Raw genomic sequence first — 144,179 nt, forward strand, 5'->3', positions numbered from 1 at the left:
ATCACACAACACCCAGTCATCACGAGGCAGAGAAAATCCCTGACCCCGCCGGGAATCGAACCCGGGAACCCGGGCGTGGGAAGCGAAAACGCTACCGCACGACCACGAGCTGCTTGGAGTAGGTTTGCGAATTGTTCAACAGATATGAAGAATGAGCCACGTACATTGTCAGTTGCTGCTAATGAGTTGTGTTAAGCCCCGTAATACTTCTGCTGAAAGCCTATCAGGTTATCGGATGATATTATTACGACACTTTTTAAATTGTTCAAATAATCTCAAAGAATTAAGGGACGAGGAGTGAGATTTAACGCCACATGGGTACGGTCAGTTTATTAGAGACAGAGCAGAAACTTCGGTTGGAGAACAATGGGGTAGGTAATCGGGCGTATTCTTTTGTAACAAACCCATTTGATTGCTCAATATGACCGACTAACAGAAACCAACTATGTACTGCATGGATTATATATACGATCAGAGGCAGAGAAACTCATGCTTGAATCTCAATGGTCGTTCGGTATTTATGTATTGGGCTATGAGTGTGGTACAAAGATGATTAGATGTAGGGGACTCGTCGGAATGCTTCTTTATATTCTTTATAAGCTATCTTAAATGATATTTTAGTCACACAATTATATCTTCAGATGATGCCCGGATCGAAAGAATGTATATAAACTGCAAGTGCAGCATGGAACGCACCAAAATCGGCCTGGACGCTTACTTCTCTCTGAAACACCGAATGCCGGATCTGTCGATGAAGAGGGATCCCTTGGGCCCTGACGTAGAGCAAACTAAGAACAATATGTGAGTAAACCTCTTTTCACATTACAAGCATCTACAAAAGTACCCTATGTGGCGTCAGCCACAGCGTACAGAATAAATTTTGGTTGTTGGTTGGCTGAACCACGCACGTAAGCCAATTAAGATGTTTGCCTATCCCACTTGTGAGTATGACTAATAATAAAAAAAATGTTCAACGAAACTGGCTCGCATATACCACCTGTGTAGTTACTGACGGAGGTCCAGTGTAGGCTCAAAATCTTACCGTAGCGAAACTTAGTTGATATTCTAATGCGTTAATGCCGAATAGATTGACGCCTGAAAAAATTAGTAGCAGTTTTGCCCGCCAGATGAAAATCTGTCATTCTGGCTGGAAGAAGGACGTGTAGAAATGTTTCCGTATGTAATGAGTTAGGAACGTCAGGTGGGCAGAAAAAGTGAAACAAATGAGAAGGGAATATCGCTGATTTTGTTACAACCGCTGCGTACACAATTTCGTTCAATATGAGCACAGGAGACATCGAAGAGAGGCTGCACAGTGACAGGTTTGCACTTGGTGGCCAAAATTTGAAACAATCTTTTTTTACAGTACACATTAGCATAGGCACATCTACCATGCTTCGCTGTCATACGATGATTACTGCTCACACTGGACTTCCATGAGTATCTGTACATAAATCATAATCACCCGGTGCCGTCATTAGCATCAAAGATCAATATCGTTAACACTGTTCCATCTTCCACGATTTCAAAATAGATTTTGCATCTTTTCTGTGGTCTCCCTCTACTGCGTTACTATATGATTTAGTAATTATACTTTAGCACTGGATATCTACTAACGACTTATCTTTAAACATAGCTCAGTTTATCTGACATGGTTCTGTTCCTCCCAGTATATTCTTGTGTATTCTGAGGCTGACAGTGTAGAAACTTTATTTCTGCTGCCTTGATTCTTTACTTTTCTTCAGGATTCAACATTCTGCTCCATAAAGGACTTTAGGGACTGTCGTTGTTCTATAAATCTTTATCATTGCCTCAACACTGCATTTGCCATCTTTTCTCTTAACTGTGCCCCATGAATGTCAATGGAGTGCTCAAAAGTTACAGTGTAACAAAGGTGTTTAAGAAGCTGACTTGTTCCACAACTTTATATCCTATTGAGACTTTCTTTCCTCTGAATTGCTTCGTGCTGAATGGTTGCAACTTAGTTCCATTTACTGACTTTTTAAAATAACGTAGTTTTGTTACTAAACGTAGCAAGTGGACTGACTTTCGTAAATCACCTCATTCCGTTATAACTACTTTGTCACCTGTATAGGGTAATACTGGATATCCTTGTCTAACAGTTGAGTTACAGGCATTTGCCTACCTTTTTTGTCCATTTATCTTCAGTTATTTTACGCTCTAGGTTTTTAACAGCATTTAGATGGCCTCCATTCTCTTGCATAATTTCCCATAGTTTACGTCGAGAATAATCTATATCTGCTATTTATGTGGGTTTCTGGATTTTGCAATGCTTTTCAGTTAATTTTGTCATACTAAATAATTTATTCGAAATGTTCTTAAAAGTAAAAGCATTAGCAACAACTGTTAAACATTCACTGCCAACATGGCCTTTTAGGCTAAGAACAATACCTACAATTAAGTCGTCCACCGTTTTCCTGATTTTTTTTTTTTTTTTGTAAAGGAACATCTTGTTTTTAACATCAGTCCCCTAGAACTTAGAACTACTTAAACCTAACTAACCTAAGGATATCACACACAACCATGCCCGAGGCAGGATTTGAACCTGCGACCGTAGCAGTCGCGCGCGGTTCCGGACTGGGCGCCTAGAACCGCGAGACCGCCGCGGCCGGCAGAAAGGAAGGAAAAATGTAGATTAATTCACTTCAGAAACCGAGAAGTTTTCTTACTTACTTATTTATTCATATATTTTTCTGTCGCTTGAGTCACCGGAAGAGCATGGGGTTCAATAAATTGACTGTACAAGTCATTTTTATAATTCATTATGAATTTTTAAGAAGTTTCTACGAATAGAGGAAAGACGGCAACGACTTCTACAGGTACTAGCTCTGAACACTGTAGAATGATATATATTTTTAAAAGTTCATAAAGTATTTAAAATATACACGAAGTGAAGCCATAGGAGCTGTTGGTCCATAACAATATTAGTAATTTAAAAAAAATAAAGTTATAAGCAAGTCAATTAAGAGCTTAAGCTTTGAGTCTGCCTCTGAAAGGCTATCCACACTCACGTTTAAGTCGACCAACGAAGTACATACCGCTGTAAATGTTCACTCCCCTATAAACACTGACAACAGAAAGAATAAGAAGAAGGCAGAACTACTCTGGGACAAACTAGATGACACGATCCAAAATATACCCGAAAAACATAACGTCATCCCTCTAAGGGATATTAACGCCCATGTGGAGAGAGAGGAAAGGTGCAGGCATATAGTGGGGAGATACCCGGCACATAACAGGACGAATGAAAATGGTATCATGCTCATCGGATTATGCCAGGCGCACAGTTTGGTACTGAAGTCAACTAGCTTTAAGAAATGACCAAGAAAGCAGGAGACGTAGGGTTCACCTAACCTTCTCCTGGGAGAATTCCAGTTAGATCATGTTGCGATAAAGCGGATATTTCATAAGGAAATCCAAAATGTTAGTGTTCTCAGAGGAGCCAACCTCGACTCTGACCACTGCCTACCTAAAGCGAAACTGAAGATCATCTCCAAGAGTAACTTCCATAGGAAAAACCTTGCAGGCAGGAGATATGATCCAGATAAAGCAAAGGAGAAGATGGAGGAATGCGGCAAGCTAACCAGTGACCTAGAAGACTGGGACTCGAAGCAGATGGAGAAGAGTCTTATAACCAAAGCAGAGCAGCTTGGTCCTGTTACCAGGATGAAGAAGCACAGGTATTGGAACGATCAGTGTGATAGACTACTTGATCTGAGGAAGAAGGTGTGGCACATCCGGCAAACCAGAAAGGACGAGAGTGCCTGGCAGAAACTTGTGGAAACTAGGAAGATGGTGTACAAGAAGATGAAGAATGTTAAGAAGGCGCAAGAAGACCAACTGCTCAGGAAGATAAATGACGACTCTGCTAAGAACGACATGAGGAACTATTATCGGATCTTCAGGGAGAAGCTAAACAAATATGAGCCCCCAACTCTCCAACTTCAGCACAAAAAAAGGAACATGGCGTATAGTAGTAGGGGCAACTGTAAGATGCCAGCAGAATACTTCAAGGAACTTCTAAACTGCGAGGAACCACACCAAAAGATGACGTTCGATTGTGGACCGAAATCATCCCCCAACCCAAACTCTAAGCATCCGTCTCTAACTGAGATCCAGGCAATACTAAATCACATGGAAAATTTCAAGGCATCAGGGGAAAACCTGACAACAGCCGAATTATGGAAGTAGGCTAACACAAATGGAATTGTCTTACTCCAGAAACTTTTTGAGTAGATATGGAAGAAAGGGATCATTCCAGAGGAATGGAATATGGCCCTGATACACCATCTTCACAGAAAAGGTCCTAAATCTGATTCCACTAACTATAGAGGGATATCTTTGGTGGATATGACCTACAAGATATTGTCCAGAGCTTTACTAAAAAGAGCAGAATCCCAGTTGGATTGCCATATTGGGGAGTATCAAGCTGGGTTTAGGAAAGGAAGATCCTGCCCTGAACATATCTTAAGCCTCAGAAACATTTTAGCTTATCAGAAGCAGAGGGCGAAACCGTATATAGTGGCTATTGTAGACTTCCAAAACGCTTACGATTCCATAGACAGAGAGTCGTTGTTCAATGATCAATAGGAGTTTACGTGGGATGGGACGATCACGAATACGTTCTCTAAAGTCAGGTTAATGAGTGAACTATCGGAACCTTTTGAGATCAGAACAGGGGTCGGCAAGGGAATGGTCTCTCACCCCTTCTGTATAACGGTGGACTCAAAAAGATTGTGATGGAATGGAATGCAAGAACGAGAGGGGGAATAAGACTTGGAACAAAAAACAAAGGAATCACGATTAAGTGTTTGGCATTTGCTGACGACATTACGCTACTCGCGGAAATCTGGGAGGAAGCTAAAGAACAAATCGCCGAGTTACAAGAGCAGGCAGGGAAGATAGGATTTAAGATTTTTTACGAAAAACGAAGATTATGACGAATATATCAGATACTCCTAAGAGAATTAAAGTAGGAGCTCAAAAAAAGAGGTGGTTAGCAGTTTCAAGTACATAGGGAAATGGACTGAATGGAACAACCTTGAAGGATAAACAATCGAAGGAAGAAGGATTAAAATGGAACTAGCTTTCCAGAAAACCAAAAACACATACAGTAAGAAAGCCCTGTCTTGGAACACCAAAATAAGGCATTATAACACAGTAATTAAGCCGGAAGCACTCTTTGCAGCAGAGACACTAGTCATGAGGAGGAAAGGGCCAATGGAGAAATTAGAAATCAAGGAGAGGAAAATTTTGAGAACGATAATGGGTCCCAAATTACAAAATAACAAACAAGTTTTCTATAGAAACGAAGCTCTCTATGCAAAGTCGGAGAGACTCTCAGAAACCACGGGGAAAAGAGGATTTATTTCTAAGGACACATACGACGAATGAATCCCGACAGACTAACTAAACAAATCTTTGACTTCTTTTACAAAAAAGAGACTAAGCCTAATTGGTTGAAGGAAGTGGAAAAGGTTTGAGAGAACTCCAGATTAACGAAGTCATGTTAAAGAATGTTACAGCCAAGGCCGTGACCGAAGACAAAACTAAGAGGTTCCAATTTAAGATCAACACCAGGAAACCAATTCAGATATCAGAGGAGGAAAGAAAGAAGAGATCAGATAGAATGAGGAACTAGTAGGAGAAAAAGAGAGCACAAGCATCTAAGATCAGACGTACCCCAAAGATGGGTAATTAGAAGTAAGAAAAAGAGCTTAAGCAGCAGAAAAACCGAGAAAATCCCTTCAAAAAATTTGTCTACGTTTAGAGTCAAGAAAATATGGTGTCTGCTATCCTCAATCCTTGTGGGATGGTCTCTCACGAGTAATATTTATTGTTGTACAGTAGTACCGACAGTTTTAATAATGTCTTAGTTGCAACTTTTGACACATGGTGTGTATATATATCCTATCTTATTTTACTTGGAAACGCTTCCCCTTTTTCTGATTTCTGATTATAACGTAATTCTGAATGTCTGAAGTATAGTTCTTTTTGCCCATTTTAAACGAAGTCACTAGAAGAACAAAAAAGTCAAGTTAGAAATGACTTTATAATAGCAGTCTTAGCTGGTATTTTTAAATACATAATGTAGCTAAGAATTCTGTGTTAATAATTCGCAAAGATAAATATCTGACGTATAATATGTTGGTCTATCATTGGCCAGAGTTGGTGTATAGCATGTTAAGCTGAAACCACTGTAGCTGGATGAAGCCTTGTACCCGACTTACTATTACATAAAAAAGCACAACATTTATTTCTAAGAAATGACTCACGATAAGCACAAGCAAATATACCGGAAGGCTTCTTCGAGGAAAAATAAACTTCATCGAAGAGAAAGCTATTAAATTTCGGGTTGTAAATTTTAGGTCGCTCGGATTATTTTATTCAAAAAGTGTAAAGTGTGCCGTAAACCCATGTTACAAGGTCTGCAAAGTTTTGGACAACATACTGAAAAATGATTTTTCTTTATTATGTTAATCACACTTTGAAATAAATCCATGTTCCGAACAGTGTGCATGAGTAGATGTACTGCAATATCATAATGTTTTTAAGCAAAGACATAAAGGAAGATTGGGGATTAAGTGCACAAATGGGTCTGTTTTGTTTAACGAGTAGTCTTTGCAAATGAACTAATGAGTCTCAATATATGGCGTTAATGAATTAAAATACATCACATAATCCGAATAATATGTTTCCCAATTTATTTCTTGCTATTATGTGAAACACTTATTATGAAATTTCTTGTGTGATAGTGACCATAAGGCTTAGGGATATCAGCCGCAATTTCTCATTACATTTTTAAAATATAAAACTGGTTCCCAGTTTGATGAAGAGGAGTTAACGGATCGTGAGTAACGAACGTACAGCAATACACGAATTTGACTGAATTTTTTCATTTTTAGAAGACCGAAGCAGCGATCCGCTTTACTTGCAAAAACCATTCAACATCAAGATGGCATGAATATTTTTTTATGTAAGACGAACGGTTTCGACAGACCTTTCTGTCATCTGCAGCTCTTAAGAAATCTTTCTGCTATGAAACGTATTTATTTTACGATGTACTTCACACCAAGCAGTCATTGAATAAAAATCAGAAAATTATAAAATGTATGTCATAGTCAACTTAAAAAAATAAAGCAACTTGTGCCACATTAAACAGCGTATAAGGCAACTTATTTTAAACATTGAAAATCCACGTTAAACGGCATATAAGGTATCTTATACGCCGTTTAAAGTTGATTTTCACTGTTGACAATATTTCAAGCTTACGTAAACAGATGTGCTATTGTGTACTGTGTCTTTGTGATGTAACAAGCGTCTGTGAGTGATATATATACATGGACATGGTCATTTGCATATGGTGCTTTACGCTTTTTAAAAATTTTATTTATGACACATCTTTTGTAAAGTTCTCATTTTTATCCATATGACAACGCAGTGTGAGGTCCCTCGTAAAATGAACAAGATTCATAGCAAAAAGATTTTTTATGAACTGAAGATAGCTGCAAAGTCTGTCGAAATCGATAATCTTAAATAAAGAAATATTTTTGCGATATGGGTAGTTGAGTGTTTTTAGCAACGTTTTGTCAGCTCCACACATAGAAATGATTTAGTATAGTGCATACACAGTGTCTTGCAGACCTATCAGGGCAATTCGTTTGTGGCGGCCATTACTGTCCAGACATCGCGTCTGTGTCACAAATGTTAAAGCTATTTCTATCCTCTGGACCTTGATGTCAGTGGAAATTTCAGTTACCTTTCCTCTGGTGTATGAAATTATTTCCCATGTTATACACATACACTACTGGCCATTAAAATTGCTACACCATGAAGATGACGTGCTACAGACGCGAAATTTAACTGACAGGAAAAAGATGCTGTGATATGCAAATGATTAGCTTTTCAGATCATTCATACAAGGTGGGCGCCGATAGCGACACCTACAACGAGCTGACATGAGGGAAGTTTCCAACCAATTTCTCATACACAAACAGCAGTTGACCGGCGTTGCCTGGTGAAACGTTGTCGTGATACCTCGTGTAAGGAGGAGAAATGCGTACCATCACGTTTCCGACTTTGATAAAGGTCGGATTGTAACCTATCGCGATTGCGGTTTATCGTATCGTGACATTGCTGCTCGCGTTGGTCGAGATCCAATGACTCTTAGCAGAATATGGAATCGGTGCGTTGCGTAGGGTAAAATGGAACGCCGTGCTAGATCCCAAAGGCCTCGTATCACCAGCTGTCGAGATGACAGAAATCTTATCCGCATGCCTGTAACGGGTCGTGCAGCCACGTCTCAATCCCTGAGTCAACAGATGTGGACGTTTCCAAGACAACAACCACGTGCACGAACAGTTCGACGAGGTTTGCAGCAGCATGGACTAACAGCTCGGAGACGATGGCTGCGGCTACCCTTGACGCTGCATCGCAGACAGGAGAGTCTGCGATGGTGTACTCAACGACGAACCTGGGTGCACGAATGGCAAAACGTCATTGTTTCGGATGAATCCAGGTTCCGTCTACAACATCATGATGGTCGCATCCGCGTTTGGCGACATCGTGGTGAAAGCACATTGAAAGCGTGTATTCGTCATCGCCATACTGGCTTCTCACCTGCCGTGATGATACGGGGTGCCATTGGTTACACGTTTCGGTCACCTCTTGTTCTCATTGACGGCACTTTGAACAGTGGACGCTATATTTCAGATGTGTTACGACCCGTGGTTCTACCCTTCATTCAATCCCTGCGAAACACCACATTTCAGCAGGATAATGCACGACCGCATGTTGCAGGTCCTGTACGGGCCTTTGTGGATACAGAAAATGTTCGACTGCTGCCATTGCCAGCACATTCTCCAGGTCTCTCACCAACTGAAAACGTCTGGTCAATGGTGGCCGAGCAACTGACTCGTCACAATGCGCCAGTCACTACTCTTGAACTGTGGTATCGTGTTGAAGCTGCGTGGGCAGCTGTACCTGTACACGCCATCCAAGCTCTGTTTGACTCAATGCCCAGGTGTATTAACGCCGTTATTACGGTCAGAGGTGGTTGTTGTGCGTACTGATTTCTCGGAATCTATGCACCCAAACTGCGTGAAAATGTAATCATATGTCAGTTCTGGTATAATATATTTCTCCAATGAATACCCGTTTATCATGTGCATTTCTTCTTGGTGTAGGAATTTTAATGACCAGTAGTGTAAGCAGTCCACTTCATTACCAGCTGTTACATTTTTTTACACTTTTAACGATTTTCTATACTGAGCAGGGCTCTAACACTAACATGTGGTGACAGAAAGATGATGGTGATGCCTCGGCTGACCAAGGAAGGGTACCGGATCATAATCAACACGCAGCTCGACCCAGACCCCTCCAGCTATGTCTTTGCTACCCACGCGAAGATGGTTCTAATGGAGCTCGAGATAATGATGGGAGAAGACTACAGCCTTGGAGACGTCTACGTTATCGATCTGGCCAATGCGACAATGGGACACCTGCTCCGAACTGACATAAACTGCCTCAGAAACAGTGAACTGTTGTCCAGGGTAAGTAGACCCGTATTCCAATAAACATATAGCCTACTACGACCTCGCTACAAACCAGCTGAAAAATTTGCAATTTAGTTTTTGTGTACTGAAGGTTACTTCTTTACATTACCTTGTTCTATCACGCAAAGAAAAAGTGTCTTCATTGTTTACACCTCCATGTCATATCAATCACATAGAATAATATTGTGCAACACATCAGTTAATGAATTTCGGCGCATATAGTAAATTGTGACGTCTGTACAAACATTATGATTAATTTTTCGTCTGAAAGTAAGAATATTGCCTGTTTATTCGGCATTTTCATTTCTCTGCATTACACTTTCTTTCAGTAGATAAGGACACATATATTTTCAGTGATTTACGCGAGTCTGCTACAATTATTTTCAATTAAGTGGCATAAACACTGCAGGAATCTCTTCGCATGGTCACTAAATCAGTTTAATATCTCTGTGAAGTCATGTTGTTTTCGACCAATGCGAATTGTTTGCGGTTTGCATGTCATGAGGTATTCCTTGTTTGACAACGTATTCTCTATTTTTGTTTATGTTCTGTTAAGGCTTGCGTTGGTGGTAAGTGGAGGAGTTGTTTGCAGAGAAGCCTGTTTGTGTCCGGTGCAAGTCCTTTACTTTGCGGCCATTCTACAATGAATAACGAGTTGAGGGGAACCACTTGAATGTACCTGCTATAGTGAAGCTTAGTTAAAGTGGTGAGGTTATACTGGCATCGCTTCGTCATGATTACTCCGAAGAAAGATCGCAACACAAGGATCTGTGCAACATGAACGAAAATTGGTAGTCGTGTTACTACATTTGAAACATGATTCTATCTATCGCTGACGCCTTTGTCCCGAATTTTGGGCGGAGGTGGCGTGGTTAAATCGGATTTGGCATATTAATTTGAAGGGGTGGCCGGATGCCACAGGGGAGTGTTATGGGACCATTGCTTTTCACAATATATGTAAATGACCTAGTAGATAGTGTCGGAAGTTCCATGAGGCTTTTCGCAGATGATGCTGTACTATACAGAGAAGTAGCAGCTTTAGAAAATTGCAGCGAAATGCAGGACGATCTTCAGCGGATAGGCACTTGGTGCAAAGAGTGGCAACTGACATTTAAAATAGACAAATGTAATGTATTGCGAATACATAGAAAGAAGGATCCTTTATTGTATGTTATATGATAGCAGAACAAACACTGGTAGCAGTTACTTCTGTAAAATATCTGGGAGTATGCGTACGGAACGATTTGAGGTGGAATGATCATATAAAATTAATTGTTGGTAAATCGGGTGCCAGGGTGAGATTCAGTGGGAGAGTCATTAGAAAATGTAGTCCATCAACAAAGTAGGTGGCTTACAAAACACTCGTTCGACCTATACTTGAGTATTGCTCATCGGTGTGGGATTCATACCAGGTTGGGTTGACGAAAGAGATGGAGAAGATCCAAAGAAGAGCGGCGCGTTTCGTCACAGGGTTATTTGGTAAGCGTGATAGCGTTACGAAGATGTTTAGGAAACTTAAGTGGCAGACTCTGCAAGAGAGGTGCTCTGCATCGTGGTTTAGCCTGCTGTCCAGGTTTCGAGAGGGTGCGGTTCTGGATGAGGTATCGAATATATTGCTCCCCCGTACTTATACCTCCCGAGGAGATCACGAATGTAAAATTAGAGAGATTCGAGGGCGCATGGAGGCTTTCTGGCAGTCGTTCTTCCATACGTGACTGGAACAGGAAAGGGAGATAATGACAGTGCCACGTAAAGTGCACTCCGCCACACACCGTTGGGTGGCTTGCGAAGTATAAATGTAGATGTAGATGCCCTTCCTGTCGCCACTCTGTACCCCCCGGGATGGAATCAGAGTACCCCATCTGTCTGCGTCTAGTGTAAATCATGGAAAAGTGCGGACATGTTTCAAAAGTCTGTGAGTCGTGTAACTGAGACGCGACGTGGGTACCAGCCAGGTATTCACCTAGAGGGATGTGGAAAACCACCTAAAAACCTCATCCAGGCTGGCCGGCACACCGGCCCTCGTCACTAATCCGGCGGACGGATTCATTCCGGGGCCGGCGCGCCTATCCGAGTCCAGGAAGTAGCGCATTAGCGCTCTCAGCTAACCTGGTGAGTCTACATTTGAAACATGATGTCCATTCAAATTTAGCGCCTGTCTCGTAAGAGTATCACTAGGAACACCACTACGATGCAAATCAGGTTTGTTTGAATACACGCTGTTGCGCGTTGGCCACATTTCAGATTGGACGTGATGAGTTGATGTTAGTGAATAATGCCTTTAAAGCGGAAAAACGCCATTATCTACATCTCAATGAGGTCGTGTAATCTGGCTACGAGAAACTGGATATTCCTTCTGCGATACTGCAGAAAGACTTGTCAAGAATATGGCAACTGTACATGATTGCTTGCAGCGGTGGTCACAGGAATGTACGGTCGCAAGATACCGGGCTCCTGACGGCCACGTGGCACTGCCGAGAGAGGAAACCATCGCGTTCGGCGTATGGAAAATCGTACTGCATCTGCAGTAGAAATTTGAGCAGCAGTTGGCACCATAGTGACGCAACGAACTGATACAAATCGTTCGCTTCAAGGACACCTCCGAGCCAGATCCCTTATGTTGTTCATATCACTGATCCCAAACCACAGCCATTAGTGACATCGGAGATGTCATGTAACAGCTCACTGGACGACAGGTTTGAGGTCTTGTTTTTTTCTGAAGAAGGCTTGATATGTCTCGGTGCCAGTGACGGCCCTATGCTGTTTAGAAAGACGCTAGTTGAGCGCCAGCAGCCAACCTGTGTAAGTGCTACACGCACTGGACCTACACATGGAGTTATGGTCTGGGTTACGATTTAGTATGACAGCAAGAGCACTCGCGTGGTTATCCCACGTATCCTGACTGCAAATTTGTACATCAATCTGATGATTCGATCTGTTGTGTCGCCATCCATGAACAGCATTCCAGGGGATGGTTTACAACTGGATAACGCTCTCTGTTGCGAGCTAACATCCCAAAGTTCGGGCCCACATGCGGTTCCTTTTTGTCGAAATGTCTTGGCACAAACTCGTCTAGGGGTAGAACCGCACGTGTCGAATTACACGCGATAAATTAGACACTTGTGACCCTTTGGTTAAATTGTCTGGCTGATGGCAAGTTTGCGAAACTGTATCAACCATTCAAAGTTACTATGACATATAACAACAATAATAATAACAATTTCCGGAGCTGAATTAACGACCTAAATGATGTAGGCCACACAGTTGCGATTTGGTTAGTATAATGTTTATTCAGAAAGCAAACTAATAGCAAAAGAGGTCATACTTATACTGTTACACTCAAGCTCATATCCATTTCACCCAGTTCGATCACTTACAATCTCATCGCGAAACACAAGTTCAATACTCCACCACGATATTTACACGAAAAGTAAGAGTTCACACCAGGCGCACGGCTGCTCACCGCTGAGAGACTAAGTTCCGCGATACCACACGCTGCGAATTTTTCTAAGTCGTTTCGCTTTCTAGCTGCCTGAAGACAGACTGTCCGCTTTTGCGTCTCAGTCCGAACTGTCCTCTTTGGTGTCTAGACCAGAACTGTCCGCTTTCGCGTCTGCTCCAGCACTGTCCCTCTGCCCGTCCCCGGCCGCGTTTCCCGCTCGCCAAGTATCGTCACTCAACTGACTAGGGCAGTTACCTTTCCTGAAGACGTTCATCTAGTTGGCTACAGCTTATTCTACATTATTTTACATTTTAACATATTTAAATGATCAAAGCTTAACCACTATCACGTTCTAAACAAAGTAACAACAATATCCATGACATAATGAACGTTAAATTTTTTTACGTAAAACCAATACAATTCCCTTCTTATCTTTGAATGTCACGGTCAATAGCCTTGCATCAGTATGCTTCTGATGAATAAATAAAGAACAAAAGTAACTATTACGCACTAAGCTTTACAACAAATATTATATTACCTAATGATTCAGTAAAGTGTCATGCTGTCATCGTTCAGTGTGTTTTGTGTGGAGGAAATGATGATCTGATGCTTAACTGAACATACTGATAATTTAAATTTACTATATCTTTTCAAAAAATAAAGTTACAGAGTTGATATTAACACCATTTGTCATTTTAATGATGCCTTTCTATGTGAAATGTCGATCGGTAAGATCGACCAAAGCGTTCATATTTTAGCATTCAGGTTTTTGTTACAAAATTTGTCAATTTCACTTTAACAGTAAATCCTAAACTATTATAGATTTGACCATATTCAAGTTTTATTGGGATCACCATGAAAATTTATGAACGATGGTAGATTAAAATTACTGTGGCTACATTCCTTGAATCACTGCAGAACTAAATAGTTTTCTTAAATGTTTCCCTTTGTAGCCGATCTTAGGTCTGCCATATTAATATTGCTACGTTTCCCTGGTCACAAACAGCTTCTACGGGGCTTCCCTATGACGTAGGTTCTAGTCTGTCTCACTCGCCCACTACAGTGCCTAGGCCCCATTAAGCGCAACAGACTCCTGTGAATTTCCCCAACTCGTGGCGAATCTGCGCTCTTTGTGGTACACGGTCCTAGACGACGTGGTTTATTTCGTAATTCCTGAAGGCTGACTATTTCAGCCATATATTTAAATGAGAGCGAAATGATCGTTGACTCACACTGTCGACATGTTGCCTTTATCTGTTTTATCATCAGATCTATCTCCTATAGAGCACGTACGAGACATCATCTGACCACAACTTTGACTCCATCGACCAACAGCATTAACAGTATCTGTATTGACTGACCAAGTGCGATGGACACTTAACTCCATCCCACAAACCGAAGTTCAGCACCTGTACAGCACAATGCATACATGTTTGCATGCTTGCTTTCAACACTCTGGAGCTTATATCGGTTATTAATGTACCAGCATTTCACATTTGCAGTGGCTTATTCACGCTTACGTTCACTTGTGCTCTTGCAATGTCAGTCATTTAAATATGTTACGTGGGCATATATTCCCAAAATTTTATTACCCTATCTTAATTATTTTTTGATGATGTGATCCTTTTTCGTAAGTGTCAGTTGAATGGAAACTGATTAAAGCGTCGCACATTATCTGCTTCCCTCGTCGTGTGGAAAATTCAATGTTGTTACGACGATAATGGAATGTAATCGAATTAAATCAGGTGATGCTGCGGGAATTAGATCAAGAAATGAGATGCTTAAAGTAGTAGATGAGTTTTGCTATTTGGGGAGCAAAATAACTGACGATGGTCGAAGTAGAGAGGATATAAAATGTAGACTGGCTATTTGGGGAGCAAAATAACAGACGATGGTCGAAGTAGAGAGGATATAAAATGTAGACTGGCGATGGCAAGGAAAGTGTTTCTGAAGAAGAGCAATTTGTTAACATCGAGTATAGATTTAAGTGTCAGGAAGTCGTTTCTGAAAGTATTCGTATGGACTGTAGCCACGTATGGAAGTGAAACGTGGACGATAAATAGTTTAAACAAGAAGAGAATAGAAGCTTTCGAAATGTGGTGCTACAGAAGAATGCTGAAGATTAGATGGGTAGATCACATAACTAATGAGGAGGTATTGAACAGAATTGGGGAGAAGAGAAATTTGTGGCCCAACTTGACTAGAAGAAGGTATCAGTTGGTAGGACATGTTCTGAGGCATCAAGGGATCACCAATTTAGTATTGGAGGGGAGCGTGGAGGGTAAAAATGTAAGAGGGAGACCAAGAGATGAGTACACTAAACAGATTTAAATGGATGTAGGTTACAGTAGATACTGGGAGATGAAGAAGCTTGCACAGGATAGAGTAGCATGGAGAGCTGCATGAAACCAGTCTCTGGACTGAAGACCACAACAGCAACACCCTCTCCTGAAGCATAAAATGGTTTCCGCTCTGCTCAAAACCGGGAGATGAGGTCATGATGGTCCAACTGCTTGTGTTGATTGCGAGCGCCTATGCGAGGTTGTAACATCATTTCTTCGTCTTTAGATATAAGATAATTCCATCTCAACCTACTGCTTTCGGATTTATTTCGATGCATATCTCATCATTATCTGTAAAAAAAAATAAAAAAAACAAACAAAAAAACCACTAGACTGCAGCACTCTACATGCAGTCATCTCGTGTTGTTTTGAGGGTTCGCCTCATAACCCACCTAATTTTAAGTACTTCGATACATATCACGCTCCAGACACGAGCCATCAGTAGTAAGCCACTTTTCTCTGCATGAGTTTTAGGTCCAGCAGAGATAGGTCGACGAGTGGTGTTCCGCCGATTGCTGTTTGTTACACATCATTCGGATTGATTTCGCACATTTGTAAAATGGTATGTATATGAGGTATTCGGGATTTATAACTTCTTTAAGATGGTTTACAGATTCTTTACAGTCAAATTCAATGACTAAAAAATTCAGGAAACAAACTTACACCACACCTGGATGCTACAAGAAGAAAGCTATTACATGTTCAATTTGGTTCAGCACCTTTACGAATCAGTACTCTGCTTAGCGTTGAGGTACTATAATTATCTGCAGCTTCGCTCACATATCAGTAGTTTTGTTACGAAGAATGATGGTGTGGAAGTAACCTAGTAATGTATAAATACAGTATGTGGGTACAAAGAGGTCTAGATATGTATGTGTGCATGAAAGAAAGTTTGTAGGTTGCTATCTAGGTACACAATGAATGTGTTTTTATTTTTTGCCATAAGTCCAATCTTAGTTACAAGTCTGACTAACTATAAAAACGTTATTTGTTTTTGTTTCCTTATTGCAAAATACTAAATTGACACAGTTCAGTCACAACGTTTTTAGTCTTGCTTTCATTTGCAAGGACGTACATATTTTGTGGGTTGTCTGTACGTTAGCACGCCGTTTAGTTCTCCACGAGAAAAACACAATTTTTCTAAATACACACAGGCACTTTTGAATGTTTGCCGTTGAGCTTTATATGTGCTCATTCAAACGTAATTTTTGGCGGTAGATGCAATATTGTGACTGAAAAGGCGTACCCGTAGGTACAGTTGGAATTATCACTATAGTCGGCATAATCGTTCTGTGAGATTCAGCAACTATTTAAATAATTAAGATAATTATAATTTATTGTTTCGCCGCACTTTTTAATTATATTACGTATATCAGTCACTCTGAATCATCTTCAGATCTAAGTAGCTGGATCAACAGCCCGTCTCATCTACTAGATATGTGGTTCTGAGGAGACAACACAAATTGCTGGCGCAACTATTTAGATCTAAAGATGATCCAGAATGATCCAAACATGTAATCTAATGAAAAATATGCAATTAAGATGCAACAATAAATGAGAATCATCTTAATAATTGAGATTCGTTGAATTAAAACAGTTTCTTCTTTGGTTCAGACACTATTTATTATCGCCCTAACAATATTTTGGCCCAGACGTGTAATTTATAATCGTGTTCCCTTGAAAATCAAGATTTCGCATTAAGAGCACCGGAAAATCAGCTTTTAACTCCATTTTATGAAACAGCCTCTCCTGACAATTCCAAAGAGTTGAAAAGCTCTACAGGGTATGCCGTGACTTGTTGAGTGTCTGTAATACACTGAGGTGGCAAAAGTAGTGGGATAGATATATGCACATGTTCAGAGGGCAGCAGTATCGCTTACACAAGGTACAGGAGGGCAGTGCGTTGGTGGAGCTGTCATTTGTACTCGGGTGGTTCATTTCAAAAGCTTCCGATGTGATTATGGCCGCATTTTGGGAATTAAGGTTTAGAATGCGGAATGGTAGTTGAAGCTACGCGCATGGGCTATTCCATTCTGGAAATCGTTTGGGTACTCAGTGTCCAGAATGTGCCGAAGACAAATCTCAGGTATTACCTCTTACCACAGACAATGCCATGGCCGACGGCCTTCACTTAACGACCGAGAGCAACGGCGCTTGCGTAAAGTCGTCATTGCTAACAGACAAGCAATACTGCATGAAACAACCGCAGCAAACAATGTGGGACGTATGACGAACGTCTCCGTTAGGACAGCGAGGTGAAAACTGGCATTAATGGGCTATGGCAACAGACAACCGACACTGGTGCCTTTGCTAACACCGCGACATCGCCTGCAGCACCTCTCTTGGGCTCGTGACCAAATTGGTTGGACCCTAGACGACAGGAAAACGCTGCCCTAGTTAGATGAGTCCTTATTTCAGTTGGTAGGATCTAATGGTAGGGTTCGAGTGTGGAGCAGATCCTAGGAAGTTACGCGATAATTTTGCCACCTAGCGAACATTTATGGGACAAAATCGAGAGGTCAGTTAGTACATAAGTCCTTCATCGGTAACACTTTCGCAATATTATGGATGGCTGTAGAAGCAGTGCGGCTCAGTATTTCCGCAGGGGACTTCCAACGACTTGTTTAATCCATGCCACGAAATGCTGCAGTACGTCGGGCAAGAGGAGGTTTGACACGGCAATTAAGAGGTATCCTACAACTTTCGTCACCTCAGTGTGTTATCAACGGAGAAATATTTTTATAATATCTGCTTCTAATTCGCACATAATTTTTTCATGTCTGTCCAAAAAATTCATTAGTTGGCTCGAAATGTGCCCTTTCACATAGTCGTTCTTGGTTTCCCGTATTTTGTGGAAATGCAGGGCAAAATTTTCTCGCCAACCATGCCGCTAGCACTTAAATCAATACCATCTTCGTTGATTTTAAGGAGAAAATCTGCATATTGCACTGATTCTGTGTCTTTATGAACTTGTACGGAGATGTTTGTTGTTAAACTATTTTTTCTTAGTATGTTGCCATATGTCTGAAACTTTGAACATACATTTACTTCATCTGCCGGTGTGTTGTTAGTTATCACGTCTAAAATCGCCAGCCAATACCACAACCATCCCTCCTACGACAGTTGGTTTGCTTTTAATATGTTGTATGGTGCGATTTAGTGCTTCAGTTTGCTCTTTTGTGGAACATTGTACATTCTTCCTTAACCAACAATGTACACTGCTCTAATATGCATCCACGATCGATATTTTCTACTACTGCTTCGCGAGCCTGGTTCAACGGCAGTAATGAATAAGCCATACGGCGACCATCGAGTAACATGGCAGCGAAGAGGCAGCTGCAACAGCAACTCTTATATTTTTCCGAATTTGGGCTAAGAACGAATTTATAAGAAAGGTTGAAAAGGGGTTCAAATGGCTCTGAGCACTATGGGACTTAATTTCTGAGGTCATCAGTCCCCTAGAACTTAGAACTACTTAAACCTAACTAACCTAAGGACATCACAAACATCCATGCCCGAGGCAGGATTCAAACCTCCGACTGTAGCGGTCGCACGGGTCCAGACTGTAGCGCCTAGAACCGCTCGGCCACTCCGGCCGGCATAAGAAAGGTCTTACCCGTTTCTGACCAGGGTATCTAAAAGATAAAAACCACCTTCATCACTCTCAGTTTGTTGGATGACATTGTTGTCTGTTCTGGATTCAATTCCGGGAAGCATTCATTGCGTTGCTATTACAGTGAAATTGTGGCATACTCTTTTCTCCTTGTAAACCCCCAACTAACTTCGTCAATTACGATTGGTGGGCTCAGTTCGAAGTCAGATAAATCTTTTTTCCATTTAACGTCATTACGTCGTCTTCCACCTTCATGAGAGCTTCGTTGCAAATAAAATCATAGTCTGTAACAGTAAAGGCTTTAAATATTATACGACATATCTTGCGTCATATCGATTTTGTGTTTCTTCCACATTTTTTGGGGATTGGAAGACCCGGAGGTGGCAATTAGCGAGGCAAAAATCTCTCTCATTTTAGTCACTGGTAAACATTGTACAGCCTCCTCTTTGGTTATATAGCCTTGATTGTCATTTTCTAATAACCTATTTGTCTCACATGCCTCTCTGAATGTTTTTAGGATCTTTGAAATAAGTGGGCTCTGAGACATAGCACCGTCTGAACTCTACCTAAAGTGCATCTGGATTTAAAACTATGTCAGTTGTGAGCAGGAAGTCCTTTAACGTTTCCATTCTTTCATTGATATTATCCAATTATATTCTCTAGGAACCTCAACGTACAGAATAGTTTAAATGAAATCTTCGTTTGAACAAAGATAAATATATATTGTTAGTGTTATTTTTAGGAAGGGTTATTATACGCTCACGAAAACAGTTTTCACTAAACTACACCATTTCGCAACTGAGGTGCCTCATGTGGAGATTTCTTTAGTGTAGCAGAAAAAAAAAGCCGCCATGCAGATTCCTTGTTGCAGACAACTGATGGACTGATAAGTGTGTATTTCATCCTTGGGATTCATGAGGCCGTTATTTCTTAACTTGAAAATACAGTAGCTTGATCACTATATATGTTGATGTATTAACAGATATACACTCCTGGAAATGGAAAAAAGAACACATTGACACCGGTGTGTCAGACCCACCATACTTGCTCCGGACACTGCGAGAGGGCTGTACAAGCAATGATCACACGCACGGCACAGCGGACACACCAGGAACCGCGGTGTTGGCCGTCGAATGGCGCTAGCTGCGCAGCATTTGTGCACCGCCGCCGTCAGTGTCAGCCAGTTTGCCGTGGCATACGGAGCTCCATCGCAGTCTTTAACACTGGTAGCATGCCGCGACAGCGTGGACGTGAACCGTATGTGCAGTTGACGGACTTTGAGCGAGGGCGTATAGTGGGCATGCGGGAGGCCGGGTGGACGTACCGCCGAATTTCTCAACACATGGGGCGTCAGGTCTCCACAGTACATCGATGTTGTCGCCAGTGGTCGGCGGAAGGTGCACGTGCCCGTCGACCTGGGACCGGACCGCAGCGACGCACGGATGCACGCCAAGACCGTAGGATCCTACGCAGTGCCGTAGGGGACCGCACCGCCACTTCCCAGCAAATTAGGGACACTGTAGCTCCTGGGGTATCGGCGAGGACCATTCGCAACCGTCTCCATGAAGCTGGACTACGCGCCCGCACACCGTTAGGCCGTCTTCCGCTCAAGCCCCAACATCGTGCAGCCCGCCTCCAGTGATGTCGCGACAGGCGTGAATGGAGGGACGAATGGAGACGTGTCGTCTTCAGCGATGTGATTCGCTTCTGCCTTGGTGCCAATGATGGTCGTATGCGTGTTTGGCGCCGTGCAGGTGAGCGCCACAATCAGGACTGCATACGACCGAGGCACACAAGGCCAACACCCGGCATCATGGTGTGGGGAGCGATCTCCTACACTGGCCGTACACCACTGGTGATCGTCGAGGGGACACTGAATAGTGCACGGTACATCCAAACCGTCATCGAACCCATCGTTCTACCATTCCTAGACCGGCAAGGGAACTTGCTGTTCCAACAGGACAATGCACGTCCGCATGTATCCCGTGCCACCCAACGTGCTCTAGAAGGTGTAAGTCAACTACCCTGGCCAGCAAGATCTCCGGATCTGTCCCCCATTTGAGTATGTTTGGGACTGGATGAAGCGTCGTCTCACGCGGTCTGCACGTCCAGCACGAACGCTGGTCCAACTGAGGCGCCAGGTGGAAATGGCATGGCAAGCCGTTCCACAGGACTACATCCAGCATCTCTACGATCGTCTCCATGGGAGAATAGCAGCCTGCATTGCTGCAAAAGGTGGATATACACTGTACTAGTGCCGACATTGTGCATGCTCTGTTGCCTGTGTCTATGTGCCTGTGGTTCTGTCAGTGTGATCATGTGATGTATCTGACCCCAGGAATGTGTCAATAAAGTTTCCCCTTCCTGGGACAATGAATTCACGGTGTTCTTATTTCAATTTCCAGGAGTGTATTTCATAGCGCTCATTGAACTGCAAGTCTCCAGACTGATATGCGCATTACACAATATCGGCAAATTATGGGAAATCAAACTATCTGCCGTTTCGAAGCTTATTTCTGTTAGGCCTATGTTTTCTGGTGCTGTTGGTCGGTTATAGGCGATTCTGTATATGGTCCCATCGTGACAGCTTCGTGGGGACTTTTGAGTATATTGTCCACCTCTCATGCAAGGAGACTGAGGATTATTAGAGCCACAAGGAGCGCGGATAATTTATTTTTTTTAAATTAAGGTTATGTAGTGTCTTGTCAGTGGATGATTCAGCTATTTCTTCGCTGATGATGTTGTGAAGTTGATTATGTCTCAATTTATCTGTTACGTAAAGTGAAATATACACACGTGGTAAACCGCATTTTGGTCTTTCAGTGGAGTACATAAAGTGTAGCATTTCTCCGCGAATTTTTCCCTTAACTGAATTTAGTTTCTTTATCTTCAACTCAAAAATTCTTGTAACTATATCATGTCTGTCAATAGCACCCAGTTCTGGTAATGACAGAGGTATCAGGGGCTATTCACAAGTGGAGAGAGTTATGGCAGTTATTGGCATTCCATCTTAGCATACATATTGAATAAAACTGAGGTGCCTGCATCGTAATTTCACATTAAAATCGTTTTCTCGTATCATCATAAGATAAAAGTCCATAACTGATATTTTTCTTTGGTAAGGATAAGCCCATTATAGGGTTGAATGGCGGCATTTGCAAATGATAACTATAGAGGAAATTACTGTATTAGCATATTGTAAATAAATGCTGCATAAAAAGGATCTAGAGGTACCCCAACAATGAAAAACAGGCACTTACTGTTGCGAGAGCGGGGCGCACGTCCACCTAATGCAAAAGTCAGCGGCACACTGAGAATACGTACAATGACGAGTCTGTAGTGCGCCATCAATGGAAATTATAAACCAAAAATGTAGCGTGGGGTCTGCGGATACCCCATCCGTGTAGTTACAGGTTAATGATTACAGCCACTAGCGAATCATATTTCTGGCACTCTCATATCTCGAAACAAGTCACCTTTCTCGAACCTACCTCCTACAGTAAAATTCCCGCCTCGTTTTAGGTAGCCCCTACGCATCCCGCAACTGCCCCTCCGAGTCTACGCTAACACCTCTGCAGGTTTGCGCACGTGATCGTTCGAGTGTAAGTCGGAACTGATTAGGGGTCAGAGAAAATTATATCTACCATTTCCTGTAATCTGTGTAGAAACAGACGAAGCTGAGTTACTGCAACAGAACTGTGTTTTGACCATTCGATGGAAATGAAGACTGCTACTGCAACATGAGGTAGTATAAAAGACAGTACATGAACCTGGGGGAGAATGTGGATTTTGGTACTGCATTGTGGTACTTCTCCAAACTACATACAAGTACTACAGATCCACGTCGAATCACATCTATATCCCGAACAAGCTATCTTCGTTATTCTGTACCATCCATCAAAGAAAAATTACGAACTATAAAAACTCATCTAACTTCATCCGATAAATAACTAGGTAAGATTTTTACCGCACCTACCTCCTCCCATACATCGGAAACAAATACCACATGTGTGCAGGCATCGAGCACACGTGACAATCCTACTAAATATACCTGTATTGAATAACTGCACAGACCAGTTTAAAGTTCCAAAGCTTGTACTCTAGGTGGATGATTGTATCCCGCACACTGTATTCTAAGTTGCAAGAGACGTCCACTGTGGTCCTGTCTCGTTTTTTAAATATTTTTTTTTTCTGGTCTGACACACTTTGTACGCTGCCAAACATTTTGTTTTCCTGCCACGACTTCAAGGTCTTTGTCAGGCTTTAAACTGCTATTAATACGTTCTGATCCACTGCTTCTCACAGACAGCAAGGACATCACCCCACAATACCGTTATCCAAGACGTCCCACTGTGACACGATTGATGTCATTCAAGATTGCTGCTGTGACATCAGCTGATGATGTGACTGACGTCATTGGTTAAGAGGTTGTGAACCGTGGACTCTCCTAGACAACAGGGACATCACCCCAATGTACAGTTATTCAAGACATCGCACTGTGACGCGATTGACTTCATTCAAGATGGCTGCCATGACGTCGGCTGAAGTACCGTTACCCAAGGTGGCTGGAAAGTTCCAAATCACCCTGCCAATCCACTCTGGCAAGAGGTTTGAATTTTTGAGGGAAGATTGCTCGATTGGGCTACCTCCAGGCATCGCACTGTGTAAATCATAGTGTTACGGCTGTTACCATAACACACTGCACACACTGGATGATCTTAAATAAAAGTCATTTACAACATAAAGAAACTGGAAGAGATTTACCGCGTTGGCGTGGGTATACAAGCAATTTTAGAACACAGAACGAGAGGTTATGTTGTAATCGCATGGCTGGAACTGACAAAATATCTTTAGGATTGCGACAAATGACGGGGGAATCGGTATAAATTGACCGAATACACATCGAAATGTAGGGAAATTGAGAAAGTACTTGCATATCTTCTGGTTCACACAGAACAATTTGTACATAGGAACAAGTATGCGGCAGCATGAGGAATCCGAGAAAACGTCGACATGGAAACGAAGGGAATATGGGAAGCTGTCAATTTGTATCCGTCTAATCAGCATTATACTGTATGTCTATTGAGGTACCAGTGATACACGCGCTTGATTACGGTATTTGACGCTTTCCAGGAAGACAGAGAACCATCCACCTCAAAACTTACATGCATTTGCATTAAGGGATAACAGAGTCTGGACGGGGTGATCGATTGAGATGGAGCTGTAACGAGGTACATTTTAATGGTAGACTGTTGATGCATTCAAGAGAGACAGAAGTTGCTGCAGGTCAATTTTTCCATTGTTCTGTTGGGATGGATTAGTAGCGTCAAATACCCTGTGTTCTGCTCGTATACAGCCACGTGATCTGTATGTGGTCTACTTGCGGTCGTTAATGGTAAACCTGTTGGTCATTAAAGGACTTCCATCTCATCTGTGAGAAACGTGACACATTCCTCTAAAGGAACTATGATTTATGCGATATCCCCCATCCCCCTGTTCCATTTTTGGTGTAAAATCAAGACGTCAGCTTCATAACTAAGTTAGTGATAGGTGATTGTGAGGCACTGCAATCCCCGTGTATGCATTTAACTGACAGATGCGCTATTTACAGAGTTAGTGACAGAATGGCTTGTAATTTTCACATGTCGAACGCTGCTGCTATGCGATTATCTCTTTCCTTGTAAGAGGTACTCCCCGCTACTAACGATCATTTTATATAGGGCAGAGGCAGGCATAATATAATTTCAGAAGTGTGATCGGATATGAAGAGTGGACGATACATGTGTCCGGAAAGCTATATTGTGCTCGTATCACACAGAGCCAATGTTTTAAGGCAGTAGTTTTTTCGTTTTACGGTTCGGTAACATAGTTTATTGTAGAGAAACCGGGAGGAACGATGTATAGCCTGCGGTTGAAATATATTTCTTACATTGGGATATTAACAGCGCTACATTCCATACGACTGATAGGTCGGAAACGCAAGCGGTCTAACTTTATAGCCCGTTTTAAGTGCAGAACGTTGTAGCCTTAGCAGTGCGTTTGTTTATGTTCACTCTTACCGATACCTTCGAGCTACTGATGCTTGACTCTGGAATAATTAAAATTGATAGCTTGGTTGATTTACGTAATAATACGTCAAACTCTTCCGCCTGGAGCTCCACCGCTCATAAAAATCATCCATTCCTTGTTCTTTTTAACCGTCAGCTATTACATAACGACACTTTGATATCTGTTACTATACATTGGTAAGGAGTGCTAACCTCCTCGACATGGGCACATCTCGAGAAATATTGTGCACTCCGATGGGCGAGGAGTCGGTAAGCTCCATTCATTCGAGAGACGTGGAATGTAGAGGTCTACTTCTGGTCGGATGCAGGCTAAAGAGTAACGGTGCTGCAGCGCAGGTTGGTCAATATCGCTGTGAGGGGTTCTTTCAATCTCTAATTTTACCACTAAGACTGCGAGAATGCTCTGTGACTTCCATCAGCATCGTAAATTAAGCACTGTGGTCGAGGTGTTAGAAATACGTGGAGCGCTATCTGAAATACTTTGATGATGTATGTGTTCGAGAATTAACAATGAATGGAAGTACTGCATAGTCATCTATCCACATTAGCAATGATACTCGCAAAGTGTAGAAGAGGTGGTTCAGCTATGATAATGAAATTGGGAAACACGCTGTGACATCATTGGTCGGAGCTGAAATTAGTGTAAAATTGCTAAAACTCTTCACAGTATCAACTGGGATGCTTTTTTTTTTTGAGTACATCGGCGGTATTTTTCCCATCCCGTCTGTCCACTGGCACGCAATTGGTTATGAGATAATGATTGACTGATAGGGCTTGTTTGAGTTGGAGAAGGAGTTTTGTGGCGGGTGGACACCTTCTGGGGATGGCTAGCATCGAAACAGTGATCGCGTAAATTACTGCAATATGAAGAATCACATAAAACAGAATGCAGAGACATCAGCTACTCAGTCAATGTGACAGATGAGCTTAAATGTACTTTATAAACCCATGCCAACGACATACAACTCTTTGTGTTTCCTTAAGTTGTATACGACTTTTATTTAAAGTAATCCAGTGTGTTAGGTGTGTTATGGTAACAACAGTAACAATATGATTTACAAAGTGTGACATCTAGAGGTAGCCTCAAAAATTCAAACTTCCCGCCAAGTGGGCTTGGCATGGGGGAGTGGCACTCTCCAGCCACCTTGGGTAACGCTACTCGCATCATCAGCTGACGTAATGGCAGGTATCTGAATGACATTAATCGCATCACAATGTGACGTCTTAGACAACTGTACTTTGGGGTGATGTCCCTGTTGTTTGGGAGACGCCATGGATCAGAACGTCTTAATGAATGACGTCAATCGCATCATCAGCTGATGTCACAGCAGCTATCTTGAATGACATCCACCACGTCATAGTGCCACATCTTGGATAACAGTACTTTTGGGTGATGTCCTTGTTGTTTGCGAGAGGCAGTGTATCAGAGCGTATTAATGTCAATTTAAAACGTGGCACAGACTTCGAAGTCATGTAAGAAAAACAAAATGTTTGGCAGTGTACAAAGCGTGTTGGAGCTGAAAATATATAATCTTTCAAACAACGAGACAGGGCCACAGGGGGCATCTCCTGCGACTTACAATATAGCCCGCAGGATGCTATCATTCTCCTAGAGTACAGGCAATGGAACTTTAAAATGGTCTGTACAGCTGATCAATACCTGTATATTTAAAACGATAGTCACATGTGCTCGATGCATATACACAGTGGTATTTTTTCGATGTATGGGAGGAGGGAGGTGCGGTAAAAATCTTATCTAGTTATTTATCGGATGAAGTTTGTAATTTTTCTCTGATGGATGGTACAGAATAACGAAGATAGCTTGTTTGGGATATGGATGTGAATCGACGTGGATCTGTAGTACTTGTATGTAGTTTGAGAAGCACCACAATGCAGCAGCAAAATCCACTTTCTTCTCCCAGTTCCTGTACTGTCTTTTATACTACGTCATGTTGCAGGAACAGTCTTCGTTTCCATCGAATGGTCAAAACACAGTTCTATTGCAGTAACTCAGCTTCGCCTGTTTCTATACAGATTGCAGGAGGTGGTAGGTATAGTTTTCTCTGACGCCTAATCAGTTCCTACTTACACTCGAACAATCACGTGCGCAAAGCTGCAGGGATGTTAGCGTAGAGTTTGAGGGGCAGTTGCAGGATGCATACGGGCTACCTAAAACGAGGGGGGAATTTTACTGTAGCAGATGGGTTCGAGAAAGGTGACTCGTCTCGATATATGAGAGTGCCAGAAATATGATTCACTACTGGCTGTAATCATTAATGGACTTCTCCATAGGATGCAATACAGGTATGGGGTTGAATGGAAAGACTTGATTCCCAAATCATAGACATCATTTCTAGCATATAGCATAACACTTGGGATCAGGAAAGCTAGTGGATACTTCTTACGAGCTGTCATCACACCATCTACTACTGTTTGTAATCATTCTCAATCAACCATTGCCTGTAGCCCAGTGGATATATCACCAAACCACTGACATTGCAAAGAGACAGAACGTGTTACAAATACTGGAGAAATACATAGCGGCGGTGGCTTCAGGGAGTTGCTAATACCTGTTTCATACCATGCTCCTTAGCTGAATCGCTTTCAAAATGCGGTAATTTTATTACAAGGTTGCACAGTTGGCGATGTGTTGGTCTGATGCTATATACTCCTGCGATCTCTGTCTACATTCAGTGTCACAGTATTTGTCTGGAAAAACCATTTCATTCAGAGGTATTGACATACCTCGATTAATAAAGCCATTTTTAACATACAGTAATTTTTGGGATTATTTTTTTTTTTTAAGTAAGATGATTAAACCTCTCTTTCCAAGACACGGTGGTAGCACTCGCTAGAAAAACGTATGAGACATGTCCACCCATCACTGATTTTCGGTCAGTATTATTTCGTATCGCCAGCGATCAGTTATTGACAATGTATTATACTTAGTAGTAGGGGGTGTGCGGTAGTTTCACCTTGAGCATCAGGCTTATAAAGTATGCATTTGTGTCCCGACATGTGCAAAAGGGAATGACTATGTATATTTGTAACGAAGGTATGGATTTGAGGTCAAGTACTGTGATAGCAAAGTGAAGCAGTCAACAGGGTGTATTGCTGATACTTTGATCACTGTCAAATGTCATTCAGCGGAGACCGCGATTGTAACATTTAGTTGTAAGTATAGGGATGAAATACATATTTTACCGATTTCTTACGATAATGATTATACCTGTGCGACCTTGGCCCGTAGCGCTGGTGAACTGTGCGGGGATGATTCACATTTCCCATTAACGGTAGGATCGGCAGAATGGAGAGGCCTGTTGGAGTGTAGGAAAGTAGATGAATTAACCATGTTGGCCTCTAGACAGACGAATAGCGAACTATTACTTAGTATGTGTGGGATAGCTTTCGTGATCGCATGGAATTTGAGAGGATTGAATATGAAGGAACATTTGCACTGAGCCGTTATTCCCTCCCATGTAAATGGTTCAGTTGACTGCTTCTGGACATTTCGCGCCTTTATTTAGTTGAGAGAAGATCGATTGTGGTGTGTGCATCTAGCATGTGGAAGACAAGTTTGCTGGTTTTCTAGACATGAGAAACACGTTATTTCTCTTTGCAGATTAGAGGGATGATTTGGAATTCGTTAATCAGCGGCATCAGTATTTTAGAGAGAAAATGTCAGTTTAATCTATTTTTCATTTGTCGAGAATTTTTCACGTAAAAGTCTTTGCAGGTGGGATAATTTTCTAGTTACTTTATGGTTTACAGCAAGCTCTACCTAGCTAATTTTTGGTTTTGTAGAGAAATAATTTCCAGTCCATATCTTCGGAATTATGTTGCACAAGCGATCGGTAGGATACTGCTGTGTGCTTGATATCGAAAAGTGGGTGATATTCTAGCAAACCATGCGAAATTACATGTGTTCTTGTAATCCCAGAGTCTGCAGATGGGTGTAGAAAAGCGAGCAAGCAGGGAAGCAGGTTCAGACCAGAAACAGTAACGCGTTTGTGCCGAGGGAAACCGAGCCCGAAGTATAGAACAGTTCTGAGAGTGACTTCGGTCCACTGAGGGCGCTCTGGTCGCATTTTGGGAGTGGATGACTAGTGTCGGCTGGCTGTGGGAAAATATCTAGTGCTGTGAGGAGTATATATCGTGCTTTCGGCCTTCGTGGTATATGTACGAATGATGTAAAATGGGTGACTTTATTTGGCACAGGACACGAATTGTATGTTTACTACATAGACATGGTATGCAGTGATATATTGCTGGGTTAGAGATCGATTGCTAGCTCTAATATTCGATCTCCTTTACTCAGTTGGAGAGCAGTGTAAATGCGTTACAGCCTTTCCATGTCTGAAGATATGCAGGGACACTTTTCAGGGTTTAATTGTCGGTGCAGTATGGCGATCTGTCTAAAATAGCTTTTTCTTGCCTCTGAAAGTCTTGAGTGCAGAAAGAAAGAAAAGGTGGATGGTGCTTCCACACCTGCTGCAGCAATAATTAGAAGGGTAAATTCGATATGAGTCAATCATAATGCTCGATACATTCACATGACATCCTTTGTGCTGGTGTATAGGCGTCTCTACCTAGCGGTGACAAAGTTTGCATATGTGTGAAGAAGGACAGGAGAGAATGATGAGGAAGAGAAATCCAGCCCCCACAAACTTTTTTTCTATAAATAAACAATATATCCTTGAATTTCCTTTTATGAGGCCCTTCCTCTCCACCACCAGACAGCCATCTTGGTTACGTCATGGAAGGGACGACAGCAGCCTCTGGTGGTGGTACTGTGTACTGGACCACTAGGACTCATGGTGAACACACAGTTTCCCGCCTTTCTCCCCCCACCATCTTGGATTATGTCACAGATGAGGGCACCGTCTGGCAGCAGTACTGTGTACTAGGTCAGCTGGTGTCCAGACCTTGTGGTGAACACACTGGATAGTGGTACCGCCTCTAATTGTTTAAATAAAGACTGGTGCAGGCAAAATAATAAAGGCTTATGTCCAGCACAAGCCAAGTCCTTTTCCCTCCAATCCCTAGGAAGAGGTGGCCATCAGATGACTAAGGTAGTGGAGGTAACCCAAGTGACCTTTCTTTCCCGCCATTTTCTTGGGTTAGTGGAGGTTGCATTATCCTGATTGAATTTGAACTTCCCATCTGGGGGGAGGGGTGGCATGACAGTGGGTGTGGCACTTTACCACCAGTACTTGCATTATCATCTGATGTCACGGACGCCATCTTAGATGACGTCATCAACTGTTGTCAGTTGATAAGGTCATGGCCGCCGTCTTGGATAATGGTACTTTGGCGCAGAAACTGCGTTGTCCCAATACTGGTGTGTACCTAGTTAGATGACACAAACAGCCACATTCTATAAAAAGGACTAAGGAAAATCATTGAATGTCATTTGTTATTGTTACCTTCTCCAAAAATTTATTCACCTACAAGAAATTCTTTACCAAATCAGTAACAATGTACAACTGTCAATGTTTCCTTTCCTCTTTAAAAAAGAGAAAAGTGTTAATCTTCTGCAAGAAAAATTATTGAACTACAAATACTAGATGTTAAACAATTTACATAGTTTTGTCAATTTTAAAACGATTACAAAGGTCAAAGACGTTATACATTAAAGAATTACAATTTACCAAGACTTCAGATAGGGGCACAAGAAAGCTGGCAGTCTGAGACCTCGGGCACCAGCCGTCGGCGACATTAAGTAAAGCGTAAATTGACCGCTACAACATGTACATCAGACGCTCCCTTAAACAGTGAGAGGGTCAAACAAAACTAGCGCTTTTAGCCCAGCTGTGAAAGATATCACACTTAGAGCAGGTATAAACGCAGGAGTAATCGAGTATGAGACGTTATTTATATTTTACATCTTAAACATCTATTTGAGTTTCACATAAAATATTCCTCTGAAGAGTAGGGAAGGAGATATACTACTATCTGAACAATCCACGACACTGCCAGTGATTAAAGTGGATCTCCTTTCTTCATTTCAACACAGTGGCAAGATAGAATCTAAACTTAAAATAGAGAACAAGCCGGAAGTCCTTAAAATCAAAATCACAAGAAAAGAACACTTTCAACTTTTATTTAAAATAAGATGCCCGAATATTTTTTTAAAAAAACTACACTAAACAGATGAGCAATTTTACACATGGGACGGAGATGAGCACATGCCAGTGGCCCCTTCGGAATTAAATGCAAAATGGGGGAGAGCGGCACCTTATAATAACAGTATGAATTAGCTGTGGAAGCACATTATAACTGTGTTTCTCACCTCTCTTTATCAAACTTAACAAATCACATTGCGTTTCCGTACTGTTCTTCTAGGGCGTCAGATTTATACATTTTATTTAGCTTTAAAGTTTTAAGGCTTGATTATCGCTATTTATTGCTTTTTATCACCAATACATATCTATCAAGTGAGCATAAACTGTTGTGACATGAGGTATTACGTCGTTTATTTGCCTTCATGTGTTGTCAGTTTTTTACAGTTTCCTGTTATTTTAACTTTGTTGCCGAATACTTTTTCTTGTGCCTCGGACAAGATTAGGGAGGAAAGCGATTAGGAGTTTCATTTTCCCCAAACCTAATGTATTCCCACGATCACCTCCATTGACACATCTTTTTTGCAGTCTCATCTAGTAGAAATTCTTTGGCGTCAGTTGATGCATTATGTACCGGTAGTATGCTCGTGATTTGTTACAGTAGAATGGAACATAATGTGCTTACTTAACTGTTGAAAAAAACCTCTTTGAGTCTCTATGGCTCAGTGAGTAAAGTAAAGCGATTTAAACGTATAGGAAAGTAATGAGTGCACGATTTAGAGAAAGCAGAGCTCATGTCTACCCTCTGGTATTCTTTCCCAAGTAAACTGAAATAACACGTGACAAAGTGGAAAGTTTTTTCTGTCATGCAAATCCAACTCCCGAAATGTGTTTGTCAGGCTTCAGGAAAACCCAGATATTAAAAACACCAACCCAGTGAGTAAAATTGGTTTTATTATACTTTCTACTGATTTTTCTTATTTTATTAAATATTTCTGATTTAATAGTTCACTTTAGATTTCTGTGATTAATTTATTCAAAACACTAACGCATTCTTACTAATGTTTTGTTAGGGCCTCTTCTCTTCCCCCCTGCTAGCACTGCGTCCATTCAGAGAATATTATCCACCTAAAAAATCTGGAAACCACAAGCAGGAAAATGCTGGAAAGCACAAGTTCATAGACACTTGTTGACACAAGGCAAAATTATTAGCCTCTTGGAGATTGTTGCTGTCCCATTTGAAATTCCAAATGAAAGTGAGACATGATCGACGAACCATTTCGGTAGAGTTTACTGCATATTTTGGTCAGCGTTAAGTCAGGCTCCTGTGTCTGTTGCTGCCATAATTTTGACAAATTAAATACTGACAAAATTTGTTGTTGTGTGGTGGAAATGAGAGTTTGGCGTCATTGGCTGGGAGGCCCCTTGCGGGGCAGGTCCGGCCGCCTCGGTGCAGGTCTTATTACATTCGACGTCACATTTGGCGACCTGCGCTCCGGATGAGGATGAAATGATGATAGAGACAACACAACCCCCAGCCCCTGAGTGGAGAAAATCTCCAACCCAGCCGGGAATCGAACCCGGCCCCGTAGGACGACAATCCGTGTCGCTGGCTCAGCTATCGGAGCGGACTGTTGTGAAATTACACAATAGTAATAATCCCGTAATTCTGGTTGACAGATCTTGACGCCACGGTATATGATGTGTCTACGTGATTCATCGGATTACATTATGTATTCTACGGGAATGTAGTTAGAAACATAGAGTGAATTTAAGCTTGCGACCTACTTATGTTGTCGATTCACGGGGCGGCTGGTAGAGGCCTCCGTGTTCGCTAGCACTTCTAATGACCAGTATGCACCCAGTCGAGGTGGCGATAGCACAGCAACAGCCAGTGTTTACGACATCCATTCCAATAGGTGCGATTGTCCAACGATTGGGCAGCGTAATTTTCTTAACACAGAGCTGCCTCAACGATAGATGTTCCTTACGGTGAGCACAGACTAATGCGCCCCCCCCCCCCCCCTCCCCGCCAAAATCTCATCATGTGACATTATGGGATTATTGTTGTGGGATTTTGTGAAAGACCCCACGAATATCTCTCCTTTCAACAATGACGTGTGGCACAGCGTAGTAACAGCAGTAACTGCAGTATTAAATCCAAACGCATTTCAAGAAGTATGGGACAACTTTGAATGTCATCTGAATGTTTGTCATGTGCCTACTAGAGGACACATTAAACAACTGTGGAAGATAAACAAAAACGTTGATACAGAAGGTAGTTGTATGAGGGGGAGTCAAATGAAGAAGCTAAGTAGTATTTTCTCATGTTTTTGTTGAACAAAAGTGAAAGTGTATTACTTTTAGACATAGCCTCCCTGTCGTTCACCACACTTCCTGAGGTGCGTAAGAAGTGCATGAAGTCCTCTGGGGAAAAAATTCTTTCTCTCTAAGTGTCTTTGCTTCGAATGTTTATATGTCAAATGCCAACCACCTAGCTGCTTGAAGAAAACTGATTATACTGGCTGATCAAAATATCAGTATAAATTTTGAAAACTGAATAAATCACGGAATAATGTAGATAGAGAGGTACAAATTGACACACATGCTTGGAATGACATGGGGATTTATTAGATCCGAAACAATACAAAAGTTCAGAAAATGTCCGACAGATGACGCTTCATCTGATCAGAATAGCAATAATTCGCATAACAAAGTAAGACAAAGCAAAGAAGATGATTCCTTTACAGGGAATGCTCAATATGTCTAACATCATTCTTCAAAAATAGCTGTAGTCGAGGAATAATTTTATGAACAGCACTGTAAAGCATGTCCAGAGTTATAAGAAATGCCAACCACCTAGCTGTTTGAAGAAAATTGATTATACCAGCTGATCAAAAACTCAGTATAAATTTGAAAACTGAATAAATCACGGAATAATGTAGATAGAGAGGTACAAATTGACACACATGCTTGGAATGACATGGGGTTTTATTATAACCAAAAACTACAAAAGTTCAAAAAATTTACGACAGATGGCGCTTCATCTGATCAGAATAGCAATAAGTAGCATAACAAAGTAAGACAGAGTAAAGATGATTTTCTTTACAGGAAATGCCCAATATGTCCACCATCATTCCTCAACAGTAGCTGTAGTCGAGGAAAAATGTTGCGAACAGCACTGTAAAGCATGTCCGGAGTTATGGTGAGGCACTGGCGTCGGATATTTTCTTTCAGCATCCCTATAGATGTCGGTCGATCACAATACACTTGCGAATTCAGATAACCCCAAAGCCAATAATTGCACGGACTGAGGTCCGGGGATCTGGGAGGCCAAGTATGACGAAAGTGGAGGCTGAGCACACGATCATCACCAAACGACGCGCATCTGTCGGATATTTTGTGAACTTAGTTTTTTTTTTTTTTTTTGTTCTAATAAACCCCAATGTCATTCCAAGCTTGTGTGTCAATTTCTACCTCTCTATCTACATTATTCCGTGGTTAATTAAGATTTCAAATTTATAGTGACTTTTTGATCACCCGGTATGTAACAGAGTGAGTCAAGGAGGCAGTGTAAATAGAATTTTTGATTATTTACTGATCATAGTCATAGGAGAAATTTATTTGCCTTTCTAGTTATTACTACCTGTTGGTTTATTCACTTCATTAACTCTCGTGGGCCTAGCAATTTCGAAACGGAAAAAAAATAAAAAGTTTCCGAATGCAACTGGGAATCAAACAGAAGTTCTCTGCGCCATAGCCAGACGCCTTGATCATTACACCTGCGGCACTTTCGTTGATCAGTTTTTACCTTATGGATACATAAGCTATGTGTTGCGACCGTTTTCCGGAAACAGCCACGAAACTGACGCATCATCGTAATGAAAGACTCATTCGATCGGAATAGTTAATTGATGCTGAGGAATACGATAAACAGCTGTACTAGTGATTGATAGAAGATGACTAGCGTAACCTTACTCTTCATTTACTCTAGACTCTGATTTGCATGCCTTGTAGAAGGGAGAGAACTTTGGAAGCATTCTGGATGGTGCATGGCAGTAAACGTCTGCCGCTAACCTTAAAGCCATTTTCCAGAAGGACCAGACCATATGCCAATAGCTCACTGGCGATCGGTCAGCCTTCTGCAGAGCCGTCCTGGGATGTCTAGCTTCATAGACAGTGACAGACAAAATCTCCTGCAGCACAAACCTTTGGTGAAAACGTTTTACAACCAGGAAATGGACTAAGAAGGAACACTTCCTAGCAGAAGGCACTATTGTCCTCCAATGTAGAATGCTGAATTTTTCTTTGGAAAGCACAGGATAGCAGAGACGAACATACCAGAAATGAAAGGCGGACACACAGCTTTGGGCCTTTGAAAATGTGAGACGCCAATGGACGAATTTACTATGCAAAAAAGCTAATGTTTATGCGACGTAGGAATCATAAGGGTTGGCTGACTGAAATAAGCTATAGGTTAGGAACAAAGGTTGTGCTGTGCTGACGAAGACCACTTCACTGGTCGCAGACAGAGAGAGAGTGAAGGGACTTTCTACTCTGTTAGATGTTAGGACGAGAATTATTGGTTAACCAACTGGAGGAAGGGGAGTAGCACGTCCTTAGGAGCATTGCCATCAGTCGGTGCTCAGAAGATATGGAGCACAGTCAATCTGAATTTAATAAGACATGAAAAACGCAGCGATGGAGGTTTCCTTGTAAAAACTATCGATCGGCAATCATCTCACCATCAAATTCATCTTAGACTTCTTCTGGAAATTGTTCTTTCTCATCTGGATCGTCCGGAAAGTCGATTGCACCAGTGTCCCTCCAATGGCCTGACGACACCGCAGCTGATGTACTGAGAAGCTTAGAGAAGCTTCGGGAAAATCTATACTTCGGCATTGGCGAGGTCGTTGGTGGCACAAATGACTGAACTTGCAACCATTTTAGCCTCCACCTACAGCACTATGTTAAGATCGATCTGCAACTACGAGATGATGTGTAGTGAAACTAAAAGTCATTTTATAACTTTTTAATCACTTCAGACTGCACATTGAAGACTTGCATTTCAAATCAATGAAGAGTATACTTTCAACTCCATCCGCAGGTGTGACGTATTCTCTTCTTGAGTACTATCTGTTTTCAGTTAAGGTGACAAGAGCCTCTGGGCATTTGTGATTACAGTTAATTCAGTTGTGAGATTATTAGCATCTCTCCCTTCAAGAATCTATGTCAGATGTGCCAAGCACTTATTATGTTACAGTCGCCACTGTTTTTCATCTGTTTTATCTTTAGCAGAATAAATAAAAGTAATTGTGATCCATGCATCATTTAGTAGTCATACATTCCTCATCCGTTAATTTGGAGAGCACTGTACCATCTTTGTGACGCCTATCAGGCTTAAAGTTCATTTAAAAAAAACAGTAATCAAATTTTCTTTCTTGATTTCTAGGAAAACATATGTTCTCGAAGAAGTATATTTTCAATTACATACCGTCAATTCTGAGTTGACTGCTCATCACGAATCTTAGGTGTACTGTTTACAAAAAAAGGGGAAGAGATAATTTGAACCAAAATATCTTAGCCTTTCAGTTTAGGTTGTGCACAAGCAACAATCATAAGATGAATTCGTTGGCTGTGGATGAGGCCTTCCCACTGTCAGACTGCACCATCTGATACGACTTGGTTTGCACTTGCCCCATCTACACCTAGGCTGCTTTGAGTGCATTTTTTTCCGCATTGAAACTGATAGGAATAGGTGTGTTCTCTGCGAACAAGTCTACAGGCCTCAGTAATGTTATTTGAAAAAGATTCATACCATTTCAACTACATATTCTACGTAGCTGATTGCGAAAATTCCGGATGGATATTAACTTATGCACAGGACTACAGAGCTTTTATATGCACATGCAACCCTGATGTACTCTTCTTCTTCTAAGGTTGTAATCATTTCTTATAATTTATATTTTATTTCTTCTCATATTTTGCATTATTTAGTGACGTTCTTACTGATGAAAGCGGCCTTTATCTTTTGTCTAGAATGAAATAAAGTCCACTTGAACCAAATACTGATTTTTTTTCCTTTGCAGACAGCCTACTGCCGGAGAATAAAGGGCGTTCATTTCGTGAACTCTCCTAAGACAATTGACGCCGTCGTGAAACTAGTGAAGTCGGCCACATCAGAGAAATTACACACCAGAGTAAGTGTGATGCATTGTCGTTATGAATGCAAATCAAAACATAACAGCTAATGTAAAACAATCATCTGCATAATTATCATATATAAATTTTGTGCCGCAGGATTTGGATGTGAGTGATGTTTGGTTGGAGGTTGAGCAGGTGTGGGCTTTTATATAATCTATTCTTCATTAAATAATAAATTAGAACACTAGAGTACATACGAATACCAAAATATTTATGCTCAACCACTGGATAAACACTTAAGTAATCTAATAACACAAAAATTCGAAACTGTATATCGGCCCAACAGTGATACAATAAACTATCTCAAAATTGGGCAAGAATAATGTACAGCAGAACTTGCTCTAAAATAACTTGTGTGTATCATGTAGATAAAAATATAACATTGCTTCAGCCTGCAAAGTCTTTCCAAACGTCAGCAAAATAAAATGAAAATTAGTTCTGCCCCTAAGTAACTTAATCAAAGGCCATTTAAAGAAAAACGACAACTTCATTTGATTCGTGAGGAACAAGGGGGAGCCAAGGTAAAACAGGACAAAGAGAATGACTCACTGCAAGTAACTGTACCCCACAATTACCAACCTTGATCATATCTTAGACAAACCCCGACAAGAAAAGACAACCATTTGGGAGCTACATTACTATACTATGACGTAATAGGTTGTGGTAGGACTGGGTTGAGCTGTAAGTGATCATAATTACTAAAACTCCCATTTATTAACATATCAGAAAAGTAATTTTACAATTAATGTCGAAGCTTGAAGGAGAGCTGTGTTACAAAATAGAAACAGCCTCACAGTCAGGCCAGAATTCAAAAACAGGCAACAGACCACATGGGTAACCATGGACACCCATGTAAATAAAATTACAGTGGGCTGATCATAAAAATGAGCATCACAGAGAGGTATTCAAAGAATATAGCAGACTTGACGACAAGAACCACTGAAGCTTTCTATAACGATTAGAACCCTAAATGAAAGCTTGCTCCAAATAAGGGAATACACAGTCTGGCAGATAACACAATTACAGTCGACCGGCAGTACTGTCGGGCTTCAAAAATATAGTTTGAAATCACATTAAACTGAGCAAATGTTTTAATTTTTAAGAACACCTCTCAGAATTCCTTAAGTCCTGGATTCAAAGCTAATCAATGGTGGTCACATTGACAAGAAAAAGCAAGGTTTTTACAAAATTGTTGTAAAAGAAACAAGAGCATTAATAAAAGCTCGCTAGAAGAAAATATGCCAAGGGTTTGTTTGTGTACAGTAGCATACTCGGTTCGCTGTGTACTGCATTAAAACTGCTGTGTATCAGGACTGACAATGCATGCAATAATTATTAAACGCTCTATCACTGAATAGACCGTACACAGACAGAGGTAAATCTGCCCTCTCCTTTGAGTGCAGTGACGGTCATATCTGGGAGACAATTAACGACAGAACGCTGTTGTTAATGATTATATGGCACCACTGTACGATAGACTCATACAGCTCAAGACGCTTCCCAAAGCTTTGCCTTTCAGAAAGCCACAGGACGGGCACATATACAGGGTGATCCATTGAACGTGACCGGACCCAATATCTCACGAAATAAGCGTCGAACGAAAAAACTTCAAAGAATGAAACTTGTCTACCTTGAAGGGGGAAACCAGATGGCGCTATGGTTGGCCCGCTAGATGGAACCCAAATTATATATTACATATTCGTGTACTACGTAAAGAAATATGAATGCTTTAGTTGGACCCCTTTTTTAATTTTGTGATAGATGGATCTGTAATAGTCACAAACATATGGCTCACAATTTTAGACCAACATTTGGTAACAGGTGGATTTTTTAAATTAAAATACAGAACGTAAGTACGTTTGAACATTTTATTTCGGCTGTTCCAGTATGATACATGTACCTTTGTGAACTTATCATTTCTGAGAACGCATGCTGTTACAGCGTGATTACGTGTAAATATCACACTAATGCAATAAATGCTCGAAATTATGTCCGTCACCCTGAATCCATTAGGCAATACGTGTAACGACATTCCTCTCAACAGCGAGTAGTTCGCCTTCCGTAATGTTTGCACATGCATTGATATTGCGCTGACGCATGTTGTCAGACGTTGTCGGTGGAACACGATACCAAATATCCTTCAACTTTCTCCACAGAAAGAAATCCGGGGACGTCAGATCCGGTGAACGTGCGGTCCATGATATGGTGCTTCAACGACCGATCCACCTGTCATGAAATATGCTATTAAGTACCGCTTCAACGGCAGCCGAGCTATGTGCCGGACATCCATCACGTTGGAAGTACATCTCGATTCTGTCACGCAGTGAAACATCTTGTAGTAACATCGGTAGAACATTACGTAGGAAATCAGCATACACTGCACCGTTTAGATTGCCATCAATAAAATGGGGGCCAATTATCCTTCTTCTCATAATGCTGCACCATACACTATCCCCCCAAGGTCACTGATGTTCCACTTCTCGCAGCCATAGTGGATTTTCCGTTGCCCAGTAGTGAATATAATGACCGTTTACGTTACCGCTGTTGGTAAATGACGCTTCGTCGCTAAATAGAACGCGTGCAAAAAATCTGTCATCGTCCCGTAATTTCTCTTGTGCTCAGTGGCAGAACTGTACACGACGTCAAAGTCGTCGCCATGCAATTCCTGGTGCATAGAAGTATGGTACGGGTGCAATCGATGTTGGTGTAGCATTCTCAACACTGACGTTTTTGAGATTCCCGGTTCTCGCACAGTTCGTCTGCTACTGATGTTCGGATTAGCCGCGACAGCAGCTAAACCCCTACTTGGGCAACATCATTTGTTGCAGGTCGTGGTTGACGTTTCACATGTGGCTGAACACTTCCTGTTTACTTAAATAACGTAACTATCCGGCGAACGGTTCGGACACTTGGATGATGTCGTCCAGGATACCGAGCAGCATACATAGCACACGCCCGTTGGGCATTTTGATCACAATAGCCATAAATCAACACGATATCGACCTTTTCCGCAATTGGTAAACGGCCCTTTTTAACACGAATAATGTATCACGAATCAGATACCGTCGCCACTGGCGGAATGTTACGTGAGACCACATACTTATACGTTTGTGACTGTTACAGCGCCATCTATCACAAAGCGGAAAAAGTGCTCCAACTAAAACATTCATTTTTCTTTACGTAGTACACGAATATGCAGTAAACATGGGGGTTCCTATTTAAAAAACGCAGCTGATATCCGTTTGACCTATGGCAGCGCCATCTATCGGGCCAACTATAGCGCCATCCGGTTTCCCCCTTCAAGCTTGACGACTTCCGTTCTTTGTAGTTTTTTCGTTTGATGCTTATTTAGTGAAATATTTGGCTCGGTCACTATCAATGGACCACCCTGTATACCAAACAGAGCCGGGCGTGCCCTAACTCCACTGCTAGGCCTGGACACTCTTGTTATCGGTAGCTGAGTGTACAAAGGCTACCCGGATGTACCGTGAAATCCATACAGGTTTTGCTGGTTCGCTCTGATGAGAGGTCTTCTGCGACGCTCGAGGCTCTGCCAGACAGCCTATTGTGGCCACCATCCGTGGCTCCAGAGGGCGCTTGGTCTAATGCAGCTCGCTCTGTGAGAGGCATCCCGTTGCAGCGGTGGCGCCCGTGTAACTCCAGTCGTTAGGCCTTTCAGTTGTCGTAGAGAGTGAGGTGCAAAGACGGCACATTTACCATCCACAAGAAAAATACAAACCTACCGATGATAAACGACTATCATACACTGACCACGCTGTTCTTTCAAATTCACAGTCAAAACGGTCCACGTAACTTTTCAGGTTTTCCCGGCGGATCTGTTGCAAATACTCTTCTCGAGTATGCCGTCGAATAATATTGTGCAAATTACACAGTATTTAGGCGGTACAACTGATCGACATCTTCAGGAGCTGGTAGCTGATGTTGTCGTTGCTACAAGGAACGACTGATCATAGGCGCTCCACGGTTTCGAAATTTATCATGTCAGCAGTAGGCAATACGAATGCACAGCAAGACGCTGGCCGTTCTTAGTGACTCCTGCTGGAAGCTGTAGAAAGTCCTTTCGGCATGAGCTGTGAGCAATGACTTTGCTGCCAGACGCTCCTGTGGTGAAACTGTGAATTGATTCTCAGCAATGCTCTGCGTCGAGTCACGAATCGACACTGCATCTTTCTTCTGTTTTGATTTAATGACAGCCAGAATTTGATTCTTGGCGGTACTTAATTGAAAACCTATTTGTTTGTTGATAACAGCGTCCACCGTAGGATATGGATAACATCCTTAAAAACACATACCCAGGAAGATGACGCTGAGCATAAAACTTCGGCCTTTTCGTAACGCACGCCATGACCCGTGTCCAGGCAATGTTTCGCTAGCGCTGGTTTATCTGGCTGGCTCTGGCTTGTGTGATACTAGTGTTCACGTTTTCCATGTCTTGTCGTGTCTTCCCAATGTAAGATTCCCCAAATTGGCGTAGGAGCTTATATGCGCCAATTTCTCAATTTTTCTGGGGGCTGGAGGGATTTGTTGTGATCGGTCAAAGACGAAATTGGCCTTAGGAAGCGTGGCGTGTATAAGATCTCGTGCCAATGTGGGAAATCTTACATTGAGCAGACATTCCGAACCCAACAGCAACGTTGTGCTGAACACCATCGTCATACCGCCAGGGCCAGACTGATAAATCAGCTGCACACGGGACATCGCGTGTGTTACGAGCAGATCGAAGTTTTACCCTTAGCACCATCTAACCCACTTCCGGCGACTGTGTTTTTAAGGATGTCATACAAAATGGCTATTCATGTTGGTGTGTAGAATGTGTGAATCTGGCGACATAACATCTGACTTTCGGAAAAAATTTCTTCCACACAATTCCCAAGACTGCAAGAGCTCACAAGCACAATCAGCTTAACAGCTCATGCATCCAAGTTGCTGACAAGAATAATATATAGAAGAATCGAAAAGAAAGTAGGGAATTGAGAGATGACAATCCGTTTAGCTTTAGAAAAGGAAAGTCACGAGAGAGGAAATTTTTCCGTTGCAGTTGAAAATGGAAGCAAGACTAAAGAAGAACCAAGAACGTTCATAGGATTTGTCGGTATGGAAACAGCGCTCGACGATATAAAATGGCGCACGATGTTCGAAATTCTGAGAAAGATAGGGGTAAACTATAGGAAGAGACGGGTAATATACAGTATACAAAAAAGCCAAGAGGGAATAATAAGACTGGACGATCAAGAACGAAGTGCGTGGATATAAAAGAGTGTAAGATAGGGATGCAGTCTTTCGTCCCTACTGTTATATCTGTGCGTCGAAGAAGCAATGACGGAAATAACTGAAAGGTTCAGGAGTGGAACAGAAATTCAAGATGAAAGGATATCAATGTTACGATTCGCTGCCAACGTTGCTATCCTGAGTGAAAGTTCAAATGTGTGTGAATTCCTAAGGGACCAAACTGCGGAGGTCATCGGTCCCTAGACTTACACACTACTTAAGCTAACTAACGCTATGGACGACACACACACACATGCCTGCAGGAAGACTCGAACCTCCGGTGGGAGAGGGCGCGCGATTCGTGATACTGCGCCTCTAACTGCGGATTCACTCCAAGCGGCTGAGTGAAAGTGAAGAAGACTTACATGATATGGTGAATAGAATGAGCAATCTAATTAGTACAGAATATAGATTGAGAATAAATCGAAGAAAGACGAAAGTAATGAGAAATAGCAGAAATGAGAACAGCGAGAAAGTTAAAATCAGGATTGATGGTCACGAAGTAGATGAAGTTAAGGAATTCTGCTAAACAGGCAGTAAAATAACCAATGACGGACGGAGCAAGGAGGACATCAAAGGCAGACTGGCAGTGAAAAAAAGGCATACCTGGCCAAGAGAAGTCTACTACTATCAAACATAGGTCTTAATTTGAGGAAGAAATTTCTGAGAATGAACGTGTGGAGTACAGCATTGTATGGTAGTGAAATATGTACTTGGAAAGACTGGAACAAAAGAGAAACGAAGTATTTGAGATGTGGTGTTACAGATGAATGCTGAAAATTAGGTGGACTGGTAAGATAAGGAATGAGGAGATTCCACGCATAATCGGAGAGGAACGGAATAAGTGGAAAACATAAGGAAAAGGGGCAAACTGATATGACATCTGTTAAGACATCAGGGAATGACTTCCATGGTACCAGAGGGAGCTGCAAAGGGCAAAAACTGTAGAAGACGACAGAGATTGGAGTACATCCAGTACATAACTGGGGAAGTAGGTTGCAATTGAACTCTGAGATGAAAAGGTTGGCATACGAAGAGGAATTAGTGGCGGGCCACATCAAACCAGTCAGAAGAGTGAGGAAAAAAAAATTCTACGGCTGACGCTCTTTTCAGCAGGAATAAAGGTTTTCAATTCATTGCCGCCTGGAATCCAGCACTGGCTGCCTTTATATCAAAGCAGAAGAAAGGAGAACTGTCGATTCATGACTCGAAGCAGCGCACTGCTGAGTTTTAATTCAGCTTTTAACCACAGGAGCGTCTGGCAGCACAGTCACTACCTTCAGTCCAAGCGCTAAAGGTCTTCCTACGGCTGCCGTCAGATGGAACTATGAGCGTCGCTTTCCTCCTACTGAGGGCGTATTATCCATCTTTCGATTTACAGCTCCTTCTATTGGCAGTGTTTGCAGTTAAAATTTTTGGGATTTGAGGTCCGCCAGTTACGCAAAACACATTTTTTCTCAGTACCCAAACACCTTTCCGCACCACTGTGCCATCGTCAGTGGGTTTTCGTTTTTATTTATTCTTTACCTTTGGTGAGCATGAATTTTCTGGACCACTTTCGTGTTAATTATTACAGGTAGCGTGTCATGTTTTCGTGTGGCAAGAACTTCCTTTCTCCGCATCATGCTCAGATGTTGTGATGCATACGTAGCTATAACAAATACTTTCCACAAATAACGTAGTAAAAGGCTTCTCACTACACCAGAACACAGTGTGATTGTGGTTTGTTTGTGGGCATATTGTCTGCTGCTGGCCTGAGAAATTCCTTGCCGTGGCCCACGTATCATCAATCGCGCCTTGTAGCAGCGTCAAGAACACCCGTCGCCACGTGAAGATGTCGTACAGTAGTATCTGTGAAATATTGTGGGATTTGCACAATATGATGCGACGGCAAAACCGAGAAGAGTGCCTTATTTCAAAATGGTTCACTTTACGACACCACGCCCTGGTGAGCAGATACAGTTAAAGATAGTTTTGCCACATCATCATGCTTCCTTAGAACACAAACTGAAGAAAGCCAATCTCACTTACCCAGCACACACTGACTCCCAGTAATCTAATCAGCTTGTGGTTATCCAGTAGCAGATATGGCACGCCAAAGCCCACGTCACTTTATGACTTCATGCTTTGCCCCGTCTCGCCGTAATCATACACTCCACCGGATTGTCTGCCTTCCTGTGAGCTGCTGTCTTCATCTGGAAGCCGGCAGTAAGACACCATCTGCTACTCCACTCGATGGAGTCCGCCTTACAGCCCACCACGCCACGCGCAGACAAGTTCACTACGGCTGTTTCTACGCTGCTCGCGGCTCCACTGCGCTCCGTTGTCATTTCTTTTCATTTATTACATATAACATATTTAGAGACCAGCTGAGTTATATTTTGAAAAGTGAGTCGAGCCTTTTTGTATGCTTTTTTATTCCAGTCTCTGATCACAATATCAATTCTTTAGAGGATGACCGGTTTCAGTCCGTAATGACCATCATCAGATCTTTTTTACACCATGTCCAAAAAAAGCTCTGAGGATGGTCATTACGGACTGAAACCGGTCATCTTCTAAAGAATTGATATTGTGATCAGAGACTGGAATAAAAAAGCATTTGACAGTATTCGATCACTGTTTGTATACGCGATTATGTCGCAGTTGGTGGAACATTTTATAATTTTACATATAAGAGTACATTATCCACATTAGGAGCAAAATTTGTTTTGAGGAAAACAATTAGTTATAGATAACGTTAGTAATTTAGTAGAAAATAACGGAGAGATAGGAAAGGAAGGATTTGCTGTTGAAATGAAATACAACATTTGAAGCACGGCTCGTGTTGTTGCTACTGCAGGTAGGAGGGCGTTGGCAGGAACATCGAGACTGGCCGACCTCAACTAAATACATAGGGATTTCAATTACAAATAACCTAAACTGGAACGATCACATAGATAATATTGTGGGTAGAGCAAACCAAAGACTGCGATTCGTTGGCAGAACACAGAAGGTGCAACAGGTCTACCAAAGAGACTGCTTACACTACGCTTGTCCGCCCTGTTCTGGAGTATTGCTGTGCGGTGTGGGATCCGCATCGGGCGGGACTGACGGCTAACATCGAAGAACTACAAAGAAGGGCAGCTCGTTTTGTATTATCGTGAAATAAGGGAGATAGTGTCACAGACATGATACGTGAATTGGAGGGGCAATCATTAAAACAAAGGCGTTTTTCGTTGCGACGGTATCTTCTCACGAAATTACAATCACCAGTTTTCTCCTCCGATTGCGAAAACATAGGAAGAAATAATCATCACGATACAATAAGAGAAATCAGGGCTTGCACAGAAATATTTAAGTGCTCGTTTTTCCCGCGTGCCGTTCGAGAGTGGAACAGTAGAGAGACAGCATGAAGGTGGTTCAAAAATGGTTCAGATGGCTCTGAGCACTATGGGACTTAACTTCTGAGGTCATCAGTCCCCTAGAACTTAGAACTACTTAAACCTAACTAACCTAAGGACATCACACACATCCATGCCGAGACAGGATTCGAACCTGCAGCCGTAGCGGTCGCGTGGTTCCAGACTGTAGCGCCTAGAACCGCTTGGCCACACCGGCCGGCGAAGGTGGTTCATTGAACCCTCTGCCAGGCAATTTATTGTGTATAGCAGACTAATCGCGTAGATGCAGATGTAGACGACCTGAAGTAGCATACAGAATTATGTGTTTTTATGTTACTAAATAAAGCACATCATGAGTGACTCCTTGTGAATTTGTGGCATGTAAGAGCTTCAGCTCCGAACATCAAATTTACAGATAATCAACAATACGAGTTAGTAGTTACGCAAAAGTAATATAAAATTTGGTGGGATCAAAAGAGAAACACGAAAAATGTACAGCTTTCGTAACATATATGTCTGTTTTTGTTCTACGTCAGAAGGCTCACGAACCAAATGATAAAAAAATTTGAACAAAATGAAACATTCTGTATGAAATGGCTTTAGCATAAATAACGTTACAAGTCCCATCATACCAAGGTTCTCCTCTTTTACAAAGGGAACCATTTCAGCTAAATTCCTTCTCTTTTCTTCAGACAAACTATGTTCACAGTGTCGTGTTTCCAGTTGCACCTTTTGAATTTCAAAAAGCCTCACGATCCTCTTCAAGACAAACTTTCAGTAGCGCTACACTTTCAGCGGTCAGTCTGATCGACTGTGCTTCTGTAATGTGTACAGTGGTGAAATTTATATTTTCCAGCAGTTGACTTAAGGTCGTAAAAATCTCTTTCTTGCGTAACAGTCACTGTGAATGGTGTTGTGTGCGTCCATTCAGTGATGGCGCTATCTAAGTATTTCGGAACTTCACACACAGTTGCCCCCTGTCTTTCCTCAATGTGAGCAAAATTACGATCACACGACATAAAAGAGTGCCGCTCCACCAAAAACGTGCGTTCTATTTCCGTAAAGTAACGGTTTTCTGTTCGGTAAGTAAACGTTTCCATACAAATAATAATTACCTATTTTAAAATGAATTTTCTTCCAGATTCGGCTTGCTATTGAAAACAACGAAAAGTATTTTATTTTTCTGAAATTTTCTGTATTCTGAACATCCCATCATTCATTCTTAATTTCCAAGTTTCTGTGTTTCTTTTGGAGCTAAAAGTTTCCTCATGATTATTCTCTGCAATACTTCTAGTTTGACTATTATTTCTACCACTACTATCAGGGATAATCCCTGCAGTCTGTTTGCGCCTAACTTAATAGATCGATCACTATTAGCAATTTTTCATCTTTTGCATCAGAGATTTCTTACAGTCTCTAGTTCAGAGGTGGACTGCTTGCTGTATGGGCACTGTGAAGGGATCACCAACCTCCATCCATTTCACTGTGGATAAGAGTCTTTCTCAGGAAACTTTTCTCATGATGTCCTTACTTGGGTGGTATTATAGTGCATAGACTGTCACCGCATAACGACGAGTGTGACATTGTCTCTCAGATCCCATGTGTGTGTACACTGGTAGTTCAGTGGCTCCAGTAGCACAGGAGAGCATGTTGGTTATGCTGACGCATGTGAATGCCAAGACCCTTTTGGACACAGTGCCATTTAATGTTGTCGAATATTTGTTAAGGTGTCTCTAGGTCCAGAATCTCCGTAACGTCTGCTGTTCCGTGCTGAGTCCGCATAACGAACTGTATGTTCTGGAGAGTCTTCTCCACAGCCACACTTGGGCTATCTGTGTACGACTCATGACCAGACCCAAACCTCCGTATGTTGTCGTTCCTTTGATACAAACTGTACTCGTACACACGTTATGTAATTGAATTAAGAAAGGCAGCTGCATGATGTCGTTGCCACTCCACTGTAGCAGATCACACGAGCCTGTCCTCCATCATTTTAATTGGAAGTTGCTGCCCGATATTGGCATATGTACGCATGTGCGAAGGAGCATTACATCGTTCTTCTTAACGACACAGGCACTGCACTATCGCATTTTCGCGCCCATACCAGGAAGCGACTTTCAATCAAAACGTCCTCCTCTGTATAGTACAGGTTGTGACACTGGAACGATGACATATGGAGGTTTGGGTCTAGCTGTGAGTCGTATACGAATATTCAAATCGGTTAAGGCGCCTGTTAACATAAAGTGGATGTCCAGATTCGCTCCCAGTCCGGCAGAAATATTCATTGCCACCATTCAAGTATGCAGCTGATCATTGTGCGTATTCCTAACTGCGACTACATGCGATACGTAACACACCATATACACTGTGCCTCGTCTGCATATGTGTAACATTGCTTCAGAAGTTCATGCTGAGTAATCTGTTTACTGCTAGAAGCACACACTTTGGTTTCTTTTATCTACATCTATAATAGTCAGCCACACTATAAAGTGTGGTGGAGGGCACTTTGTATACCACTGTTCCAGTCTCCAATAATTCTCAGGAAGAACAATCGTTGGTAAGCCCCTGTGTCTTTAATTTTACCTTCATAGGCTCTTCATGGAATATACAAAGGAGATACCAGCATTTTGGTTGACTTTTCTAGGAACTACAGCACCCTGATCGTAGGTCAAGGTGGTGGGAGGTCAGGTTGAGGTCAGGAAATTGACATTTGACAACTCTAGAAATGTGGGTATACTGACTCAGAGGATAGACGCCTATCCGACTCCAGAAGGCGTTTTTAAATCGGTATTACAATGTTAAACTTTTTTGTCCTCAAAATCCAAGAGTTGATGCGTCGACATTCAGGTTGCCAGCGCTGGTAGGCGTGCAGGCCACAAATGCCTGCCCAGTATGTGTTGAACAGAGAGCAGCCCTTAGCCTTAGTACTGGCGACAAAATCGACATATCTCCACCAATGTCACGAGGCCACATCCCCAAGGAGATAGCATGCATCGCTGTCACTTCTGCTCAGGAGGGCCAATAGTTTCCTGGAGAAGACGACCAGGATATACATGGCTCTGTCGTCCACTTCACAAAGGGACGGTGTGTTCCAGTTCTGCTCAGGACATGTGAAATCGTGGAGAGATGTCTGCAACAGGAACGTAGGCAAGTGTCAGCAGAGGTGCACCTATATGTTGGACGATGATCTGCTCCCAGACCCTACTAGTTAGGCCTTCACAAGGCCTGCCAGATGGTGACAGCCATAGTTCCACAGTAGTCTTGACTTAGTAGTTGGCACGGCAGGTTTCAGCGACCAAACCCCGCCAGGCAGGAGCTCTTGCTCCACAAAAGAACCTAGGCAACTCCACATGGGCCTCACTTATCTTCAGGATATTTGCAAACAAAAAATAGCTCCATCAGAACATAGTATTGTTGATGGGGGACAGGCTCGTGTGATTGGCTATGGTGGAGTGGCAATGACATCATACGCCTGCCTGTCTCATTTGGTTAGCTCTCTTGGTCACTTCAGGATTTCACAACTTCACTTTTCAGATGCTCTTTCTGCCATGTCTGTATTGTGAATCATTACTGTTGTGTCCAGCTTAAGTCTTCTTGTGACACTTTTGACAGCCACCATAATTATGATATCTTCCTGCCTCATTGTGTTATGGCTCTCAGCACTATGGGACTTAACATTTATGGTCATCAGTCCCCTAGAACTTAGAACTACGCAAACCTAACTAACCTAAGGACAGCACACAACACCCAGTCATCACGAGGCAGAGAAAATCCCTGACCCCGCCGGGAATCGAACCCGGGAGCCAGGGCGTCTCATTGTGTTAATGTACTGTTTCGTACGCTCATTTCATTCACGGTTTTAAGTTAGTTGCCACATTCGCTCCTGCTCCGTCAGTGAATTACTGGAATTTCTCTTTGCTGTTACCCTATTCTCTTGTGCCTGTGGTACTGCCAGGGAAGATCTTTGAAATTTTTGTGGCAGCATCAAATATACTATTCTTTTGTGCAAGATGTAGTACACTCCAGGAACTTCAACAGTAAAGCACACAGCGATGCAGAACTCCTCTGCTGGAGCGTCTTCCACTGGAGTTGTATCAACATCTTCGTGACGCTTTTGAACCTATTAAATGCACATGAAACGAAAAGCGCTGCTTTTCTGCGAATCTTCTCTGTTGCCTCCATCAATCTCATTTGGTACAGAACACAGACAACAAAGCAGTATTTAAGTATTGGTTGTACGAGAGTTTTGTAGGCTACCTCATTTGTCAGTGGTTTACATTTTCCAAGAATTATTTCAGTGAATCTCAGTCCAGTAATTGCCTTGACTGCGACAAGTTTTATGAAATTGTTCCACCTTAAATTGTTCTGTCTGTATACTCCTACATGTTTTGTGAACTTGACTACTTCCAATGATTGCTGTAATCATTTAATATAGTATATTTTTACGTATTTCTCCCTGTGTTTTGCACGATGCGTCACCTTTATGTTGCAAGTCAGCTGATGATCCCTGCCAGAAGCACCGATTCACTGCAGGTCTTGTTGCATTTCACTACAGTTTTATAGCGTTGCGACCTTTCTCTGTACAACAGCAGCATCCGTGAAAAGATTCGTCGAACTTTTGACTTTATTCACTAGGCCGTTTATAGACAGGGTGTTTCAAAATTACACTGAAAAATTTTCGAGAATGATCTGGCGTAACCACAAGCGTCGGAATGAAGATGAGGAATGCAAGAGAAGAGAAGGCGATGAAACGACGTCGACCAATGGTGCGTTGATTACGACCACACCTATACGGGAGCGGCCTCCACAAGAGGAGACTATAAACACCATTCCTGCCAGCCTCGGTCGCTCACTATCGGCTGAGTATTCGGACAGTATACGGACTGACCTAGCAGAGAGTGCTACGATAGCAGTTATTAGTCATCCACAAACTGTATGACAAACTTGCTTGAACACTGTATATGGCAAACGACTGCTGCCAGGTGACCTCGTCGACCACCGTCGATATTTCGACAGGAGCACACGCTGCCATTCTCCAGGAAATTGCTAGGAGGAAGAAATGTACAAGGGAATTTAATACCTCGGTTCGCAGAGAAGACAAACAAGGGAGATACCACACACATAACAAGTAACCGCACGCACGTTTCACCTGCCTCTTACTATAACCATTCTGACGAAAGGCGACTTCGAGATGTGATAGCTCAGCTGCCAAACTTCCAGGGTCTGAGATAACGTGGGCCCTGTGAACCAAGGTACGAAGTACTCCTTCACGCTGAGCTGGATGGTGACAACTATAAGCTCGCAAATACAAGTCAGTGTGAGTAGGCTTCCTATAAACAGAGTGGTACGTTGCGACATTCTGTTTATTGGAAGCCTATTCACATTGACTTGTATTTGCGAGCTTATAGTTGTCACCATCCAGCTCAGCATGAAGGAGTACTTCTTACCTTTGTTCACAGGGCCCACGTTATCTCACACCCTGGAAGTTGGGCAGTTGAGTTATCACATCTCGAAGTCACCTTTCGTCAGAATGGTTATAGTAAGAGGCAGGTCAAACGTGCGTTGCGCTATCAGCCTTCTGTGCAACGGCTGAGTGACGACAGCAACGAAGTGGCACCTACGTCTACGGCCTTTTTGCCTTACGCAGGAAGCATTTCCAACAGTATTGGCCGTATTTTGCGGAAATATGATGTGAAATGCGTTTTTCGATCACCTTCTAAGATTAAGGCCCTGTTGGCGTCCGTAAAAGATGATCTTGGTTTGCGTAAGGCTGGTGGTAATCGTATTCCTTGCAGTTGTGGCGTGTCATATATTGGTCAGAGAATCAGGACTGTGGAAGACCAATGTTATGAACACAAGCGTCACACACGCTTACAACAGCCGAAAAAATCCGCTATTGCAGAACATTGCCTTGACGCCGGACAGCCTATGGAAAACAACAACACGAAGATTGTGGCTTGCACGTCCAGCTATTGGGATGGTGTTATTAAGGAAGTTGTTGAAATCAGACTATCACGCAACCTTATAAACAGAGATGGTGGATTTTGTTTAAATGCCGCTTGGAATCAGGCTCTATCTCTCATGAAAAAACAGAGGGACAGAATTAGTGCTACCTCACCTGTTGATTAATAGTCACTATCGATATTTCTGATGTTGGTTATCTTTGGTTGTGTGTTGATTCTGCGGTTACTTGTTCTGTGTGTGGTATCTTCCCTGTTAGTCTCCTCTGTGAACCGAGGTAGTAAATTCCCTTGCATATTGCTTCCTCCTAGCCTAGAGAATGGCAGGGTGTGCTCCTGTCGAAGTATCGGCGGTGGTCGACGACGTCACCCGGCCGGAAACCTGTAAGGTTTCTGAACATTCAATTCGCCGGGAAAAGTTAAGATCTGACTCTGACTTTGTTGCATGTCACCCATCTCTTGCGACACCTTTGTAAATACAAGTTAAGTATTGCCGTTCTTCTTATTTGCAATAAAAACTGTTAATGGTATTTGCTTGAATTGTTGTGTACCATTCCGAGGCAATAAAAACTATTAATGGTATTTGCTTGAATTGTTGTTTACCATCCTTTAGGCACCCTATACGAGACTAGTGGGCAGGACCCCACAGACGGGATTTAGTATGTCTTGAGGTAGGAAAAGAGAATAACAACCCGTGTCTAGTAACATCATACAACGACGATATATCACATCGAAGATGTAGGCGCCACCGTCTGCCACTAGGCCTCACATCCTGCAGCAGGCGTGACGTTGTATGTGAACAGACCGCCGCCAGAGTGGCTAGCATTGCACCTGTCGTCAGTCTGGACGTTAGATGGCGCTAAACGTAGCCACACCTGTCATTCCAACATCGTAGAGACCGCCAACAGCAGTTGCGGCAGAGGGGAAAGATAAACACATGCTGGTAGTTCGTCGTATGCTGGTGTGCCGCATCATGGAGACGTTCACCGAGACCGAGCGGGCGACATGTATTTTCCATATGGTGAGGGCACGCAGGGTTATGCATTTAATGCCGACGATATCCAAACAGGCGTCAGCCGCACTCCTCCACGTAGCAGCCATACATTGACATCTGGGTGAATTGGCTGGTTTCACAAGCCGTCGACGCGACAGAGGTCACGTGTGAAACATACGTTTGCCACAGAGGTTCCACGCAGATTCATTCAAAAGCACCTGTGCCGTGGCAATGCAAAGTCCCACCTAGCTGTCTGGTGAGTGCTCCATGAGGAGGGAAGACACCCATTCCATTTACAGAAGACAAAGGTGCCAATACCCCACGATTTTGCTCCACGTATGGAGTTCGGGCATTAGTCCCTGCAGTGTTGTGGCAGGCAGCCATATTACGCTGCATATGTGTTGTGCACGGACGACACTTCCTTCACCTGTGATGGTTTGTACAACACCCACAATATCAAGGTGTGGACGGAGGCAAACACCTTGCCTCACACGGATAAGCACATCAGGAAAGGTTCACTATCAATTTATAGTGTGGCATGGTCCACAATTACTTGATTGGCCCCCTCGATTCACAGGCGTCAGTTTTACCACGTTCATCCTTGAAGCGCTGCCGGAATTACTGGAGGAGGTGATATTTGCAGTCTGGCGACTTACGTGGCTCCGCTGGGGAACCCATATATTTCACTTGAGCTACCAGAACCCAGTTCAGACGAATGTTTGGGGATCGCTGGATTCGTCGAGGTGGCACTGTAACGTGACTGCCCCGGTCGCCTGACCTCATCCTGTTGGACTTCTTCCTGGGGGGCCACCTGAATGACCTGGTGTACTAAAACCATGTGGAGTCAACGGAAGACCTATTGTCGAGGTTACATGTAGCGTGCTAGGTTGGTCACACCTTCTCCATCTACATTCATACTCCGCAAGCCACCTGACGGTGTGTGGCGGAGGGTACTTTGAGTACCTCTACTGGTTCTTCCTTCTATTCCAGTCTCGTATAGTTCTTGGAAAGGAATATTGTCGGTATGCCTCTGTGTGGGCTCTAATCTCTCTGATTTTATCCTCATGGTCTCTTCGCGAGATACACGTAAGAGGGAGCAATATACTGCTTGACTCCTTGGTGAAGGCATGTTCTCGAAACTTCAACAAAAGCCTGTACCGAGCTACTGAGCGTCTCTCCTGCAGAGTCTTCCACTGGAGTTTATCTATCATCTCCGTAACGCTTTCGCGATTACTAAATGATCCTGTAACGGAGCGCGCAGCTCTCCATTGGATCTTCTCTATCTCTTCTATCAACCCCATCTGGTACGGATCCCACACAGGTGCGCAATACTCAAGCAGTGGGAGAACAAGTGAACTGTAACCTACTTCCTTTGTTTTCGGATTACATTTTCTTAGGATTCTTCCAATGAATATCAGTCTGGTATCTGCTTTACCGACGATCAAATTTGATTGATCATTCCATTTTAAATCACTCCTAATGCCTACGGCTGGATAATTTATGGAATTAACTGCTTCCAGTTGCTGACCTCCTATGTTGTACCTAAATGATAAAAAAAATGGCTCTGAGCACTATGGGACTCAACTGCTGTGGTCATCAGTCCCCTATAACTTAGAACTACTTAAACCTAACTAACCTAAGGACATCACATACACCCATGCCCGAGGCAGGATTCGAACCTGCGACTGTAGAAACAGCGCGGCTCCGGACTGGAGCGCCTAGAACCGCACGGCCACCGCGGCCGGATAAATTATAAAAGATCTTCCTTTCTATGTATTAGCAGCACATTACACTTGTCTACATTGAGATTCAATTGCCATTCCCTGCACCTTGTGTCAATTCGTTGTAGATCCTCCTGTACTTCAGTACAATTATCCATTCTTACAACCTCTCGATATACTACAGCATCATCCACAAAAAGCCTCAGTGAACTACCGATGTTATCCACAAGGTCATTTGTGTATATTGTGACTAGCAACGGTCCTACGACACTCCCCTGCGGCATATCACTCTTACTTCGGAAGAGTTCTCTCCATTGAGAATGACATGCTGCGTTCTGTTATCTAGGAACTCTTCAATCCTATCACACAATTGGTCTGATAGTCCATATGCTCTTACTTTGTTCATTAAGCGACTGTGGGGAACTGTATCAAACGCCTTGCGGTAGTCAAGAAACACGGCATCTACCTGTGAACCCGTGTCTATGGCCCTCTGAGTCTCGTAGACGAATAGCGCGAGCTGAGTTTCACACGATCGTTTTTTTCGAAACCCATGCTGATTCCTACAGAGTAGATTCCTAGTCTCCAGAAAAGTCATTTGACTCGAACCTAATACGTGTTCCACAATTCTACAACTGATCGACGTTAGAGATATAGGTATATAGTTCTGCACATTTGTTCGACGTCCCTTCTTGAAAACGGGGATGACCTGTGCCCTTTTCCAATCCTTTGGAACGCTACGCTCTTCTAGAGACCTACGGTACACCGCTGCAAGAAGGGGCAAGTCCCTCCGCGTACTCTGTGTAAAATCGAACTGGTATCCCATCAGGTCCAGCGGCCTTTCCTCTTTTAAGCGGTTTTAATTGTATTCCTATCCCTCTGTCCTTGCCGCCGATGTCTCAGAAACTCTACCGTTATTCGTATAACGTGGTCGATGGCCGGCCACTCCAGATGGCTGCTGCGAACATCGACGTTCACAACCGCGATCTCGACGCTGTCGTTCTCCGTCTGTTACACCCCGTTTGCTTCACTGCAAAAATCAGAGAGTGTACAGAGGTTTCCGGGGCGAAATACACTGTGGGTAGAAGCCTGTGTGCGACACCGTCAGCTCCTACGGCAACAGAGCATCGCATCAATAGGATTAGCTAGCTTCATCTGCTCCACTGGCGATCGTGGCAGTTAATCGCGGTCACTAAATATCAAATATCACAGGTCTCGATCTGCCCACGGTGTGTTCGCGTACAACGTCACGGCTGTTGCCGTAGGGGAGGGGAGGGATGAGGCTGGGAATGGCAGGGGCAGGAGCCTATAACTTCCACGCTCGGTATCGTCGTTGGATGAGGTTTCCAGACACGGTTTCCTATGTTAATTTTGTTTCGCAAGCCACCTTCTACATCCCCTCGAAGATCGTCGGCTTGCCGGCCGCAGTGACCGAGCGGTTTTAGGCACTTCAGTCTGGAACCGCGCGACCGCTACAGCCGCAGGTTCAAATCCTGCCTAGGGAATGGATGAGTGTGATGTCCTTACGTTGGTTAGGTTTAAGTTTTTTAAGTTCTAGGGGACTGATGACCTCAGATGTTCAGTCCCGTAGTACTCAGAGCCATTTGAACCATTTTTAAACAAAGCCTTGTAGAAATCCTTGGATAAGAAATATTTAATTTAATTGACTAAATTAGGATACAGAATAATGCAGCAAAAAAGCAGTCGAAACAACATACATACGTCGAATACAGAGATTGACAGAAAATGCAAAATAGGAATATGGGAGTAGCTACAGAAGAAAGGCAAACATTTAAAAGCATGTACGACATTAGCAAACATAGGTGCCACCCATTGCAAAATTATATCTGTGCCATAGTCACATAAGTAACGCGCATATTCTACTATAACAACTTCCGCGACCTCCCCTGGTCTGGCGTTCGTATAATTGTCGGCTTAACTGTGAAAATCCTGTATATTACGAAAAGTAATGATTTTATAAAACTTCCTTGGGATACGCCCAAAGTCGCTTTTACACCTGTATATTTCTGCTCGTTGAGAATTACATGCTAAAAATTTTGCAAACCAATCCCACAGGTGGCTCTTATTCTGTTCATTAGACGGCAGTGCGGAACTTGTTTCCGGATAATGGCCTGCACTCCTATACGATTCTATCAGTCACTTCTTTCCAATCTATAATGATTTACATTCTTACGTATTTGTTATCAAGTGGGCATAGTCGAAGTACTACGTTAAGAGCCTCAGTATGTACTGTCTGGGTCGCCCGAAGACTGGTTTGTTGCAGTGCATATGCTTATCACTTTGCGTAAGTTCCTTCGTCTCGGAGTAAAGAAACTACTGCAACCTACTGCCATTTGAACCTGCTTACCGTAATTAAGACTCGGTGTCTCTCATTAGGTTTTGTCTCTTCGTTGCCAAATGGGCAATTCCTTGATGCCTGTTCCTTGGTCAAATTGTGACGTATAGGTCCTTTCTCCCCGTTCGATTCAGTACCACTTGTTAGTTACCGATGTACCCATCTTATCTTAAGTATTCATCTGTAGCGTCACGGTTAAAAGCCTTTACAGTTTCCTTGTCTGAACTCTTTATCGTCAGCGTTTTATTTCCAGACAAGGCAACACTCCACATAACTTACCCTTTCCAGATACTCTTTCCTTCCTATTTCATATCTGAAATACCCCTCTATTTCAGCCATAGTTTTTTGTTACCAGTATAGCAAGACACGCTAAGTACTTTTCATGTATCATTTCTTAACCTACTCGTAATTTCCTACACATCGCCTAATGTAATTCACGTACATTGCAAAGCCGTTCTTTTACTTTTATTGGGCAACATCTTACAACCACTTTTTAAGACGCTATGAATTCAGTTCAGCTGAAGTTCCAGATCATTTTCCTGCCGTATGCGACAAAAATGTCTTCGGAAAACCTCCAAGTTTTTATTTCATTACCCTGGACTTTATTTCGTTTTTCCAGATTCTCCTTCGTTTCCTTGCTCAATGTACATATTGAACAGCATCTGAAATTGGCTGTTACTCTGTATCATTCGCTTCTGAACTACTGCTACTGCAGTTTTATGTCTTTCGACTCTTAGAAGCTTGAGTCTTGTTTTTGTACATGTTTATAATTATCCTTCGCTTCCAGTATTAATCCCTGACACCTTCAGAATTTTAAAAAGTATATTATAGTCAACGTAAATAGTACCAAAAGCGCTTGACAGTCTCACTGTACTCCGTTCATTGTTTATGGGACTGCTACCAGCCTATCAGCTTAGACATTTACACAATAGGCAGCAGTATCTTTTAGCCTCCTGATGAAATTTTGTTGTTTCTATTACCAGTTTAGGATTATATCCTTACCCGGACTGCATTACAAGTCGCTGTAAAGCACCACTCCAGAAAGTCACTGTATTCATCAGACTTGGAAGTTCCTGGAACTAGCGAACACTCCTGAGAGTGTCTCACAACAAACTTCATCTCCATATGGACTGGAACACTTAAATAATCACTTACAACGACTCGACTACATATTGTATCTGCATGTTAATTCTAATGAAACTGAACTATGTGCATTAGTTTCATAGATTTGATCATGACCCAAACACAATAGTTATGAAATACCCCTTTGATTTGATTTTTGGACATACAGTAGCAACATGTGGACAAGTAGCAGCAGTGCCATCAACAGTAATAGTAAATTTCACAGCAGCACCGATGCAGTTACAGCTTTCACTACACCGATGCAAACCGACAGTGCAAACACACACTCCTACACCTACAACATTCAAACTAAAACACCGGCTTGTTCCAAGGGTCTTTTCAGTATTACTTCACAGTCTCACGATGGAGCTAGGTGACGCAGTTTCAGGATGACTGCGCTTCAAATCCACGTCCAGCAAGCCATTCCGATGTTTCCCTGGGTCTTTTAAGGCAAATTCAGGAGATTGTGCTCCGTCTTTAATTACCACGTTGTCGATGGGACTTTAAACCTTGTTCTTCGTACCTTACTGTCCTGTTTTCCGGTGTTTGTTGCAGAGGTTAAACGCCCTTTTTCCCTGTGATTTTATCTCCCTCTTAATTTTTTCTTCGATTGGTTCTCCTTTCTTATACCACGTCAGTAGTAAGAGGCCATTAGATACACACTGTTCATACCAAGTCCGCCTGTGTTGCTTACTGGGCGGCGCGTCTGGCTGTTATCCCAAAGGTTGTCTCCCGGTAATTCAGGGAGTTTTCCTCAGCCGGAAAACGGGAACAGGGTTCACTACGACTCGACACACCAATATAGCAGGCTGATACGGTTTATTTACATTTTTTTCCTCCAACAGTAGAGATATAAATTTCGAACTTCAGTGACGCTGTGAACGCGCCGGGAAAACGTAAAATCAGTGATGACTGTCGTGTTTTCATCGAAGAATGGACAAACAGATATTTCTTTGATAATGTTTATTGTGTCATGAAACGATAGCCGTATTTAAGGAGTACAATCTGAAACGACATTACGAAACCAAATTTGACGAATTTGACAGAAAACGTTTACCAAGGAAGAACTCAAAATAAAAGCAGCGGGGTGCGTGAAAAGACTGAAGAATCAAAAATTATTGTCTGCAGTGCTATCAACATTTCAAAACAGCGCGAGAGAAGCAAGTTTCATGGTAGCCTATAATCTTCCCGAACGCTACGAGCCTTTTTCAGATTACGAGTTTATTAATGAGTCTTTGGTATAGTGTGCAAGCATGTTAGTCCTTGAGTTTGGAGCAAATCTGGAAAGATTTCACTGCCAGTAGTGTCTATAGTGCGATACATTCATAGAATTAGTGATGAACTCCCAGAGCCGGCACTTAATGAAATTTTCGTCATCCCAATGTAATTACTTGGTCTATAACCAATGGAAGATAGAAATACCTACTTGGAATTGCCAGAGTATGATCTTAATTGAGCGGAGAAATGTGGTTTGCTCTAGAACAAAATGGGAAGCTTTACAACACATCGGGCCAGAAATTTCAATTGGAAGAATGTAGCAATGGTAAGTTTTTAAAAACAAGTCATAAGCACAATACACAGACAGTCACATCTTGTTTTTTCATAGCGTTTTGCACCAGAGAAACCTTTGTAAGCTGCACTGGACTTGAAGCATTAGGTAGATCTTGTTGTGGTCTGGCGATCTCAATCAGAGCAAAGGCACTCTACCATAGGCAATTCAAACATTTTCTCAGCGTTGAGGAGGCAGAACATGATGATGTAGTTAACCACAGCCGTGTGAGGTGGCAGAACTTGGGCTAGTTGCCAGAACGCATGGGTATTGCAGAGTGAAATCCTCCTATTTCTGGACACGAAGCATATATGTCATGATTTTGCAACTGAAATATGATGTGAATGTGGAGATAGGATACGATGTTCGCTACTGATATATCTGATAAGCTGAATGAACCGAATGTGAAATTGCAGGGAAAGGACTTGTTTGCACATGAGATATCGAAGTGAGTAAAGTCATTCAAAGCAAAACAAGACGTATTTGCAAGACTCGTATCACGTGAAGGTCTTTTTTTTTATTTTCCTTATTCGGAAAACAAAGTGGCTGAGTGTTTGTGCTGACGTTAGGTATCATCTGCGCAGTCTAGAGGACGAGGTCTCCACAAGATTTCAGGACTTTAAGAAAACTGAGACTCAATTCATTCCGCTCTCTTATCCCATCACTGATGACACTGGCACAGCACCCGATGAGCTGCAGTTTGAAATTATTCACATGCATTCATCTCACACTGTGCCGTACGTGAATTCACTTGTAACTGTGATTATATATCATATTAATAAACAGGGGTTCATATTCCAGGATAAAAACAAAAGGCGAATATAAAATCCTGAAAAAAATACTCGGCTGGAATTCCGACGGTGCTCAAATGTCCAAGTCTGAGCGGTTTTCGTTGATCATCCTTCATGCATCATTGAATTTCTTTCATCTTGAGAACAGTATTTCTCTTCTTACTTTCCTCTCTTGCAATCCTATATTGGAAAGGACTTCGGCATTTTCCTAAAAGTACTTTGTTTACTTTACCTTAATTTATCCATCTTTCAGCGCTAGCTTAAGAGCTTTTTATTTATTACTCTGTCTCACATAACACTGTCAGTTACTTTGAGCTCTTATCTCGTATGAAACATACAGTGTACACCTGACTTGTTTCAGATGGTGTAGTCTGGTTTTCCACCGTTTCAGAAGCGTTAAAGCAAACATTTTCTTCACTTCTGGTATTTTTACCTGTTACACATGCACGTACTTATTTTTCCACAGAAACACAAGATTTTTGCCGTCAACACACGAGTTATTATAACTACGTAATGCATCGCTTTCTGATAAACAGAGATGGAGAAAAGACTTACATAAACTTGCATCAGTAAATTCCTTTAAAAAAATTCACCTTAGGGATGTGGTCATCGCCTTGCAAGCAGTGCCTTTGGTGTGTTTCAGATCCACACCCACCTGCCCGGTTCCACGACACTGTTTGAGCACGTGGCTCGCGAGTACATTCCAGAAGAGCTGGGCGGCACCGCTGGGCCTCTGGAGAAGTTCAGCTGTAAGTTACTCGTCTCACTTAGTACTAAAAAAATTGGTTCAAATGGCTCTGAGCACAATGGGACTCAACTGCTGTGGTCATCAGTCCCCTAGAACTTAGAACTACTTAAACCTAACTAACCTAAGGACATCACACACATCCATGCCCGAGGCAGGATTCGAACCTGCGACCGCAGCAGTCGCACGGTTCCGGACTGCGCGCCTAGAACCGCGAGACCACCGCGGCCGGCCCACTTAGTACTATCATAGCGCAAATCGGATCTCAGCTTGAAAGATATTCCAACGATACTCGGTGATAGAGCCACTAATGTAAGGCTGCAAGTTTCTTTATCTGTTCCCGTACTCATTACGTTACGAGTTCAGCTGTCAGAACGTAATATATGGTTGACTAATGTTTAATATTGTAATTCACTGTCACGGTCATTTGCAACATCTAAATCAAATTAATCAGTAAAGCACTAAAAATTAAGTCTTCCTTACATCAAGTAACTCATCAACCCACCTGAACATCCTCTGAAAGTTCGTGTTATTTGAAGTCCACTCCGTGCATATTATATAACAGTTTGTAATTTTACTAATTTATACGTAATATGCCATTTCAGATGCTTTCTTCGTGGTGTTGCAAATCGATCAGAGGCTAGAATACGGCTGGCTCGACGTTTTCCTTTGCGGCCACACTCAGTTATGTAACATTGTAAGCAAACTTAAGTTTATACGATATTGCAATCTTTTTGCTGTTCAGAAGTACATGCATGCATGTCCGAAGGAACAGGCACTGCAGCGGCTACAGCCGTTATGAAATATATTCGTATTTTCGAATTTGGATAACCAGCAGCTGTACAGTGGAATAACGACAATGAAAATTTGTGCCGGACCAGATTAGAGTCTCGGTGTGACACCAATTTTCGCTGTTTTCATGCCATTATAGAGCTGATGGTTATCCGTATTCGCAAATGCATATCCGACGGTTCCCCAGAAAGTATTGCACCGCATTTTTTTTCAGCCGAAAACAATGCTACGAGTGCGAAACGTTACATATATATTATTTGAAGTATCCTGAGTGAGTTTCCGTCACTTCCGACAGATAGCGTAGATGTAGGACAGTTTCGAAAAGGCCTCTGTAGGTGATGTACGTAAGAAGCAAAGTGCCGTCATTGAATTTCTCACTGCAGAGAAAGAAACTGTGGGAAATATTTACAAACGTTTGTGCAAAGTCTATGGAGCGTCTACTGTCGACACTGTCGAGAGAAGTACAGAGGGTGAGGTGATCAGAAGGCAGTTCGGCGGAGCTCCACGATTTGCAGTCGGGGAGACCATGCACGGCTATCACACCTCACATGTTGCAGCGAGTTGAGGACTTCCACTTGTATGGGCCATTAAAGGATGCCATTCGTAGAACACATTTTGAGGAGGATTAAGACGTGATTCACAAAGTGAAGCACTTGCTCCTCCACCAGATCAAGGATTGGTACCGACAGGACATGCACGCCCTAGTTTCACGCTGGAGAAAGGCCATAAAATGGGATAGAGATAACGTGGGAAAATGGGGTGTGTGGATAAAACACCATTCTTTCGTGTGTGTAATTCTCATTATGTTGAATAAAGATTTGTTGAAGAAAGAAAATGTGGTGCATTACTTTCTGGGTGACCCTCGTAGCTATATTTCATGTATAAAGTTAAGTTTTGGCGACTGCGTGTAGTTATTGTCAAACAGTAATCACAGTGTATCACAGGATGTCAGATAATGATGGAACAGTCTTCTATAATTTTCTAAACTATGGGAACTCTCACAAGAAGTACACTATACTTCTTGAATTACTACGCCTCTTCACGTGGCACTGCACCCCGTTTTACGACTTTCAGCTGTGTACCCATGCTTCGACAAGTCTCGAAACAATCGATCAGTTCCATGACAGATGACGGACAGTAAACTATAGACGTTCTCTGCTCCGGAAGCCTTTTGGCATATATTTATGTACTTTCCAAATTCAGCTACTCACAGTTGTCCGGTAGAGCAGATAACCCTCCCACAATAAGCCTGACAGCTAATACATCCAACATTATTACCACAATGAGGTACAGAAGAATTCTAGGACAGTTATACGACGATTATTTTAGTTTTGGGGCAGGTTAATGTGCTAAGGGGACAGTTCTGATGCTATACTTGAAAATTGAAGAAAACATTAGAAGAAACTGAAAAACTTATAGGTTTTGTGAGAGTAGAAAGAGGAATCAAGTATCTAAAATGGTGGAATGTGTATGGAATTCTCAGAAAAATACATGTACGCTTAAGGGAGAGGAGGGTAAGATATGTTATGAGGAGGTACCAAGAAGGACACAACGTCAGTGTAAAACCGAGAGAGAAATGACTGCGTTAAAAAGAGCGTAATACAGGGATGCAGCCTTTCTCTATTCCATCCTGCCCAACTATTCATCGTATAAGTAAATAAATGGAAGTCTTAGCACTGGCATTGAAATTTGCGTGAAACGCTATCATTGATAAGATTCGCTGATGACTGTTCTGCCTTCTTTCAAAAAGAGGATCTGTTGAATGGGATGAACTGTATACTGAACAAGAATAAGGGCCAAGACTAAACCAAAGAAAGACGAATTTATTAAAGAACTATCGAAATTAAATTACCGACCATCTTAGAATGAAATCTGTGGGCGACGTAGTAGACATTTGAAGCAATACAATGATATGACAAAGGTCTTGGGATAGCGATCTGAGCGGAGACAGTTGGCGGGAGTACGGCGTACACAAAGTATAAAAGAGCAGAGCATTGGTGGAGCTGTCATTTGAACATAAGTGACTCATGTGAAAATATGTCCGACGTGATTATGGCCGCCTGATGGAATTTACAGACTTTGAAAGCGGTATGGAACTAGACGAATGGAACACTTCATTTCGACCATCGTAAGGAAATTGAATATTCCGAGACCCACAGAGTCAAGAGTGTACCGAGAATACTAAATTTCTGGCATTGGCTCTCGCCACAGTGGCCGTTGGCCTTCATTTAACGACGGAGGGCTGCGGCGTTCGCGTAGAGTTGTCACTGCTAACAGACAAGCAACACTGCGTGAAATAAACGCTGATATCAGTGTGGGATGTACGACGTATGGCAGCAGATGACCGATACTAGTGCCTTTGCTAATACTACGACATCATCTGCAGCGCCTCTCTTGGGCTCGTGCCCATATCGGTTGGACCGTAGACTACTGAGAAACCGTGGCCTGGTCAGATGAGTCCCCACTGCAGTTGGTAAGAGCCGATGGTAGGGCTGGAGGGTGGCGCGGACCCCAGGAAGTCATGGACTCAAGTTGCCAACAAGGCAAGGCACTCTGCAAGCTCGTAGTGGCTCCATCATGATGTGGACTGCGTTTACATAGAATGCACTGGGTTCTCTAGTCCAACTGAACCGGTGCTTGACTCTGAATGGTTATGTTCGGCTACCCGAAGACCAGCGGTTGAAACTTCACGTACGACAGTCATGTCACTGGGCCACAACTGTTCGCGGCTGGTTTCAAGAACATTCTGGTCAATTCGAGGGAGTTACTTGGCCATCCAGATCACCCGACATGTATCGCGTCGAAAATTTATGGGTCATAACTGAGAGGTGAGTTCGTGCACAAAATCCTAGATCGACAACACTTTCGTAATCACGGACGGCTTTATGAAACAGCGTGGCTCAATATTTCTGCAAGAACCGTCCAAAGACTCTTTGAGTCCATGACACGTCAAGTTCTACGCTGGGCAAAAGAATGTCCGACGCGATATTAGGAATTATCTTTGGTGTGACGTCATAAGCGCGTGACTGCGTGTGAGATCGCTCTCTAAGTTTTCATCTATTTTTAGGTTGCAGATATATATTTTAACGGTTTTTGTGATAATATTTACTATATAAGTGACTTATTAGTGGTTTCTTCATTCACCTCTGCCTTTCTTGTGTTGTGACCTGATATTTGTGAGTGTTTTGTATCGAGCAACTTAACCTCTTACCCGTGTTTACATTCCGCGCTGACCAGTTGCAGCTGTAGAGGCGCATCGAAAGCTAAGTACTAATTAATTGTTTGTGTATAGTAGTTAATTTAGGAACTTTAGTAGTCTTCAACCGGTGTTCTTGGTGTTTTCCGGTGAAATAACTTCAGAAGAAATTTTTGCGTACTGCTTTCAGTGTCGTTACTGTCATTAGACGTTTGATTTTCTTTCTGTGTTAGTATTTTGTTATATTCTCATTTGTTGTTGATTAATACTGTCAATAATAGTAGTTACTTTCCTTGTAGAGCAAGTTTGTGGTTATTGTAGTCAGTTTTTAACATCTTCTTATTGTAGTAGCGGAACTTAGATAAAGTTGTTTTCTCGTTTCAAAACTGTAAAATTTTACCATGAGTGAGAAGTGTGGGCTTTGCCGTAGGTTCGTGAGTAGTGGATTGAGGTGTGAGACTTCTTCGAAGTATTTTCACTGGGGGGAATGCAGTGGGGAAGCCAGTGGGCATTCTGGTGAGATCCTCTCCTGCAACTGCGGGTTATGTAGCAAGAGTAAGTTGATAGAGGAGCAGGAGCGTAAGATCTGTGCCCTTCAGGTGCAGTTGAAATACGCACAGGAGGAGCTAGATAGAATGAGGAGGGAGAAGGGGGTTGGGGAATGGGAGCTGGCTGTTGGCAAGAGATCTGCTAGGAGAAGGAGATTTTCAGATAGTTTTACTATTGGTGTTTGTAATAGATATGACCAACTGTCAGAGTCTAGTGGAGAGGAATCTCTAGTAGCTGTAGATGCAGGAAGTATGCAGCAGACCTCAGCAGTTACGGTGGCTAGGACAGTTGCAAAGTCTAAGAGAAAGAAGAAGGTTCTGCTGTTAGGTAGTTCTCATGGTAGAGGTGTAGGCCAGCAGTTGCAGGAAGTTTTGGGGAGTGAGTACCAGGTCACCGGCATTGTGAAGCCTAATGCAGGATTGGCTCAGGTGGCTTTTAACATAGGGGGGTTATGTAGGGATTTTACAAAAGAAGATCAGGTAGTGATTGTGGGTGGGGCTGGTAATAGTATTGACAGGGATAGGGAGTATGACATAGATGGTGACCTGGAAAAGATAGCCACTCAGACTGGCAACACGATTGTGCATTTCGTGGAACTGTTTCAGCGTCACGATCGGCCTCGTCTTAATACAGCCGTCAGGAGTAATAACATGAGACTTGGGGGTGCGCTAATTACAGAAGGCATGAGTCACATTTCAGTGGTGTCGGCGGAGTCTATCAGCAGGACGGCTTTCACTATACATGGCCTGCACCTCAACAGGTATGGAAAGGGGAGGATGGCAAAGCTTATGGGTGACAGCATAGGTGGGGGTGGTGGGATAACTCATGGGAAAATTCCGGTAGTTGTGGGTATTAGAGCTGTACCTTTTTTAGATTGAAGTCAGCTGACAGGTTTTCCTGCTTAAGGGAAGTCTCTCTAACAAAGAAACCACTTTCGACAAACCTTAGGTATCCGATTAATGAGGGAATTAGTATATTTCATCAAAACATACAAGGCGTTAGAGATAAAGTTAGTGAACTGCTTATAGATGTTGACTCTGAAATTATTGGTATATCTGAACACTTCTTAAATAAGGAGATAATTCAGAGGCTTCCTTTACCAGGATACAGGTTGGCTGGCAGCTTTTCTAGGAGCTCTTTGCGGTGTGGGGGAGTAGCCATGTATGTGAAAAACGGTATCCCATTTGAGTCAATTGATGTTTCAAAGTACTGCACTGAAAAGGTGTTTGAATGTTGTGTAGGTGTGGTTAAATTTAGTGGAGCTTAACTTCTTACTGTTGTTATTTATATATCCCCAGACTCCGATTTTACAACATTTTTGCTAAAGCTAGAGGAGGTTCTTGGTTCACTTTATAGGAAATACAAAAATTTAGTTATATGTGGTGACTTCAATATAAATTGTATAAGTGATTGTGCAGGGAAAAGGATGCTGGTAGACCTCCTTAATTCATATAATCTTATGCAAACCGTATTCTTTCCAACGAGAGTGCAAAGGAACGGTAGAACAACCATAGACAATATTTTTGTTCATTCGTCATTACTAGAAGGGCATTCTGTTAGCAAAATGGTGAATGGCCTTTCAGATCATGATGCACAAATTTTAAGTCTAAAAGATTTTTGTGCTGCAACACATGTTAAATATAGTTACCAACTTTTTAGGAAAGCTGATCCAGTTGCTGTAGAGACTTTTGTAAACCTTATCAAGGAACAAGAGTGGCAAGATGTTTATAGTGCTGATACAGTAGACGATAAATATAATGCTTTCCTCAAGGCTTTTCTCGTGCTCTTTGAAAGTTGCTTTCCGTTAGAACGTTCAAAACAGGGTACTAGCACAAACAGGCAGCCTGGGTGGCTGACTAAAGGTATAAGAATATCTTGTAGAACAAAGTGGCAATTATATCAAAACGTTAGAAACAGTCACAATCTAAATGCAATAGCCCATTGCAAACAGTATTATAAGGTGCTTAAAAGAGTTATTAGGAAGGCAAAAAGTATGTGATATACAGATAGAATAGCTAAGTCTCAGGATAAAATTAAAACCATATGGTGAGTCGTAAAGGAAGTGGCTGGTCTGCAGAGACAGGTCGAGGATATAGAATCAGTGCGTAGTGGGAATGTCCGTGTTGCTGATAAGTCGCATATATGTACAGTATTTAATAATCACTTTCTGAATATAGCAGGTGAACTAAATAGAAACCTAGTCCCAACAGGGAATCATATAGCGCTCGTAGAAAAAAGTGTTCCGAGACTGTTACCTGAAATGCTCCTCCATGATACTGACAAGAGGGAGATTGAGTTAATAATTAAATCACTAAAGACCAAGAACTCTCATGTATGTTAGCCCAGTACTTAGCCATATCAGTAACTTTTCCTTTAGGAGTGGTCGGTTTCCTGACCGATTAAAGTACTCGGTAGTGAAGCCACTTCATAAAAAGGGAGACAGGGATAATGTTGATAATTATAGACCTATTTCTATGCCATCGGTGTTTGCTAAAGTTATCGAGAGGGTTGTATATACAAGGTTACTGCAGCATTTAAATTCACATAATTTGCTGTCAAATGTACAGTTTGGTTTTAGAAATGGCTTAACAACTGAAAATGCTATAGGCTCTTTTCTCTGTGAGGTTTTGGACGGATTAAATAAAAGGTAGCGAACGTTAGGTGTTTTCTTAGATTTAACGAAGGCTTTTGACTGTGTTGACCACAAAATATTACTGCAGATGTGGTGTCACCGCCAGACACCACACTTGCTAGGTGGTAGCTTTAAATCGGCCGCGGTCCATTAGTACATGTCGGACCCACGTGTCGCCACTGTCGGTAATCGCAGACCGAGCGCCACCACATGGCAGGTCTCGAGAGACGTACTAGCACTCGCCCCAGTTGTACGGACGACTTAGCTAGCGATGCAACACTGGCGAAGCCTCGTTTATTTGCAGAGAAGATAGTTAGAATAGCCTTCAGCTAAGTCAATGGCTATGACCTAGCAAGGTGCCATAGCAATTGATAGTTATCGTATGAAGCATGTCTCATCAAGAACGATGTATACAAATGATGGATTAAAGTTAAGTATTCCAGAAGCTACGAACTTTTCTTTATATCATTCATTACGTATCCTGTTTCAGACCTCACGCCATCCTGCGTGAGCTTATAGCGTGCATTTCGGCCTTCTCTAGCAATATAACAGCAGAAGTTGGAACATTATGAGTAAGGGGAGTAGCTTACAATTGGTTCGCCTCTTACTTTAAGAACAGAAAGCAGAAGGTAATTCTCCGCAATATTGAGAGTGGTAATGATGTTCAGTCCAAATGGGGCACTGTTAAATGGGGCGTTCCCCAAGGATCGGTGCTGGGGCCACTGCTGTTTCTTATTTATATAAATGATATGCCTTCTAGTATTACAGGTGATTCAAAAATATTTCTGTTTGCTGATGACACCAGCTTGATAGTGAAGGATCTTGTGTGCAATATTGAAACATTATCAAATAATGTAGTTCATGAAATAAGTTCGTGGCTTGTGGAAAATTATTTGATGCTAAATCACAGTAAGACTCAGTTTTTACAGTTTATAACTCACAATTCAACAAGAACTGATATTTTAATCAGACAGAATGGGCATGTTATAAGCGAGACGGAACAGTTCAAGTTCCTAGGCGTACGGATAGATAGTAAGCTGTTGTGGAAAGCCCATGTTCAGAATCTTGTTCAGAAACTAAATGCCGCTTTATTTACCATTAGAACAGTATCTGAAATAAGTGACACTTCAACACGAAAAGTAGTCAACTTCGCATATTTTCATTCGCTTATGTCATATGGTATTATTTTTTGGGGTAATTCTTCTGATTCAAAAAGGGTATTTTTGGCTCAAAAACGGGCTGTTCGAGCTATGTGTGGTGTAAGTTCAAAACCTCTTGTCGACCCCTATTCAATAGTCTGGGTATTTTGACATTGCCCTCACAGTATATATTTTCTTTAATGTCGTTTGTTCAAATTCAAATGGCTCCGAGCACTATGCGACTTAACTTCTAAGGTCACCAGTCGCCTAGAACTTAGAACTAATTAAACCTAACTAACCTAAGGACATCACACACATCCATGCCCAAGGCAGGATTCGAACCTGCGACCGCAGCGGTCACGCGGTTCCAGACTGAAGCGCCTTTAACCGCACGGCCACACCGGCCGGCAATGTCGTTTGTTGTTAGCAATATTAGCTTATTCCCAAGAGTTAGCAGCTTTCACTCAGTTAATACTAGGCAGAAATTAAATCTGCATGTGGAATGCACTTCCTTGACTCTTGTGCAGAAAGGAGTGCAGTATTCTGCTGCATCCATTTTCAATAAGCTACCACAAGAACTCAAAAATCTTAGCAGTTGCCCAAACGCTTTTAAGTCTAAACTGAAGAGTTTCCTCATGGCTCACTCCTTCTATTCTGTCGAGGAGCTCCTGGAAGAGCTAAAAAATTAAGCAAATTCCAGTGTTACATTCATGATTTTCTTTATTTAAACTAACGACGTTTCGCCTGAATATGTTTCTTGTATTTCATTTCACCTGTTTCTACAATCTACAACTGAATATGTTTCTTATATTTCATTTTATCTGTTTCTACAATCGTGTTGTAATTTCATGTATTGACTCGTTCCATGACCATGGAGACTTCTCCTTCATGTGGTCCCACGGAACAATAAATAAATAAATAAATAAAATAAATCTTATGACTTTTGTCAGCTCAGTGTAAATTAGAGGAGCTCAGAGGGTACAACTTGCGTGAAAAACCGAGAGAGAAAAGACTGAGTTAAAAAGAATGTAAGACAAGGATGCAATCTTTCTCTCTTCCGTCTTGTCCCATCAGTTCATAGATTAACTATGTAAATGGCAGAACAGGCATTAAAAGTCTCAGTGAAACGTTATCAGTGATAAGATTCGCTGACGACGGTGTTGGCCTGTGTGAAAAACACAAGTAATTGTAGAATCTGTTGAATGGGATGCTCTATATACTGAACAAAAACGTAAACTGAGAACCAAAGAAAGTGGAATTTGTTAAAGAATTACTGAAATGAAATCACCGACCAATTTAGCATAAAAAGTATTGGCGTTACAGCAGACCTTTGAAGCAATAAAACGCAAGGTGGACAAAGCAAGGAGGATATCAGCAACTGACGACCACAGGCAAAGGCAGTGCTCCTAGCCCAAAGATATCTTCCAGTTTCAAATCCTAGAAAGAAATTTCTGAAATTCGGTATTGTACGGGAGTGAATGATACACTATAGGAACATAGGAATAAACAGACGGTGAGGTGCTGTAGATGGGAGATAAAAACCAAGAGGACTGATAAGAAACGCAGAGGTTCTCCGCAGAATTTGTGTAGCAAGAGTATATGAAAAATAGTAACAAAAAATGGCCAAGATGATTGGACATGTGCTAAAGCGGGAACAAATAACTTCTAAGTACTAGCGTACTAGAGGGAGCAATAGTGGACAATATATATCCTACAGGTAATTGAGGTGCAAATTATACTTTTCAGAGATGTTGAGATTTCCACAAGACAGGTAATGGCGGCGGGCTGCATCGAAAGGCAGAAAATTGCTGTTCTATTATCGGAAGAAGAAATGTTGCTGTCCGTGACGCATATTAAACAAGTGACAGAATATTCATAAATGGTAGAACTGGACTGAGCCCAAACAGGCTTACAGCAGATTCTTCAACTGCTTGAGATATTTCTCCGTTTTCCCTTGAGAAGAAGCGTAAGATTATATCACTGCCACCGAAATGACCGATTCTTATCAAACTTGCAAAACAATGAAAGTACATAATTCACAGCCGAACCTAGTACTTTGTCGAGCTTCGTTAATCTACCGAGATTAGAGAGTTACCGTCTACATTTCTTATGTCTGTCAAGTAGCACACAGGAGACTCTACTTTCAGATTTATTGAGCACGGAAAGACACCGCGTCTACTCCTTATCGCTGATTTCTTCCAAATTTACGACACATGCGTCGCTTGACCAGTAATCAAAGTGACGAAAATGAGAGCTCCAGAAAGCCTAGCGTTTAGAAAAGAAAGTAGCATTTTCAGCGGGAGTACGAATTATTTATGATGCAAAGTTTCCAGGAGGGGCGGCGCAGGGGAAAGTATACAGAACGAATGCCTGAGAGTCGAGTTTTTATTCGGAAACATTTCCAATTTTTACGTTACTTACACTGCAAACAAAACCAAAATAGTGCTCAATACACTGTGTTTATTAATACATTCATAAAAGGCTTCAAAGGAAAAGAGAGAAGATAAATTTCCAAGACAGGATTGTAGCTGTTTATAGCGTCCTCGGGGACTCTACAGAGAACTTTTCCAGAAGGATTGCAATTACAGTGCCATGGCAAACAGGTATATCGAGAGTTCCCATTCGTCAGCATTAAGCAAAATACTCTAAAATTTCACGTATGAAACATATTTACACCCGTAGGTTGTCTTTACTTGTTGTGACTTAGAACCGAACCCTGGACCATCAAGATGGACAGACCGAGGTGGCGCAGTGGTTACCACGCTGGACTCACAGTCGGGAGAACGACGGTTTGAAGACGCTTCCGACCATCCCGATTTACCTTTCCGTGCTTTCACTAAATCGCTTCAGGCAAATGCCGGGATGGGTCCTTCTAAAGAGTACGGCCGTTTTCCTTTCACATGCTTGACACAAACCGACCTTATGTTCTGTCTCTAAGGACCTCCATGTCAGCCGCCCGTTGTGGCCGAGGGGTTCTATGCGCTTCAGTCCGGAACCGCGTGACTGCTACGGTCGCAGGTTCGAATCTTGCCTCGGGCATGGATGTGTGTGATGTCCTTAGGTTACTTAGGTGTAAGTAGTTCTATGTTCTAGGGGACTGATGACCACAGACTTTAAGTCCCATAGTGCTCAGAACCATTTGAAGCCACATCCAAGTCGACGGGACGTTGAACCTTAAACTTAGTTTTTCACCATCCAGAAGAAAAAGTAATGCTCGTGGAACGACGAGATGTGAACAAATTAACATATTCGCATACATTGCAATATGATACAGTTGTTTCTGGAAAATTTTTGTCAACGGTTTTCTTATACCTACAAGACGGTAGTGGTTCATCTGAGCGAGAATTAAAGAAAACAGTAGATGGTTACGCAGGAAAATACAGGAATGTCGTCGTTACTTCATCAAAATCTGGGAAATTTAAAATAGCCTTATTCAGAAATTCTGTGACTGACGTAATGACGCCCTACGTTTAGGACAAAACAATTTCACAATTATACGACAAGATTTTTCAAGATGAGTAAGGATTGCCATTGTGCAGTATTAAAGTGATTCCGCCTGGAATTCACTCTGCTCGTGCAACCCTCGATGTTTATTTTTATAGTCACGTAAAAAAAGCTACAAAATTATTCTTATGGAGAGGGAATAACATGTCACATCGCGAGAAGATTGATAGAAATACATTCGAGTTCACATCATTAGCCACCTTCGCCAATGTCTGGCGAAAAGTTGCGTTTAGCGGGGTTGGCTGCCAGACTCCTGTGAGACAAAACTTTTTCCGAATGTAAAACATTTTCCCATGGAAATTTTAAAACAATCACATAATTGAAGAAATTCGGCGTTTGTAACATGTGCAACATGCCGAGAAAATTTCTGATGCCCCGTATTTACTATCAATATTCCCCCAACACGAGGAAAATATCAACTATAAAATAATATACGTTTCTAATTTTACACACAAAATTCTCGTGTACGCGTTACAGTCCGCTCCTGGAAACCCCTCCCCAATCCCAGATTATTCTTCACCTTTAGTTCTCACGCTTTTCATGAAAATATCAACAAATACAACATACTCATTATTACTTCAGTTTATTTTCAGTTAAATAAAGTAAAAACTGAAATTAAAACGAGAAAAAAGGTTTACGCATGGGTCCTTTACCCCACGACTCTCGCATTACTGTTTTGTACCTTTTCTGCTGCGCCAACTGCTGCCTGGAAAATACGCTAATATAAACGGCCCATTCCTCATCCGACCCAAGCCAAAGTTACAATTTTTTTCTAGACGCTTGGCCATCTGGAGCTCTCACTTCTATCACTTTCATTTCTAGCTAAGCTCTGGATACACCACAAATTTTAACAAATCGGAAACTAGGCGTGGACATTCTGTTAAAGCAAACTTCATTCTCATAGAGGAATTTTGGAACACGTTGAACTCATCACGTAGACATGACAATCTGCAGAATGTTTGGTGACAAAACGTTATAGATCCTAAAGTGCAGGTATTGTTCATTTCAGATCAGCTCTTCAACAAAGCTTACGACATGCGGCACTGGTTCCTGGAGCAGGATAATTACATTTCGGACGAAACGAAGAGACCACCAGACAGCAAGCTTGCTCAGGACATCTACGGAGCTGCAGGTTCCTTTAAGAAGCTCAGTGTCGACTGATGTGGCCGACCAGTCTCCTGTCATGTTCGTGAGAGGTTGGAGTGTTTCAGTCGCTGGTCCTTTCTATCTTAGGTTTCAGATATACGTGTACTAAAACTTTTACTTTGGAAATAAATGGAATTCCAGCTCTTTGTTCGTTTGTGTTTCGTTTGATGAATAATTTATTTTCCTATCTGCTATATCTTGTGATTTTTTGTTGCGGCTGTAATACACTATTTAATCTTTTGTAAACTATTATGAGGGTGGTTGAAATGAAAACCTTAAAAGTGCAAGGTAATTCCTAAACAGTGTACTATAGATTTGGCAGAAGGAGGGTGTTCTTATCGAGTTTCGAAAAATCACCAACAGTTAGCAGCCTGTCGTTGTATCACAGAAAAGGAAGCTGTGTCAGTTCAAAAATGGAAGCACCAAAGTCGACTTGCACCGCGTTGAGTCGTCGATCTGTGATACTTTTTTTTTTAGATATGTAGCTATGAAATGTGTGTAAACGCATCGCAGTGCAGCAATTCCTGTGTGTCCCTGTAGTGTGTGCACGAATGGCGCAGAAATTTAAAAGCGGTATATCGTCTGAGGAAGACGTATCGCGTCCTTGCCAGGCACTCCGTGCAGTGAGGAATGAAAACATTGCCGTAGTGGAATATCTTATGAAGGAAAACAGGTGTAATGGAGTAAGGTAAGTAGTTATCATTTTTCCTATTATAGTAGGTCCAGCAGACAATACTGTCCATTACATACTGCGATCTAGTCGGGTGTCTGCAGGATAGGAGGCACACCAGTTGACTGCTGAATTGAGAAATCACAGTGTCTATGTCTGTGAGGAGCTTTCAGAGATCTTTTGTTGAAACATGGCAGTGCTTGTCCCCACACTGACCGTTCAACAGCAGGAGATGAAACTAGGTTGGTAGGTACTCAGAGAGCGCACAGGATTGGTTATGATTGTGGATGGGTCTACAAACAGTTACTGTGAGTTGCACAATCTAACACAAAACTTTATTTTTCTAAGAACCACTCATTTACACATTGCTTTAAAAATCACAATTGAACAATACGGCAGAAGGCCTAGTTAAATAAGTTGAGATGCTTTATGGACTGAAGGCCCAAAACCACACCAAAAACAAGAATGGCTGAAGGCCTGGTTTAGAAATCGAAGCAATTAAAAATAGAAGGTAATTTTTTTCTTTAAAAAAACATGCAATTGAAAACATTTCGTGGTTGAAGGCCTACACTACACGTCTGAAAGGCATCTATCATTAAAACATATTAATAAACAATTTTTCCAACGAAGAAATTTCTTTTTAAACTTACAACATGGTCGCGGCGGAGGTTCGAGTCCTCCCTCGGGCATGGTTGTACGTGTTTGTCCTTAGGATAATTTAGGCTCAAAATGGCTCAAATAGCTCTGAGCACTATGGGACTCAAAATCTCAGGTCATCAGTCCCCTAGAACTCAGAACTACTTAAACCTAACTAACCTAAGGACATCGCACACATCCATGCCCGAGGCAGGATTCGAACCTGCGGTCGTAGCGGTCGCGCGGTTCTAGACTGAAGCGCCTAGAACCGCTCGGCCACCAGCGGCCGGCGATAATTTAGGTTAAGTAGTGTGTAAGCGTAGGGACTCATGACCTTAGCAGTTAAGCCCCATATGATTTCACAAACACAAAAAAAGCTTACAACAGAACTGCCTGAAGCCTAATTAAAGAAATATTAACTTATTGCATGGCTGAAGGCCACAAACAAATTTGAAACCACAGCTGAAGGCCTGAACAAGTCAGACAAACAATTTAAAATAAACGCCTTCCTGCTTATAAAAAATTTTCCTTTAAAGAATATACACATCTGATGACCTTATTAAAAGGTGTTTACGTAAATCCTTGGCTGATGGCCACACATTACACATCAAAAAACTAGCCGCTTAGGGCCTGGCTTACAAACAATTTCAGATAGAATAAATTTTAAGGATTCTTTTCTTTTTTAAAATAAAGTCAATCTTCAAAATTTTTAATTTAACACGGCTGAAGGCCTTTATATAAAATCTAAAAAGAGCTGAATTAATACGTGGCCTGAAGGTCTCGAACCATACTTCAAACTAAAATGAAAATCAAAATCTACATCAAACAGAACAAGAGATGCTCAGAAGTGTTCCAAGGGTCAGCCTCAGAAGGTAGCTCAAATGTAAGGTGAGTTGAGACAGGGAGCCAAGAGCTGAAGTTCAATAATCGGATGGAAACCCAAACTAGGGACGGCCCAAGGACCAACCAACAATTTAACCAATTGCCTTCCGCCCGACCAACGGCACAACGATGGAAATTATCGGCCGAGGACGAGGATACAAACAGCACTATGCCTTCAGAAATTGGTGTTTAAAAATAGCCAATGGAACAATAACGACTCAAAGCAAAATATGAACCAAACTACTTAAAGACTGTCGAACTACACGCCGTACCAGACAGCATCAACACAACGTGGAAAGGCACACTGCTGGAAAAGTATGCTTAAGACCTTGGAACGTAACTGGGGGGGGGGGGGGGGGGGTTAATGGCCACAGGCAGAAAATACCGCTAGTGCCCTTCACTGGTAAGTAACAGTCAATTTAATAATTAATCACAGTATAGGAAGACGGCTGCAAGATTTCGCCGACCTCAACATATCACACGTTGCTGCTAGCCCGAACGGCTTAGGGAGCAACAACCTGCAAATGAATGGAGGGATGTCACAATGGTTGAGGCTTCATAACATTTTAACTGATCATTCAACTTCAGCGCCCAGGTTTGGTGGGCAACTTTGTCACTCTCGCAGCTGGCGCCTCACGACCAACAGAGGTGTAGCTACTGTGCTACAAACCGATTCGAGGCACTGTGTTTAAAGGACAAACAAGCTGAAACGACTAAGCTTCAACCATGGAACTCCTCTCTAACCATTAGAGTCGCTAGACGTTATAATCATTCCAGAGTTAAGTCTCATAAGATTTCACACACACACACACACACACAATCATTCCAGAGAAGAGGAAGAACTGGTTTACGAAATGCAACCGCTGTCAAAGTACTTGGAAAGTTCTCTTCAGTCAGTTACAGCAAACATTTGTGAAAGTGTCATTGAAGACGTTTGAATTCTCAAACAAGTTTTCTGAGATGTTTTCCCCGTAACAATCCACCTTCCACAAGCCCTCAGACGCCCATAAAACGTTAATCATTGTACCTGCAATACTAACAGTTTTCTATACGCGTTGCTGATGAACTAAGTCTCATTGGAGGCAAAACAGCGATACGCCCAGTGCCCTGTTAACGGACGCATGCAAAGACTATGTACACATCAGCAAAATGTGTTATTGAATTGGTTCTAGGAACATGAAAGGCCAGAGCACTGAGAGTCCTATTGGTTTTTCAATCCCCAGGAAACACATGAAGCGACAACGGCCGATTATAAGCCGGGAACGAAAGCCATAAATGAACGTTGCCATGCTGTAATGTAACTAGAACCAAACCCAGTGGATGCCGTCCTACAAGAGCCCACCAAAAGCCAAAATTTGCCATATATGCAAGGTTCTCTATTCGCTTCTAGAAGCCTAAAATATGATCAATAGATTTTTGCAACAACCATTATCGCCAGTGTAAACTGGCCAAATACTACCAGATAAAGCAATACTATGGCCTGTGGTAATGTCGAGCGATCGGTGTCTCCTTAGTCGCGGAACAGGAGAATAACCAGTCTGCTGATGGCTGACCAGTGGCAACGACGAAATTAAGGAACTATTACGTTAACGTCACGAACGGGGACGGCAACGAGTCCACATTTAAAACTTGCAGGAACAGCGATAAATGTTGACGTCAAGTGTAGCCACTGACTTGAAACAGATGCCTTAAATACATGTAAGCTAATAAAATTTATATGAAGTTACAAAACTCAGAGTGTTAATTCTTCAAAATTAAATTAAAATTATGTAAGCTGAAGGGGGAGGAAGGGTGCCCAAGAAAGGAAAGTGAAGCAACTATTGATATCAGCTGCATCAGGACTTTGTGAGGAATCAGCAGTGACGAATGATAATGTATGCCGGACCGGAATTAGAACCCCGAATCTCCTGCTTAATAGGTATTTGTGTTAACTACAGCACCACTCGGACGCACTGTTGATAACAAGGTCGTAAAAGCGAAAGGATGAAATCTTCCGAATAGAAATGGATATTTCCGTATTTATTGAGTACTATTTCTTGTGTAACTAAATATTGTGCGACATAGGCTCCATTGTCGAAGATGAAAGTACTGCAAATTCAGAAAACAAATTATAAAAATGAGCATCGCATGATCCAAAACGTAGACAAAGTGCAAAAGACAATAAACATTAATATAAAAATTAAGGAAGAAAAAGTCAGTCGTCGCATAATGGGCATATATTTTCAGCTTTTCCTTTGATCATCAAACAGCCTCACACCAGTATATTGTTCAGCTGGAATGCATGTGATAAATTGTGGTTAATAGAAACTACGTGGTGAATAGAAACCGAACTTGCCAAAACGGTTAGTTCGAATGTTATTTGTAAGTGCTAAGCTGAATTGCGTTGATTTAATTTAAGGACAGCTCACGCTAATTAGCAGTCCTGTTTAATTAAACAAAAGTTCAGTTAAAGTATACTTTAACCTGATTTGTGTTTCGGTTCAGTGAAAATGTAGTATTGCGTTTTCGGAATTTGTGGGGTAGACAGAAAAATTTTTTCGCTGTTTCTTCAGAACAAGACCCAGACGAAAATGAGGAACCATCAGGCTCTGTTCAAAGTAGCCAACATGCGATAAGCAAGCAGCCGTTTAGATGGTATGCATGTAAAATGTATTATTTGGAAGGCAAGTCTATGTTGATGATTTCTGAAAAAAAAATCCTGTTAAAAACTTATATTTTAACATATGAGGATTCATGTTTTAACGAAGGAGATGTTTCTCGAAAGCTCTTCGTCTCTTCTGGAGGTGTGACTTGTAGATTCAGAAACAACATTATTCTTCATGATGTCACTGACTAATGTTAACAGGACATGTTCGGCAGAAATGATTAGCATTTCAGTCACCTCGGTTCAGCATGTGTCCTCTTGCCTAGTAGGCACAGGGCCGCCATGGGCTCTTATAACTTTTTCCATGCGAGACTGCGTCGACGCTTATAAGGCGCTGCATTCACCTGGTTCCAGAGTTCATTTCTGGCAATTGACATTGGGTCATAGCGCTGCACCCATCTTTTCTCCATATCTCAGACATTATCGATCGTGACATCCTGTGACACAATGAAGGCACGTGTTCGTGAAGCAACATGTGGTCGTCCATCGACTTGCCGAAAAATGTGTTGTGCCGAAATGGTACGACTATAGGTCGAAGGACGTCATTCACTTAGGTCACAATGTCCTTGACGTGCACCAACTGTCATTTGTGGTTGTACACAATAGCACCCCACCCCATAATGCCTTGAGTTGGCGCTGCATCTTTTGTGTGAGTGAAGTCACTGTGATGCTGTTCCCTCTGTCTGCGGCGAACCAAAATACGACCACCATTTTCTAACAAACGGAAGTTACACTACTGGCCATTAAAATTGCTACACCACGACGATGACGTGCAATAGACGTGAAATTTAACCGACAGGAAGGAGATGCTGTGATATGCAAATGATCAACTTTTCAGAGCATTCACACAAAGTTGGCGCCGGTGGCTACACCTACAACGTGCTGACATGAGGAAAGATTCCAACCGATTTCACATACACAAACACCAGTTGACCGGCGTTGCCTGGTGAAACGTTGTTGTGATGCCTCGCGTAAGGAGGAGAAATGCGTACCATCACGTTTCCGACTTTCATAAAGATCGGATTGTAGCTTGCCGCGATTGCGGTTTATCGTATCGTGACATTGCTACTCGCTTTAGTCGAGAGGCAATGACTGTTAGCAGAATTTGGAATCGGAGGGTTCAGGAGGGTAATACGGAACGTCGTGCTGGATCCCAACGGCCTCGTATCACTAGTAGTCTAGAAGATAGGCATCTTATCCGCATGGCTGTAACGGATCGTGCAGCCGCGTCTCGATCCCTGAGTCAACACATGGGGACGTTTGCAAGACAACCATCTGCATGAACAGTTCGACGACGTTTGCAGCAGCATGGACTATCAGTTCGGAGACCATGGCTGCGGTTACCCTTGACGCTGCATCACGGACATGTGAGCCTGCGATGGTGTACTCAACGACAAACCTGGGTGCGCGAATGGCAAAACGTCATTTTTTCGGATGAATCCAGGTTCTGTTTACAGCATCATTCTATTTACAGCATCGTGTTTGGCGACATCTCGGTGGATGCATATTGGAAGCGTGTATTCGTCATCGCCATACTGGCGTATCACCCGGGGTGATGGTATGGGGTGCCATTGGTTGCACGTGTCGGTCACCTCTTGTTCGCATTGACGGCACTTTGAACAGTGGACGTTACATTTCATATGTGTTACGACCCGTGGCTATACCCTTCATTCGATCCCTGTGAAACCCTACATTTCAGAATGATAATGCACGACGGCATGTTGCAGGTCCTGTACGGGCCTTTCTGAATACAGAAAATGTTCGACTGCTACCCTGGCCAGCACGTTCTCCATATCTCTCACCAATTTAAAATGTCTGGTCAATGGTGGCCGAGCAACTGGCTCGTCACAATACGGCTGTCACTACTCTTGATGACTGTGGTATCGTGTTGAAGCTGCATGGGCAGCTGTACCTGTAGACGCCATCTAAGCTCTGTTTGACTCAATGCTCAGGCGTATCAAGGCCGTTATTACGGCCGAAGTTGGTTGTTCTGGGTACTGATATCTCAGGATCTATGCACCCAAATTGTCTGAAAATGTAATCGCATGTAGGATCTAGTATAATTTATTTGTCCCATGCATACCCGTTTATCATCTGCATTTCTTCTTGGTTTAGCAGTTTTAATGGCCAGTAGTGTAGATTCGTCCGGAAACTTACGTAATGCCATTCCGGTCCCAATGACGTCTTCCCATGCACCATTGCATGTTTCTGCAAATTCATCAAAGGTAGGAGGAAAATTAGACGATGCGCACACAACCCATCCATAATAAACCGGCGACGGACTGTCACCATTGATAGTATACGATGTGTTCCACTGTGCCACTGTTGCGCCAGAGCCGGGGAGGATGCAGATCTGGCCATAATTGTCATTCGGATGAGCCGTCGATTTTCTCGGGGTGTGATCTGGTGACTCATCTAGTCGCGTTCTATGGCCTTTCGTGAACCATTCTTCGCACACCCGCTGCACTGCCAGAACACTTTTTCCTCACGAGCCGCAGATTCCGGGGTGGATGCATCACATTCTCACATAATGCGCCCTCTTTCCAACTCACTTATAAGTACGGTTCGCCCTAGGCATTCTACACGTCTGCTCAAGTCACAGTGATCCGTTAGCTTCAGTTCATAGCGACAACGAGGGGCGCACTCATATTTTAACAGTAGGTGGTATTACGCCGCGATATCGATGTTGACCTTGACATAGCCGTCCGACATGGTTCAAATGCAAATCATTTCTGTACAACACACTTATGTGCATGTCTCATGAGTATGAACGTCCTATCTCTAGTTCTGATTTTTCTGAACATGAGTGTATGATAAAGTTTTGTCAGCGTGGAAGTAACAAATGAAAGGAGGCAATCTTGGTCGGGACTCTGGTATACAGGGCGGGTCAAAAAATTGTATACACACTTTGAAGCGTCATAGAAAATTTATTTCCCATTATACAATGTTAAATTTCCGGAAATGGAAAGCTTTATGTCCAATTGGAAAAACAAATGTACTTTGCAAATGTGATTAATGTTCAAACTGATGGCCTTCAGCATCAATACATTTCTGAGTACGAGTCACCACTGATTCCGTACATTGTACCAAAGTGTCCAATGTGATTTCTGCGCACACCGCCTGAATCTCATTCCAGAGTGTGTCCAGGATACGTGGTTTACGTTTGTGCAATTCATCTTTTACTGTGCCCCATAAGAAGAAATCCAGCGGCATGAGGTGCAGAGAGCGTGCTGGAAACTCGATTGGTCCCCTGCGTCCTATCCACTGGCCTGGCACATGGTGATCCAGGTATGCTCGTACGTCCCTATGATAGTGCGGTGGGGCGCCATCTTGTTGGAAATAAAACTTATCATTATCGTATATTGCACGAATGGCAGGGAATATGGAGTCAGCAAGCATTGTTAGGTTCGTTTCTCCAGTAACAGTATATTCAAAGCGGAAAGGCCCAATGAGTCCAATTGCAGACAAACCACACCACACATTTACACCAGGCAAATTCACAGCCTTTTTAACTGTAATGTAAGGATTATCTTCAGCCCAGTACACAATTATGCCTATTGCCAGTTGCTACCCGTAAATCCCGGTTCACGTCTCACCATCTCCTGAAACCATTCACCAAATTCTAACCTTTGATCGGGATCGTCGTCACTTAGCCGTTGCTTCAGCCTTTCTTCATACCTTTCTTCTCACTGCCGCTTGCCTTGAAGATTTTTGAGGCGAACGCTGAAACAGTTCCAAGACCGCAGTTGTGGAATCATCACTTGCAGCTGTACGAGGTCGCCCTGATCGACCTTTATGCACATCACACACTGTTCCATGAATTTCGAATTTGTCTCGTAGACGTGTAATAGTTAACCTTGAAGGTGGTTCTATACTATACTCACTTCTTCACTGTCTTCGAACCGCAGCTACATTCTCAAACTTCCATTATCACTTCCACGCTTCAAAGATCAAACGCACGTCCGCCATGTTGCAGTTACTTCCTTGCCACTGCTCCCACGTGTTTAAGAAACTTAACATTACTTTCTCACAGATATTTAACATTGTAGAACAGGAAATAAATTGTCTATGACAGTTCAAAGTGTGTATACATTTTTTGACGCACCCCGTATATGGATGAAAGAGCGCGAATGCAGAGACAATTAGTGCAAATTATTTGTGAAGGGGAGAACTGTTGTCATGGCGATTGAAAGTGGAGATGTTTAAGAAGTATAGGGACGGAAAACACAGTACTGATGTGAGAAGACGAGAGGAACATAGAAATTTCTAGTAAGCGATTATTTAGGTGTTCTTGTAAAAGGAGGCCGAAATTTCCGAAGAGAACTAATTATTAAATTGGACGCAGAAAAAGATATCAGAATACGTGAGACTGAAGTGATGTTATCAAGAGAACGCCAATGCACTGATTTGTCCTGCTGTGCACCGGGCTACTTATTTTGCACAACATAATGAGAATATAAATTTCGCCGGTTCTATGAATTGTGTTGGAAAGGATCAAAGCTTGCGACAGTTAAAGACGTAGTCAAGTGGCGAATCTCGAATCAAGTATACCATTATGGAGACGTCCATTCTAAAACTAAAACCAATTGTGTCCGTAATTGAACTCCGCATGTTTCCTTCTGAAACTATTTCACAATTTTGCAGTGAATATTGTCAGAGAGTCAGTGAAAATGTTACATTTTATTTACGTTTGCATTAACAAGATAGGATATGCCATCTTGTCTTGGTCCAGCGATTGTAAAGACAGCTGCATCACACCGGCGCCGAAGACTGTCCAGCTCGACGAGACAGGTGAGACAAATGAATGTTCTAGTGATTTCTGTGGCGAGACCAGCATTATTTTGCAACGTGTAAGAACAACATTTTATGTATCATGTAGATGTTTGTAATTTCTCATTCCTTAAGATGAAATATGAGCAGAGCTTCATTATTTATACTTTATATAACCATAAAACTTCCGTGCCATTGGAATCTACAATCTTACCACATAACAACAACCGTGAAAATATTAAAGCTTAAATATAAAATAACATCTTACTAGAATGATTGACCTTGTCTTTGCTACAGTGGTTATTTTATGAATATATTTTAGTGCAACGGATGAAGGGAAGTAATTCACTTTAGCGGACAAGGGGAAGACTAAAACAGAACAAAAGCGACATTATCACAAAATAACAGAGTATAACGAACTCTTTGCAGCTATCTTGATTCTCAGATTTTACCGATTCTTACCAGAGGTGTCATTTGATATTGCGATAGTTCAGCGCATGTTAAACTTCACACTCTCATGCACAGGCTTTGTTTACCATCAACTTCAGCCCGAATATCTTATAAAATACCGGTAGCAGTTTATATTTATAATCCACATAGGTTCACTCTCCCTTATTTTCAGATAATACCTGGTGCCACCCTTATTCTTACTCACAACGCTGCATTCAAGGACAAATACTTGACCTTTTAAGTAGTTATAATTATTCCAGACATTGTGATGTATGTATTATAGTATATCTTACGAAGTATCAGAAAATTCTCGTTAGCTCTGGCATCGGTCAGAGATTACGTAACGATGCAACTGAATCCATTGAGGTAAAAAGAGAAAAGGGAGATTTCACTATAGATGTACACTGTACGTTGTTTTGTAGCCAAAATGGGCGTGGCCTGCCCACATCTTATATAACTTTAAACATTAGCAAGCTCCTGTTTATGACGGCGTCTTATTCATCATTTCAGTTTGGTGCACGCAACATCTGTTACAAATACTGAAAAGTACAGTGCTTACATGAGTATCGTAGAGACAGGAACGCAATTTCTAACCTTATCCTGTTCTCGAATGCGTACTTGCTGTAATATTATGAAACATTTGGCCCTGGTAAGATAACTCGTTTTTTTATTGACGTATTTCGAATAACCAAGACAGGAAGGAAGTGATGTGAAAATCATGCTTTCGTAATCAATTTAATCCCACTTGACAGCAAATGAAGCTGGAACTCCGCACCGACCCTTGTTTGCTTACTGATACTGCTTCTTGTTTGTTACATTTTCAGCTTTCAACTCATATGCACAACGTTTCTAATGTTCACGTTTGCAAACAGTTGCCTACGTGTTCATTACTAACTCATAAACGTGTACAGCGATGAAAGAAACAAGACATACTACCGTATCTTGTGCATGTAAATGCATGTCAACAAAGTGAACGATTATCGAAATGTCAAAGAAATAGAACTGCATAGAGGTATACCTACATGCGTAATAGGTTTCTTGTTTTATTAGATTGGCGGTACATTAACATCACTGTTGTTTACATATTTTCTCACTTTTAAATCGTCCCTTTGATGCATCATTTAGTGTGTGACAAGTAATAGCAATTTACAGAGTAAAAAAAAAAGGAAAAAGAAGATACATTCTTTATACATGTTCCAGCATTATGGAATACTATAAATGTGCTTAAGGGGGTGGTATCAATCTCTTAGACCCAGTACAATGGATATTTTGCTTTAACATTTATGTAAGTAATTTTTTTTAGTAATGATAACCTAACCTGTATAACATATAGGCCTACCTTTCCAACATTATCCTGTTGTTTCTTTTCCCAGAACATTTCTCGCCAGTAATGCCAACAGTTTTTCAGGAATAACCAAACACATCACAATCGGAATGTACGTCTACTTTGATCAACTGCTTCATTTTACTTATGAATTTAGTTTTGTGATGTACCAATATTTATTCAGATTCATGTTCAATGAATTATTTGTACGATACATTGCAATGATGTGACGCTAGTCATGTTAAATTATGAGCAATTGTTTTTAGAAATATGCTTCCGTTCTGATCATTTATTACTTTTTTGCTTTTTAATTATAGACGGGCAGATGTTATTCATTCCTATCTATCATCATTTAGACATTACAGTAATGGAGGAGTAGTCAAAGAGAAATGTTTTCAATTTAGTTTCGAGTTTTACTTTGCTCTCTGTCAGGCATTTTATATCACTGGGTATGTGATCAAAACTTTTAAACCTTTGGTTACAAACTGTGATCCCATGTTTGTAAAACAGATAACCCTAATGTAGCATAATGAATGTCATTTTTTTTACTGCTATTGCAATTGTGTACATCATTGTTCCTGTTGAAGTGCAGTGGATTATTTACAACAAACTTCCTCAGGGATTAACAATACTGTGAAACATAAAGGTGCTACCCATAAGCCGAGCAGCAAGCTGGCACAGCGAAAGGAGTGTCCATGTAATTTTTCAGCCAAAGTCTTCTTCAGAAACGAAGCAAAGCACACATACATATTCACACGATCAAACACACAAAACACACACACATGACCACTGTCTCCGGCTGTTCTCGCCAGAATTCATTTTAAAGGGGAGGACATGTGAACAGTTACCAATTATCGACGGGAGGAGTTAAGGGTATATGATGCTGCCCCAGCAACCAGCGCAGTTACGTAGCCGTGTGGTATGCGGGAACGGGACCGTTGATACAGTGTGGCTCGGTTGCGTTTGCAGTACGGAAGGCAAAGAGAAACAGTAATGAAGAGAAAAAAGGACTCTGATTAAGTAATGGAAATATAATGTCAAATGACATTAAAACCACAACAATAAAAGTAACCAGGGCTACCATAATTCACGTATACAAAAGAAAATATTGCTTGAGTTGCTCCACATACGAATGAAATGTGATTCCTTTAAACTTTAGATTACGATCGGATTAATATTATTTACAGCCATTGTAAAATATCACTCATTCTTAGTTCCTGGAAGAGTAAAGTCGTCTTCATACAAACGTATCTGGAGTAATAAAAATGGTTAATTTATGATGTACGAAATTGTGTACAATGTTCTTGTTGCACTCTTTCCAATTCAGAAAAACATGTTAACAGAGAAAAAGTGACGGTCATTAATAAGAATTCAGAAACAATACTACATACACGAATCAAACCTTGTTTGGAACGACAGTTAGTTGATCTTAGGATTCAATAATCGTATTACATACGGCAAACGAATAACCTGTTGCCCTACTCATTAGTTCACGGTTATCTTTTACTGTAATAGTATTTAAAAGAATTAAATTCCTGACAATGCGTATGCCACCAGATAAAGCAGGAAAGAGTAATATCAATTCTTTCGCCAGTACAAATTACATTATAGTTATATTTACAACTGCTGTTTTGTAAGAGTTCATGAGAGTACGTTGGGATATTACTTTGGTTATTCCAAACCGATTCTGAAGGTGCTTTCACTTAGCACTGAGGTAATTATTGTTAGGAATGTTCAACTGTTGCCTCGCTGCGTACTGGTTACTAATCATTTACGATGATACGTCGTATTCTTACTGTTGGTTCATTGTAGACAGTAAGGTGTGAGTAGTGCAATTGACTACTTTAATCATTTACAGGAGGGTGTATTCTGGTTTCCGTCCAAGAGTTTGAAACTTACTAAATCTGTGAGAATTGTCATAAGTAGTTCAGTCTAGCCCAGTTCAGCAAGTAGGTAGTTACACAGCGAAACGATTTTTGGCTATTAACAACAACAGCTAACTGCTAAATCAGTGAGTAGGATGCATAGATGTCAAACCATTGTCACAATAAATTACACAAACTGTAAGTAGCTTTCTGTGTTAATTAAAATGTTTCAAAAAGCTGTACTTTATGAAGTATCACTGCACAAACTGATATAGAAACATCCCCGAACTAGAATTTCAGATTTTTGTATTACGGATTGCCTCTGTAGGAAAAACTTAAGTTGTAATAATGAAATCAAATGAGATGTGCTCAAAAAGTAGCGCATACAGCAAACATTCAATATTGGGTGCGTGATTTACAAAAGTGCAAAAATAACATTTTGTCGAAACAGAGATCATCAAGAGGCAACTAATCCCGTTTTGAAGTTGAGGCGGTTGGGAGCCAGTTGGAGAGTACTAAGACACTGGGACTACAAAACATATTTTAACAACAGTTTATTAAAAGCAATTAAAATCATTGCAGTATGAATAACACACCAATAATGGAACGACAGGAAACAAAAAATGAAAAAAATAAAAATACTAGCAACACAAATTGTCAACAACGATTATAGATCGAAAATAATCCAGTAACAAGGCATAAGGGCAAATAAGTGGCTTTCACAACTAAACTTAAGCTTTTGAATTGCTTTTGTGGCAAACAAAGGCTCACAAATAAAACTGCTGCAACATATGGCTTTGTTCACAGGCAGAAAAGGAAATAAAACAACGAACTTACGAATTGCAAAATTGGCATAAGGCCCAATTAAAGTTATGTTTCATTGGTAAGAAGGAAAAGAAAGTGTCAAGCACATACCTCAAAAGGAAAGTTAACAACATAACGCCGCCAGGTAAATCAAAAATTGTTCTTAACTACTGCACCAGCGGCTCAAGTCTCAATGATAACAGCGCATGATGATAAGATACGCAAATACAAGAAACAATTACAGGGGATAGCCAAAATAATGTGAACAGTGGTAGTAATGGGATGGTTGTGTTTGACGATCAACAACGTAGGTAAGGCACGTGTTGAGCTGGACTGTGCGTGTTCAGTACGGACTAGCCATCAGTGCAGGTTGTTTACGAGTAGTGCATACTTCGTAACTGCATTCAAAGTCTGAGGTCGACATGCAATGCAAGACCTAACAGAGTTCCAAAGAGGGCAGATTGTGGGCGACCCGATTAGCCGGAGCATCAGTAACCAAGACAGCAATCTTACTGAATGTTCCAAGAGCAACTGTTTCAACAGTCATGACAGCCTACACAAAACATGGTAAGACGTCATCGTGTAAATGTAATATGAGGTGAAAATCAAACTAAATGACAGACATCGTCGTATGCTAATACGATTTGTGTCAAAAGAACACAAAACTACGGCGGCTAAAATGACTGCACAGCTCAATAGCCATCTTAGAGACCCCGTATCTGTCGACACTGTCTGCTGAGAACCCCATAAAACGAATATTCGTAGACGAGTTGCTGTGCCGAAACCATTAGTGACGACAACGAACGTAAAGAAGAGTAAAACATGATGTCAGGAGCATAAATCCTGGACGGCTGGTCAGTGGAAATACCTCATATGGTCCGACGAGTCAACGTTTCCGTTATTTCCAACATCGGGCCGGCTTTAGGTCAGGAGAACGCCAAAAGGAGCCTACAATTCTGATGGCTTGATTCCAACGGCTAAGCGCGGAGGTGGAATTGTGATAGGGTGGGCAGCCATATCATGGTATTCTGCTGGTCCCATCATTACTGTCGAAGGCAGTGTTACAGCCAACGGTAATGTGAACGTTTTAGGTGAGCAGGTATACATCCTGATTCAAATGCTGTTCCCCAAAAATGATGCCATATTTCCGGACGATAATGCACCCATTCACACAGCCAAAACAGTACTATCGTGGTCTGAGGAGCATGCCACTGAACTGCAGCGTCTTCTTGGGCCAGCACAGTCCACGGACGTGGACAGTATCGAAACCTTGTGGGCGGTATTGGAGCGCAGACTCCAGAGCAGATTTCCTCCTCCCTAGCCACAACAGGAATTAGAAGTTCTGATCGAAGAGTGGCAAGTGGCATAACAGTTCACTGGAGAGTCATGAGAGTATTCCAAGAAGAATCGCAGCTGTATTACGGGCAAATGAGGGCCCAACACCTTATTAATAAACCATTTCCTAGAAAGTAAAGGTATTCACATTATTTTGCCTATCCCCTGTAGAAGTGAAGAACAAAAATGCTGAAGCCTATGATATGGGCCAATAATACCTACTAACCATGAATAATGAAACCCTAAATTATAAGGCGGCTAGAAATACAGGGTGATTCAAAAAGAATACCACAACTTTAGGAATTTAAAACTCTGCAACGACAAAAGGCAGAGCTAAGCACTATCTGTCGGCGAATTAAGGGAGCTATAAAGTTTCATTTGGTTGTACATTTGTTCGCTTGAGGCGCTGTTGACTAGGCGTCAGCGTCAGTTGATGCTAAGATGGCGACCGCTCAACAGAAAGCTTTTTGTGTTATTGAGTACGGCAGAAGTGAATCGACGACAGTTGTTCAGCGTGCATTTCGAACGAAGTATGGTGTTAAACCTCCTGATAAGTGGTGTATTAAACGTTGGTACAAACAGTTTACAGAGAATGGGTGTTTGTGCAAAGGGAAATGTTCTGGACGGCCGAGAACGAGTGATGAAAATGTAGCACGCATCCAGCAAGCATTTGTTCGCAGCCCAGGAAAATCGACTCGCAGAGCTAGCAGATAGCTGCAAATTCCACAATCAACTGTATGGAGAGTCCTACGAAAAAGGTTAGTTATGAAATCTGAACGTCAACTACCCGAGGCTATGGATCGGCCGCCAGGCAACCCGTGACAGAGCACTTCATCACTGGCCTCCAAGAAGCCCTGATCTTACACCCTGCGATTTCTTCTTATGGGGGTATGTTAAGGATATGGTGTTTCTGCCACCTCTCCCAGCCACCATTGATGATTTGAAACGAGAAATAACAGCAGCTATCCAAACTGTTACGCCTGATATGCTACAGAGAGTGTGGAACGAGTTGGAGTATCGGGTTGATATTGCTCGAGTGTCTGGAGGGGGCCATATTGAACATCTCTGAACTTGTTTTTGAGTGAAAAAAAACCTTTTAAAATACTCTTTGTAATGATGTATAACAGAAGTTTATATTATGTTTCTTTCATTAAATACACATTTTTAAAGTTGTGGTATTCTTTTTGAATCACCCTGTATTACAGAGAGCAGCTGAACGGAATGGACAGTGTCTTGAAAGGAGGATATAAGGTGAACATCAGCAAAAGCAAAATAAGGATAATGGAATGTAGTCGAATTAAATTGGGTGATGCTGAGGGTATTAGATTAGGAAATGAGACGCTTAAAGTAGTAAATGAGTTTTGCTGCTTGGGGGGGGGGGGGGGCAAAATAACTGATATGGTCGAAATAGAGAGGATATAAAATGTAGACTGGCAATGGCAAGGAAAGCGTTTCTGAAGAAGAGAAATTTGTTAACATGGATTATAGATTTAAGTGTCAGGAAGTCGTTTCTGAAAGTATTTGTATGGAGTGTAGCCACGTATGGAGATGAAACGTGGGCGATAAATAGTTTGGACGAGAAGAGAATAGAAGCTTTCGAAATGTGGTGCTACAGAAGAATGATGAAGATTAGATGGGTAGGTCACATAACTAATGAGAAGGTAGTGTGAATAGAAGTAGAGAGAAGAGAAATTTGTGGCACAACGTGATTAGAAGAAGGGATCGTTTGGTAGGATATGTTCTGGGGCATCAAGGGATCACCAGTTTAGTATTGGAGGGCAGCACGGAGGGTAAAAATCGTAGAGGAAGAGTAAGAGATGAATACACTAAACAGATTCAGAAGGATGTAGTTTGCAGTAGGTACGAGGAGATGAAGAAGCTTGCACAGGATGGAGTAGCGTGGGGAGCTGCATCAAACCAGTCTCAGGACTGAGGACCATAATAACAACAACAAATATTACAAACACTCAGCTTCACTAGTAATGAAATAAGAATGAACTAGTACAAGTTAACTAGATTAACGGCCGGTGGCCATGCAAAAAAGTTTACCACCTTTAAAGGTGGTTTAATATTTGGTTCAAATTGCCATAAAAGCATGGAGTCTGTTAGGTACTACAGTAAGATTTATAACACAATGCTCAAGCAAACAACAGGCGGAACTTACACCACGAGAGGCCTATAGGTGGCGTTTCTTTACTTAGACAAAACAATGTATTCGTACAATCACGTAAAATTTAGATAACTGAAAAAATTAAGTGAAGTGAGCTCTTCTAGTGAAAAGACCAAGAACTTACATTATAGCCAGCACCAAATAATGTTTTAGTGACAAGAATCTTTAACGGTATTTTATAAGAAAGGCATATACTGAATTAACGTCCAGAGCCCATGAAAACACGCTTTAAAATTGGTGGATGTGCTTTAGGATGTCGCTGGAATTAGGTGAAAACGCAAGATGTGCAGAAGTAAGTATAAAACGGGTTGCTACGGCACAGTGGCAAATCAACGTTAGCGTGAACTTACACTAAAAAATAAGAACTACTGAGATAGAACTACACATCAGCTGCAGCAGAACATCAACAGGAACGTGGCCGTCATTTCAGTTTTCAAGACCCCGCGTTACTGCTTGGCACCCGTGGATGCACCAGCAAAAAGAGGCTACTGAAATAATTAAACGCCCTAACAGCATGAAGAGGGAGAGTGGCTAGAAGTTACCTGGCGCCTCACTGCCAGCACTGCCAGTGGTTCCAGCCCGGCGGACCGCGTGTGTTCGCCGGCTGGCGGCTCCACCTGACAAAGGCGTGGCAGTGTAGACGGCAAACGTGAGAGAACTGCCGTGCGGCCTTACGGCCTAGCTGCAGGAAAACATTGTCTCCCGGATAGTAGCTGCCGATCTGCTGTTGTCTTCCAATCACCAACGTGAGTTTTCCTACCAATCGCTTAGCAGAGTGGCACAGGCAACAGACAGCCGGTACGTTACCTACCAATCACCTACTTGAGTTGCCTTCCAGTCATCCACCAGAACATTACACGCAATAGCATACCGTACAGCCACCTCCCCATGACATCAATTGCCCAATGAATCGCAGATATGTGACGTCATTAGCCACCAGATTATAAAGGAATACATTCACCAGTATGCAGCTATGAACCGCCTTGAGAGGACCGTAGCAAGTCGATCGAAACGTTGGTAATTTAACTCTTTAGTGGTTACAATCTCGATGCTCAATACTCAAAATTAGGTTTAAAGACACTTTATAAAACAGAACAAATATAGCTGCTGGTAAAGCTTTCGAGATGTGAGGTCGTGGTCCAAGAAACACTTCTGTTCCTGACGTTTCATCCAGGAAATCTTCAAAGTCGGCAAGACACAGTGGAGGAGCGCTTCTGAGGATGTCCAGCGCACTCCTGGACGAAACGTCAGGAACAGGAGAATGTCTTGGGCCACGTCCTCACACCCCGAAAGCCTTACCGGCAGCTATGTCATTCGATCGTGAAATCTTTCATTCTATGATCAGACCAAATATAAACTGAATAATTCAAATATTACTATCGAGACTAATGCTTAACCTCGTGGACAGCAAACAAGGGCACCAACCACCCAAATACTCAAGATGAGTGGGCAAGGCCCAGAAGGCAGCATGCCAAAATAACCCACAAAAATAATTAACAAGCTGAGAGCTGATTCCAAAGAAATGTATGTAACACCTCCGTTGTGTCCCGACCCGATCTGATCGAACAGCAGCCCAATATTTATTATTAATATGACCGTGTACCTAATGGGGCTGGTAATCGGAATTGACTGCTATGGAAGTTGTTACTTTCCAGTTCGTCCTGTTCAATACTGTTATAATGAAATGTCTGGTAACAAGAGAAACACCAACACAGTTTCACTAATTACGAACCTATATTCGTCTCAAAAACACAAATAAGGGAGACAGCCACTGCCTTCGTCATACATATCTAATTACGGCTAATCTCAGCACAGGCTTCTTCATTTTCCATATCGTCACTGATCACTTTCGTAATAATACTTCTTCACCTTCCCGGTATTATTCTAGTACAAAGGGGTCTAACCACGGCGATGGCGACTCCCTTCTCCGTTAAAGCCTTCTATTTCGACAAAGACCTCCACACACCTCTACCCGCAACATGGCACTCGCTCAACTCCACACGCGCTCTCGCAACACGACACTATCGATTTTTCGCCCTATCGACCTGTGCCGAGTGCAAATTTATAGTAAGGGCCTACGGACCCCTTACATCCCCGCCCTCGAAAACTTCTTTGGAGCCTCTGGCGTAAAAGAATCGGCAAGGAAATGAGATATTATTACATCTGGACAAAACACACAGTGTAAATAATTAATGAAATTACAATTCACCAAATAATCCCTCGACTCTAGTAGTGGGCTGCCTCCACAATAATATTCTACAAAAGGTTATTACATCTCACAAACATGTCATTGTCCAAATCACAATTTTTTATCAAGCAGCAATAATCCTCTATAGTCCATATTAAATGTAACACACAACATACAATCAAAAATTATTACGTGAACACATGACATATGAGTTATTATATTAGAAATTAGTTGTTATAGGTTTTACACCCATTCTCAGGTAATCGTCAATATGAAATATGAAGTTCTAGTTATAAAACATCAGAAAATATAATGCAAATAAACATTCCCCTTTTTCAAAAGTCCGTTTAACAACTAAATGTTCAAAACATGTCTTACCCAACTACATCAAGGAGCTTGAACACCCCCCCATTTCAGACATTCGCCCTAATCGAATTCCACTTCCTCATCTGGGTTATCCCTGTTCTCGTGTGAGTAGTACCTTTTTATGTTTTCCACATGTTCCTTATCATGCACTCTCTTTGTCCATGCATATTCGAACTCCATCGTGTTAGGATGACCAATTTCTGTAATCCGGTATGGTCCCTTATAAACGTGGTTGAATTTGTGTATTTCAGAGTTCATTTTTATTGATTTTGCGTGAACCTTTACTAGTACCAAGTCTCCCACTCGGTAAGTTATCGGTTTCACTAACTTGTCGTGTCTTTCCTGTCTTTTCCTAGCATTCTCCTTCATACTTAATTCCACTAGCTCCAATTTCCTTTCCCAGGTCAATGAACATCCTGGTGGGTAGACTAGCAACTGTCGGGTTCTTGATTGAGCAATACTTCACATGGTGCAAACCCTGTAGAATCATGTGCGAGGTGATTCCTGACCCGCTCAAATTCTTCCAAATATTCTTTCCATGAACCACACTTCTTATGACAGTATGTTCGGCATAAACGGTTCAATTCCTTCATTGTTCGTCTGCAGGGTTAGAAGCTGGCCTATATCTAGAAATGGCAATTTGCTCTATTTTGTGTTCATTTAGCATCTCTGTCCACTCCATTGACCTAAATTGTGACCCATTATCACTCAAAATTCGCTTAGGAATACACACCTTTTGAAAATAGTCTTTCTTAACCTGGTTAATGATGGCTCTACTAGTGGCTTTCTTTAACAGGTAATATTTTATGTACTTGGAAACCAGTTCTTCCACTACTAAGATTTGTGTGTAATTCCCTCGTGAGGCAGGAAGTGGCCCAAAGAGATCCACTGCAACTATGTCCTTAATTGCTGTTGCTACAATTGGATGCATATATCCTTTGTGCTGTACTGTAGTCGTTTCCGATTTTTGACAAGTGTCACATGTACTCAGTATCTTACGTATACGCCTTCCCATGTTGTTGAATGCACAATCTAACTTCAACTTTTCCAGACACTTCTTCGGTCCATAATGCGCATTACTATAGTGCGTATACCAAATTAATTTCTCTACCACATGCTCAGGCACACAGAGTTTCCAGTTCTCCTCACTTTCCTTGTTTCTTTTATAAAGTATCCCATTATGAATATAATAAAATGTGCGAATTCCTTCCTTTCCGGCACGCCTGTATTTGTTTTTAATTGTCTTTAATTTCTCGTCCTCGTTCTGTTCCCTGCACACATTCTTTAGGAACTTCCGTATGAATTCTTCATACTGTACTCCTTTCATCTGGTTAATTCTAACTCCTTCTCCTTCTGGCCTGTCCACCAACATTCCTTTCGAGTCAGCTGGTAATCTTGACAAGGCTCCTGGCTCATAAATTATCTCGAAGTCATAGTCCTGTAATGCCAGGGCCCATCGCGTTAGTCTGCTATGCCTCAACTTGCTTGTGGTCAGAAATGTAAGGGCCTTATGGTCAGTCACTACTTTCACATGCCTCCCCGCCAAATAATAACGGAACCGCTTAAACCCCCATACAATTGCCAATGCCTCCCTTTCAGTAATCGAATATTTCCTCTCCCAAGCATTTAAACTCCTGCTACCGAACGCTATTGTTCTTACACTCTCACCATTTCCGCTCCTCTCCATTTGGTACAAATGTATTCCCAGTCCATAGTCAGAGCTGTCTGCTCCCAAATAAAAATCCTTGGAAAAATCCGGGTGGTACAATATGTCTGCACTATATAGCGCTTCCTTGATATTCCCAAACTCAGTTTGGCACTCTGCACTCCAATGCCACGTCATCCTTGCCTTGGTCAATTCCCTCATACTCGGGGCATTAAGTACGGATCCTTTGACAAATTTTCTATAAAACTCACAAACCCCAAAGAATGCTCGCAACTGCTTCTTACTATGGGGGGTCGGAAAATTTCTAATAGCCTCCATTTTACTAGGATCAGGATAGATACCCTCCTCTGATATTATATGGCCCAGGAATTTTACCTTTGATTTGCCAAATTCCGACTTGTCCAGGTTTACAGTTACCCCTGCGGTTTCAAAAGCTTCCAAGACTGCATCCAATCTATTCAAATGTTCTTCCCATGATTCACTTGCTATCAAGAGGTCATCCACATAGAAGGTGACCTTTTTAAGTAACTCCTCGCCCAGTATCTTATCCATCGCTCTTATGAATTCAGACACTGACACATTAAGCCCAAATGGCAACACTCTAAATTGATAGCACCTCCCTCTATAAGTAAATGCTGTATACTGGCGGGACTCTGTGGCCAATGGTATTTGCCAGTAACCAGCAGTTAAGTCGATACTACTAAGTACCTTCGCTCCTCGGAATTTTTGAATCAGTTTTTCTATAGTCTCAGGCTTGTCCCGCTCCGGCTCGATGATCTTGTTCACTGTTCATGCATCCAAAACTATCCTCACCTTTCCATCCTTCTTATCAACAACAAATAGGGGATAGTTATATTAACTGTTGGCCCTTTCTATAACACCAAGGTCCATCATTCTCTGTATCTCTTCATCTACTGCTCTTCTTTTCGCCTGGGGAATGGAATACTGTTTTATATTGAATGGTTTATGGTTCTTTATCTTTAGCTTACACTCCACCTCTTTCATGATACCTGGCCGTTGAGAAAATACCTTATGACGCCTGTATAACACTGTGGTTAATTTCCTCTTAATCTCCCCATCTAGGTGTGTCATTTCCTCCAACTTTTTACTGATCTCATCCTCTTTACATCGATCCTCTCGTGCTTATCCCTCAAAGTACATCAACACTTCTTCTTCTAGTTTCTCTTCCCCGTATCCTACTGTGGGTTCCTCTTCATAACACAAATTTATCCTTTTAAATTCTTCCTCTTCTTTGATTGCGCTATCCTCAGCAAACTTTAACCTCTTCTCTTCTCTCTTTCTTCCTTTGACCTTGATAGTACCTTCATCAAAACTCACTACTGCATCAACTTCATTCAGCCAATCTATTCCTAAAATAATTGATGTGTTCAGTCCAGCCACCACCAAAAATGTTGTTTCGTATTCTTCTCCCTCTATCTCGAAGGTAATCAACACTTATTCTTTAATAGGTTTACTCCATGCACCCAACGCATTCACAATTCTCACTCCACTCACCGGGAAACTAGGCAAGCTAATGTTTGCCTTCAGTACCTGTTCATATAACCTCTTGGATATTGCACATGCTTCACTTCCTGTATCAACTAATGCCTCAATATTCAGTCCACAAAACTTGATCCCTATCATGGGTAGTATGGGTTCTTTGGGAATCCTACTCCTTTCCTCCAGTATATCTCCTCTTAGATCTCCACCATTGTCATGTCTTAGTAGGTTTATTCTGGTCCTTGTAGCTCTCACTCCTGACCGGACCTCATCTGGAGTGTCATTCAGATTTCCGGTCTCTCCGCCTCTTCTATATGCACTGTGTCATTCATTCGCATATCCCTTCCTCTCTCATGATCCCTTGGTTCTTCGCTCCTTCTCCAATCATTTCTCCATTGCCGTTCACCACCATGGTTCCTATACCTATGGCCACCACCTCTTCCTCTATAATTAGACGAATTATTAAAATGATTCCTTTGGTCACTACTTCCCTCTCGGTTTTGATCATTAGCTTGATTGTGTTCCTGTGATTGAACAGATTCCAACTGTTCTAGTATCTCCATCAAAGCCTCCCTATCTTTAATTAGGCTCCCGGATACAGTTTCTTGCATTCTCTGGCTCAATCTTCTTTTTATCGCTGATATCATTATGTCTTCACTCAGGGGTTGCTCCAAGGTCTCGTTCAATTCCCACAAATGTTCAGCAAACTCTCTCAACCTTCCTCTCCGTGTATTAAGTGACTTGCGGTGTAGTAGGTCCTCAAGTGCTGCACACTGATGACTTTTGGACCAGTATTTCTTCAAGAAATCCCCTTCAAACTGATCATAACTAGTAGTCCCTTCCTTCTTCCTGACTCCCCAAGTGAAGGCCTCACCTTCCATCCTATCTATTTCAAATTGAATCTTGTCTGCGTCTTTGAAATGTGCTGGGAAAACTCCTTTTAACCATTTCATAAATATCATTGGGTGCAACCCTCCTTTCGGTTTAAACTTCTGCCCTGTATTATTTTGGATGTACCGATTAACACCGCTCATCAAGGTAATGACTCTACCTTCCCCAACGGTTAAAGTGGCATTGCTAATTCGTTTATCAATTTCTCCTTTCTTGCTCTCCAATAGTTGCACCCCCTGTTGTACTTGCCTGACCTCCATTGCAACCCTCTTGTTATCCTCTTCTCGTTGCATGGCTATAGCATTTCTCAGATTGACAGCCAGTTGGTTTTGCCTATCTCCTATCCCCTTAACGCCATCATTGCATTGTTTCGGCATCTGCGTCACCTCGGCGATTCGATGATTGTAATTTGTTCCCACTTCGGCGATCCTTTCTCCCAATTCGGCTTTAGTTTCTTCAAAATCGTCATCTATCTTTTTTGTTAACTGTCCTTCCATCTTCTCCACGTCTCCCTGGACTTGGTCTATGCTCTTCTGCAGTTTACTCTCTCTCTCGTTGATGTCCATCTTCAGTCGTTCTTGTAACTTCTGCACTTCCTTCTTCAGATTATATTCTATCTTTATTTGCGATGTTTTGATCTCTTGTGCTAGAGTTTCCTTAAATGAATTTTCTAAACTTCCTTTGGTTTCTTGTAAATCTTCCTTTAATGATTTGAGGAACATTTCTTCCCTTTCTCTAGTTTCTTGTAAACCTTTCTCTAATGATTTGCAGAATATTTCTTCCCTTTCTCTAGCTTCTTGTAAACCTTCCTTTATTGTTGCCTTGGTTTCCTTTAGCATGTCTGCCAACATCGACCGTATATCCGCACCCTCTGAAACTGGCTCACCTCTCGTCGTTTGTCCCGGTGTCTCGGGGTAACTAGTTGAATGTGCTAATGGGCATTATAACGACAATCCATAATCACTGAATACTGAATCATCTCTGTCTTCCTGTCCTATCCCTTTCCTTTCAACTATTGCCTCACAAACCTGCTTATCTTGAGTAGACATGTTTGGTTTATTTTTTAATGCACAGGCAAGTAATATAAAATAACCTCTAGTAACCCAAAACACTCCTATTTACCGCTAAAGTAATCAAACAGTAACTGCAGTATCTTCAGTTCATCCCAAACTTGATACAATACGTATGAGTACTGAACATAACGACTCTCAAAACCTAACAATTTCAAATATCAATTTTCACATTCACAGTTTATGTAAAATGTTTTAAATAAGACAAATCACAACATTCATTAAATCTATAAATGTAAAATCTCCAAAAACAATGAGCATATCTGTATAATCACCATTTAGACAGCGCAATATGCATAAATAAGTAGGCTATATTTCAGAGTATGTTTCGCAAGCTTTTCGGAAATTACTGTAATTGAGCACTTGTCCTAAGGCAAAACACAGTTTAAAACTGTTTATTTATCATGGAGACAGTATACTGCAATTTAATGTTATGCTAACTAGTTGTCTTCACTCACCAACTGACGTTACCACGAGCCGCGATGTTTTGACGTTTGAAGTGGGCGTGGCGCTGTACTGCCGCCGGGGCCGCGTGAAGTCGCTCTGAAGATCTGTGGCGAGTCGTCGTAGTTCTCAGTCGGCCGCTCCGTGGCGCTGCAGGCGGGCGTAATTTGTAGTTCGTCCACTAGATGCCGGGTGGGCGCTCGGTGTCTCGAAGTCGCGCTGGTCGCTGTCCAGTGTAGTGCGTCTGCATCTGACGTACTCCTTGCACAGGTAGTTGGGATGATGTGTGAAATTACCTCGCGGATCGAAGCTCTTTGGCGCAGCTGCTGCACGGGTCTGCGTGACGTCATTCAACAATTGCGTCGCCACATAAATTGTCACCTGCATAACAGTTTATGGGTCCACATGAAGTTGCTCGATTTTCATTATTCAAAAAGCAATTTCGGTCATAACATTACTACCAAACACTTCTTTAAGAGCTTCCGTGACGAATTCCTAGCTCGTTTTGTTGTGGTAATGTTCACACGTGTCTTTCTTTAGTGTTCACTTTTCACAGTTTTTCGTGCGGATCTACGCGTTTGCACATTATAACACAGTTCTTCGACACTATTACTCTTATCTAATATGGCGAGAAAAACAGTTTATTCACAATCGTAAGATGCTATTACTTCGTATTGTTCAAGATGCACTGTTTCTTGTCGCGATTTTAAAGTTTATACTCTGTCTTCATCCGAAATCGAAAAATATTTTCTCGCGTTAATAAAGATAAACTTACCTATTGTTCTTTACGATTCGTCTGAAGATTGCACTTGTCCTTTCACGGTAAGCCAAGGTGTAACACCTCCGTTGTGTCCCGACCCGATCTGATCGAATAGCAGCCCAATACTTATTATTAATATGACCGTGTACCTAATGGGGCTGGTAATCGGAATTGACTGCTATGGAAGTTGTTACTTTCCAGTTCGTCCTGTTCAATACTGTTATAATGAAATGTCTGGTAACAAGAAAAACACCAACACAGTTTCACTAATTACGAACCTATATTCGTCTTAAAAACACAAAAAAGGGAGACAGCCACTGCCTTCGTCATATATAACTACGGCTAATCTCAGCACAGGCTTCTTCATTTTCCATATCGTCACTGATCACTTTCGTAATAATACTTCACCTTCCCGGTATTATTCTAGTACAAAGGGGTCTAACCACGGCGATGGCGACTCCCTTCTCCGTTAAAGCCTTCTATTTCGACAAAGACCTCCACACACCTCTACCCGCAACATGGCACTCGCTCAACTCCACACTCGCTCTCGCAACACGACACTATCGATTGTTCGCCCTATCGACCTGTGCCGAGTGCAAATTTATAGCAACGGCGTTCTGACCCCTTACAAGTAGCACATGGCGTATAATACAAACTTAATACAAATAACACAGTTTCCGCATAAGTCAGTTGTTTATTTTGCCACTATGTATTAGCATTGTTCACTCTATCATCTTCAAGTGCAAAATTGTTCATTTACTTAGCTGCTGTTAGGGATGAGTACAGACGTCTTTTCACCGTAGGAGATCAAGGACAGTGTGTACTATTTTGCGACTTTTGAAAATGACGATCATTACTTACCTATAAAAGACATGTTGGAGGCTAAAAACATGAATATGGATTTAATGTACTCAGATGCATAGTCACCTTACCAAAATTAAATAACTATCATGTGACAGAATTAGATACCTTCTGTCTGTAGTTTTTCTAAACATTTTGGTGAATGTGGCACTGAAGTATCTGATAAACATTTCATTACTTAAGTGCTGATCTGCCACACATACATACACTAATGGCCATTAAAATTTTTCCACCACGAAGATGACGTGCAACAGACGCGAAATTTAACCGACAGGAAGCAGAAGCTGTGACATGCAAATGATTAGCTTTTCAGAGCATTCACACAAAGTTAGCTCCGGTGGCGACACCTACAACGTGCTGACATGAGAAACGTTTCCAACCGATTATTATACACAAGGTCGGATTGTAGCCTATCGCGATTGCGGTTTATCGTATCGCGACACTGCTGCTCGCGTTCGTCGAGATCCTATGACTGTTAGCAGAATATGGAATCGGTGGGTTCAGGAGGGTAATACGAAACGCCGTACTGGATCCCAACGGCCTCGTATCACTAGGAGTCCAGAAGACAGGCATCTTATCGGCATGGCTGTAACGGATCGTGCAGCCACTTCTCGATCCTTGTGTCAACGGATGGGGACGTTTGAAAGACAACAACCATCTGCACGAACAGTTCGATGACGTTTGCAGCAGCATGGACTATGAGACCGTGACTGCGGTTACCCTTGACGTTGCATCACAGACAGGAGCGCCTGCGGTCGTGTACTCGACGACGAACCTGGGTGCACGAGCGGCAAAACCTCATTTTTTCGGGTGAATCCACGTTCGTTTTATAGAACCATGATGGTCCTATCCGTGTTGGCAACATCGCAGTGAACACACATTGGAAGCGTGTATTCGTCATCGCCAAACTGGCGTATCACCCGGCGAGATGGTATGGGGTGCCATTGGTAACACGTCTCGGTCACCTCTTGTTCGCATTGACGACACTTTGAACAGTGAACGTTACATTTCAGATGTGTTACGAGCCGTGGCTCTACCCTTCATTTGATCCCTGCGAAACCCTACTTTTCAGCATGATAATGCACAACCGCAAGTTGCCGGTCGGGTACGGCCTTTTTGGATACAGAAAATGTTCGACTGCTGCCCTGGCCAGCACATTCTCCAGATCTCTCACCAAATGAAATCGTGTGGTCAATAGGGGCCGAGCAACTGGCTCGTCATAATACGCCAGTCACCACTCTTGATGAACCGTGGTAACGTGTTGAAGCTGCATAGGCAGCCCTACCTGTACACGCCATCCAAGCTCTGTTTAACTCAATGCCCAGGCGTATCAAGGCCGTTATTACGGCCAGAGATGGTTGTTCTGGGTAATGACGTCACAGGATCTATGCACCCAAATTGCGTGAAAATGTAATCACATGTCAGTTCTAGTATAATATATCTGTCCAATGAATACCCGTTTATCACCTGCATTTCTTCTTGATGTAGCAATTTTAATGGGCAGTAAAAACAGGAAACAGTAAACAGGATTAAATGATAATGGACTAAGATATAATACAATACACAAACTTCAGAGAGCTAAAATAAAAAGTGGAGTAGCATTAACCGTTTAAAGCTGCGTGGGTGAGCTATTCAACTGCCTACAACTGGATGGAGGTAAGGAAAATTTGTTGCAGAGTTGAACGCTAACCGGCGGGGTGAGGTCGCCCCGTGACTGTTCCAGCGTAGCAGTTGGTACGGCCTGCCTGCTCAGGTACAAAGTCAAAGATCAGTTGGCGGGAAACGCGTAGGTCCCAAATGCATCTGGACAGTGATCGCTCGCTTAGCAGAAGAATGGACAGTGAACCAGAAATAGCGGAGCGTGAGACAATAAGAAAGATGTCCTACAACGAGACACAGTTACATAATAAAGCAAATCTGAAATAAATTTCTCCCATTCCATTATCTTGGCTGATACAGCAATCAGCATAAAATTAGAGATAAGAATGCAGTCTTGGTCGCGGAGGTTTTTATTTACAAATTTCAATGAAGGGTTTCGTCTGTGGTAGGCTTCTTCAAATTATAGAAACTGGTCACGACGCAAATCGCCTGTGAAATGTTTGCTTATTTTGCTTATGTATCTGCTATGTGTAAGTACACTCCTGGAAATTGAAATAAGAACACCGTGAATTCATTGTCCCAGGAAGGGGAAACTTTATTGACACATTCCTGGGGTCAGATACATCACATGATCACACTGACAGAACCACAGGCACATAGACACAGGCAACAGAGCATGCACAATGTCGGCACTAGTACAGTGTATATCCACCTTTCGCAGCAATGCAGGCTGCTATTCTCCCATGGAGACGATCGTAGAGATGCTGGATGTAGTCCTGTGGAACGGCTTGCCATGCCATTTCCACCTGGCGCCTCAGTTGGACCAGCGTTCGTGCTGGACGTGCAGACCGCGTGAGACGACGCTTCATCCAGTCCCAAACATGCTCAATGGGGGACAGATCCGGAGATCTTGCTGGCCAGGGTAGTTGACTTACACCTTCTAGAGCACGTTGGGTGGCACGGGATACATGCGGACGTGCATTGTCCTGTTGGAACAGCAAGTTCCCCTGCCGGTCTAGGAATGGTAGAACGATGGGTTCGATGACGGTTTGGATGTACCGTGCACTATTCAGTGTCCCCTCGACGATCACCAGTGGTGTACGGCCAGTGTAGGAGATCGCTCCCCACAACATGATGCCGGGTGTTGGCCCTGTGTGCCTCGGTCGTATGCAGTCCTGATTGTGGCGCTCACCTGCACGGCGCCAAACACGCATACGACCATCATTGGCACCAAGGCAGAAGCGACTCTCATCGCTGAAGACGACACGTCTCCATTCGTCCCTCCATTCACGCCTGTCGCGACACCACTGGAGGCGGGCTGCACGATGTTGGGGCGTGAGCGGAAGACGGCCTACCGGTGTGCGGGACCGTAGCCCAGCTTCATGGAGACGGTTGCGAATGGTCCTCGCCGATACCCCAGGAGCAACAGTGTCCCTAATTTGCTGGGAAGTGGCGGTGCGGTCCCCTACGGCACTGCGTAGGATCCTACGGTCTTGGCGTGCATCCGTGCGTCGCTGCCGTCCAGTCCCAGGTCGACGGGCACGTGCACCTTCCGCCGACCACTGGCGACAACATCGATGTACTGTGGAGACCTCACGCCCCACGTGTTGAGCTATTCGGCGGTACGTCCACCCGACCTCCCGCATGCCCACTATACGCCCTCGCTCAAAGTCCGTCAACTGCACATACGGTTCACGTCCACGCTGTCGCAGCATGCTACCAGTGTTAAAGACTGCGATGGAGCTCCGTATGCCACGGCAAACTGGCTGACACTGACGGCGGCGGTGCACAAATGCTGTGGAGCTAGCGCCATTCGACGGCCAACACCGCGGTTACTGGTGTGTCCGCTGTGCCGTGCGTGTGATCATTGCTTGTACAGCCCTCTCGCAGTGTCCGGAGCAAGTATGGTGGGTCTGACACACCGGTGTCAATGTGTTCATTTTTCCATTTCCAGGAGTGTATTTAACGGACGGTATGAACAGTGTCTAGTTCCTGTAACCTGAAGATGCCTACCTCACACGAAATGCATCATTGAAATTTGAAATTAAAACCTCCGCAACAAAGAACATGTTTTATCTCATGTCAGAATACATCGGTGAACTCGGAAAAATGAGGTGCATTGAGTGACACTATGATATCGTCACTATCTATAATAAGCAGAATTTAATATTGTACAATGGCTAATTATTTTCACAACAATCCTTTGAATTAACAAAAACACTTCATGTGAGTAGTACGACAGCAGTGAGAGAAATGGGGTAGGTAAACATTGGGCGACGCATAACTTCTGGTTCGTTGTGTCGCCTTGAATCATGCTGCGGTGCGCCATGTCGTGTCACATCCAGTGAGCACGTTTTCCAAAACACAGTGACAGGTGTCGTCGAAAGTTGTAGGATCTCGATAGCCCGCAGTCGTGTTATCAATATGGAGTTCTGAGATGATAATGCTGCAGCTGATAAGCAGTAGCATAGGGCAGGTACCGACTATGATACCGATCTTACCACATCTGGTGTCCTGTGTCAGAATGAAATTTTTACTCTGTGGCGGAGTGTGTGCTGATATGAAATTTCCTATGCGTCGGACGCTGATTTAAACTCCAGACCTTTGCCTTTCGAGGGCAAGTGTTCTCGGAAGGCAGGAGACGAGGTACTGGCCCAGGGGATGGGCCAGGAGTCACTCTTGGGTAGCTCAGTCTGTAGAGCACTTGCCAGCGAAAGGCAAGGGTCCCGAGCTTGAGACATGCAGTTTTGATCTGCCAGGAAATTTCATCCAGTGTCAGGTTACGCACTTGGGCTGCTTGGCATCCCCACTCCCTCCACCCTGGGGAATCACCAACAATTGATCAATGTCTCCCAGGTGAATCATCCAGAGAATTATATTCAAGGTCACGTGATACAAAAATGGGGTTAAACCCTCCTTACCTTCCCCCTCCAACTTCCTGATAATGCGATTCTAGTAGCCCAACCCTACTGTCATTCAGGTTCTGAACTTCATAGTGAGATGGAAACAAAGTGCAACCGGCATCATCAAGACCCAGCCAGTGCTCCCATACATAAGAGGAATAAGAGTGGAAGTATGTCTCAATATCACTATTGTAGTAACTTATTGAGATAAGTTGCAGAATCGGTTGATGTGTCATTTTGTCGCAAACAACTTCAAAATACACATAAAAGTTTCTTTTCGTTTCAATGTCAATACATTTTGTGAAGCAGCAGACATCCCATAATCGTTGCAGCAAATCGGGTGTAACTCGTGCAGCATGATGGGTTATACAAAGAATAAAATGACGGATGAGTAATATCCATCCCATACTCAAATTGACATTCAAGTGTTATCCGTATATAGAAGATATCTACAGTGCAACCATGTTAGAACTAACATTTTGGGGCCCAAATACATGTATAAAATATTCAGATTTGAGAAATAAAATACAACAACAATCGTTACAGAAAGACTGTATCATTAGTAACCTTATGTAAGATACGCTCACAATGAGTTTGCAGATTATTTTAGCAAACAAGGTGTTACAATGTACCAACTGGAACAGTGTATAAATTCCACTATCTTCCTGTGTCGAAACTGTAAATACAGTCAAGGCAGAGTTCACAGTTGGAATTCTTATGTGGTGATGCCACCTATTGTCTTGAATGCCATTCAAACAGAGTTTACGGCTTACAGACTGCAGTTATGTAATTTACCTAACTAGTGAATGCAGTTTGACATGTATTTACACTATTGGCCATTAAAACTGCTACACCACGAAGGTGACGTGCTACAGATGCGAAATTTAACCGACAGGAAGAAGATGCTGTGATATGCAAATGATTAGCTTTTCAGAGCATTCACACAAGGTTGGCGCCGGTGGCGGCACCTACAACGTGCTGACATGAGGAAAGTTTCCAAACGATTTCTCATACACAAACAGCAGTTGACCGGCGTTGCCTGGTGAAACGTTGTTGTGATGCCTCGTGTAAGAAGGAGAAATGCGTACCATCACGTTTCCGACTTTAATAAGGGTCGCATTATAGCCTATCGCGATTGCGGTTTATCGTATCGCAACATTGCTGCTCGCGTTGGTCGAGATCCAATGACTGTTAGCAGAATATGGAATCGGTGGGTTCAGGAGGGTAATGCGGAATGCCGTGCTGGGTCCCAACGGCCTCGTATCACTAGGAGTCAGATGACAGACATCTTGTCGGCATGGCTGTAACTGATCCCTGAGTCAACGGATGGGGACGTTTGCAAGACAACAACCATCTGCACGAACACTTCGACGACGTTTGCAGCAGCATGGACTATCAGCTCGGAGACTGTGACTGCGGTTACCCTTGATGCTGCATCACAGACAGGAGCGCCTGCGATCGTGTACTCGACGAACCTGGGTGCACGAGCGGCAAAACCTCGTTTTTTCGGGTGAATCCAGGTTCGGTTTATAGAACCATGATGGTCCTATCCGTGTTTGGCAACATCGCAGTGAACACACATTGGAAACTTGTATTCGTCATCGCCATATTGGCGTGTCAGCAGGAGTGATGGTATGGGGTGCCATTGGTAACACGTCTCGGTCACCTCTTGTTCGCATTGACGATACTTTGAACAGTGAACGTTACATTTCAGATGTGTTACGAGCCGTGGCTCTACCCTTCATTTGATCCCTGCAGAACCCTACTTTTCAGCATGATAATGCACAACCGCATGTTGCCGTCCGGGTACGGCCTTTTTGGATACAGAAAATGTTAGACTGCTGCCCTGGCCAGCACATTCTCCAGATCTCTCACCAATTGAAATCATGTGGTCAATAGGGGCCGAGCAACTGGCTCCTCATAATACGCCAGTCACCACTCTTGATGAACCGTGGTATCGTGTTGAAGCTGCATGGGCAGCTGTACCCGTACACCCCATCCAAGCTCTGTTTGTCTCAATGCCCAGGCGTATCAATACCTTTATTACGGCCAGAGGTGGTTGTTCTGGGTACCGGTTTCTCAGGATGTATGCACCCGAATTGCGTGAAAATGTGATCACACGTCAGTTATAGTATAATATATTTTTGTCCAATAAATACCCGTTTATCATCTACATTTCTTCTTGGTGTAGGAATTTTAATGGCCACTAGTGTACGTGTGTGTGTGTGTGTATGTGTGTGTGGTGTGTGTGTGTGTGTGTGTGTGTGTGTGTGTGTGTGTGTGTGTGTATGTGTGTGTGGTGTGTATGTGTGTGTGTGTGTGTTTAAAGACTTTTTGTGTTTTTGTCGACTCATCCATGTCCTATTCGACAAACTATTAAACGAATCAACAGCTTCCTCATACTGGGAGTCAGGTCGTCCCCCTCCGGGCGTTGCCGCCCCAGGTCGCCTTTGCCGCTGCCGCTGCTGCTGCCACCGCCTTCCAGGTCGATGCCTCCGCCACACTCTGTGCTGTGTTAGTACTGCCTGCCTGCAGGAGTAAGTCTCATCACTTAAGACTATACTAGTGAGCCGATGGGTACTGGATGAGAATCATTTCCTAAGAGCTCAGTGAGGCACGTGGAGGCAGGCAGTTATAAGCTCTCTGATGATCAGCCCACACTACAAGAGGCTCATATGACATCTGTAACGGTCAGAGTGTTGGAGAACGTGACAATCGGCTCTGGCCTCGTAAACGCTTACAAAATAAATACACACACTGAGTAGGAAAATATCAATTTTTGTTTCCCATATTACATCCTGCACAGTGCAGTTTCATGAGTAAGTGCTCATCAAACCGGCGTTGAGCATTCATATTCTAACCAATATAGCCGGGGTTTTACAGAGAAAGGAGCTCATCATTTTTAAACCGGTTTCCAACACAGCTTGTGTAATGATTCTTTATTTACGCCACCATTACGGCACTCCAACCCCAGTTCTCGATACCAGTAATGTCGTACTACTTTTCTGCGAAGTAACAGACGTATTTTGTGAGAATATTCACATTTGTTTTTATTAATGTATAGGTACTCCGATGTATCGATATATTACGGTGATATGGTTCTTGTGTGTATTCATTTCTGTGAGACTGTCATAATCCTTGACATACTTGTAACCGTTTTGGCGCGAATGCGCACTGGGCAGTCTTTGTTTCTCTTTGCAGAAGTTAAGTTGTTAATTCGTTTTGTAAAAGAACAGTCAAGTCTCGTGTTTGGTTAAAGTGGAAATTAAATATATGAAAAATGATACAAAACTGTTTTCTTGATGATGTGACAATTAAGAAGAAGTATATGTGAATTTACAAGAAGTTTAATAAAAATGTGGATCGTTAACACTAAATCAAAAATCATTTCTACCATACCATTGTTCTGATCTGGGATTGTTTGATAATTAAGAATGTCCTGAAAAACGCATTTGTTAGCTCTTCAAATATTGCTAAAATACAAATCTGGACATTCTAGCAGTCAAAGTGGAATCACCCTAGAATCAACAAGATGAGCCGTAACAATTTCGACGGAATCTACGTGGGAATCCATTCAAGGTAAGTGCCAAAATTAATGAAATTTTTACAGTGACTTCATTATTTCCATTCTGACGAGACCATCCACAGTCCATAGCTTTGCTGTTGCCCGATAAAGCGAACACATGCTGCGTGAGCAACATTTTAATCTGATTTCTAACCTACTTTGCAAATGGTGGTATTGTTAGACTTGTACTTCTGATATATGACATTCGACGCAGATCTCACGTGTCTAAAGATGATAAAGAAATTCCTCTGTAAAAAAATTTCTATATTTCCCCGTCAAATTTCTCAACACTCTAATATTTTAAGCATATATTCTGGTCCCAAGAAGTCAGTTCTAACATGACTTCACTCTACATATCAAATGTATTGACTGCCTAACATTTAATTATGGAAGTGAGTGTGTTTCGGGCGATGACTGCTGCTGGTGATGCTGCGACACAGTACAGTTCAATGTAAACAGTTGTACAGAACAGCTGAAACATACTAGGTCCAATAATTCTGGAAGTCCATCTGAGGGCCACTGCTGCCGAAGTGGCAATGCAACCAGTAGTGTGTGTACGTTCTCGTCCAGCGGTTTCACTACTATAGGTTCACAGGCTCATTGTGTCGCTGGAAAGATAACAAACCCTAAGTATTCCATTGATCGTGTTCGAGCCAAATATCTCACGAAATAAGCGTCAAACGAAGAAACTAAAAAGAACGAAACTTGTCTAGCTTGAAGAGGGAAACCAGATGGCGCTATGGTTGCCCCGCTAGATGGCGCTGCCATTGGTCAAACGGATATCAACTCCGTTTTTTAAATAGGACTATTCGTGTAGTACGTAAAGAAGTATGAATGTTTTAGTTGGACCACCTTTTTCGCTTTGTGATAGACGGCTCTGTAATAGTCACAAACGTATGAGTACGTGGTATCACGTAACATTCCGCCAGTGCTTCGTGATACATTACCCGTGTTAAAATGGACCGTTTGCCAATTGCGGAAAAGGTCGATATCGTGTTGATATATAGATATTCTGATCAAAATGCCCAACGGTCGTGTGCTATGTATGTTGCTCGGCTCGGTATCCTGGACGACATCATCCATGTGTCTAGTCACTATCAATGGACCACCCTGTATATTAGAGTATATAGTTATTAGTAATAATGGTAATATCACAGACTTACTTGCAGTCTTATTCCAGTTATGGCCTTCGCCACTGGCTGGAGCCTACTGATGCTGCTGGCACTTCATCATACTCTCACTATGAATTTCATACCTTAAATGATAGTGTGGCTCGGGCTCCGGGTGTCATACTGACATTAAGGGAAGCGATGGTAGAGCCCAATTCCTATTTGACCACCGAGTTTCCTCCCATTTTATTGTGCTGCCGTTGCCTGAGAGGGGGTACCACCATATTTATATCACGTGACCAGTATTAAGTTACGTCATGACCCTGAATATAAGTCACACAATTGCGTGGGTGATTCCTCTGGTGACCTTGATCAGTCCCCTAGTTGTTCCCCAGGCAGCAGGAATGCGAAAACCAAGCGGCCGAAGTGTGTAACCCGACATCCGATGTGTAACGTGACACTAGGTGTGGTAAGATCATTACTTGGTCCATACCCACTCTGCTATCCTACTACTTATCACCTATGGGTTATGATAAAACAAATCCGTACTTATAATATGGCTGTGGCCCACTGACATCTTGCAACTTTTCTAGAAACCTGTCAATGTGTATTGTAAATTGTGCTTACCAGACGCGACATCACATAACGTGGTGTAACCTAATGTGATGGAAGTGACGTAGTGCCCGATGTTTAAATCCTATCCTACTCACGCACTGTGGTTCTCCAAAAAATGGTTCAAATGGCTCTGAGCACTATGGGACTGAGCATCTGGGGTCATCAGTCCCTTAGAGCTTAGAACTAGTTAAACCTAACTAACCTAAGGACATCACACACATCCACGACCGAGCAGGATTCGAACCTGCGACCGTAGCAGTAGCGCGCTTTCGGACTGAAGCGCCTAGAACCTCTCGGCCACCGCGGTCGGCCTGGTTCTCCAGATGTATGTTCTTGATTCATATGAAGGGCATTGACTTTGTTGATACCATGTGAGAAAAATGCGATAATTACAGCAAGTGATATATTAAATATTATAGTGGAGGCAGATATTCTGAACAAAGCTGTCACCTGAACAGCATGTGATTGAGGGTACCGATGTGTGAAAATTTTTTTCAAAAACGAGGTGAGTGCAATATTCCGGCCATGTGGACATATTATTACCTGCTTTAAATGTGCCCTATTCATTTTCTCTTGTGTTGGATGCCTATTGCATCTACAATTAGACTATTCATTCAAAATAATTAAGACAGTATCAGCGAACAGTGTAGTTTTGTCACTGTAACAAGTAAACTCCAAAGCTCACGAATTAATGTGTATCTGTTGGATAGTACAATACATTGTTTGAGCCAGTTCAGATCCACACTCACAAATGTTATATGTTATATGTATCTATTAAAAAGAATTATTGGTGGGTGAAACAAACAACAAAATTTAGTCTATGAGGTACATACCTTGTTTGGAAATTCAGATTAGCAAACAGTGTTTACATCTCCAACGCTATATGATACTACTATGACGTAAGGTGGTAGGTTTGCTAAAGTGCTAAATATTTACAGCTAAGCACGTAAACTCCATGATGTATTACTCATAGAATGGCATGGCATCAGAGCACTGTCAGCAGTATTAGGTTGTTGTTGATCACTGACATCGCTGCAGCTCTAATTTCCTGCTGCAGTCAGTTGTATACTCGGATACTGCTCGCATAAAAACTTTTGATTTCGCAGAGACAGCAGCGCTTTTACCTTGCATTTGTATTAATAACTGCTCTCTGTGTCAAAGCATCCTCACCTCGTTGAGAAAAGTACAAACTTCATGGGTTTTTTGGTATAAACATATGTTACAGATGGATGCCTGCATCTATATCTCGAGCCTTACAAACTGTAATGTTTGTATTACAATGCCTGTCACGTCATCATTAACTTTAAATTCCTTAGGTGGTTCTACTTGTGAGAGACACTGGATGCCTATGCTTCTCTTACTGCTTGACTTTTATGTTGCCATACCATTGGTTATAATGTGTTGTACCAGCATGCCAGGATGTGATGTTGCCTTACTATCTACCATTAACAGAACGGCACTATTCCACCAAAATAATGCGCTGTGCTACTTGTTAATCATTTAAAATCGTATGTTTATTTATGTACCTTAGAATGGAGACGTGCAGGGTGTTCGAAGAAAACGAAAATCAGTAAAGATTACAGCAGAGCAATGGTAAGCAGGTGCAATAATAGCTTTTTTTAAAAAAGGACATGATACCTTCTGATATAATGATTGTTATACCGGGTGATGATCAAAAAGTCAGTATAAATTTGAAAACTGAATAAATCACGGAATAATGTAGATATAGAGGTACAAATTGACACACATTCTTGGAATGACATAGAGTTTTATTAGAACCAAAAAAGTACAAAAGTTCAAAAAATGTCCGACAGATGGCGCTTCACCTGATCAGAATAGCAATAATTAGCATAACAAAGTAAGACAAAGCAAAGATGATGTTCTTTACAGGAAATGCTCAATATGTCCACCATCATTCCTCAACAATAGCTGTAGTCGAGGAATAATGTTGTGAACAGCACTGTAAAGCATGTCCGGAGTTATGGTGAGGCATTTTCGTCGGATGTTGTCTTTCAGCATCCCTAGAGATGTCAGTCGATCACGATACACATGCGACTCCAAGTAACCCTAAAGCCAATAATCGCACGGACTGAGGTCTGGGGACCTGGGACGCCAAGCATGACGAAAGTGGCGGCTGAGCACACGATCATCACCAAATGAAGCGATCACGAGATCTTTCACGCGTCTAGCAATACATTGTTGTTGTTTTTTCGGTTTTAATAAAACCCCATGTCATTCCAAGCATGTGTGTCAATTTTTACCGCTCTATGTACATCATTCCGTGGTTTATTAAGTTTTCAAATTTGTACTGACTTTTTGAGCACCCAGTACATGTTGCACATTTTATTTATTTATGTATTTTTTAATTTGTAGCTATGCAAGGTGGCGTATTTGTACGTCAAATCACAATCCTAGGATTGAGCAACGGTACTGGCAACCAACTTACAGATTTTAAAGCGTCCAGACAGGCGTCTATGAGAAACTTCTACGTCTTGCTTGGCTACAGACCATGGTAATTATAGATACTTCCTCACTGCTAATGCTGATGTAATCAGATTATTTCGTTTCTATTTTCTGAGTATTATGTGGTCGATATCTTCCTCTCTCCATGCCGATACTGTCTTGCTCACACTGCAACGCTGAAGTACCATATCTCATAATATTTACAGCCGTTATGTTTACTATTTCCTTATTCGAAGTGCGAACATGAACGATGTGGTTGAGCAGTTGATATTAAGCGTATATTTCAGCCGAGGCAGCATCATGTATTGGTAGAATCTCTAACGTTGTATCTGGTTGAGGCTCACTAAATTTTATAACACTTCAACTGCCACAACTACATATCTGTGTATTATAGAAAATAACACTACGTCAATAACTGTTGCAAGTCGTGTGAAATCTAATTTCGTAGAGGTATTTTTTTATATTACGATATGCATGCATTTTAATGGATTATACAGATAATTCAGATGCAACAATAATTCATTTGTGTTTGCAAAGTGTGAGATGTCTCAGAAAATGTGAAAAGTAGTTTCATTTATTTTCTGAGGTATCGAGTATGACACTGTTTTTGGAAACGTCATGTCTCTTATTGTTACCGTCTTTGGTCGCATGTTTATAAGCAGTCCATGTCCTTCCGTCGATAAAGTAATATTTGGCGATAAAAGTACCTTATTCTCTCCTTCCTTAATAAGACAATTGTGTTTTGCATTTGTTTGTTGTAATGTAGTTGGCTACAGGTTTTATTTTCGTGAGTCGATGTTTCCTGAAAAGCAGCTGCACAGGTTCAACACACACTTTATGAATTTACGTACAGCTTCAATATGAACATGGCACTTTTCGCGTTGCTGACATATTTTTTACGCTATTTTGAGCAATGATAAAGAAAAAAAAACAGTTTATAAACTTTTAGAGAGCCTTTTGATTGCAATCTGCAGTCATTTACATAGTCCCCAGTAGTCTTGTGTCACTTGTAATAATAGCAGTAATTTTCAGTCTGTATCATTAATTAATTTTTTTAACGAATAACTCAATGCATTCCTCTGTCCCTTCTAAAGTGGTGCATGACACCGATTGAAATGCGGAAACATCTACTTTGAGGTTGTGTTGTGACTTACATCAAGAGAAAACCTAATTACTTAAATTCATTCTGTTTATTTGCCTGCTTAGTGTAGTATTTTAGCTAACATATGTTTTTCTGTATTTTTAAGCCGCGTCAGGTTAGCTTTCACAATATCGATTTGTCAGGGTTAACTTGTAGAGTGTTTTGTTGTTAAACATGGATATCTAACATTGGGGTAGGTACTTCAGAATTTTCGGCACTTATTGGGTGCAATTAACTTGCAGATTCTTTGATACTTGAAACATATTTTTGCAGCATTGTGACATCACTTTAATGTATTTGAGACTTACAGTGTTTTCTTTCTTCCTGTATTATCGCAGCAAGGTCTGGATACTTAGTGTAACCATTGAAAATTGTGTGCTGCGGACGTACCGTGCAAGCACTTTAGAATCTTTCAACATCTTAGATGTGGGAAATTATTAATTTACGATTCTGTTGGCGGCAGTTAGAAGTTGTGACACACAGATGATTCATTGCTTGATTTTAGAGTGCAGCGATCTGCTGGTAGCAGTAAGCACGCACTTTACATAGTGCAGCCATCTACCGGTGACGGTGCAACTGGGATGTGAAACAGGACTTGATTCTCTTCTGTGTTTTCAGGTTTTGTGGAATAGTATTTAAGGTGAAACACATTTTCGACAAATAGAAATTCCTAATTCGTTACTTATATTTCACAAGCAAATGTTTGTTTCTAGTTACTCATTCCAAAATCCCACGGTAAATAATTCATAGATGAAAATGAAATTTACCAGTGTCCTTAAACGAATTTTTGGAGGTCAGTACTGCAATCATAGCTGACAAACCTTTTGGCAATTCAGATACTGTACCACAGGTGTAGGGAGTGTGGGGAAATGTGTAGGACTGTTGGCGTGGGGGGCGTGGGGAATGAATGAGGTGTAGGGGTAGGGGGATGACAGATGTGAGGGATGTGGGGAGCGTTCCTCCTACAACTATGCCCTTCGCATTTAGCGAGATTCTATATATATATATATATTTTACTTAACAGTTGTAACCTCCTCACAGATAAATTCCGTAACGTACCAATAATAAAATGTGACTCATATGTAACCTTTCAATCATTACCTGTCTGTGAATCTAAACTGGTAAATTTGGACGTCAACAGTGCTGCGTCATGGCCTTGAAAATTCATTCTGGATAAATTGAAAAATCTTACCTCAATGAAGTCGCTGGATAACGCTGGATAACTGCTCCTATAAGATATTTTTCTAGCACAGCCCAGTGCAATGCTGGCCACTAGATTTGTTAACTATAAAAAGAAACAACTGATTTTTCTTTATGATAATAGGGATGACCATGGATTGCAGAAATTAGTATCTTCCTTAAATTCAGATGAATGATTGTCAAAAGTTAATTTTATAAGAAAGATTATTATTAAAAGATTTTTAAAAACATTTACATGGGACTTGATATAACAATAGTACAAAATTTGTTGTAACAAACTACATATGCGCGCGGCTGCTTTTACCTTATACTAAATCGCTCAGGCACTGCCATCGCTCCCACGACCGGCCCCGCCAACTCGATACACACGACTGCTAGCAACTACTTACTCCTACTGACACTGCTCTTACTGCAGCCAACACTGCTCTCTGGTCTGAGATTCTCTTATAGCTTACATATCACAGGCAGCGTGTGAGCAGTCCATCGAAATTACATCTGCTCGAGTGCGCTACCAAGAAATCCCTCAGTCATGGACCTCTTACATAACCCTTCACTGGGAGGGTAAAAATTTGGCTGCGATGTTGAGTCTCTTGGACTTGCCATGAGCCACAAATTTTTCTATAATCTATTTAGTTTACTAAGTCTACAGAGTATATACATACATCTAGTATTACTGATAAATAATATAAATACAGACCATATTAAGAAATGGAATAGAGTGCACATGCACTGAGTACAGAACATAGTGAGAAATGACGAAGTGTATACGCAATGAGTGCAAAACATACTAAGAAATCAAACAGAGTCCACACGCACTGAGCACAGAACATATTAAGAAATGACATAAAGTGCATGTGCACTGTATAAGTCTTTACCATTGTATTACAAAAATTTAAACATATTGAGAAATGAAATAAAATGCACACGCACTGTGTAAGTCTTTACCATTTTACAAGAACTAGAAATGGAATGGGAAGGATAGCATCATGGTTGTAGCACAGTGAGTTGCACATAGCCGCGCTAAAAGTCCATATCTTTCTACAGAAGCACAACACCAAGTGAGAGAATCGGAAGTTCTCTTCACTGAAGTACTTATCAGTATCGCCAAGACACTGAAATGTTGTATTACTATTGATTGTTATCATTTTGGTAGTACATTAGGTACACCAAACAGAAGGACCATAATCACATCTCCTTCGGCCAGAGTGGTGGACAGCTTGACGTCAACACCACATTCATGTAGAATCCAAACTCTTACATCAACGTAGAATTAGTGCAAAAACCAAATAGAATGCTCCATGATCATGAGGGTGGACAGGATATACAGATATTGCAGTAATTGGTGGTAATTAGGTCAGAAGGTTAAGGATACATTCAGTCTCATGCTAGTCATCATTCAGAATTACACTAGTGTATCAACCGATTTGAATAATTATTGGCACTCATTGGCTAGTTACAAAGCATTTATGTAGTATGTATGAAGTATTACAAAACAGCATTCATAAGTCATCTCATTGCAGTAATCATTGGTATCATTAGTCATCTCATTACAGTAATTATTGGCATAGCATTAATGCAGTATTACAAAACATCATCCATAAGTCACCTCATTACACTAATCATTGGCATAGCATTTATAGAGTATAACAAAAAATTATTAAGAAATCATGTCATTGCAATAATTATTGGCACTCATTGGCTGCATAGCATTTATAGAGTATAACAAAACATTATTGAGAAATCATGTCATTGCAATAATTATTGGCACTCATTGGCCAGTTGCATAACATTTGTGTAGTATGTATGAACAATTATATAATATCATTCATAAATCATCTCATTGCAGTAATCATTGGCACTCGTTGGCTACTTACAAAGCGTTTATTATGCATTATTCAGAAGTCATCATTCAAAACAGGAGTTATTGCGCATAACATCAAATTGCTAGTGTTTATATCTGATACCATGCAAGTGATGTAAGACATATTTAAAATGTAGGACACTTATACTAGTACTCAAGTTATTCAGTCTAATAATACATAGTCCTAATGGAATCAATACAACAAAAAATTTCCATTATATTTAGGACTAGAAACTGGTAGCATTATTTAGTTGTTTACTGGTAATAGTTGGGACTGGTAATAATTTCATTTTTGTGCTAGCAACTCATTGCGTTGGGATTGATAGCCAACTGCTGGGGCATGAAAATATTTGCTTCTGACTTATTGCTGGAAGTAAGTATGAATAACATCATTCGTTATGACTCAGCTGTAGCAAGGTTATGAAACAAGGAGATTACATGTGATCAAATTCATGAATGATGAACACAATTGCGTATAAAATGCAAGTATTAGAACACGTTTAATAACTAAGCATATTATTTAATAACAGCATATTAATATCATAAAAAGATTCTCCTGGATAAAATACAAAGTGGATTATTGAGCCAAAAGAACAAATGTATATTATGCTGAAAAGTAGTAAACTTCGAATTAACAGGTAACGAAACGAGTATTTAATATGTATGTACTATAGCTGTCTTTCATTGAGTCATTATACTATGTGACATATGACATACTGTCAAAAAGAACTGCAACAAATACTTAAATAACTACATAGCATCTCTTAACTAATAGAAAACATAAACTTCATCATTATCGTCATCTGCAAAGAAAAACTTTATTGTTCATATTACCATATTCTTCATTTACTATCATCTGCCAAAAATAGATACTTCATTATTCATTATTCATATTCATATTACCATTTTTCTCATACAACTATTCATTATCATTCATTAATTCATACATTATAGAGTTTCTTACTCCTAGCATATTTCATCACTAAATTTAACATGTGTAGTTCTGTCTGACAGCCTGCAATAGTCGCCTCGTAATCTGAAACAAAAATAGTCAAGACTGCTATCATATGGTGTGTATAGTATATTCTTTTTAATGCTTGTTAATTCTGATCCATTTACTCTTCATGACAAGGTATTGCATTTTCTTTCGTTCATTCCAATTGTGAAATTTCCATTTCATATAAACCACTGTGGTTGTTTAATTTGTTTCTTTTACACAGTATTGCTTTCTGAAACTGATGAATATGGATTAATATCTTGCATTTAAATCATATACTCATTAAATGAAAACTTATTCTAGTGATATGACTAAGCATGACAGAAAATGTATTACGTCAAAACCATATACAATTTTCAAGTGCAAAAATTTACACACAAAATCATAATGTAGTAACAAAAAATGTAGAATAGTCAAGATATTCGGATATCATAAGGCAAAATGTCAAAGGCAACTGGTGTTTGTTATATCTTAAAGATTCATAGTGCATACAGTGAAAATCCTACTTTCGATAGGAAAAACATCATTTATACATTAAAAAATGGCAAATGTGCATGGTTTGATATATAAGGACAAGAAAACGGCCTGCTAACCTTACCTTGCCGGGCACTTCCCAAGAAAAAATTTGATCATCATCAGTAAGCAGTCACATAGATGTAATTGCATAAGTGGTTATGTAATATGTAAGTTTATCAGGAAAAGTGTGCACGGTCTGAGGTATAACGACAAGAAAAGCGACCTGCTAACCTTACCTTGCTGGGGACATGCCAAGAATGATCATCATCAGTAAGTGTTCATATAAATATCTGCAAATGTCATTACAGTGTGATAAATCATAAAGTATGTTTATTCAATAAGGGGTTTCATATTAAAAATATTGTGATTCCTCTTGGTTTTCTAGAAGTTTCGACATGTACTATATTAAGGTGACGAATGCTGCGAATTCTATATGGGCCTGTGTATAGAAGCTCAAATTTACTGCATCTACTCTTTCCTCTGTTGGATAAACAGTGCGTGCGTACTAATATCTTCTGTCCAACGTGGAAGTCACGGCGTGTACAAACCTGTGTTTATTGTTTTCTCCGGAGCTCTGCGGCACTTTTGATGTCATGAGCCCTATGTCAATTATTTCATGGTGGCGTAGTCGACGAAATGTAGGATAAGATACTAATTCTTTAATTTTGTTAGGTGGTTCAACATTTTTCAGTATAACAGTCGGACATAGCATAGATTCATTTGGTATGGGGTTAATTACATCCTGGAAAGGGAGTATGTGTGTGTCCCAATCAATATGTCTTTTATGGCAGTATATTCTATATAGCTTACCAATTTCTTTCATCAGACTTTCAGAAGGGTTCGAAGACGCGTGATACCTGGAAATATAGATCGGAGAAATGTTTCTAGCTTGTAACACACGTGGCCATATCGCCGATAGAAATTATTGTCCATTGTCGGAAATTACTTTCAATACATGCCCTACATTAAATAAAAAATGTTTTACAAATGCATTCGAAATATATTTAGCAGTAGCTTTACGTTGAGAGGCACCCACATGCCTTGCTCATACTGTGGCATCAAGCAGTCAGGCCTGCAAGATGAGTGGTCTGCCTAGCGAGTGGATTCATTATTATCTGTCGAGTGACATGAACACCAGTACTCACAATAAAGTTACAAATTATCCTCCTGTTTGAATAATGCGCAACGGAAACGCACTTCTGACTATCAGTAATTTACAGAACTCTGACAGTTCACTACACACTGGCAATACCACATCTTCCTTTTTTTTTTAACTTAACTGCTTTTATCAACACGTGACCATCGCACTGAATATGAGTGGCGCACACATTAGAAATTCTGGATATCATGACAACATACATTTCGAAGGAAAAGGCCACCACTCTTTTTCCTTTCACTATCTTATTTATTACGATGAATTCTATAACCTACACACACAAATTCTGTAACCTACAACAATAACACATGAGAAATTCCGCCCAGTGGGCATGACTTTACATTGGTGAATCTCTATCTTATGGTTTCGTAATTATCTAACGCTACAGTGCACTTTCTGGATAGGATGGTGGACCCTTTGTTATTTCTCACACTTCGACTCTCACATCATCGTCACGAAACTTTCCTCCAGACCGAGCAGTACAAAAGGAACATGCATAACCCACTACCTCTGAAACTACCTTGCTACTCTCCCATGCAAACCACACATACTTAAATTACATAACATACACAACACTACAACATCAAATACTACACAGGGAATAGTCACAACATTATCACTTTCAGCTTTCCCACTTCAATTAATATTTATCCCAGTTTCACACGACACTGCCCCACTTCGTAATTCTACTTTCTTACTATGAACTCTGGAGATATCTGCGCGTCTTCCTGTGCAATGCAAGCAAAGTGGCGTTGCTGGATAGGCGGCTGACTCACCTTGTTTCTCTCCCAGAGTGTTGTAGTTTGAATCAAGTGTCACGCGGAAACATATCTCGCAAAGTAATATTAAGAACATATTCATCACACACGAGTCCTCAACTGATACCATGGACGAGTACTTCTCTTTATCCTTTGTCTCATACACAGATTGAGACTCACACAGTACTCACCATGTGGAAGTACTCGCCTCTAATTTCAAGTCCTGCACACGCTAGTAATTCAGCTTAACTTGAGCACACGGAAGTATTTCAACTTATTGCTACACGTGGTTTCATTGTGACCGTTGGTCACTTCCGAAGATTACTACGATCCCACTAATATTACCTGCCTGACATTTAATTCTCCCCACAAAAGTTCCTGAAATAGAGAAATTATTATATCAAACTACTCTTAAATATTCCACATGCATACCATGTCTCCACTCTTTTGTCTTTATGGAGCAGAACTAAGACAGGTCTTAACAGTACAAGATCCAGTGGCGGAGTGCTGAAACATGGCCGTTCTTCAGGTTCTCTCACACCTCTGCCGAAGTGGGGGAGCACCTTGCTATCGTATTGGTCAGCCACATTTCAGGCGCTCAAAACTCAGGTAAATTTCATCTATTTAGTCCCACCAAAGGTGGCCAAAGGATCGTCTCAAAGATGATCATATATTCACATTCACTATCTGCAGTTAGCAGACGACCATACATTTATTCATTTCACAGATCTCACCAAACTGGATGTAGGGATTTATTTTGTGGGAGTGCACATGTGATCAATTAAATAAATAAGTTGTCATTCTTTCCCACACTGGTATCCGGATTCGCTGTATTATATGAAACTGAGTTATTTTACATAAAAAATGTGTTGTTCTGACAAAAATAATGAAGTATGTTGTACCTATTTTCAATGTCGGGCGGTACTGTACCCTTTCATCACAGACTACCCATGCAGAAAAAAATGGCACGGTACTATTGTGTCAATGCGAGGGTAGTTCCGAACATTTTTTTAAGAAAGCTGTATTAGAGCAAACGTAGCAAGTCATCAAAATAACCAGGAGGAGACCTTAGCTCCTGGTGACCTCAAATAGACGACCAAATGCTGTTACTTTACCAAATTATTGACACAGTTGTTGCATTATTGTACTCTCCACAATCCGGAGTAACGTACACATACATATTTATAACAATCCAAATGACAAATAAAACATCACATCATACAAATAAAAAATAATTGTGAGATAAAAATTTGCTTAGTTACCAGGATCTCCGTTATTTTTAGGAGTAATCCAAACTTCAATTAATCTAAAACAAATAAAAAAATACTAATTGTACTCATAAAATTTTAAATAACTCACCATCCAAACACAGAACAATTAATCTGACATTCATAAATTGCGTTGTAATAATCTTTACACGGCAATGTCTAAATACAAAACAAAATCAACAAAAGAAAAAAAATTGCGTATACTAGCTACATGTAGAATATCAGGCTCCATATCAGTACTCTAAAATATACATCAAACCTACAGAGAAATAAAACTGAGAAGAAAAACAATGATATACACCACAAGTTTCATACTGGTTACGTAATATAGTCAACCTAAGACATCATGTCATACCTCATTAACTATCATCACTTAAGCAGTTGCCACCACTACTCGACTGTGAGTTTAACCATATCCTTGTCCACCAGTACAAATACCTGCCGCTAAGCCAGTCATTCCATCAACTTTGATCAATACACGCAATAAATAGTTAGCAATAAGTGCATGAATCCACCAGTAGCTCTCGTATCTTACTCTACTGCTCATTTCTCTGTTATTACACATTTAGACGACAAGAACTTTCATTTCGACTAGCCTTCATTACACTTTAATGTGAAATATCACCACTGTGATAATGCAAATAAGTGGCTTCAGTCAACACACCAACAAGATCATTACTGTCCACGACATCAAAATGCATCAGTTAATTCTGATATTTGTTGTGCAATGCAAACTCTTGTCCCCTGTCATAACCTTACTGACCAATGCAACAAGAGCCGCTACGTTAATATTACGCCACTGGCTAATAATTAAAGCATCATTGTATCAAATATTCTAACAAACATGTTACGTGTACTTGATAACCCAGAACAAACAAAAAAAAAAACACACTGACTATTCTAAACACAAATGTTAATAAAATACAATTACACTTGCTGTCCCTTCAGGAATGAAACATATAAAAAACATTTACACAATTACAACTACAAATACATTATTCCCTATCTTGCGAGTCACACGGAATCATTTCATTCTGTGATTTTCTTGGGGTCAAAAAAGTTGCTGACAGGTTCCCTAGAAACACTGTCTCGGTGTCAAAGCTCTCCCATGGTTACCCAGACGAAAGTCTTTAAGTCACTCAAATCGGCATTTTGGCTCAAATGGCTCTGAGCACTTATGGGACTCAACATCTTAGGTCATAAGTCCCCTATCGGCATTTTGAACACGCACTGAACAGTAAACTGTATCTCACATTAAACACAAATGTCATAGTCACTCTGAGAGTACCATCCACACGAATCTGGTCGTCCAGAAATGCCCCTACAACTACTATTACCCACGGTTCTGTCCTTTCAGTTCATGGTGTAATTAAAAGTCGTAAGTTCCAACAAACAGCACTTATTCCCACACCAATTAAAGAAATGTCTCCTACTACAGACGCAAATGTCAATGTCCCACTTTAGTTTCTTGCGTTCATACAATAATTAGTCACCAAACGACAACTGTCCTCTTTAAGTATACCAAGCGTCCCACATGCAATTCATAAAGCACACTGAACAAGTCACTGCCAAAAGTTTGTGGATCCCACCGTTCAGTGGTCAAGACAAAACAAAACAATCGTCCTGTCTGCTAAAGACAAAATCTTTTCCACCACTCACAACGTGGAAACACCAGTCCTTCACTTTCCACCTTATGGAGACATACGAGCAATCATCTTCTTTCACGGCTCCACAGTCCAGTACTAGTTAATAGTTGCTGGTAAAGATGCCCACTGGACTCTGCTGCGCATCGTTCATTCTGCCATGGCGCCGCCGCGCGAGCCGTTGAGCAGAAGAAACCACCCGCTGTTGCCTCCGCGGGATACTTTCCCCAATCGTAAGGGTGGCAGAACTTATGAATGGCAGCCAGTGGTACGTGTGTGTCGCCCCAGGCCGTTGACCTGCTGTAGTGGGCGCGTGGAGTGTACCTCGACTGGCAGTGGAGTGGGGAGTGCACCAGCTGTGTTGCCTCTCCCATGCCGACGTCAGCTTGGCTTACCTGGTACGGGCGCGTTCTGTGTAGCCCCTCAGCGCTACGACACCCAATCAGTCAGACCCTTCCGTGCATCTCGCAACATTACAGACAAAAGGATATTCTTACATTGCTTAAATACTCATTGATTACATTTATGATCTATTAGATACATTGGTAATAAAAGAATCTTTGTTCTAAAAAACATAAAACTATACACCCTAGTTTTCTACACATACAACATCAACATTTATCTCTTTTCTATATACAGCCGACACTTGTGCTATTGATTGTACCTGTCGTCCCTCATACAAAACATGAAAGTGTAAAAAAAAAGGATAAGAAACAATCCATACAACTCATAATTACAATATAAAATAGTAGACTATTCCAACATCCTATCACAGTGAAAATATTAGAAACTGTTGATTCTAAAGTTACAATATAAAATGAACCATTGTGCTTGTGACAGACTGAAATTAATACCCCTTGAAAGTGTTCTAAAAAAAAGAAATAATCTACACAGTTCTCAATTACCTACCACATGTTATAAAATAGTAAACTATTTTAACATCCTAACACAATAAACATTTTAGAAACTGATGACTCTAAATCTACAACATACAATGCACCTTTGTGCTTGTGACAGACTGAAATTAGTATCTCTTTATATATTTTACCTTTTTATTATATATATCAACATTTCTAGGACATGTATGTACCATCCACATGATGTCAGATCCTGATCTGCCATCGAGGTTCATCAAAATCAAACAACAACACAATAATGTTTTAGTTATGGATCGGTAGCATCCCCTTTACAGGAGTGTGTGCATTGATCACACTACTCTACAACTCTCACTCAGCAGATATCACATTTTCCTTCTCATTCAATCCATTAATACACTAACAGAATAGGTCTAGAAGTCAGCTAACCTTAACACCACAACACTCACGACAACATACCATACCTTTGCTCCCTTATACTCAACCACATAACACATGAAGCTGTTTCGGAGATAGCTTTCCAGCCTCCGAATTCGTCCTTTCACTCTGGCACCTCTCTCCATCGGCTTACCTCTACATTCACTTTACCGATTATTCATCCTGCTAAATATCAACTTAGAATTGCGACACTTCATCTAAGAACAAAAAATACACAAATTATTCATCCTGCAAAATAACTGTACACATTCTTGGTACCGTTTTGATTAGTTATACTGGTACCAGGCTTCAACAACAACAACAACAAAAATTATTTTTTTCATATAGCAAATGTTATGGTAAGAATTAGATTTACTCTTATATTACATCTTACGTCAGTATTCCACAACGTTCACCATCTGGATCTCATACACCCTTTATGTGCTTTCATGTTGTGCAGTTGTCCTCATCTCTTCATTCATATTTCGGCTCTCCGTCTGTCGATTACTCCATCATTTTCTGGTCTTTCTTCGCCATTCGCATCAATCTCGATTGCAGCATACACAGGCCTCTCTGTAACATACCTCTAAGACATCTCCACATTATTAGTTCTACTCACCTTTATTTATCACTGTTTCATCACGTCGAATCTCTCTTTATTAATCACACTGCTTCACGTCGCTTCTCTCCTTAAATATCACCTTTATTCACTATTATTTATCACGTCGCTTCTCTATCTACTATCTTTACCCACTCATTAATCATCAAATCGTTTCTGCTTGATCCTTATTCATATGACAAAAAATACGTACATACACCACTCTGTCGACTCCTGTTCATGACTCATTCGACCTGTCTATTCCGTCATACTTCCTGACATCCCGCCTGAAAATTCTTATGTTCGATTTGACCCTGCACAACGTTACACACCACAAATAAATACACTGACTATCTACCATAACATGCCCACTTTCGATCTATCCTTAACTTTTCCATAATTTGATGTTAGAAATGTGATGAAGCCCACACGATTGTTTTCCCTTGATCGTCTCGATCAGTACAGCATTTTCATGGACAATCCGCCTCACTCTACATGGTTCACTGTACACAGTAAAGAATTTGCTAGTTAGGAATCTCTGCTTACATGAAAATTAAATGTGTGCAGAGAATATACAAGCTGGGAGAAATGGGACAGCCCAAGTGTTAGAAACTTTGGTGCTAGTAGCCTCTTTCCCTAACACCAGATTCCAAACAACAATACGCACCACCTCATTATAACTGTGACCACGACTGTGACATACTACTGATCAGATGGCATCTAATTTAAAAACTTCGATCACATTACTGATGTTACCTGTAACAGCAGTATAAACGTACCCTATTCCATACAGATCACAATGTTGACTTTTTGCATTATGTGTTAAGTACCTGCAATAGTCAAATCGCACTAATTAAACTGGACTCATTGGCATTAACCTAAAAATTTTTAGCAACTGTTTTTGAGGAATCAGTCCTTTTACTTTAGTGTCCCAAATAAAAATTTGCAAATTTTGCTCTGAGAGACCAGCCTAACAGATGCCATTACCGGTGTTTTATTCTCTGATCAGAAGTATGGTATTTGCACTCCTACATATCAGTAGAGTATGCCTGCTACGTAGACAATTTTCAGTGCTAGTGGCAAGTGTTTTAAGGCAAGATGCTAAGGGCTCATATGTTGGATTAGTTTCTCCTATCCTTGAATCCATTATGACAAGAATGAAATGCCAGGATTCCATGCTCTCCTGTCATTCTGATAGTTTCTGCCGTTCCTATCCTCGACTCTGTCTGACCTATGAGTCGTATCTCTGTTCACAATGTTGCTCTCATTACTCAGTTCCTGTAACAAGTGCTGAAATGACGCGGAATCGTTAAGCCTCTGCCTGCTATCATTATATCTCTGCGCAATCTCACTGGCAACTTCGTTATACAGATCCTAATGAGCTCCCCAGTTTCGTATGGCACATCCAAATACCTATTTCGTCTCAGCATTTCCTGATAGCACGACACTGGATCTCTTATCCCACCTTCGTTACAATTTGGCATCATCAATATGCTTTGCTTAACCTGGTTCTGCTTATTTTTCGACCAGAATTCATTTAAAAACTTGTCACAAAATATCTTGTAGCTACTACAGTCTTTAATAACTTCCTGCATTTTCGCTCTAGCCTCGTCCCTCAAATGGTTACACACAAACTTAATTTTGAGGAGCGGTCCCCACAATGAAGGTAATGAATCCGGAAATTGAGACAGCCACAGGCATGGATGTTGGTAATTATCAGGATCCGGGAAACAAGTGTACGTTTGTACTGACACGAAGTGCCTCCTACATTCTTCTTCCGCATTTATGTTTTCTGACCTTGGACTATAGCCAGTTGGGTTTGCCACCTGTTTTATCCGACACATCCGTTCTGGTAACTCTCTGAGTTTGTCTTCCTCTTTCTGCCTACTTTGGGTTTTTGAATTTATCTCACTCTCCCTCTGCAGTCTACCTGGTGGTGTTTCACCTTCGCTTCTACATGCTAATTGCAACTGTGCTATTTCTTCCCTGTGTTTCCTATTTGTTTCTAATTGTGCCTCTTTAAACTGTAATAGTGATTGTATCTCCTCCTGGTCGGCATAAACCTCTCGCTGCGTACTGTCAGAGCCTGTTTCGCCTCTTATACTGATCTTTTCTACATCTGCACTATTCGTATTCATTCTGACCACTACCTCCGCAACTTCATCCCTGTGTTTATTTAGCGCCACATCCTGCCGGGTGACTTGAGATTCCACGCTGTCTAATGCCCCTTGTTTATCTGCAAGTAAGTCCTCCACTCTCTCTTTGATATGCTCATCCGGCAACACGTCCCTACGTTCCGTAATATCGCTCTCTATTGCACTTATTCGTACCTCCAAATTATTGGCTTTTTCTTTCACGGCATCACATACTTGCTTCAACGCATCCAGATTCTTCTCCCCCTCATCTAACCGATTATTAACTGCAGACAGACGCTCATCGATAACTGTGTGTGGCATCCTCATAGCCTCTTTATTTCCCTTATCCATCGCCTCCAACTTTTCCCTGCCATCTTTATCCATCGCTTCCAATCTTTCCTTAGTCTCCCTATCTCTTTCTTTATTATCTTTATCCATCGCTTCCAACCTTTCCCTATTATCTCTATCCTTCGCTTCCAATCTTTCCTTATTATCTCTATCCATCCTCTGTATAAACTGCAGTAGTACATTGTCATTTGCTACTTTCGACGCGCTCACCTTGTTCGCCTGAGAAGCAGTAGCTTCGCTGAGGGTAGCAACACTTTCACTGCATACCTGACCTAGTCCCGGCTCGCCCGCGTCGTCGGGAAAAGCCCCCGATTGTGAACAAACCCCGCCGTTTAAAGGATCACCTAGCCGCAGTCCACTGAACAATTCAGCCCCTTCCGAGTGTTTGCCGTTCTCGCTCATTAACCCAAGGTCGACACCTACTTCCTGCTGCACTGCTACGTTCACCCCAGAATCACTATTCTCCATGGCGACTACACTTTCCGACTGCGACCTAGTTACTACGGACATTATGCAAAAAAATTTTAAACAACGATCTTCCAGCCTTGGACGACGAAGCAAGCGATTACATAAAAAAAATTAAAGATCCTCACCAATCCAGAAAGAAATTGCAAACAAAAAAAATTTACTTCTTAGTGCGATCACAATACATTCCATAAAAAAAATCTTAACAGCAAACCCTAACAGCAGAATATCCTGGCAGGGACGAAATTATGAGAGGCACCCACATACCTTGCTCATACTGGGGCATCAAGCAGTCAGGCCTGCAAGATGAGTGGTCTGCCAAGCGAGTGGATTCATTCCTATCTGTCGAGTAACATGAACTCTAGTACTCACAATAAAGTTACAAATTATCCTCCTGTATGAATAATGCGCACGGAAATGCACATCTGACTATCAATAATTTACAGAACTATGACTATTCACTACGCACTGGCAATACCACATTTTCCTTTTTTTTTTTTTTATTTAACAGCTTTTATCAACACGTGGCCATCGCACTGAATATGAGTGGCGCACGCATTAGAAATTCTGGATATCATGACAACATACAATTCGAAGGAAAAGGCCACCAATCTTTTTCTTTTCACTATCTTATTTATTCTGATAAATTCTATAACCTAAACACACAAATTCTGTAACCTACAACAATAACACATGAGAAATTCTGCCCAGTGGGCATGGCTCTACATTGGTGAATCTCTATCTTATGGTCTCGTAATTATTTAACGCTACAGTGCACTTTCTGGATAGGATGGTGGATCCTTTATTATTTCTCACACTTCGACTCTCACAATCATCATCACGAAACTTTCCTCCAGACCGCGCAGTACAAAAGGAACACGCATAACCCACTACCTCTGAAACTACCTTGCTACTCTCCCATGCAAACCACACATACTTAAATTACATGACATACACCACACTACAACATCAAATACTACACAGGTAATAGTCACAACATTATCAATTTCAGCTTTCCCACTTCAATTAATATTTATCCCAGTTTCACACAACACTGCCCCACTTCGTAATTCTACTTTCCTACTATGAACTCTGGAGATATCTGCACATCTTCCTGTGCAATGCAAGCCAAGTGGCGTTGCTGGATAGATGGCTGACTCACCTTGTTTCTCTCCCAGAGTGTTGTAGTTTGAATCAAGTGTCACACGGAAACATATCTCGCAAAGTAATATTAAGAACATATTCATCACACACACGAGTCCTCAACTGATACCGTGGACGAGTACTTCTCTTTATCCTTTGTCTCATACACAGATCGAGACTCACACAGTACTCACCACGTGGAGGTACTTGCCTCTAATTTCAAGTCCTGCACACGCTATTTCTTAAATATTTCAACTTAAAGTACACACGCTAGTAATTCAGCTTAACTTGAGCACACGGAAGTATTTCAAATTATTGCTACACGTGGTTTCATTGTGACCATTGGTCACTTCCAAAGATTACTATGATCCCATTAATATTACCTGCCTGACATTTAATTCTCCCCACAAAAGTTCCTGAAATAGAGAAATTATTATTTCAAACTACTCTTAAATATTCCACATGCATACCATGTCTCCACTCTTTTGTCTTTACGGAGCACAACTAAGAGAGGTCTTAACAGCACAAGATCCAGTGGCAGAGTGCTGAAACATGGCCGTTCTTCAGGTTCTCTCGCACCTCTGCCGAGTGGGAGAGCACCTTGCTACCGTATTGGTCTGCCACATTTCAGGCGCTCAAAGCTCAGGTAAATTTCATCTCTTTGTGTCCCACCAAAGGTGGCCAAAGGATCGTCTCAAAGATGATCATATATTCACATTCACTATCTGCAGTTATCAGACGAGCATACATTCATTCATTTCACAGATCTCACCAAACTGGATGTAGGGATTTATTTTGTGGGAGTGCACATGTGATCAATTAAATAAATAAGTTGTTATTCTTTCCCACACTGGTATTGATTTAAATTGAGTTATTTTACAAAAAAAATGTGATGTTCTGAGAAAAATAATGAAGTATGTTGTACCTATTTTCAATGTCGGGTGCTACTGTACCCTTTCAGCGTAACGGAGCGAAGGTAACAAATTTCGAAGTGAGTTCAACAGCAAGAGAGATGTAACAAAAACGTGTATTAGATCTGGGAATCGGGCCAAAATGTCTACAGCGGACATATGTCTCAATTTAATAGGTACAATGTGATGTAACGGAGGAATATGTGAAGTCGTGTTATTTAGCTTTCTGGCAGATTTGACATGACGCTAAAACTCGTCGAATACGTTTCTCCATGTTGGCAAAATAACAGTTCTGTCTCAGTATAATAAAACATTTTCTGGCTCCGTAATGTGCGTAACTTAAATAAGTATACCAAATTAATATGTTAACAAGCTCGTCAGGAATACGTAATAACCAGTTGTTGCTGTCAGGGTGAGAACGGCGTACAGTATAATGTTATGTAATGGTAAAGTTACTCCTATCTTGCCAAAGGTGTTTAATTGCTTTCCATAAGTTGTCTTTGCTCTGCTCTTGTGCTATGTCTCGTAATGACGGCGAAATGAAATTTTCAAATGGAACTTGTTGAATATACATGACGCTAAAATTTGCTTGGCAGAAGTTGGTCGCGATGTCTTGTTGATTGTTGCTGAGAGAATGAGATAGTGCATCTGTTACAATATTTTGTGTACCGGTAATGTGAACAATTGTAAAATTAAATTCCTGTAAATAAAGTTTCTATCTGCTTAACCTGTCATGTGTAAATTTAGCGCCGGCCGAAGTGGCCGTGCGGTTAAAGGCGCTGCAGTCTGAAACCGCAAGACCGCTACGGTCGCAGGTTCGCATCCTGCCTCGGGCATGGATGTTTGTGATGTCCTTAGGTTAGATAGGTTTAACTAGTTCTAAGTTCTAGGGGACTAATGACCTCAGCAGTTGAGTCCCATAGTGCTCAGAGCCATTTTTTGTAAATTTAGCGGAAAGTAGAAACTGTATAGCTCTATGACCTGTGTAAACGATAGTATGTCTTCCATAAAGAAAATGCCAAAAAATGGTAAACACCCATACAACACATAATGTTTCAGGTCCTGTAACAGAATAATTGCGTTCGCAAGTGACAGAATGCGACTTGCAAATGCGATATTTTTAATTACTTCAATTTCCTGAAAAATGTGTACACCTAAAGTGGTGTTAGAACTGTCGGTGGCAACGGAAAAATTTCTGGTAGGATCTGGGTGTGATAAAAGTAGTGCGCGCATTTAACAAGGCATGTTTCAGATTAACAAATCCAAACTGTGCTTGACTACCCCCGGACCAAATAACGTTTTTACCCGTCAATTGGCATAGTCTTGGGGTGTCTAAAGCAGAGAAATGAATAAATTTACGGAAAAAGTTTATTAATCCTAGAAAGCTACGAGGTCGTTTCTTCGTCGTTGGAACACTAATATCACGTAAAGCTTGAAGTTTTTCCGGGTTAGGCGCAATGCCTTCTCTTGAAATTACACGTCAAGATATTTTATGGAAGTTTTGCCAAAGTGCTATTTGCCAAGATTACTGAGAGTCCTTGTGCACGAAAAGTTTGCAAGAGTTCTTCAAGAATCAAATTGTATTCAGACCAGTTAGCTTCTGCGATAAGGATGTCGTCTACATACGTTGTGCTTCTGTCTTTAATTTCTGTCGGAAGTATAGTATTCAAACCGTGAATAAATGCTGCTGAAGAAATTGTTAAACAGAACGGTAATTTGCAAAATTGATAACAATCACCACAACAGAGAAATGCTGTGAACTTTCTGCAGTTTGGATGGAGCTGAATTTGCCATAATCCCGATTTCAAATCTAATGTCGAATAAATAGGGCTGGTGGCCGAGCGGTTCTAGGCGTTTCAGTCTGGAACCGCGCGACCGCTACGGTTGCAGGTTCGAATCCTGCCTCGGGCATGGATGTGTGTGATGTCCTTAGGTTAGTTAGGTTTCAGTAGTTCTAAGTTCTAGGGGACTGATGACCTGAAATGTTAAGTCCCATAGTCCTCAGAGCCATTTCAATTTTTGAATAAATAGCAGTACCATGAAATTTCTTTAAAAGTTCTTCTAGTGTCTGTGAGCGATCTGTTTCATTTATAATATTGTCGTTGACATGATGCGAATCAAGTACGAGGCGAGGTGATCCGTCCCTCTTCTTAGCAATATGAGGCGGGTTTATGTACGGACTAACTGCATGTTCAATAATTCTTTGGTCTAGCATAGCTTGTAATTCTTTCTTAACTTGTTTTCTGTGGATATATGGAATGGGATAATGTTTGGCTTTAAATGTGTCGTGCTGTTTAACTTGAAATTCATACATAAAACCGGACGTAGTACCACGGATGTTGGCAAAAACTGGAGCTTGCTGTAAAAGAATTTTGCGTAGCTCTTAACGTTCATCTGTATTTGCACTGCTCTGTTTTACTTTCTCTGAAATCATTTGCATAACGTCATAGTCGGCTTTGTATGGTGTATTGTTAATTTGTACATACGTGTCTGTGAACAATGTGGAATGACAGTCTATGTTAGTCTATGTTATGTGATGTAAAAATGACATCTGTTCGTTTAATTGTTTGTTCTTCTGCAGATAAAGCGTGCTGAAATTCTAATGCCTGTTGTACTTTTCCATGCTGTAACATTAAATAGGAATTTTGATAGTCAATAATTGCGTCATGTTTTACCTAAAATAACGTCTGTTGTCAATAAGGGACCTACCACAAATTTCAGTGGAACGTATGACATGCAATACAAAATGATAAGTGTGTCTGTAATTTTACATCTACTCCTTTACTAGATACTGCTCCTTTTAGTTTAGTTTTGCCTAATGGTAACGTAGGATAAGTCTTCTCTTTATTTCATTCGTTGAATATTTCTTCATTTATAGCTGATCCAGAATCCTAATGATGGTCGAAATAGAGAGGATATAAAATGTAGACTGGCACTGGCAAGGAAAGCGTTTCTGAAGAAGAAAAATCTGTTAACATCGAGTGCAGATTTAAGTGCCAGGAAGTCATTTCTGAAAGTATTTGTATGGAGTGTGGCCATGTATGGAAGTGAAACGTGGACGATAAATAGCTTAGACAAGAAGAGAATAGAAGCGTTCGAAATGTGGTGCTACAGAAGAATGTTGAAGATTAGATGGGTAGATCACATAACTAATGAGGAGGTATTGAACAGAATTGGGGACAAGAGGCACAACTTGACTAGAAGAAGGGATCGGTTGGTAGGACATGTTCTGAGACATCGATGGATCATCAATTTAGTATTGGAGGGCAGCGTGGAGGGTAAAAATCGTAGAGGGAGACCAAGAGATAGATACACTAAGCAGATTCAGAAGGATGTAGGCTGCAGCAGGTACTGGGAGATGAAGAAGCTTGCACAGGATAGAGTAGCATGGAGAGCTGCATCAAACCAGTCTCAGGACTGAAGACCACAACAACAATTAAAAGATCCTTGATACCGCGCTGTGTCGTCTTCGACCACTACGCTGACAGAAAGGCATTCTGAAATTCTTCTACCGAATAACATTATCTCCCGATCGGTCTCATACGAGTTGCCGGTTCGCCTTCCAAAAAACTGCAAATAAATCCAAGTTTGTGTGTTATGGGCCAAGTTGGTGGAAAAGCAAAGCTAAATTGTTGTATCCAATCCAAAGGGTGAATCAGTGTTCTGTCATTTTTAAATACATTAAATTTCCTAACGGACAGAAAGTGCTTGTAATCAAAATTATCGTCTCCGAATGTCTGAACATGTTCAGGATTGTATGATAATCTGCTTGTCTGTGACTGTTCGGAATCTAAGTCATGTACTCTCTGTAAATTACCTAAGTCATCCTGGCTGTGTGAGTGTGACCAATGTTCAGAATGTGGCGCATGCTATGAAGTGTTAAATGTTGAAACATTTTTCATTTCTGTAATTTGTTGCTGTAAAGATGACAATTTTCTACGTAATATATTATTAGACGAACCTATCTCACTGATTGTCTGCTGTATGTTTCGGAATTCGGGTGTTTGATTGACCGAAATTGGTGACGTATCGTCAGATCTGGTGTCTTTGTTATTTTCGATAACGTCAATACGACTGGCCAATTCATCATATTTTTCAGTCAGTGCTTTTACCTGATCATCAATTTTAGTGCCACAAGCATTAATTTGTTTTTGCATTTTACGTGTGGTTTTGTTAAATTTCTTAACGTCTGCTTTAATGACATCGGGATCCTGTATTATTTCCAATTGTTCAAGTCTGCTGGTCAATGTCTGAATGTCTGCTGTGTGTGTATGTGGGTGTGTGTGTGTGTGTGTGTGTGTGTGTGTGTGTGTGTGTGTCTGTTTTTGTTTTAAGATCGGAGATTTCATCATACAATTCGGTGTTCAACTGTTTAACAATATTGATTTCGTCTGATTCTGCAGCAATGTTGTTGTCAACGTTTGTTTTTGCTTTCGTAAACAATTTATGCTTGTCTTCCTGTCTCTGTGTAGTAATCGTTTCCATGACTTGTTTCTTTACTTTGTTCAGTTCCTGTATGAATTTGCGGTAACGCTATTTCACTGTTTTGTAGGTGGTGATTAAAACGTTCGTCAGTTTGGCTGTTCTGTTGTTCAAATTTCTTGTCGGCTTTCGCATCCAGAGTGCGTGAAAGTTCTGCAGACATTAATTTAAACTCGTCGTGTAACAGTGTTGCGTTTTCTGAACAGTATTTAGCAAACTACACTAATTTCATCTCTAAGTAATTTGGTTATGGCTGCTTGAGTATTGCGTAATTCTTGTCCAACGGATCTAATTTCTTCACTACTGTTTCTAGCACAAGCCTTAATTCCTCATGTAACTATTCTTTGGTATCATGACACTGCACGGCAACGGCTGTAATTTGTTCACTAAGTTTTTTGCAACTGTTGTCTTGTTTTTCATTAAATTGTCTATAACTGTTGTCTTAAGTTGTTTGAAATTGTTGTCGTGGTTTTCACTGAGTTGTAGCAATAATGCCACAACTTGATCCATGCCAAAATTAGCGACTCTATTCTTTGTACTGTGTGATGGTGTATCTACATTTGTCACGTTTTGTGTAACCATTTGGTCATTGTCTGATTCATAAAAAGGTCTACTAATTGGATGGGCACTGTTGGTCACTACATCAGAATCAAATAAATCTGACATATTTTGAGTACATTGTTCACCTTCATTAGAAACATTTATCCGTTCACTGTGTAAATTTTGCAAATCAAGTGTGTCAAACTGGCAGCGTTCATTGTATCGGAATGTGCCGAGTCATCAATCGTCGTTAAATTTACAGTGGATGTAATTGAATTTGTTTGTTCATCATTTGGATTAAAATCATTATTGGTGATCGCCACACACTGATTATCTGTATTTTGAGAATTATCAGTATGAAACTGAGTGTCACTACTATTATCTGTCAAATTATTCAATTTGGCTTTTTCACTCATTGCACATCGCTATGTACTGTTAGCAGTTTTTTGTGGCATTTTCACAAGTCAAAGGTAGGCACAAAATCAAACAAGAACAAAGCAAAAATGGAACAAATGCAATAACAACAAAGAGCAATAAATTGCTAATGATCTGTGAAAGAAGAAGTGACAAATTAGTAAATGCATTGCATCAGATGCAAACTACGTTTAACATTTGGTAAATAAGAGCAGATATATAACTAACTACTTCTCAGAAATTAACAAAAAAAAATATACGATCCTGGCAGGGTCGCCAAGTGTAACCTCCCCACATATAAATTCTGAAAGCTACCAATAGTAAAATGTGACTCATATGTATCCTTTCAATAATTAACTGTCTGTGAATCTAAACTGGTAAATTTGGATGTCAACAGTGCTGCGTCATGGCATTGAAAATTCATTCTGGATAAATTGAAAAATCTTACCTCAATGAAGTCGCTGGATAACGCGTATATATCTGCTCCTATAAGAAATTTTTCTGGCACAGCCCAGTGCAATGCTGGCCACTAGATTTGTTAAGTATAAAAAGAAACAACTGATTTTTCTTTACGATAATAGGGATGACCATGGATTGGAGAAATTAGTATATTCCTTAAATTCAGACGAATGAATGTCAAAAGTTAATTTTATAAGAAAGACTGTTCTTAAAGGATTTTTAAAAACATTTACATGGAACTTGATTTAACAATAGTACAAATTTTGTTGTAACAAACTACATATGTGCGCGGCTGCTTTTACCTTATACTACATCGCTCAGGCACTGCCATCGCTCCTCACGACCGGCCCCGCCACTCCCATACGCACGACTGCTAGCTGCTACTTACTCCTACTGACACTGCTCTTACTGCAGCCAACACTGCTCTCTGGTCTGAGATTCTCTTATAGCTTACATATCGCAGGCAGCGTGTGAGCAGTCCATCGAAATTACATCTGCTCGAGTGCGCTAGCAAGAAATTCCTTAGTCATGGACCTCTTACACAGTCTTGTGACTGGTTTGATCTGCTGGCCATGAATTTCTCTCCTGTCCCAACCTCTTCAACTCACACTCGCAACATACGTCCTTAATGATCTCCAACCTCTGTCTTCCAACCTTCGTCTACCTCTACACTTCTGCCCGCTACAGCTCCCTCTAGTACCAAGCAAGTCAGTTCCTGATATCTTAACAGATATCCTATCATCCTGTCCCTTCTCCTCGTCAGCTTTTCCACATATTCCTTTCCTCTTCGACTCTGCGCAGAATCTTCTCATTCCTTATCCACCTCGTTTTCAACATCCGTCTTTAGCACCACATCTCAAATGCTTTGATTCTCTGCAGTTCCGGTTTTCCCTCAGTCTATGTTTCACTACCATACAATGCCGTGCTCAAAACATATATTCTCGGAAATTTCTTCCTCAGATTAAGGCCTGTGTTTGACATTAGTAGACTTTCCTTGGCCAGGGAAGCCCTTTTCGCCAATGCTGGTCTTTTTTTGATGTCCTCCTTGCTCCATCCATCACTGCTTATTTTGCTGCCTAGGTAGCGTAATTCCTGAACTTCATCTACTTCGTGACCATCAGACCTTATGTTAAGTTTCTCGCTGTTCTCATTTCTACTACTTCTCATTACTTTCGTCTTTCTTCGATTTAATCTCAATCCATATTCTATACTAAGAATTTTTAAGGTGTTGCTGCCCTGTCAGCAACGGCGATAAATTAATATATAAAAAATCTGCCTCAGTTGCGAAATGTTACTGGTCTTTACCCAGGTTTCAGCTAAAGTAACCTAGCCTTCTACAGAAGCGGAAAATAAATTAACACATGCCACAATAAGGCACACTCAAACATAAAAAGCTAAAGTACCGTGGTACTACGTCATGCTACGTTACTTAACTGAGGAGCAGCCCCGGCCCCACTTCGTGGAGAGCGGTCGATTAACCGTGGACGCTACGTTGGAACTGACTGTGGCACGCGGATATGTACCGAGCAAGACGGCGGACCACGCGCATGCGGGCACTGATAGTCAACGGTGCCTGCCATTGGCTGTCTTTATGTTATGTACTGGGAAATTACCTGTAATGTTAAACCGTAAATTTGCGAGAGAACAAGGCACTAAGTAGATAGAATCCCGATGAGCGTTAACTGTAAACCGAGACCTTATTAACTCATAAGAAATTTACTTGTTAAGTTCAGGTTGTTAGATTAAAATCCATACATGATCACCGCTATGTAGCATGGTTCCGCACGATTTCATGCGGGGGGTGAACAAGGTTATATGTCCGTAACGTGAGAACTTTTCAGGGTTAGGAGAAGGTGGAAATAAAATAATTTCCATTGTACGTTGTGTAATACAAGGGCTATCCACAAAGTACATTACGTTTTGGAATTAAAAATAAATAAAATATTGGAAAATTTTTTTTATATACAGATGAAAGCCACACTTAAATACTTGGGCGCTACAGTCTGGAACCGGGCGACCGCTACGGTCGCAGGTTCGAATCCTGCCGCGGGCATGGATGTGTGTGATGTCCTTAGGTTAGTTAGGTTTAAGTAGTTCTAAGTTCTAGGGGACTGATGACCTCAGCAGTTGAGTCCCATAGTGCTCAGAGCCATTTGAACCATTTTTTGAACTTAAATACTACTTTTCTACATAGTTGCCATTTAAATTAAGGCATTTATCGTAGCGATGGACGAGCTTGAAAATGCCTTCGTCGTAAAATTCGGCCGCCAGGGCCTTCAACCATGTGGTTACCTGTTCTTGAAGCTGTGCGTCGTCATCAAAACGCTGCATAGCAAACCACTTCTTCATTGCTGAGTATAAGTGGAAGTCGCTCGGTGCCAGTTCGAGACTGTACGGCGGATGAGGAAACAACTCCCACTTAAAAGATTCGAGAACTTCACGAGTGGCATTTGCCGTGTGGGCCCGGGCGTTGTCGTGATTCTTTGAGCCCAACTTTCCCCTGCGCTTGTTTTGTATTGCTCTTCTGAGGTTTTGCAGAGTTTGGCAATACCTTTGAGAGTTTACTGTAGTGCCTCTTCCCAGGAAATCCACAAAAATCACACCTTTTCTGTCCCAAAAGAGGTAACCACGTGGTTGAAGGCGCAGGCGGCCGAATTTTACGACGAAGGAATTTCCAAGCTCGTCCATCGCTACGATAAGTGCCTTCATTTAAATGGCAACTATGTAGAACAGTGGTGTTTAAGTGTGGCTTTCATCTGTATATAATAAAAAAAAATTCCGATACTTTATTTATTTTTTATTCCAAAACGTAATGTACTTTGTGGGTAGCCCTCGTACGTCAATTTGTTAACGCGAAATTTGTTAAAGTTGTTATGTTATGGCGCTACATTACTACGCATCTATGATTGAGTGGATGTGTAAAGCTTAGGGCATCATTTATGACTTTATGCACAGATGGTCAACGTTGTGTTTAGGAAACCTGTAATAACTTAACCAAACATACACTAACTACACATATAATATGTACGACCGTCCACATATATATAGTCACAACGGTGACGCGGAATAAAACTCTTAAGTGACAAGGTTAATTATTAGGTAGTAGTGGGTTCAAAACCCCTATGCATTTAAATATGTAATGCCACACTCATTGTCGAAATGGTGGTGGTGGTTAGTGTTTAACGTCCCGTCGACAACGAGGTCATTAGAGACGGAGCACAAGCTCGGGTTAGGGAAGGATTGGGAAGGAAATCGGCCGTGCCCTTTCAAAGGAACCATCTCGGCATTCGCCTGAAACGATTTAGGGAAATCACGGAAAACCTAAATCAGGATGGCCGGAGACGGGATTGAACCGTCGTCCTCCCGAATGCGAGTCCAGTGTGCTAACCACTGCGCCACCTCGCTCGGTCATTGTCGAAATACACACTCTAGTGTATCAGATATACCTGTGTAGGATATTGCCTATAAGACTATTAACTAATTAGAATAAGCATTATTGTGAGCGTGGTGGAATTCTCACATAGACTACCAAGAAATAAGGACGTAATATTTAAAGCAAGGAGTGGTATGGCGTACAACGCCACTGCCAACACACTTATATACTATTGAGCGACAAAGGTCAAGCTAACAGTATGAACATGAGCAGTTGCAGTTTTTACGTTACAACCCTTTCTTTTAATTTCACTGAAGCTGGCTTTGACTTTCCTATATGTTGTGAAAGTGTTTTCAACTAACATTATTTTTACATTTCTTCACATTTAACATGCAACCATTTTGTCTTAGTTTCCCTGCACCTCTTATTTATATGGTTCCTCAGCGACTTGTATTTCTGTATTAGTGAATTTCTCCGAACATTCTTTTACTTTCTCCTTTCATCGATCGACTGAAGTATTTCTTCTGTTACCCTTGGTTTCTTTACAGTTACCTTCTTTGTACCTATATTATCCTTTCCAACTTCTGTTATTTCCCTTTTTAGAGATGTCCATGCCTCTTCAACTGTACTACCTTCTGGATTATTCTTTAGTGCTCTATCTACAGCCTTAGAGAATTTCAAGAGTATCTCCTCATCTCTTAGTTTTTCCGTATCCCACTTCTTTGCGTAACTACTGCATTTTGGACTGAATCTATATCTGCTCCTGGGTAACCCTTACAATTCAGAATCTGATTTCGGAATCTCTGTCTGACCATGATGTAATCTAACTGAAAGCTTACGTATCGCCCGGCCTTTTCCACGTATACCTCCTCCTCTTGTGATTCTTGAACAGAGTATTCGCTAATGCTTGCTGAAACTTCTTACAGAACTCAATTATTGTTTCTCCTCCCTCATTCCTTGTCCCAAGCCCGTATTCTCCTCTAATCTTTGCTTCTACTCCATCCCCTACAACTCCATTCCAGTCTGCCATGACTATTGGATTTTCATCTCCCTTTGCGTATTATATTACCCTATCAATAGATTCATATACTTTCTCTATCTCTTCATCTTCCGCTTACGACGTCGGCGTGTATACCTGAATTATCGTTGTCGGTGCTGGTTTGCTGTCAATTCTGATAAGAATAATCCTTTCCCAGAACTATTCACAGCAAGACACTGTATGCCCTACCTTCCTATCATAACGAATCCTACTCCCGTTACACCACTTTCTGCTGCTGTTGATAATACCCTGTACTCATCTTACCACAAATCTTTGTCTTCTTTCCACTTCACATCACTGACCCCTAGTGTATCTACATTGAGCCTTTGCATTTCCCTTTCCAGATTTTCAAGCTTCCCTACCACGTTCAAACTTCTGACGTTTCACTCCCCGACTCGTTGAACATTATCCATTCTTTGATTATTCAATCTGTTGCTCATGGTCACCTCCCCCTGGCTGTCCCCTACCGGATATCCGAATGGGGGCTATTCTGGAATCTTTTGCCAATAGAGAGACCATCGTGAACTCTTTCACTTATAGGCCGAATGTCTTGTGGATGGACACTATCTATCTATAATGCAGTGGGTTCCATTGCCTTCTGCATCCTCATGGCGTTGATCACTGCTGATTCTTCCTCCTTCAGGGCAGTTTCCCACCCCAAGTGCATTGAACCTCTGTCCGATCCTCGGCCCTCTTTTGACAAGGCAGAATGAGAGTGACTTCTTATGCCAATGCTGATTATTAATCAAAACTTAAGCGGTGTCCGTTTTCGATACTCGGACTGAGGACGTTTTGATTATGAATCAAAGATGCCACCCTTTTTTTTAATAATCTCCTTTTGTTCTTTGTCGTTCATTGCATTTTTTTCGGGGTGGACGTCCCATGACATCCATTCAAGTTGATCGTAGATCCATTCAATCAGTTTTTTTTTTATTACAGAGGGTAGCTAACCCTCCGAGACGCTGAGCTAACGAGCCGGTGCTCCTAGACCACGGGCTGGATGTAGTGATGCTCATTTACAATTCCCAGAATGGCCTTGGAAATAAGAGAGTGCCGATGCTGACGTGACATGAGACCTGGCCGACCCACCCCCTTCCTAGTCCCACCTCTCCTGTTCTTGGTCCTGGGGCATACCAAGGGTAACGATCCCTGGAGTTGCCTTGGAGACAAAGAATTGATGATGCCTGCAAAATGTGACATAAGCAATTGTCACAGCGTTAATATCACATCAAAGGTTAGTTACAGGTAGCCGACCGGAGTGGCCGAGCAGTTCTAGGCGCTTCAGTCTGGAACCGCGCGGACCGCTACAATCGCAGGTACGAATCCTGCCTCGGGCATGGATGTCTTTAGGTTGGTTAGGTTCAAGTCGGTCTATGTTCTAGGGGACTGATGACCTCAGATGTTAAGTCCCATAGTGCTCAGAGCCATTATCTTTTTAGTTATATGTAATCTGGGATATACACAGCCCTACTGGTTTCATGTTGTCACGTAACCGCTTCAGGAAAATCATGAAATCCCTTATGTTTGGTTTATGGTCGACACAGTCGGAGCTGTCATGTCACTTGGATGGGAGACAGCCGTAACAAACAATGAAGGGATTCATGGCCCATATATCCGAGTTGATACGCAGTACTTGGCGGCCAAGTTTTGATGCCGAGTCACTCATTTCAGGCCTCAAAACCTAATAAGTATGGACAGAAATACGGGACGGCTGTCGATAAAGATTCTCAGTATAAGCTGAATGTTTTCCCATACCATGCTAAAGATGGAAAGAGTCGTGGTGGAGAACGTTAAGTATCTAGCGTAACTGTGCTTAATGTTTGCTGCTGCAACCGTCATCGAACTGTTCGTGCAGATGGTTGTTGTCTTGCAAAAGTCCCCATCTGTTGACTCAGGGATCGAGACGTGGCTGCACGATCCGTTACAGCCATGTGGATAAGATGCCTGTCATCTCGACTGCTAGTGATACGAGGCCGCCGGGATCCAGCACGGCGTTCCGTACCACCCTCCAGAACCCACCGATTCCGTATTCTGCTAACAGTAATTGGATCTCGACCAACTCGAGCTGCAATGTGGCGATACGATAAACCGCAATTGCAATAGGCTACACTCCGACCTTTATCAAAGTCGGAAACGTGATGGTACGCATTTCTCCTCCTTACACGAGGCATCACCTCAAAGTTTCACCAGGCAACGCCGGTCAACTGCTGTTTTTGTTTGAGAAATTGGTTGGAAACTTTCCTCATGTCAGCACGTTGTAGGTGTCGCCAATGGAACCAACCTTGTGTGAATGCTCCGAAAAGCTAATCACTTGCGTATCACAGCATCTTCTTCCTGTCGGTTAAAATTCGCGTCTGTAGCACGTCGTCGTCGTGGTGTAGCAATTTTAATGGCCAGTAGTGTATAATACGTGAGCATATGATATGTTCCATAATCCCAAGGTCGACTGACGTTAATAAGGTAGACCGATAGTTGTTTACATCAACTCGATGGCAATTCTTCAAAATGTGGGGCACAAAAAATCAAATGGTAAAGAACAATTACCTTCTCAGTTGTCCTAAGTATTTTCGGTGAAATGACTGACCCTGTGTTCCTTGGATATAAGAAACGTACAGAAAGAACCAAGGGTAGCCCACACACTTAAGAATTGTTAGCGTCATTTATTCACCTCATGTACTAGCATGGAGCTGGCACCAATTAATACACACGTTTCACTAGTGCC

The 144,179-nt window shown here is 41.6% G+C and overlaps 1 protein-coding gene across 1 annotated transcript; it reads left to right on the forward strand.

Annotated features, from left to right (window-relative positions):
- The first annotated feature begins 9,326 nt into the window (after positions 1-9,326).
- Positions 9,327-74,183, forward strand: LOC124796049 (alpha-tocopherol transfer protein-like). Its single transcript, XM_047260135.1, has 4 exons — positions 9,327-9,572; positions 37,192-37,302; positions 61,109-61,214; positions 74,032-74,183. Exons 1-4 carry the CDS (start codon positions 9,327-9,329, stop codon positions 74,181-74,183), a joined length of 615 nt encoding a protein of 204 aa, XP_047116091.1.
- Positions 74,184-144,179: the final 69,996 nt, after the last annotated feature.

Source organism: Schistocerca piceifrons, chromosome 4, assembly GCF_021461385.2.
Source record: "Schistocerca piceifrons isolate TAMUIC-IGC-003096 chromosome 4, iqSchPice1.1, whole genome shotgun sequence".
NCBI lineage: Eukaryota > Metazoa > Arthropoda > Insecta > Orthoptera > Acrididae > Schistocerca > Schistocerca piceifrons.

What these genes read in the sequence shown, in the direction of transcription:
- LOC124796049 (XM_047260135.1), top strand. Translation starts at nt 9,327, where the DNA reads ATGATGGTGATGCCTCGGCTGACCAAGGAAGGGTACCGGATCATAATC. An exon ending in CAGAGAAATTACACACCAGA is followed by an intron (nt 37,303 to 61,108) that starts GTAAGTGTGATG and finishes GGTGTGTTTCAG; the next exon opens with ATCCACACCCACCTGCCCGG. An exon ending in GCCTCTGGAGAAGTTCAGCT is followed by an intron (nt 61,215 to 74,031) that starts GTAAGTTACTCG and finishes TGTTCATTTCAG; the next exon opens with ATCAGCTCTTCAACAAAGCT.